The sequence below is a fragment of the Diceros bicornis genome, chromosome 38 (assembly GCF_020826845.1).
Source record: "Diceros bicornis minor isolate mBicDic1 chromosome 38, mDicBic1.mat.cur, whole genome shotgun sequence".
Taxonomy (NCBI): Eukaryota; Metazoa; Chordata; class Mammalia; order Perissodactyla; family Rhinocerotidae; genus Diceros; species Diceros bicornis.
This window is the reverse complement of record NC_080777.1, coordinates 7,561,343-7,695,877: the sequence shown is the minus strand read 5'-3', so window position 1 is coordinate 7,695,877 and position 134,535 is coordinate 7,561,343. Positions and strand designations below refer to the sequence as shown.

Sequence of the window (134,535 nt, the reverse complement as noted above, 5' to 3'; positions counted from 1 at the left end):
GACAGAAGGTAGAATGGTGGTTGCCAGGGGCTGTGGGAGGAAGGAACGGAGAGTTACTGTTTAGTGGGTACACAGTTTCAGTTTGTATAGATGAAAAAGTTCTGGAGATGAATGGTGGTCATGGTTGCACAGCAATGTGATTGTACATAATGCATAGACTAAAATCCAGAACAAATGGTATACAACGGTGGCTATCCCTGTGTGGTGGGATTATGGGTGATTTTTATTTTCTTTGTATTTATCATTTTTCTGTAGTAAAGTTTTTATTACTTTTATAAAAAAGGTATATCCATATAATGGAATATTATTCAGCCATAAAAAGAAATGAAGTATTGATACATGCTACAACATAGATGAACCTTGAAAACATTACGCTAAGTGAAAGAAGCCAGTCACAGAAGACCACATATTGTATGATTCCATTTATATGAATTGTCCAGAATAGGCAAATCCACAAAGACAGAAAGTGGTTGCCCAGAGGGGGGGCGGGGGGGCAGGAATTGGGAGTAACTGCTAAAGGGTACAAGGGTTTCTTTGTGGACTGATGAAAATGTTCTAAAATTGATTGACTGTAGTGACGGCTGCACAACTCTGTTTATATACTAAAAACCACTGAATTGTACGTTTATTTTATTTATTTATTTTTTTGGTGAGGAAGATTAGCCCTGAGCTAACATCTGTGCCCATCTTCCTCTATTTTATGTGGGATGCTGCCACAACATGGCTTCATGAGCCATGCATAGGTCTGCACCTGGGGTCCAGGCCTGCGAATCCCTGGGCAGCCGAAGCAGAGCCTGAGAATTTAACCTCCATGCCACCAGGCCAGCCCCTGAAGTGTACATTTTAAATAGGTGAATTGTATGATGTACGAATTATATCTCAATAAAGCTGTTACAAGAAAAATCTTATTTTCAGACTTTTGGGGTTTTTTCTCAATCTAAAATCTTTGGTAGTCACCTTTTACAGAATCTTTTCCTAAGCCACTAAGGAAGATGCAAATTTGAAGCCCTCTGCTGGGCAATTTGAAATGATAGCTATAAACAAAAGCCCAATATCAAACTGCTTTTCCTTTCTACTCTGTCTTTTCTGCCAAATGTTCTACTCACTATTCTGCAAACTATGCTAGAAAGAGAAGCTGCTTTTCCTGTTTTACCCGAGTGGCTACAAGAAGATGCAAATTGAATTCTTGACAGATCCTGTTTCTTTAGAATGACCCCTAGGAGAGTCATCAAGTACCTGTTTCTCCTGAGACCCAGGTAAAAATATCGTCTGGTTAAAAAAAAAAAAAAAAGAAAAACAGACAGAGGAGGGGATCATTAAACCTATTTCCTAGGAAATAGGAAGAATTAAATGAGATCACTTATGTAAAACAGCTGGCCACATCCCAGCCCATAAATACCAGCTCCCTGCCCCTCTTTCCTATATCCTGTTTCCCTAAATTGTACCCTGAAGGAGCTAAATGTTGTTAATTGTATTTCTGAGACACGACTTCTAAGGACATGCTCAGCAAAATTTGCTGGTGTATCCCAGGTTATTTATGGAGCTTTCTTTGTTTCTCAGTCTGCAAAATGGAGCTAAAGTTAATGAAGAACAACACTTCCTTGAAGAAGCAATAGCAACCTCTTTCCCCAGATATCTTGCATAACGAGCTTTGAAAAAGTTACGATACACTATCCCAAGGGAAGGAAAGTAGAAAGACATATTCCCCTCACACACTCAATCATTGTCCGGAATTTCCTCAATGAATTGGGACACATTAACCCAGGAGCACATGAGACCAGGCTACCCAAGCCGGAGCGCCTTGTCATCAGAGCTGTCTAAACCAGAAAGATTGGACTGCTCGATGTAGTAGGTTTGTGGATTCCAACCCAGAAAGATTGTCCCTTCAGGACATGTATGTTTCCATGGGATGTAAGGAAACATTGAGTGGGATAATCATTGATTTTGCTTTCTCTTATTAACCCCCAGTATTCTAAGCAATTCAATAGGGTACAATTATCCAGTAGTTGGTCAGCAAATATTTATTAAGCACCTACTATGTGGCAGGGACTAGGCAAAATTCAATGTCACGTAGTGCCTACCCTTACAGACTTTGTGGCCCAATGGAAGACACAGACAAAGTTTATAGGCAATTACAATAGTGGGATGAGTGCTACCATGGGGTTGAGGCCAGGATGCCAGAGGAGCACAGAGTTGGGAATGGGGAACAAGAAAGATTTCTCAGGGAAGTGGTTTCTGAACTGAGACCTGAAGAATGAATAGAAGTTAGGGAGAGGAAGTGGAAGAAAAGGTCATATTACTGGCTAAAGGTCATGTGCAAAGGGCCAGAGGTGAGAAAGAACATGACTTTTATTCCAAGAACTTTAGTTCAGGATGGCTGGAGAGTTTAAGCTATGGCAAGAGGTAAGGCTAGAGAGATAACAGGGCCCCACAAGGGTTGGGGGGAGCTTTTATAAACTTTTCCTGAAGTGGGTTTTGGTAGCTATGGAGGTATGCCTCTCAGATCTCCAGCTGTAAGGAGCATGGTTGGCTGACAGCCTCCAATTGCTGCACCACAACGTTCATGCTGATGTCATGCTCTCCCCAGGCTGCTCCTAGCCAATAACTAACCGTGACAGAACTGCTAGAGCCAGGCCATTTCCACCCAACACGGGTCTCCTATGACGGGCATTGTTTGTTCTGGGGCTCCTGCATGGCATGGTCTGGAATGCTTATCTAAAGGGCTGCCTGGAGCACGATGGTGACCCTCGGCCAACACCATGGAAGATGTTAAATGATGTTCTACGACTGTTGGTCTGTGGATTGTTCGGGGAGCAGGACACAACAGCTTGTCAGCATTGTTTAATAATTGTTTCTTTGATGGAACCTCGGGGATTTCAACCATCAAGGCTGGTCCTGGAGCAGGAATATGCTCACATGGTCGGCTCACTCCAAGAGATCCCCCACCTTGAATCAGTTTTGGGCTTCTCGGTACGTAGTCGATGATGGTTTGAGACCTGGAGACAAAGCGCATCCTGTGCGATCCAGCAGGGGAGGACCACGAAGCCCGGGCCTGAGAGCTCCAGCCCCCTTCCTTGCGTAACTTCTGCTGTTACTGTACTGTACTGTACCCTTTGCCTATAAAAAACTGTTCTGTGCTAAGAGTGAACCCTAACATAAACCCTGGACTTTGGGTGATCATGATGTGTCAGTGTAGGTTCATCAGTTGTAACAAGTGTACCACTCTGGTGGGGGATGTTCACATGAGGAGGCTGTGCATGTGTGCAGGGAGCGGGTATATAGGAAATCTCTGTAACTTCTGCTCAATTCTGCCATGAACCTAAAACTGCTCGAAAAAATAAAATCTAAAAACAAAAAGAAACAGGGCTGGCCCTGTGGCTTAGCGGTTAAGTGCGTGCGCTCCGATGCAGGCGGCCCGGGTTCGGATCCCGGGCGCGCACAGAGGCACCGCTTCTCCGGCCATGCTGAGGCCGCGTCCCACATACAGCAACTAGAAGGATGTGCAACTATGACGTACAACTATCTCCTGGGGCTTTGGGGGAAAAATAAATAAATAAAAAATTAAAAAAAAAAAAAAGAAACAAAAAACTATGAGTCTAGGGGCCGGCCCCGTGGCTTAGCGGTTAAGTGCACGCGCTCCGCTACTGGCGACCGGGGTTCGGATCCCGGGTGCGCACTGACGCACCACTTGTCCCGCCATGCTGAGGCCGCGTCCCACATACAGCAACTAGAAGGATGTGCAACTATGACGTACAACTATGTACTGGGGCTTTGGGGAGAAAAAGGAGGAGGATTGGCAACAGATGTTAGCTCAGGGCTGGTCTTCCTCAGCAAAAAGAGGAGGATTAGCATGGATGTTAGCTCAGGGCTGATCTTCCTCACAAAAAAAAAAAATCTGCATACCCCCCCAAAACAAAACTATGAGTCTAAACTGTTAGAGTCCTGTGAGTCCTTTCAGCAATCATGTGAGGTAATTAAAGCATAATTAGTACAGCCTCCCCCCCCCCACCGCCGGCCTGGCCAAGATCTCCTGAGAGCCGCAGTGCAGCCTGAGGCTGCTCTTAGCCAATGCCCCTTCCTGCCCTTTCTCTGCTCTTACAGGAGTCAGACCTGCGCTCTGGTCTGAGCTCTCCCCACATTCTCTTGCTCCCTCTCTGCTTTGTCTTTCAAAACATGTTTCCCCAAATAAATCTTCTGCATATGTGATTCTGTCCTAGCGTCGGCTTCTCAAGGAACCTGAGCTGTAACTCTTGGTATTTGGAAATAGTCTGGAAAAGCAGGTGGCACGATGGGGTTTCAGACTGGATAATTCAACACCTGGCTGGCAGGGATCATCCCATCCCAAGTGGAATGCGGGGCATGGATAATGCCTGGGATTGGGTTTCGAGGGTTGTTGATCAAGAAGACCAGAATATAAAAATGGATAAGGAAGAATTCATTGACTTGGGGACGCTTTCTTGGGACATAGGGTTTAATGCCTGGAATGGTCTCAAGGGATGCCAGAGTGTCACTGAGAGGCCTGCAGAAAGCAATAAGCCACACTGAATGAAGTGGAAATTCCTGAGTTGCTGTGGCAGGTGGTAGAGGAAGAAATAAAAAGGCTCAGGGAGGTGACAGACTGGAATGGATACATCATAGGAGGCCAGAAGACCCAGCAATTGATGATGTTACTCGGGAAGGCTCAGAGGAACATCATTCAGCAAGGCCAGCAGGATCATGCTGGTGAGGACACCAGCATCAGGGAGAAATTCAGTAGTGGCCCTCCTCTACAGGCCAGGGGTGACAGTGGGAGAGGCAGTCACAGGCTGGGCTCCTTAAGAGTGATGGGGATGATGGGGGCTCCACTGAAAGTAATAGAGGTCAGGTGGCAGTGCTTAATCATGGGAAAGCAGAAGGCTGCATTTATCGTGAAAATTGGCAAGGTTGTGGGACAGCCAAGGGAGGTTGACCCAGAGGGACATGTGGAAATGGAAATGGTTAACAGAACATGGTGTCTCTAGGGGCAAACTAGACAGGCAGCCAACAAAGCTACTGCTTAATATCTACAATCAAAAGAAGGCAAGATTTGGGGCCAGCCCCGCAGCGTAGTGGTTAAGTTCAGTGTGTTCCCCTTCTGCAGCCAGGGTTTGCAGGTTCAGATCCCGGGCGTGGACCTGCACCACTCATCAGCCATGCTGTGGCGGTGACCCACATATAAAGTAGAGGAAGATTGGCATGGATGTTAGCTCAGGGCTAATCTTCCTCAAGAATAAAACAAGGGGGGCCGGCCCTGTGGCACAAGCAGTTAAGTGCGTGTGCTCTGCTTCAGTGGCCCGGGGTGCGCAGGTTTGGATCCCAGGCACACACCAACACACCGCTTGTCAAAGCCATGCTGTGGTGGCATCCCATATAAAGTGGAGGAAGATGGGCACGGATGTTAGCTCAGGGCCAACCTTCCTCAGCAAAAAGAGGAGGATTGGCATCAGATGTTAGCTCAGGGCTGATCTTTCTCACAAAAAAAATAAATTAAAAAAGAAAGAAAAAATGAGGAAGATTGGCCACAGATGTTAGCTCAGGGCTAATCTTCCTCAGCAAAAAAAAAAAAAAAAAGAAGAAGAAGAAGGGTAGCAAGATTGGAGGAGTAGGAGGGTGAGGGCAGTCACCCCAATAAAAAATCAAGATGCCTTGCTCAGTTCCTAGACCTGAGCCAAATTTCAGATCTGGAACTCACTGATTGAAGAGATGGCCAGGTCCCTAGGAGGAAGGACCCTGCAACACTCTGGCCAGTGTACACTGTACTGATTCCTAGTCATTCCTTGAAGGGACCATTTATTCAGGTGACTGTACACTGAGGAACGAGGAATACCCAGACATTTCAAGGACCATTGAACACAGGGTCTGAGTTGACACTGATAGTCATAGGCCTGAAGTCATCATAAACCCCCTTTAAAGTTGAGGCATACAGGGTGGAGGCAGGAGGTGATAAATGGAGTCCTGACTCGAGTCTGGCTTACAGTGAATCCAGTGGGTCTGTGGACGTGCTTCGTGGTCAGTTCCCCAGACCCCGAGAGCAGAACTGGGCAGCTAGAGTAAGTCCCCTCATTGGGTCCTTGGCCTGTGGGGTAAGAGCTGCTGGAGTGGGGAAGGTTAAAAGGCTAAGGGGAAGCTCTGAGACTTCCCTCTGCCTCCCCCCACAAGATATTAGATCAAAACCAAAATCAAATCCTGGGGTGCAGATGGTGACGATTAGTGCCACTATTAAAGATTTAAAGGATGTTGGGTCTCGGATTTGATTTTTTTAAATCTTTCTAAGTTTAATACGGACGAATTTTTCATACTTGTGAAATCACTCAGCCATGCTTTCATGTTCATGTTTTTTCAACAAATTGATTCAAATACAGTTATCTCACCATGTAAAGAGAAAAGTCTGTGCAATCATTTTACACCGGAGACGTATCTTGATTTCACTATTGGCTGTTTTCTCAGAAGTTTTTCTAGTTCTTCCTTTGATACATAACGAAAGCTCTTCATCTCATGGGGATCTGGATCCAAAGTTACATTCTTCTTCACAAACGAAATGTAATCAATTTCATGTTCACCCCAAATATCATCAGATCGAATGAATTCATGTTAAATCATTAACATCTTCTGGGGAAACCTGTTCCATGGAAATTCCTAATTCAGCTTTTACAGGCTTCTGTGCTGCCCTTTTCACTTCAGTTGCATCATTTTCTTCAGGTTCTCCCGAATGACTTAACAGATAACTACAAGTATTGGTAAAAAAAAAAAACCGGAAAGGAAATTTTAGCATCTGACCTCTGCTGTAGTAGTAGCTTATTTTCTGTGTTGAGTAAGATGACACTTAAGGTTCGATGCAATAGTCCTTTCTCGATGTCTTCATTAAAGTGACAATTCATTTTGGTTCTACGTCCAATTTTATGGTCATTTTCATCAATAAGAGTACACATTGCTGCCAGAAACTGAAACTGTTGCTCATCAAAATTGTCAGTATTGGGGCCGGCCCGGTGGCACAAACGGTTAAGTGAGCACGCTCCACTGCGGCGGCCCAGGGTTCACCGGTTCAGATCCCGGGCGCGCACCGACACACTGCTTGGCAAGCCATGCTGTGGCGGCGTCCCATATAAAGTGGAGGAAGATGGGCATGGATGTTAGCCCAGGGCCAGTCTTCCTCAGCAAAAAAGAGGAGGATTGGCAGATGTTAGCTCAGGGCTGATCTCACAAAAAAAAAAAAAAAAAAAAAATTGTCAGTATTCATCTCAGGTAATCAGGTAATTGATTGGTAACATATGTCTGTTCTGTCCTACATATCCTTGTTTGGGTTGTAGCAGAGGGTCCCATGGCACTGGCAGACAGCAAGAATTAAGCAAATGCTGTGAGGCTTAAAACGTGCCTCCTCCAGGGCTGGCGGGCCACAATCGATTGGCTCAGGGGTAACTCCTACCCAAGGTCTTCTTCTCACGCTTTGCCATAGCTGATTGGTTCAAGGGTGGGAAACTAAATCTACGAGTCTCTTCTGTAGGGATTGTGGAATGGGATCCAGCATAGATTTAGTCACTTTCCAAGTGGCTACACAGTAAGGCAGAAACTCGTTCTTTCCTCTGCCTATGTTTTTTGTCTGTGACTAGAAACAGCAGAAAAAGCCAGTCTACAAAGAAAAGAAAGCAGTGGACTCACAGGAGGCCCAGAGAGAGGAGGGGGAGAGAGCCTCCGCAGGGTCCCCAGGCCTGGTTCCATTTCCCGCCTTCCTGAGGCCTGGCTGCACTCCTGCCCCCCGGGGTTACTTGCAACCTGAGGCCTCACTACCTATATTTCTATGCTGTAGTTAAATGAAACTGCATATGTGCAAAGGATGGGAGGCAAAGAAGAAAAATGAAAACAGCTTAATATATTGGGGGCAGGGGTGGGATCATGGGTGAATGTTGGTCCTTATTTTTAATTCTACAAATAGTTTGCACCACAACCAATTTTAAGATTTTTTAAAATTGAAGCATAACATATATTTAGTAAAGTGCATTATTTTTTAAATACTTTTTTTGTGCGTGTGTGAGGAAGACCAGCCCTGAGCTAACATCTGATGCCAATCTTCCTCTTTTTTGCTGAGGAAGATTGGCCCTGGGCTAACATCCGTGCCCATCTTCCTCCACTTTATATGGGACGCCGCCACAGCACAGCTTGACAAGTGGTGCGTCGGTGTGCACCCAGGATCCGATTGGCCCTGAGCTAACATCTGTGCCCATCTTCCTCTCTTTTATATGTGGCATGCCACCACAGCATGGCCCGATGAACAGTGTGTTGGTTGGCACCTAGCATTCAAACCCATGAACCCCAGGCCGGCGAAACCCAACCATCACGCCACCGGGCAGGCCCCAACAATTTTTTTCTTTTTAAATCAACTTTATTGAGGTAAAGGTTGTATATAATAAAATGGACCCATTTTAAGTGTGCACTTTGATGAATTTCCATACTCGTGAAAACATCACCAAAATTAAGAAACACAACATTTCCATTACCAAAAAATTTCTCTCATACTCCTTTGCAGTCAATCCCAACCCCTTCCAGTGCTAGGCAACCAGTGATCTGTTTTCTGTCACTGTTTTGCCTGTTCTAGAACTTTATATAAATAAATAAATATATTTATTTATTTTTATTTTTTATTTATTTAATTTATTTATTATATTTATTTATTTATATACACATTTATATAAATATATATATATATATACACACACACACACACACAGACATACTTTTTTGGGTCTGGATTATTTAGCTCAGCAATAATGTTTTTGAAATTCATCTATGCTTTTGCATGTATCAGTATTTTGCTCCTTCTTATTGCTGAGTAGTATTCCAATGTATGGAAATATCACAGTTTGCTTATCTATTTGCATGTAGATGCACATATGGTTTGTTTCCAGTTTGCGGCTACTATAAATAAAGCTGCCATGAATATGTGTATACAAGTGATTTTGTGGTCATGTGTTTTCATTTCTTTTGGGTAAATACCTAGGAGTGGAATGTCTGGGTTATATGGTAGGTGTATGCTTAACTTGATAAGAATCTGCCAAATAGTTTTCCAAAGCGATTGTACTATTTGACATTTCTACCAGCCATGTATGAGAGTTCCAGTTGCTCTGCATCCTTGTCAGCACTTGGTATTGTCAGTTTTTTTGCTTAAAAAAATTTTGGGGGGGCCAGCCTGGTGGTGCAAGCAGTTAGGTGCATGCGCTCTGCTGTCTGGCCCAGGGTTCGCCAGTTTGGATCCCGGGCGCACACTGACGCACTGCTTGGCAAGCCATGCTGTGGCAGCATCCCATATAAAGTGGAGGAAGATGTGCACGGGTGTTGCCGTGGGGCCAGTCTTCCTCAGCAAGAAAAGAGGAGGATTGGCAGATGTTAGCACAGGGCTGATCTCCTCACACACACAAAAAATTTTTTTTGCCATTCTGATGGGTGTGTAGTGATATTGATTTCTAGATTATTTTGTGGTCAAAGAACATACTCTATATTTTTTCAGTCCTTTTAAATGTGAGACTTGTTTTATGCCCAGGACATGGACTATCTTGGTGAATGTTACATTTGCACGTGAAAAGAATGTGTATTTTTATTTTATTTTATTTTTTGTGAGGATGATCAGCCCTGAGCTAACATCCGTGCTAATCCTCCTCTTTTTGCTGAGGAAGACCAGCTCTGAGCTAACATCTATTGCCAATCCTCCTCCTTTTTTCCCCCAAAGCCCCAGTAGATAGTTGTATGTCATAGCTGCACATCCTTCTAGTTGCTGTATGTGGGACGTGGCCTCAGCATGGCCGGAGAAGCGGTGCGTCGGTGCGCGTCCGGGATCCGAACCCGGGCCGCCAGCAGTGGAGCGCGCGCACTTAACCACTAAGCCACGAAGCCGGCCCTCTTCTTCTTTTTTAATGTCCACTCTAGGGTTTACAATATAAGTCTTTAACTTATCACATATCTTTAAATATGTTATGCTACTTCACATATAATGTAAGAATCTTTTAATAGTATATCTCCATTTTCCCTTCTCAAACTCTGTGCTATTGTTTTAATACATCTTATTTCCATGTATGTTATAAAGTCCCCAAAATATTTTATTTTTCTTTAAATGGTCAGTTGTCTTTTAGAGACATTTTTTTAAAGTCCCATTAAATACCCCTGTATTTACCATTTTGGGCACTCTTCATTTCTTTGTATAGGTCTGATTTTTCTATCTAGTATCATTTTTCTTCAACCTGAGAAACTCTTTTTTAAACATTTTTTATAATACAAGTCTGCTGGAAATGAACCTCTCTGCTTTTTTTTTTCTAAAAATGTCTTTATTTCATGCAAGTGGTAACTATTTTTCTTTCAGCACTTTAAAGATGACATTCCTTTTTTTCTGGCTTGCGTTGTTTCTGATGAAAACTCTTTGTTCTCCTATATGTAATATGTCTCTTGTCAGGTTGTAAGATTTTTCTCTTTATCACTAGTTTTCAGCAATGTGATTATAATGTGCTTTGGTATGGTGTTGTTTGTGTTTTTCCTGTTTTGGGTTTGTTGAACCTCTTGGATCTATGGGTTTATGGTTTATCAAATTTATAAAAGTTTTGGTTACTATTTCTTTAAATATTTTTTGCCCCCCACCCTCCACTTCAGACCCCAATTATACACATGTTAGACCGCATGATATTGTACCACAAGTCACTACGTTTCTGTTCATGTTTTCAGTAATTTCTCTCTGTGCTTTAATTTTTTTGCTTTTTATTGCTGTATCTTCAAGTTACCTGATCTTTCTTCAGTAGATATTGTATTTTTCAGCCCTAGAAATTCCATTTGGTTGTTTTTTATATTTTCCATTGTTCTCTGCATGATGTCTATGTTTTCCTTTAAATCTTTGCACATATTTGTAATAGCTTTTTACTTTTTTATTTTTTAATTAATTAATTTATTTTTTTGTGAGGAAGATCGGCCCTGAGCTAACATCTGCCAATCCTCCTCTTTTTTTCCTGAGGAAGACTGGCCCTGGGCTAACATCCGTGCCCATCTTCCTCCACTTTATATGGGATGCCGCCACAGCATGGATTGACAAGTGGTGCGTTGGTGCGTGCCTGGGATCCGAACCGGTGAACCCCGGGCCGCTGCAGCGGAGTGCGCGCACTTAACTGCTTGCGCCACTGGGCTGGCCCCTGTAATAGCTTTTTTTTTTTTTTTTGAGGAAGATCAGCCCTGAGCTAACATCCACGCCAATCCTCCTCTTTTTGCTGAGGAAGACCGGCTCTGAGCTAACATCTATTGCCAATCCTCCTCCTTGTTCTCCCCAAAAGCCCAGTAGATAGGTGTATGTCATAGTTGCACATCTTTCTAGTTGCTGTATGTGGGACACGGTCTCAGCATAGCCAGACAAGCAGTGCGTCGGTGCGCGCCTGGGGTCCAAACCCAGGCCGCCAGTAGCGGAGTGCGCGCACTTAACCGCTAAGCCACGGGGCCAACCCCAGGTAATAGCTTTTTAAATGTCCTTGTTTAATTCATTTGTCCCTGTCATTTCTGGGTTTGTTTCTAATGATTGACTTTTCCCCTGGTTATGGGTCACATTTTCCTGTCTCTTTGCTCATCTAGTAATTTTTATTGAATGCTGGTCATTGTAAATATTATATTGTTGAGCATATGGATCTTCATCTTCTTTAAACAATGTTATATTTTGTTTTGATAAGAAGTTGTATTACTTGTGGGCTTGTTTGATCCTTTCAGGTCTTGTTTTTAAGCTTCCTTAGGGTGGCTCTAGAGAAATCTTTACTCTAGGTCAGAGTTTCTCAACCTTGGCACTTTTGACATTTTGGACTGGATAATTCTTTGTTATGGGGCTGTCCTGTGTATTATAGCATGTTTAGCAGCATCCCTGGCCTCTATATTCTAGATACCAGTAGCATCTTCCCAGTCATGATGATAAAAATTGTTTCCAGACATTGCAAAATGTCCCCAGGGGAACAAAATCACCCCTAGTTGAGAACCACTGCTCTAAGGACTATTTGAGCTCTACTCCTAAGTTGTGACCCTTCTATGATCTCTACTGAATATCCTGGATGTTTAATCAGGTCTCTTCACTCTGATTGTCGGAATTTGCCATAGATTAAATGTTTGTGTCTCCTCAAAATTCAAATGTTGAAACCTAATCCCAAAAGTGATGGTATTTGGAGATGGCCTTTGGGAGGTGATTAGGTGATGAGGGCAGAGCCCTCATGAATGAGATTAGCGCCCTTATAAAAGAGACCCTGGGGCGCTCCCTTGCCCTTTCCGCCATGTGATGACACAGTGAAAAGACAGCCATCTATGAAATAGGAAGTGAGTCCTCACCAGACAAGGAATCTGCTGGCACCCTGATTTCAGACTTCCCAGCTTCCAGACCTGTGAGAAACAAATTTCTGTTGTTTATAAGCCTCCTGGTCTCTGGTATTTTGTTATAGCAGCACGAATGGAGTAAGACAGAACTCAAACATCTCTCAGCACAGTGTGAGCTCTGGGAATTGTCCAACTTACATTTCCCAATGATTATTTTTCGCCTGGCTTTGTAGAGTTTCATGTTAGATATACGCAGCTTAGTATTGAGCACAAGACTCAAAGGGACCCCATACATATTTCTTGAGCTCTTTCTCTGAGCTCTTTTCTCTCTGTTACTCTGCCTTGCAAATACCAGCCACCTTAGCCTCCTGAAACCGATCTCTGTCCTTCAACTCAGTGAAACTGCCACTCTGCTTAGGTCTCTTCTTCACCACAGCAGTCTGGCAAGTACCTCCAGGCAGAAAGTCTAGGTGAACCCTGGGCTCATTTCACCCCTTCCCCTTCTCAAGGATCACAGTCTTTTTTTTGTGTGTGTGTGAGGAATATTAGCCCTGACCTACATCTGCCACTCCTCCTCTTTTTGCTGAGGAAGACTGGCCCTGGGCTAACATCCATGCCCATCTTCCTCCACTTTATATGGGACACCGCCACAGCATGGCTTGACAAGCAGCGCGTTGGTGCGCCCCTGGGATCTGAACTTGTGAACCTCGGGCCACCAAAGCGGAGTGCGTGCACTTAATCACTATGCCACCTGACGGCCCCAAGGATCACAGTCTTGCATTGTCTACTCTACAATGTCTAAGAATATTTGTTTCACATATTTGGCCCATTTTCATTATAGAAGGAGAGCACGTCTGGTACCTGTTACTCTGTCATGGCTAGAAACAAAAAGTCCCCTTCAATAATTAAAATTTTAAACATTTCATCTACTAACACTCCCTGTTGATGTTAGCTTTCCTTCCTTTGGCTCTTTAGTACTTATTTTTCCTAAACACTTGATTAGTGAATAAAACAAAAGACAACTGGAGTAAACACTACTTTGTTTTCGTCGAGATTACCTTTTCCAAAATGTGTCAGATCTCAATTTTGCTTTTGAGTAATCATGTTTATCATTGAATAAATACTGACCATATCCATAATTCACTGTACCCAAGGCAGATACACCTGCTTCCAAATTGGCAGGTGAACTGGACAATCCTCAGTTCACTGATAGAGTAAAATGATGGTCTTCCCTCTTGGTTTCTTTGTAATTCAGAGTTGAGGATTTTAAGTAGATGTTTCTAGTAGAATTAAGTAAAATTATGTTGTGATACATTTGATTATTAAATTATCAGAGCCCTTCTCTCTCTCTCCATGTAGTCTCAGGGCCTCTCCTCCTCCAGGTAGCATCCCACCTGACCTCTCCAGCAGAATAGCCAGATTTCTTACGTGGTGCCTCAGGGCTTCCAAGAGCAAAAAAGTGGAAGCTACCTGTCCTCCTGAGTCTCAGGCCTGGCACTGCCCCAGTGTCCCTTCTGCCACATGCTATTGGCTAAAGCGAGCCATGGGCCAGCTCAGATGCAAGAGGAAGGGAGTACATCTGGGAGGCCTGGTTCATTGGGGGCCACCAATATAACAAACTACCACAGTCACCTTGGACAAGCAACTTTACCTCTATGTGCCTCAGTTTCCTCACGCTAAGTGATGGTTATAATTTAACCCACCTTATTGGACTGTAATCAAAATAGAAAAGTAAGATACCTAAGGCATCTCGCACAGTGCCTGGCTTATATCTCCTATAAATGGTGGATGGTTGTATTAGCCAACGTACAGGACTTCTCTACGGTCTCATCTGTTTCAGGTAACTGTCTGACACTCTTGCCCCCTCAGTAAATACCACTGAGAGAAAGATAGTAATTCTGGATCCAGATGATGCTGGCACTACGTAACAGAAGTTCTCATGTTTTACGAGCTAATTTACATTTTATGTTAAGTACACTCACATCCATCATCTCATTATTATCACCACTTTATAGATGAAGGAACTGAGGCTCAGAAAGGTTTAGTAACTTGTCCAAGATCACATCCATTTTTATTCAAGGAACGTGTATTGAGCATCTCCTAAGTACAAGGCACTGAGAGGACAGAAGTCCCTTTCTGCTAGAGGTTTTCAATCTAGTGACAGGCAGGATGTAATCAGCATAGGATGCAATGGGTGCAGTGCAGGGTGGGGGGTGTATTTGGGGTCAGGAAAGGCTTCTGGAAGGGATGATCCTTAAGCTGAATTGTAAAGGATGACTTATCTAGTCAACGCAGCTGGGACGTGCACTCCAGGCTAAGGGAAAGAGGGATGAAATGGCACGGCTCGTCGGCGCTGACCTGGGGTGCCAAACCAGGCCTTCTGATCCCTGGTGTGCATCTGTTGAGCACCCAAAATGTCCATTTGGGGGAAAAGAGCCAAAGTCATGTAAAAATGAGTGTCATAATCTAGGCATGATTCTGTTTTGCTTCATGTGCATAAGCAACAACAGAGAGACAGACAGACAGAGACAGAGAGGGAGACACCGAGAGAGAGAGAGATTTCCCTTGGAGAGCAAGAGACAGAGAGAAAGGAAGAATAAGATTATCCAATTCAGAACAAAGCAGGCTGACCTTAAAATAGTCTCCTTAGTCTTTAAATGAGCTTCAAGCAACCCCCACCCCTGTGAACACATCTCCTCATTCATTCATTCAGCTAACATGTCCTCAGTCCTGCCCAGAAGCCAGGCACTTGCTTGGAGCTGAGAGTGCAAAGTTGAATCAGGTGGTGCCCGCTGCCTCCAGAATCACAGAACAGGGTAGAGAAGTCGCAGAACCTGAGGCAAACGGACACTTCGGAGTCCCCAGTGACATGGGCATTTCTGCAAAACCAAGAGTGTTATAAAAAAAAAAAAAAGAAAACTGTACATGGACAGACCTCAAAATATATTGTAGATTGATTTGAAGGTGGTGGATTGTAAGAAATTCCTTCCAGAAAAGTGGGATGCAAAATATACAGTAGGGTTACAACCAAAACATTCCATATAGAAAAAAACTGGAAAGAAATATACCAAAATGTTAATAGTAGCTAGGTTTGGTTATTGGTTATTATTTTGCAATTCTTGGTTATTCTTTTTCCTGGCTTATTTGATTTTAGGCCTTAGACGATTTTGCATGCCTGTGGTAATTGTTATTTTGCATTTATACAAATAACTAGTAGTTACCATTTACACAATACCCACTACAGACCAGTCACTAGTTAACACTACCTGCATTTTTCTTAGTAAATTCTCACAACCTATTGAGACAGACACCATTATTATCGTCATTTTACTGATGTTCCAAGAGTTGGAGACTTCCCAGGGTCACACGGCTAACAAGTGACAGAGCCAGGCAGCTTATGCTCCTCACCATGGAGTGACCATGACAGCTCCAATTTCTCAACAACATGAGCACCAAGCTTCACAAAGCCTCTTTCAGTTAAGCTTCGACATGGTGCCCATTTATTAATTAAAAAATATAAAAACTGCTTACGTTGGAAAGAGTGGCACAAGGATTATATTAGTCACCCTCAAGCTTTTTCATACATTTTTCTGTTTGAATGGAATACTTTGCATTTTTCAAATTAAAAACAATTAGTCACACATCAAATTCTACTGCCTCGATAATGTCCTCGTCCCTGGATCATAATAATAGGAATTATTTGGCCTGCAGCTACTGCAGGGATCTGTGATTGCGAATTCACCCACCATGATGTTATAAGTCTCTCTGCATTTTCTATGCCCAAATAAATCCCCTGTAAATTTCAAGACCCAGCTCCTGTATTCCACAGTCCCTTCCAGAATCACTCTAGCGACTGCTGATTTTCCTCTCTCCACACTCTAAAGACTGACCCAACAGTAGTCAGCAATAGTCTGACCCAGCAATCTGCTTCTTGATCATATATTGTCCATAGTTGATTCAACCAATATTTATTGTGTGCGTCTCACGTGCGGGATAGACTGCTCTCCAATTGCTTTTTTGAGAGCAAATCGTGTCCTTTCCTTGCAAACGTTCTTGGATTTATTGGGTCACCAGCATGAGCAAACACAGAGTGGTATTTAATAACTATTTGAGTATTTAATAACTATTCATGCATTCACTGGCTTCCACCCTGGCCCTGGAACTCGTTCCTCTCCCCACTACCTTAGTTCTTTAATTCTAATCCTTCCCCTGGGCCTCTGTGTTCAGCCGATCATATTACCTCTCCATGAATCATCAGCATTTTTTACTTCTCAAAGTTATTTAGCACCTCCTCTTAATTTCTTCCTGTATCATTCTAATTCGTCTTCTAAAGCATAATTTCCTCCCAGATTGTGTATATGGATTTTTGTCTATTTTTAGCTCTTGGCTTTTTATTCCGCTCTCCTCCTCTGTTCTCACGTTCTGTTTCACTTGCTCCTCACATGTCACTGTTCCTTTAAGGGAAAACACACACACTCTCTCTCTCTCTCTCTCTCTCTCTCTCTCTCTCTCACTGAATTTTCCCTCCAATAAGCAAAATCTTTTAAAAGTCCTTTATGTATTGAGTCCTTTATATATTGAGAATTCTTAACTGTTTCAGTTATGATGGTAATAAACTGAGTAATAGAATACCTTCACTTGAATGAGTTTAAACACTAAAGAAATGGTATCGGGGGGCTGGCCAGTGGTGTAGTGGTTAAGTTTGCACGCTCCACTTCTGTGGCCCAGGGTTCGCGGGTTCGTATCCTGGGCATGGACCTACACACTGCTTGTCAAGCCATGCTGTGGCGGCGTCCCATATATAAAAAATAGAGGAGGATTGGCACAGATGTTAGCTCAGGGCCAATCTTCCTCACCAAAAAAAAAACAAGAGGTATCATCTCAGGTAATGAGACTCCTGGAGGGAGGCAGCTTCAGGCTGGTGGATGTGCAGTTCAGGGAGGCAATCAGGGACCTGGGTCCCTTCTCTCTCCTCACCCCGCCTTTCTCAGCACAGCAGCTTATCCTGGAGAGAGCTCCTTTCGTGGTGACTGAGGGTTACAGCACGTCTGGGCATCCAGACAGCAGAACGCCCAGGGTAAAGAGCCACTTTTACTTCTTATCAGTGAGGATCTCTTTTCCAAAAGCCCACAGCAGACTTCCCCTCATGCCTCATTGGCCAGAATTGGGCCACGTGCTCTTTCCTAACCGATGTGCCAGCGAGGGGAATGGAACCACCATGATCGGCTTAGACCAGTGGTGTCAGGTTATCAACCAGCTGCCACGTGTATGTGAAATCACCTGGCAAGCTTAAAAACCACTGACAGCTGATGCCCACCCCCTCACCGTCCACTTGAATTGGTCTGGGATGTGCCCTGGGCATAGGATTTTTAAAATTTCCCTAGGTGCTTCTAATGTGTAGCCAAGATTGAGAAACACTGGCTTAGACTCCTCAGGATCTACCCTGAGTTGAGTGAGGGGGAGTGAGAGAGGGATGATTATCAGAAAAAAATATGGGGCCCAGAAGGAGAGGAATGATTACTGGGCTGGCAAAAAAAATAGCGTCCACCTCACCCATTCACCTCCATTGAAAGAAAAGTATGTCCATTCTTTCCTTGATTCATTTCCTCTTTCAACAAACATTTATTGGGCTCCCACAGTGTTCAGGAGGTGAGAAGTCAGAGGGCACTGCTAGGGAATGAGAAGCAGTTGTAGTTCAGATAAAATAGAAGTACCCTCCTCTGGGCAGGCACAACCCCAGGGCATGGAGCTTGATTAGGAAGGAGCAGGCTGGATTCTAGCTCTCATTCACTCCCTTGGCTGGGTATCCTTGTGCAGTGTACAAACTCTTTAATTGTACATGGAGGCCTGAAGAATACAAAGATAAACAGGACATGGGTCCTACTTACCAGGACCTCAGTCTGAAAGAGGGAAACGCACAGGTAAACATACCAACTGCTTTTAATAGTTTATGAAGTTTATCAGGGGTGGCCAAAGACAGTAGAAGGCATCTAAAAGTTCTATCATTAGATTAAATCTTTATGGCTTTCCAGGAGACAAATGCTTTTAATTTGGTTAGTCTATTGTCTAACTAGGAAAGGGAATATTTGTGCATACCCTTATATAACAGCAGCCTGCCTGGCACTAATTTATTTTAAGGTTATTTGACTTTAGAAAGCTTTTTCTTTAAAAGAAGAACAAAACCAACACAATTCTTTACAGTACTTTGTTAATAACTTTCTTTCCTCTGTTGAGAGTACTGTTCATGCATGCAGTTTTAGCCAATGAGAGAAGGCTGTACTGTGAACCCTGAGCCAATGAGCATGAGCAAGTTCCTTCTACTGAATAAGCTCTCAGCCAATGAGAGCTAGTGAGACAAGCTGTGCTGTGCACCCTGAGCCAATGAGCATGAGCAAGTGCCTTCTACTCCATAAGCTCTCAGCCAATGAGTATCCTATGCATTCTCCTTTGTGGAGTGACTTCTGGAAAGAGTGAGGTTCATTCCTCCATGGCCTTTCTTTCTGCATCGATTTTGTTTCTGGCAAGTAGTTCTGACCCACAATGCTGGCTTTAGAAGTAATAGGGCTGGATCCATTTCAAAGCAGCAAAGGAAAAATATCATGTTGGATTTCAACAGAGACTAAAGAGGCCTTCAAGGAACAGTCCAGGAAAGGAGGATCAACAGGTGGGTCAGGGGTTGGTGGGAGTCCTCTGACTTAGTGAAGGAAATCATAAACATCATTGCAGCCCAAGGGAGCTGACAGACAGGAAGAAACAGTCAGTTGGTTGGAGCCCGTCCGTGACCTCAAGGGATCTGGAGAGAACGGAGCAGCAATTGGCTAAAGCCCTGAACACACGTGGGGACCTCCACCAGCAGGGACCACTCATGGCACCAATTAGCCTGACACTTGTATTTCCAGAAGTGCCAAACAGAATATGCATTCTCTTGCTAGCTGATAATTTTCAGAATAGCATGTTCACTAGTTAACAAGGATCTTAAAGAAGAAAAAAAAAAGAAGAAGAAGAAGGGCACAGAAAAGCTACATTTTGATAGGGATTGAGGAGCCGGGAAGGGAAATCTGAACAAACACAGGCCCCCAGCCACACAGGCGGGAGTTAGGTAGCAGATTTTGGCTCAGTACAAGTCAAATTTTTTAATAATGAACTGAGCGACCTTATGAGGTAGGAATGCTGGAAACAGTCAAGCAGTGTTGATTTGAATAACACTCCAGGATGTTGTGGAAAGGATTTTACATTGGCTAGGAGGCTGGGCTAGATCCAGGGTTCTTAAGCCTTTTAGGGTCAGGAATTCCTTGAGAATCTGAAGAAAGGTAAGGACTCTTCTTTTCCTCTGAAAAATTCACACGCCCATTGAATTGATTATTTATGGCTGCGTGATAAATCACCCCAAGAACTTAGTGGCTTATTACCTCCCAGTTTCTGTGGGTCAGGGATACGGAAGCAGCTTAGCTGGGTGATTCTGGCTCATGAGGTTAAAGTTAAGATGTCGAGCAGGGTTGTAGTCATGTAACGCAGGGGATGTAACGCAACTGGGGATGACTTTGCCCCCCAGGGGACATTTGGCAACGTCTGGAGACATTTTTGATTGTCACTAAGGGTGTGTGTGTGTGTGCTATTGGCGTCTAGTGATTGGAGGCCAGGGATGCTGTTAAACCTCCCACAGTGCACCGGAGAGCCCCCCGCCCCCAAATGATCCAGCCCCAAATGTTAACAGCGCCCAGGTTGAGAAACTCTGACCCACAGGCCTGACTGGGTTTGGAGGATCTCTTTCCGAGATGGCTCAGTCATGTGGCTGGTGAGGGCTCGTGGTGTCCTCACAATACAGCAGCTGGCTTCCCCCAGAGCAAACTAGAGAGGGCAAGGAGGAAGCCACAATGCCTTTTATGACCTATTTGCTAGAAGCCAGTCACTGAATACAGTCTAAACCAAAAGGGAGAGGAATTTGCTTCCACTCTTTGAGGGGAGAATTATCCAAGAATTTGTGGACGTATTTTAAAACCGACACACCCACGTTCAACAAAATTTTACATGTCAAAGCTGAGGTTTCACAGATTCTGCAGCCCCTCCATGGAATCCCTAAGTTCAGTAGCCCCCTCCGGTTCCTCCCAGCTCCAACAGGTGTAACGTAATAACTCATGATCAGCAAATCTGCCAGGACAGGTAAAAACCAGCAACACCACAAAACAGCAAAAACCTCAGGATTCCACCCCAACTGTAGTTCAAGCCGCTGCTTTCACATTATCCCTTTCCTTACCTCCTTCTGGGTTTTCAGTCCAAGATCCTTGCAACTTACTGTGTCCCTGTGTTTCATTCTAGAGCAGAACGGAGGTGCCGAGCCACTGATATTTACAGACTGGCAAGTTGAGACTCCATCTCAAGGGAAAGACTGGCTGAGGTCTCAAGATCTCCCTCACCATGAGATATAATACAAGCAGGACTGTTAATGTTGCAAGTAAAGGAGGTTCTCACTGTCCAGTCAGAGAAAATGAAGGACAGCGGGTTAGGGCATGTGCTCAGATCCATTCACCCATTCCCTGACACCTTATTTAAGTTCAGTCCATTAATTTATTTGCTTTCCATTAAATACCAGCAATTTCCAAGATGGTGGTTCCAAGAGGGTTCTTGGGACGAGAAAGAACAGAATATATTTAATTTTTTTACTTAGGTGTTTTTCAAGATTTTCTACAAAATGGTTTTTCTTGGTAATGATTTTGTTTTTTCTTTTTTTTTGTGAGGAGATCAGCCCTGAGCTAACATCCGCCAATCTTCCTCTTTTTTTTTTTTTTTTCCCCCCCGCTGAGGAAGACGGCCCTGGGCTAACATCGGTGCCCATCTTCCTCCACTTTATATGGGACGCCGCCACAGCATGGCTTACCAAGCAGTGTCTTCCTCCACTTTATATGGGACGCCGCCACAGCATGGCTTACCAAGCAGTGCGTCGGTGCGCGCCCGGGATCCGAACCAGCGAACCCCGGGCCGCCGCAGCGGAGCGCGCGCACTTAACTGCTTGCGCCACCGGGCCGGCCCCGGATTTTCTGTTTTTAAAACAGAGAGGGAAGTGCTCACAGGCTTCTGGATATAAGATGGCTTTCTCAACCTAGTGCTTTGATGGATCAAAGGGGAAAAATTCTAATATGCTTGGTTACCCGCCCTTGAAATGCCTCAGCTGAGCACTTGGGGCAAATTATCAGCGGAGCAAAGGGTTTTTAAAAACAGGGTCCAGGTGTTTCTCCTGGCCTGGAAATGCTGCTGATTTTACTTCTTGCCGCCCCTTTGATCTCCTTTGGAACAGGCAGGGCTGGGGAGAGAGCAGTCAGGCTCAGGCACCGCCGGCAGAGAGCTGAGTGTTAATGGGAGGTGCTGGCAAAACCGCGTCTGTCTGCCTGTCTGTCAGAGGGGCCTCCCTCCACAGGCCCTCTGCGGATGGGAGTGGACAGCGTTTGTGGCATGAAGGCGCCATGGAAAATGAACGATGAGCCCACTCCTGGGGAGCAGGTACCACCCGTTGACCCCTCATACACGGGAAATTAACCTCTGTGTGTCCTCGCGGCAGAGACCATTCATCACTGAACGGGAGAGAAGGAGGGAGCACCGTGGGGCCTGGCGGGTTAACTGGACACATGGCACCCTAAAGGGGGAGATCCTGGGTTTTAACCAGCCTTCTCGGGGTTCACTTAGGACGTGGGATTTATAATGTGAAGGGCAGTTTTGCTGGAGACTCCGTCCTGGGCTTCCCACTGCTCAGGCCCACAGCCCCCCGGGTCAGGCCTGCCCCCAGCCTTCTCCCCTCTGCGGGAGGCCTTGAGCTGGCTTTGCCCCTCTACCCCTTGGAGGATGAGGACGGAGCCCAGACTGCCGTGCTTCCCTCTTTCTCGCTGCTCTTAAAGGCAAACAAATAGACCCTTTTGCATTGCAAGAGTTTTCCTGCTAATCGTTATGGGAGCAGGCAACTGTTAACAGTCAGGGCCCACGTGGGGAAGTTCCCGAGGTTCCAGAGCCTTACCACGTTCTCATAGCGGGGATGCCCACTCCACAGATCCTTCTCCCTTATCCTTAATCAGCCGGCAGACTCACTGATTCCCTCCCCTCAGAATCTACCTTTGACCAAGTGGAACTTTTCCTCTACAAAACCCAACTTCCCAGTCAGAAAAGCGTGTAGGGTGGACCTACACCACGCATCAGCCATGCTGTGGTGGCGACCCACATACAAAACAGGAAGACTGGCACAGATGTTGGCTCAGGGCGAATCTTCCTGAAGCAAAAAGAGGAAGATTGGCAACAGATGTTAGCTCAGGGCCAATCTTGCTCAGGAAAAAAAAAATCGACAGAGGAGCTGAGAGGAGGGGTGTTTGGGGCTGGGGTGGGAAGAGCTCAGGGTTGACCGTCAGACTTTCCAAAGCCGTGTGGTCCTTGCAGCTGTGGCCACACAGGTCACCAACTGTGCACCAGGCACTGACCTAAGTACTTCACACCTATTAACTCATGAAAACTAAAGAGATAGCAATTACCCATAAGTCCTCAGTACAACTCCATGAGTAGGTCCTGCAATCCCCACTTTCTAGATAAAGAATAAGAGGCACAGAGAGGTTCAGTAGCCTGTCCAAGGTCTCACAGCTGGAAGAGCCAGGATTCAAGCCCAGGCAGTCTGGCTCGGGTCCATGTTCTCACCCCTTGGGCTTCGGATTGTGGGCTCACCATGTTCGGCTTGCTTCATTCAGAGGTGTTAGTGGCTCTGTTCCTCTCGTCCCCTGGTTCAGAGCAGGCTCAGATGCTCCCACCTGCTTTGTTAGTCTCTGTGGCTTCTCTCTGCCTCATTTGTCTGAGCAGAAGCACACTTGTCTGCTGAGTGTGTCTGGCCTCAGATGGCCATCATAAACTTCCCTGTTCACCGCCCCTTTTCCCAAGAGTCCCTGGTGGCTGTTTGTAGGGATGTGAGGGTGAGCTTGTCAGATATCAGGGTTCCTGGATGTGTATACAGGCTCCAGAAAAAGAGGGCCAGCCTCATGCCCCATCTACCAGCCCAGCAAAAACGTGACAGGAACACAAGCAGAGATTCGGGCCCAAGAGCCTGAACTTGGGTCTCCCTGCTGCACGTGTTGTCAAGGCTCTTGGATTGAGGAACAGATGCCCACTTGGACTGGCTCAAGAAAAGAGGAGCCTTAGGATAAAGTTATGGAGACCTTGGGGATCCAATGGAAGGAAATAGGATCAGGCCCTGTGGGAAATAGGAAGTGGGACGTAGGAGGAAGTCAGGAGCTGAAGTCTTCTCTTCCCCTTGGGGTGGGGGCCCCATGGTCTCCTCTTCTTGGCTTGTCTGGAAATCTGCTAGGCACCTCTCTTCCCTTTAATGACTCATCACGCAGCTCATCATGCAGAGTCCAACGTGGCCCCAATTCCAGGCCTCCGTAATGACATCTCAGCTCTAGTTTTCACCACTGAGGTGCAAGGGGTTATAATTATTATTTAATCTGTCGGTATTTTAAAATCAACTTTACTGAAATGTAACTTAAACTACATCTATTTAAAGTGTGCAACTCAATGACTTTGACTTCACTCAAGATACACAATGTTTCCATCACTCCCATCACTCCCAAAAGATTCCTTGGAGGTGCAATAATTTTTTTCTTTGTACAAATTACTGAACACATTGGTCATCTGCCACTGGCCTTGGGTTAGGTGAAGGGGGTTTATATTCAGTCTACCCATTCAGAGGATTTGTGCAGCACTCAGGCAATGAAAGCCACATCTAGAATAGTCGTCTACTAGCTCTACGGCCTTGGGCAAGTCACTTAGCCTTAGTGTGCCTCAGTTTCCATATGTAGACTATGGATAATAATATCTATCTCATAGGGTTGGTGTGAGGGTAAAATTAGTGTGCAATTGGATGTTAAGATTGAAGTTCTGATGGAGACTTCAAAATTCAATAGTGTGAAAAGGAAACAGTCTGAGAAGAGTTCTATGACTCTTAGAACCTTCGGCCAGGTCGGGGATATACAAGGGGGTCAGCGTGCACAGAGAGCATTTCATGAGAAGGCTGCCTTAGAGGAAGGCTGTGCCAAGGGCCTGTCGTCTTCCCCTACGAAGAGGAAGTGGGTGGCTTGTCTCCTTGGAGAGTTTCTCTGTAACTCCTCAGCTGGGGGCATGGTGGACCGGGGTCTGTCTCCCACTTGGGAAAGACACAGGACTGACTGACTGATTGCTTTGCAGGAGTGATGGAAGAGTGCCACTGCACTGGGACTGGCCCAGCTCCTAGAGATGGTCAGGGCAAGGGAGGTGTGGGTGACTCATGTAGACCCGGGGGAGCGCAGCAAGGGGTCCTCTTGGGTTCTGTCCAGTGGGGCTGCCCGGGGGCGAGGAAGCCTGGCAGCAGGAAGCTGGTGGTGAATGCTTGATTGCTAAGACCTGCATGGTTGACCCCACAATAGACACACACTTGTCAGGTTCGAGGGGCCCAGCAGGGATCCCTTGAAAAACTGATGAAAGCACCCTAAGAAAGAGCCAGTGTCACATACCTGCCAGAGCCACATTAACCAGATGCCACTGCGGGGGAGACCTTTCCCATGTCCAGCCTTTGCCCCCTTCCCCTACAGGCTAGAAACTCAAGCAGGAAGAGGACAGGCTGAGATAGAGAGAGCAATCTCATCCCTTTCCCGCCGCAGGCCTCCAGCCTAAGCAGGCTCAACTGAGCCAAGGGCGGGAGACCCGCTGATGCTAAGTCAAGTTCAGAGATTGGCTTGTCGTCTTGGACTGCGCATTCCAACTGCTGAGTTCAAACTGTGTTTGAAGCTTAGAGGCACCGTGGGGCGTGAAAGACCATCTGTCTTTGCAGAAGGGAAGAGTCACAGGGCCTGCCTGCAGAATTTTCTTCCAGTGGTAGGAGAAAGATTCCCTCGCTGAGCAATTTTAAAAGGGCAGCGGGAGAAGAAGAAATGGTTTTGATCACAAGTTGTGCTTGTTCAACGTAATGTAGATAAGACGCGTTTTGTCAAGCGTCCCTTAGTTTGGCAGGGGTGTTAACATGTGTTTCCTCAGTCCTTGTCACCAGCCAGGGCCTGCCTGGAGATGGTCCCTGAATTGGGGATAATGCGGGAGGAGCCCGAGGAGACCAGGCTGTGGTTCAATGCCGGGGCTCAGTGCTGTGGCCCACCCGGCCCTTGTTCTTAGGGAGCTGCTAACCCCTTCCTGGGAGGTCTCCTCAGAGATTGTCACAGCCAATTGGAGCTGTTTCCTGGTGTCCTGGGCACCACAGTGGCTGCCACCTCAAGAAGAAATGGAATCACCACCAGTACAACTGGGATCCAGTAACTGCTCAGGCAAAGGCTTTCGACCCCAGACAAGCAGGGCAGGACCATGTGCTGGGCAAAGACACTGGAGTTCACAGCAAAAAAACAAGTTGAGGAAAAAAAGAAGAGCTTGGTTGTCCTGGGGTGTGTGACAATGACCTCAGCAGTGTCATCGAAGCCTGACTGTGAGATTAGCACTAAGTACCACCATTTAATCTATTCTGGGCAACTGTTTCTATTTCTGTGATGGTTTACATCCTTCTTCACAAAAATCACAGAAAGTTAGAGCAGCTGAGGGAGCCTCAGTGGTTCTCTACAGCTGCGGTTCTGAAGGTCCTTGCACTCATGGACCGCTGAGAACTGATGGGTTCTATGGACCCACTGCCTAGAAGGAAGTGTGCCTGGGCCTACACTTCTGCAGAGACTTTCCGGGGGTGACATGCACTCAGCCACCATTCTCGACCCCCTTCGTCCTTGCTGGTAGAGCCCACCTCCCCCTAAACAGGCTGAAGATGCCAGATATTCCGTGTCCAACCTCCCTTGCAAGTGGGGCATGGGCGTGTGTCCCAACCCTGGCCAGTGAGACTGGAAGACAGGTCTACTGGGAGCAGTGGAGAAGTTTCTCTTTCTGGTAAAAAGAGAAGGATGAGGGGGCCTCTCTCCCTCTTTCCTGCCTTCGGATGTTGACGCTGAGTCTATCCGCCATCTTGCAACTGTGAAGGGAAAGCCAAGGGAAATACAGAGCTCAATTCACCAATCCTGCCACTGTCCACTTCCTGTCACAGAGATAACGTGTCCTTATTGTTGGAGCTGCTGTTGGTAGGGCTTCCTCTGCTTGTAGCTGAAACCAGCTGTTGACACAGTGGATTCCCTGATGACCACTGAGCATCTTCTGAGAGTTCACGGACCTAGCTTATGAAGCTGTGAACTAGAGTCTGGTCTTCTCATTCTACTGCCGTCTTCTCTGGTCTCAGCTTCCTTCAGTGACCAGTCATCAGCCTGGAGAAAGACAAAGGCAGCCTGGAACAGGTCTCCAAGCCACGTCGGCCTGTCTCTTAACTTTCTGGGAGAATTTGTACGAAAGGCCGTCTACATATATCGGAGATGATGAGGAAGAAGCATCAGACTGGAAAATACAGGTTCTCCACCTGCTCAATTCCAACCTGTGTTGGGACCATGGTCAGCGTCTCTTAGCTCTCTGAGCCTCAGTTTCTGCATCTGCTACTTCGTGCTATGTTGTCATGAGGGACTGCATATGAAAGTGCCAAAGTTGGTTCTCGGCATCTGTGGTTAATTTCTTCCTGATCCCAGTCCTTCTATAGCATCAAAATGCAGCCCATCACTCAGAAGTGGTTCAGAGGACCAACCGGGAAGCTAAGATGCTGGCTTTCTTCTTTCACGTGACAAAGAGAGTGATGAGAAGTAAGTGTGCCCAGGATACTGAGGACCCGCCGCCTGCCTGTTATCAGGGGAGCCAGGCAGGAGCCGGAGTCACTGTCTGCTTCTCACCACCCTCCAACAGCACGCGGTCTCTTGGCTTGTTCCCAGCACCCCACAGGCTTGACTGCCTTCTGGCTCTATAGTTTGGCCTCTTGTCAGTTCAGAGAAACAAAATCCTTTAAAAATTATATTTCTGGAATGCCTGTAAAGTGCTAGGCAGACACATAGATCATAACAACTCAAAGCTTTGTTATTGGCTCCAAACCGAAGTTGCACACTGGCTCATTCAAATCTAAAAGGCCCAGCCTGGTCCCTGGATGAGTACCACATGGCTAAAATTAGCCTGGCCATCTGCTGAGACAGCAGCTGGGCTATTCTGAGCCCCAGCAGGCCTGCCTGAAGCGGGGCTGGGCCTGGGGGGAACCGTGTGGCGTCTGGTCCCTTCACAGTCAAGGTGGACGGCAGGGAGGAACGGGAGGACGAAGCCACACCGCGAGGGAAGGCCAGCGTCGTGGCGAGGTTTCACAGGAGATTGAAAAGGCGGGCGTAAAGGTACCTTTATAGCCTCGGCTCCTTCCCCCAATTCTGTCCAACAGCTCCCTACTAAGCACAGGATTTTTTTTTTTTTTTTTTTTTTTGTCCTGGCCCGTTTTCTCTTTTTTTACCTGGAGCTTTCTGTTGGGACTTGTCTCCCAGCAAAACCATTCTCCGGGATTTCAGTAATAATGGCTGAGATTTACTGAGAGCACATCAAGGTCAGGAATCACGCTAAATACTGTACGGGAGTCAGCACACACATTCTCAAAACAACGCTAAGCGGTAGGTACTAGATTTCAGTGACCCAGAATGGCTTGATCCGTCTTTTTGCAGTCAGTGAGGAGGAGGCTTGTTCAAAGGGCCAGACGGGGGAGCCCTGGCTCAGATGACCCCGGGAATACAGGGGCTCTTTTCTTGACACTGCCTCCTCCCAAGCTGAGCCCATCGCTGGTTCTCCAGTGGGGGGCAACAGTATCCCTCATAGAGTTCAGAATGCATTGACCTACAGGGTGAGGAATTTGGGGGTACAAACATAACCTAGACAGACATTCATAGATACTCCATAAACTAGAGTCCAGTTTTATATTTACAGCCATTCTAACCCCTCATCACAAATCCTAGACTCAGGCCAGTTGTCTATGGCACCCTAACTGGTTGCTTCAGCCCTCATTTCTACAATTGGTCCCTAAACCACAGTTGTCACTTGTAACTTCCTTCTTCCACTAACCACTCCGTATTCCTTCTGCCCTCTGCCAGCACCTTAGCTGACCAGAATTCCTTACCTGGTGAAGGGCCCCCGACCTTCACTCCTGAGGGTCTGCATCCTCAACGGTTCTGTCGCTGTTGTGGGCTGCTCACTTCCACAACCTGTACTGTCGGACATGGTAGGACTATGAGGTGCTCCCGAGAATTCCCCGGGTTATAGACATTGTCCTGCTGCCGCCATGGTACAGCATCCGTCGCCCCCTTGGCCATTAGTCACTGCAGCCAGTAGAGTAACCCCTTTCTCTGCTTGTGAGGACAGTGGCCTTTAAGGAGCTCCAGCCAGGTGGCAGGCTCAACTTCCAACTCAGTGGAACCATTGTGTGTCTCCTAGGGGAAGCACATCTCCCCCAGGGACTGAGACCTCCAAACCAGCAGAGCTCGAGGAGAGGAAGCACAGACTCTTGAGTGGGTATGAGATGTGGTACTCCTCACAGGAGCTCCTCCCACTCCAACCCTTGGTTCCTAGACCCATGCACTGCAGCTGTGGGACAGGGCGACACATTGGTCTGATTTAAAGCATACACTAGATTCTGTAAGATCAAACCCCATCCCTTACGGGTATTGTCTCACAACTGGCACCATTAGGAGCCATTCCACCGTTCAATGAGGCTAATTCTGGGTGAAACGGTATGTTGCTAAACCAGTTAATTCATGGGCACGAGCCCACTGCTGCACCTCCTTTGCTGTGGAATAAGTTCCTCGGTCAGAAGCAAGGCTGTGCAGAACAGCGCGTGGTGGGTCTGCTCTCCGCAAGCCCCCCGGTGCACAGGGCTAACATCCCGGGGTCCCCAGTACCAGCATCGTCCACTAGTCGGCAACCTTTTACAGGAGGGCCAAGGCCCCGGAGGAGGAAAATGTTTCCAGGCCACATTTTCTCACTTTTTAAAATGAGTCTCCAAAAACGCATCTTCTTTTAACCTAGATCACCTACTTTAGAGACTAGTGAACAATGAGAGAACTGGCACTGCTCTCTTAAGCCAGAAAAATGGGCAAATAGAGGCTGCTAACCTTCTACGCTGATTAAATGGCAGAAGTGAGGGGGGCAGTGGGATGCTGTTTATCCCTGCCCCACACCTCAGTAAACCAGCTATTAGCCCCTGTGAGTCACCATTTGAAAGGCCCTGCCTGGAGAAGCGGTGGGAACGCCATTCCTTAAAAAAAACAAGTCCCAATCTTTTGGGAGTTGAAACAGAATTTAAGGGAAAGGATGTGACATCACTTTGGGAAATGTGAAATCCTTAAGGTACCTGGGTGACACCAGAGTGTCATAAAACCAGCCAACAGGTCAAAGATAAACCATTCCTGATACTCAGATCTCAATACGGTCATCTGTCTCTTGACAACAGGGATATGTTCTGAGAAATGTGTTGTTAGGCAATTTCATCCCTGTGCAAACATCACGGAGTGTACTTACACAAACCTAGATGCTATATAACCTCCCACACACCTAGGCTCTATGGTACTAATCTTATGGGACCACCGCCGTATATACAGTCTGTCGTTGACCGAAACATCGTTATGTGGCACATGACTATAGTTAAGACACTAGGTTTTGGAGAAGGCCAAAGGACAATGCCCCTTGTAGGCTTTCAATGTGAATACTTCAAGCACGTCCTGTATGTGCCCCAGGGGCCAGGCTACCACTGGATTTCGGGGGGACTGCCTAAAAGCAGTGCTTGGGGTTCACCCCAAGGTGAAGTGCCAGACAAATCATGCAACAGTAGCTCCAGGGAAGTGGTCTGGGATGTTGGAGTTGTCCTCCTCCTCCCGAAGAGGGCAACATCCTTAGTGTAGCAAGGGAGAACCGCCACTGCAGAGTCCACAGTTAACACACTGCAGTAACATGCGGTGCTCCTGCTTAGGTGGTTTAATAACACGTGCCACTGTGTGCAACAGCGTGGTCTGAAATGCGAGCCAAGGGCTGCCTGGGTGGGGCAGCTCCTGCCGTCCCGGGGCGTCTCCAGGCACAGAGGCCAGAGGGAGCGCAGCGCACCAGGAGAGGCAGACCGCAGCACCTCTTCTCATCGAGCACCCCATGCTTCTGAGCAAGGTGTTTTGTTTTTTAATTTTTAAATTAACTTTAATTAAGTCCCTGAGATAGGACTTAAATTTTTTAAAGTGAAGAAAGAAAACTAGAATGTCAATATTGAAACAGAATATGGTAGGTTCCCTCTTTTAAAAGAAAAAAATGGATTTAGACATGGGAATTTCTCTTTGAGAAAGAAATCAGTGTTGATTACAAGGAACCCATTAAGCAATCACTCCAACCCCAAAATACTTTGTTTAATCAGGCACTGTGAGGGTCATCGCCTGTCTCTGTGCTGATAAAAAGGGTGAAAAATACAGAGTATTCAGGATCCAGGGAGCCTGAGAGCCTGGATGGCTGGCTAAATCAGGGGAGAGGAGTCTCAGGTCAAAGGCACTAAATAAGGATTTTCATCAAAAGTTAAGGACCCTGAAAAGAGACAAGGACTCTACTATTATGGAGGTGATGTGCCCGCGTTTCTGTATCTGACATCTAAGTCACAAACACGGCAACTACAGGACACAGCCACAGGTCGTAAACCATACCTGCGGTTATAATCACTTACATGTAGCTCAACTCAGAGAAAACATGTTTTCCTTCTTTCCTGTTTTGAATGATGTCTGTCTTTTGTTTCCCCCCAAACCCAGTGTAACTTCTGGGTTTGAGACAACAGCCCATTTTGCTGCCTTCTCTTGCCCGTGACTCTACTCCCTGGCCGACATTTCCCATTCCCCTTCTGTAAAAGGTCCCTGGCTTGCAGGGAACTGAAATGTAGACATTTAAAGCGTCATTCTCAAATATACGGCAGTATGAAGCAATACAGTGTAGATAAAGTAATACTGCATAGGCTAGAACAATACGCCGACAAGAGTTTTATCACCACGATGTATCTGATGAGCTGAACAACAGGAGTGTCTTCCTGTGCTTGGTGTTTGGATTCCCGCCACTCAGATGGGGCATTCTGGGGTTTCACAGATACAGGACCTTGAAACTGTGCAGATTAACCGGATCTGTAGTCAGAATGAAACTAAATACACAAATACGGAAGCAGTTTCCATTTTAATCGAGAATTACTACCAGCCCTTGTACATCGGTTGATATAGTTTTAACTTGGAAGACAAAACTGCTCATAGGAAAGTTGAGAATTTCAAATGCAACTTTTAATGTACTATTATTGCACATATTCTGAGAGCTTCCACCTTCAAGAGTCTCTAGAAAAGGGAAGCGCTTTTTGTTTCTAAGTATGAGAAATTGTTAATGTTCCTCCTTTTGTTCTCCCCACACCCCTCACCCCACCCCAAAAAAGACAGCTAAAAGGATGACAAAAATGGCAAAATAAAAAGAAAATCTAAATAGTATGAAATTAGTTTTTATTTTTACCTCAAAATAAATGCTTAACATTTTTCCAAAATCAGAACTAAAGATGAACACTTAGAAATAAGGGTGGGAGATTATTGTTTCCTTCCCTGGGGAAACCAGTAAGGCAGACATTCTAACGTGGGTTGATTCTTTCCACAGGACTAGTCTAGACAAAAACCCCCAACCTCTCCCCAGCTTTTCCTCTATTGTCAGTTGTAGCTACCAGGGTTACGGCTGGCAGGAAAACACCCTGAACATCTCCCCCCCTCCACCTCCCAACCAACACAAACAAGGGATTTGAAAAATCGGGAAGAACTGCTTAACATGTGACCAAGTGTTCATATAAAATCCTTTCTAAGGAGACTTAGTAAAAGGACCATCCCGCAGCAACTCTGCTGAGGCGCCTGCCCAGTGAGCCAGGGCCAAGCTCGCAGGCAAATTCATACCAGAGTCACCGGGCCGCGACTCAGCCACCTCTCACGGTTCACCACAGGGACGTCTTGAAGTTGAATTTCAGCTTCAGCAGATACTTCAGATTTACCTGAGCAATATCGTAGACGATATACCTGGAGGGAAGCATGTCAAGGAGCAAACAGCTTTACTTTTTTTTTTTTTTTTTGCTGAGGAAGATTCGCCCTGAGCTAACATCTGTGCCAATCTTTCTCTATTTTGTACGTGGGACGCTGCCACTGCATGGCTGACGAGCAGTGTTGGTCCACACTCGGGATCCGAACCTGTGAACCTGGGCTACCTAAGCAGAGTGCAGAACTTTACCACTCCGCCATGGGGCTGGCCCCAACAAATGGCTTTACTTTTACGATGGAGGGTGCATGTGCTGCCCCCAGCTGGTGGAATGTTGGGCGCTGGTCACACCCCATAAACCAGGCTTATACAGGTAGGCAGAGACCACCGAGGGGAACTACTCACCATGGGACACACTATGGGATGGTCTCTAATCAGTCTGCCCCTGGTAAACTGGCTGCATGTAACTGACTCAACAGCCCCAGAACACCCCTGTGGGCTCACGCAGCGCACTCGTAAAAGGATACTCGTTATACAGCAGACAGGTGTCATTAACGCCCGATGAAATCCCAGTCCCCAGGGGAACCTCGACACCGTCCAGAGTAACACTTGCCGAAGGGTCAGGGGTAGTTTTGCCCAAACCTGTAAAAAAAGGAAGGCACAACGGATGTGAATTGTGAGAAGAGATGCTGAAAACGTTCCAGGGAGAGGAGACCTATTTTACGCTGGGTCTGTGTGTTCATTTTAAAGACATACAAATTCCACACTCTTTCTTTCTTCCAGATACAAACTGCAGGTTATAAATCTAGCTCCCAGGGCATCAGCCTTGACTGATTTTAATAATAGTAGCACCTCCCTCCCCCACCTCCACAGGATCATATTTCTGCTGAGCAGTCACTTCAACCAGGCAGTTGGAGGTGCTAAATCATCAGCTGCTTTGGGCCCCAGCAATCCAAGATGCTCCAGGGACCACTATGGCACAGGAGGTCCCTCAGTGCTGCAGCTCGGAGGGCAAAGCCATTGCACCTGGTTACCGGGGCTCAAACCAAGCCTCTACTATGGCCTTTGCAATACTAACTGCAGCCACAGAGAGGGAACCTGTTTTTAATGAACCTCCAGCTGTTTAGCAGCCAGCCTCGGGAATGCAGCCTTTTGGGGAAGGAAAGCTCCCTCCCCGTGCTGTCCAGGATGCTCGGGGCTGTAGCAGCAGCTTTGGAAACGCATTACCTTTCACACTGTGCTTGCCCTTGGGTAACTTGCTGATATGCGAAGCATGCTTCAGTTCATACCTGTTCAAGAGAGCACAGGCTCAGAAGAGGCCCCGAGGACACCGGGCCTCAAACCAACAGTCTGATTAGCAGAACAAGGTCAAGAGAGAAGATGAAACAGACACCCAGAGAAGCCAGTCCGACTCCACGGCTAGGAGCCTGCTCCCACTCTGGCTCCAGAAACTGAAGGTGCGGTTCTTTCTGAACAGAGTTTGTGTCAATGATCACTGCTATGGGGCCACGTTCAAGGAAAGGTCCTGTTTAGGCTGTGGCTGCCCATTCTGGAGGTTCCTGTCTGGTCCATGATCCCTGGACCCCTGGGCTCTCATATAACCCCACTCTTTGAGTTACAGTTGATAGCACCAAGGTGGATGCCCAGTCCAAGCTGGACCTATTGGATTTTCTCTGTGAGGAGTTTGGAACTGGGATGAAGACTCCAGTTTGACCTGAGTTGGTCTCAAATAGAAAATCTAAACATCAGCAGGGGGAGAGGGGGCATGGGGTGACCATCCTTTGTGCAAGCCAACCTCTGCTTCCTAGTCCACAGAAGAGTGGACACTGCCAGTTCCCAAGCCAGCTCCTGGCTGTGTTCCTAGACTTGGGTTTCATGAGGCATGCCTCCATCTCCCTCGTTCACTTCAGCTGAACCAGTTTCTGCCACCCACCACCTAACTGGTGGCTCTTGTAACTGTGGTGGGGAATTTCCAGGGTCACCTCCCAGCCAGGGGGAGCTCTCCTCCCTACAGCCCACCCCACTCGTCCCCATCAAGTGGCCCCGGCCCCAAAGCCAGGCGTACTCACATGTTTCCAAGGGCGACTTCTCCCAGCAGGACTAAGCCTATCGGGTCTCCCTGGGACGTGTGGCAGTAGTTGGCGCTCTTGGAGACCATGTCGGCGAAATAGATCCCTTTACCAAACATGTAGCCTGTCTGTGGGGTTGGAAGAGGGACAGCTGAAAACCCCCTAATGGGAAGTTCACAGCACTATCTATTCACTGAGTGTCCACGGTGAGCCAGGCACCAACATGCTGCTTCCGACTCTCACAGTGCCCCCGCGAGGGGGCGTCAAGGCCCGAGCTCACGAGCTAGGCGGGTCAGATCCCAGTTCCGCCAAGCACCGAGGGGCCGCAAGAAGTTCCTTAATCTCTCTGGACCCCACTTTCTTTTCTGGACTGGGGAAAAGAACCTCATGGGGCCGTTGTGAAAGATTTTAAATGAGTTAATAATAAATGCTACTTAGACCAGTGCCGGGCACCTATAAACACCCAATCGTGTTGCCTATTATTTTGATTCCCTTTTGTAAGTGACATTCGAGATTCGGAGAGGTTAGTTAGGTCATTTGCCCAAGTCACACACTACTCCACAGCACTAGCAAGTCACTAAACCTCTTCGCTTCTCACTTTTCACAACTGTAAGATGAGAGGCTTGGAAGACCATCTCCAATTCCTGTCCAGCTGGTCACTTCTATAATCCAGCAAGGGATATAACAAGCCCTCATGTCTGGGTAGGGCTTTACTCGTTTATTACCATGTTCTCCTGAGGAAGACACTGAAGCTCACGGTAGTCACCCAGCTGGAAATTGGTAGAGGCAGGTTTGAACTCAGCTTGGCATGGGGCCAAAGTCTGTTCTTTGCATGTCAACACACCAATTAGCACTCACAGCAGGACCTGGACACTTTAATTCTTTTGTTCCAGAAACTATGCTCTATCTATGTGCAGCCACACCATCGACAGAGTCAGGGTCAGGAGAACGGAGGTGAAGGCACTGTCCGGGGGCTGTGGCTGAGGGCACGGGGAGGAACGTCCGGCAATAGCCACCCGTCAGCCACAGCCAAGCATCACCTACATCTTAAACAAGTCCCCTTACCCACTGGGGCCAGTGCACCTCTCACCTAAGTATCTGTAAAGCTCTTTATGGAGACAACCGCAGAGACAGGTAATGCCCACCAGACACCTCCCCAGGCCAGGCACATACCACAGGCGCTTCTGGTGGCGCTATCCGGAGACCCTGGGACAGGATCCCAGCAAAGTTGGTGGTCCTGGACCCATGCCACAGCAACCTTCGGTTATGCAGCTGCTTAAACGGCTTATAGCGCTGGCTCTCCCCTTCACGCTCTATCTTAAAGATCTGGTCGGGGGATCAAATAAAGCAGAGAGATGAAACAAGCCATTTGTTACTCTGGTTAACTGAAAGATCAGACTAGATACAGGAGAGCTGAGCAGTTGTCCCTAGAGCTGGAAACCTTAACATCTGTTGCAGTACATATGGTGTTCCATCAGGCTGGGACGCAGCAACGTGACCAGCCAAGGGCCCGGAGCAGAGACTAGCTATTAAAATCAACACCACCTGTAGCAGACGCACCCCAGAGGCACTTCATTTTGGATGTCGGACGATATCTTCTAATTCTAATACTAGGTTTTGGGATAGGAAACACCCTTTAAAACAGAATAAAAAGCCAACCCCAAACCGCTAAGACTGCTAATTTTTCTGCTCAACAAACAAACGAGTGACTTCCTCCAGTTACTTAAGACAAAGTAAACTGCTCTTTTGTACGCAGGCCCAGGTAGGAGGAATGAGCAGGGAAGAGCTGGTAGGTCGTAAAGGGGAGGGAGGGATAAGCGATTCTCACATCAACGACTTCCAGGTCATACGCATTGTGTGTAGTGGCGTGAGTGTTCTTGACGTACTTCCTGATGGTCTCGGCTTCCTCGGAATCTTTGTCCACCACCTAGAAGAAAGGTGTCCTGGAATTAGAGCAAGGGAGACCCCCGGAGAGCCACGGAGGCAGGAAGAACAATCACAGACTCAGAGGATGCACAGATTAACACCACGGCCCTCGTCGAAGCCCAGGGGGGACCGAGACAGGCCGTGTGCTGGCCAGTGGTCCCACTTCCTTGGGCATCGGCTTCTTCATCTATTTGGGTGGCGAGAGGATCTGAGTGTTCCTTGTCTCTCAAAATTCTATGCTTTGGGATATCAGGAAAGCTAGAAATATGGGGCTCGCTGTGAACAGGGAGCCTCCAGAACAAGGAGCTGGCTCCCAGGTAACAGTCCAGCTCCTTGGGGTTAAAACACGTGGGCCAGACGCCCCACAGCCCACACTTGCAATCAGGGCAGCAAGGATCCGATCAACTGCAGGGCTTCTGAGGATGGGGAGGAATGCTCCGTCTCTTCTGAACCCTCAGGGCCACGCATACTGTGGCTCAGAGCATCCGCCCACCAAGTACCCATCAATTAGTGGATTAATAGATGCTAAACAGACACGAGTGTGTGCTGGGAAACGCTACGTGTGTTCTCTTATATTCTCCTCTTCTTACCCAAAGTTCAGAAAATCCAGGAATTCTGGTCTTCCTCACAGCCTCTTAATTAAAAGACTTCAGAATTGTAAATGGAGAGATTAACAACCCTTCACAAAGAACCATGCCCACAGCATTCCCATCGAGAAGGTGCCCCAGGTGACATTTGGTGTCTTCCCCTGCTCGGACTGTGATTTGTCCTAAGCAAGAGGCAAAGGCCGTTTGTGGTGATGTAAACACACCGTACCAGGCTCACCAGACTACAGAGCACCTGACAGTGTTTCCCTGTAACACGGCAGGGAAGGAGCCAGGGGCCGAGGAAGGGAGGCACACGGGAGGTGAGATGAGGCTCGAGGCCGGCGCACACCAGGAGCTGCAGCACAAACGCCTCCCAGGTGGCCCAGGCGGGGTGATTTCTGCCCGAGCCTCCAACACAATGAAGCTCAAGGACTGTGTGCGCCAACACGGCCACTTCAGCTCCAGAGAAGACGAACCCATGCACTGTATTTTCACTGCAGCTGCCACCAGGCATTCCTACTTCTGAAATGGGATACCAATAACAAACCTTCTAGAGTTCACGCCATAAGTGTCTCCCAAAACAGAGAATCTCTCTAGATTAAGGAAAACAGAACTTTCTGTAAGGCCCCTCAAAAACCAGCCTCTACTGAGGGCCTGGCCTGGAAGCCCGCCTTTCAAACAAGGTGCTTATTTACAGGTGAAATGCTCTGAGGTTCTCAAAGGACCACCAGCAGCAACATCTGGGAACCTGCTGGAAAGGCCAATTGTTGAGCCCCGGCAAGCTCTTTTAAGCAGCTCTCTGGGAGATCCTGACGCATGTTCAAGTTGGGGAACCCCGCTCTTGGGATGAGTGGTGAGGATGCTTCAGAAAAGGCGGGCCCTGCTACCTTTATGTCAGTTTTGAGCTTCTCGTAGTTGACGTCGATGGGATCCTTGCTGCTATCATCAGACCCACCCCTGAGCAGACTGTAGGCCACCTCGATGTCCAGCAAGTTATCCAGCATTTCCACCTTGGCCTGGAGGAACAAAAGGAAAACCTGAGCTAGGTACCAAGGTGAGGGAGAAAGACTCGCCCAGTTTCAGCACAGAAAACCTACACGCAGAAGACGGCCAAAACAGATAGGGAAGGGGGGCCTCCCGGCTGGTCGGGGACAGCTTGTCATCTGTGGTTCATAGTGAACACTCCTCAGGGTTTCTTGGAAACTCAAGGAGGGCTTGCTCCCCAAGGGAGGGGAGAGGCAGAAGCTCCATGGTATGGTAAGAACTCTTTCCTCCCGTACACACTGGTGCCAGGTGGGGACCTATCACTGGCTCCCTTGTGAGGCAGGGTGGGAGAGTGGGGAGGACGACGCTGTTGGGGGAGAGGTTCTCCCGCTCCTATGGCGCTCTTCTCCAGATGGATGTGACACAGCAGGGCCATCAGTTTTGCCTGTGGTCTGTCTCCACTCATGTGGGTAGAAACCCCACTTTGAAATGAGGGCACAGAGCTGGCCCTCTCGGCACTGGCCTCTGCCCTCAGGGACCATGACGTGGAGGGACAGTCGCCGGGAGCAGCACCCAGACCTGCGGCTCCCTCCCACAGCCCCGTGCTACCTGCACACTGTCTGTGTTGTTCAGAAGCGGAGGCTTCTTCATCCCAAAGTCGTGGGGGATCAGGGTGTAGAAGCGATTGGAGAGATCCAGGATCTGGGAGTCACTGCTGCCCTGGGACACCGCCTGTAGTGGAGGGACAGAGGGGACAGACTGAGGCAGGCAGCAGCTCCAAGGCCCCAGCACTTGGCCGGGCTTCCTCCTCTTGAAGGTGGGTGTGCAGCAGAGTTTCGAGATAGCCTGGTGTGTGCAGGAAAAGTCTCAGGAGACCAGCTTCCTGCTGGGGTCACACAACTGAACAGGATCGCCATCCTCAAACTGTGCTCCCAGCACACAACGGGCTTCCCATATGAAATTTCATTTCTACAACAGCGGTGTAATTAGAGACACATAAAACCCCCCCACTGCTATGTAAAACATTAACTGTGGCATCTAGGCGGAGGGTTCATGGGAACTGCTGTAAAATTCTTTCAGCTTTTTGTATGTTTGAAAACTTTTCATAATAAAATGTTGCAAGGGAAAAAACCCCACTGCTATAAAATTCAATCAGGCCCCCTTCACCCACCGACCTTTCCCTTTAAGGCACGGAACTCGTTTTTACTGCACCTGGAGTCCAGGTGGCCAGGCACAGAAAGGCTAATAAACTCCCCTTATTACGACAATGCCCGTTAGTGCTCCGTATGCAAAAGGCACTCAATAAATGCACGAAGAGATGGAGGAGCAGGACCACTGGGGTACTGCATACTTGGCAGACACCCTAGGTGACCACAGGATGGTAAAGGAGCAATGAGTTGGCCCCCTGTAGGCCCGAGGCCCATATCTAGCTCTCACTGGGACACAGGCTTCTTTCTCCAGCCTGTCAACCTGTTTTCTGTGCTGCAGTTTACTCTGTGCTATGGTACGGACCCTGTCCCAGCCCTTCCACCTGGGAATTCTGGAACAGGGCAGAGCCTGGGCTCAGGAAGGCCTCTCAGGTCTCAGCCAGTGGGTAACAAAGAGGTCACTGCTCAGGACCAGCTGTAACCGGATTTAACTGCTATGTTTCAGGGCTTCTTCTCCAGCACTAGGCAGAAAGCCCACGGTCCCAAACCCACTTCAGCTCCTGTGTCCTTTCTTCTTCCACAAGCCAAGCCTGCGCCCCACCCCTAAATACAAGCAGAACCCTCCAGCCCCTCCAGGGCACAGCTTGGGACTTTAGTAGATAAGTTGATGTTGAATGAACATGAATGAAGGTAAGAAAATATTTAGCTTTCGATTTGATGATTTCCTAGTAACTGCAAAATAAATTCCACCTCTTATTAGGATTAGGCTAAATAAAATAAAATAACAGTTTTATGAGGTAGGAAAACCAAATTCCTCATCGAGTTATGGAGAGTTTACTATATATCTGATCTTGAAACCATTGCTAATGCGTTAGTTTTGTGACCATCTTTTGCAAGTGGCAGGCACCTGTCATACTTGTCGCACTGAAAAAAATCTAAATCGTTATGAACTGTGGCTCAGTACGTCTAGTTCATCAACACTGAGTAAATGTACTGCTGCACTCCAGGATGGGAGGTCGGCCAGCAGAGGTGGGCCCAGGAGACCCACTGGGTAGCTGGGAGAGAAGGTCAGCCCCTCGCTTACCTGCTGGACCTCACCGAGGATGGAGTACGCCGCCTGGATCTGCCTTTTGCTCAGTTTCCCCAAGGGCATCTTCTGAAGGTCAATCTGAGGAGACAGGGGGTTTTCCCTTTGAAAGCTGGGTACCGTGCAGTATGGTGACGGGAGAGTAGACCAAGCACCCCCTCAGGCCTCCTGGGGCCCCGACGGATGCCATCAGAAGGCTGCCTGGTCTTCCTGGGGAGGCCCAGTGACCCAAGCCCGCAGAGTCTGCAGCCTGGCCCCCACTGTGGGGCCGGGAGTCTGCGTGAGAGAAGATTCTTGCTCATTTCATTTACGGCAGGGATAAGCCAACCAGGGCTCCCCACCCCACCCCTGTGTTCACTTTGAAATAGCCCACCACTTCTGGAAGAAGACACAGCATAATTCCCATCTAATTCCAAAATGCGGATGAGGGTGAGCCCATGTGGCCTTCTCTGGGGTCTCAGAGCCAAGGCACTTCTCAGCCGGAAAACAAGAAGCATGAAGTGGTGAAAAATATTTTTAAAAGGACACACTCCTGAACATATGTATTTATATTCAAATCAATGCTGTCCCTTTCAAATCAGTCACCCCAAAAGGCTAAACATTTGTTCCAGCAATACTGCTACTGCTCACAACACCTTGGGAACTACCCTCAAGAGAGGCGACAAGGTACAGAGGAAAAAGCATGAGATCTGCGGCTGGAAGGCCTGGCCGCCAGGTAGCTAGTGACGCATCCACTCTCAGCCCTGGTTTCCCATCTGTAAAATGGGGCCACCTTCCTCAAAAGGCACCCACTCCCTTTGTGGGCAACTCTGCCTGTGCTGCTTGCTCGGCTCCCCTCCACATCTGTGCCCCAGTGGACCCCAGGCTCCGTATCCTGAGACACGGTCTCCGCGCTATTCCCAATGGACCCTTCTGAGCTCCCGGGGCCCGAGGCCGCACCTTAGCCATCTCAGCATCTCCAGCACCCGCAGCGCCTGGGACAGAGATGGAGCTGGACAAGCATCTGAGAAATGGAACCACTCTGTGATTAAACTAAATAAGACGTGAACGGGCTCACAGCTGCTCAGGCCCCAGCCCGGGGCCAGCGGCGACAGCATCTCATGATGACCACAAGCCGTGGTGCATACGCTTCTGTACCCTTAACACTGTCCCCATCCCGAGGGGAGATCTGGGCTCTGGGAAGAGTTAAATAGTTGGAGCTAAGTCTGGGGAAGAAGGTGGATAATGGATTTTGAGCCAAGAACGGGGTACCATAAAAGAGCAGAGTGACTTCCATACGGATTATAAATTGGCTCTGGAGGCGATTCTGCAGAAGGAATGCCAAGAGGTGCTTAGACCAAGGGCAGCATGACCAGAATGAGAGGAGACACTCCGAAGGGAGCAATATTCTCCGAGCTGTGTAATTTTGGTGTTTATTTAAAAAAGAAAAGACTTGGTCTCCCTAACCTACACCCTCAAAAAGCACAGAGGCCACAAGAAAAGAGAAGGGCTCCATCAACACAAGCCACCCCCGCTCCGGGAAAGAAACTCTGGGTGCAGCCCTGCCGCTTGGGGGCGTCGTCACAGCAGCTCAGTGCAGGGAGAAGGCAAGAGTGGGAGACGCCTCAGGGTCGGGGAGATGCGGGCCAGAGCCACGGCCAGAGCGGGGCTCCTGGGCTGGAGCCAGCCGTGGACACAGCACACACCTTCTCGGCACGGGCTGAGGGCCCGAGCCCACTCTGCTCGGCTCGGCATTCACCTGTCTCACACAGAGCACCAGCCCCCCTGGGGTACCAGGTTTACTTATCCACCTGGTCACCCTAATCCCACGTGGAACCCATCAGGCTGGAGTGGGCACCCCACTCTCCACACTTCCACAGGCTGCCTTCCAGCCTGTTCCAGCAGCAGGCCCTGGCCCTTTCCTTCCTGCAAAACTAGTTACCCGTCCGAGTGAAAACCAACAGGAAAACGTCATTTCACAGGAAGAGACTGGTTGACTAATTCTATGAATCACAGATAAGCCAGAGCATAGAAAGCCGGAAATGAGGCGCGGACATTTCTTTCAAACCATGAATGAAATGGAGACCCTCTCCCCCACCCCCCAGCCCACTTCTCCTCGTCTCTTCCTCATGTGCCCACATTCTTGGTGAGGCCCCAAAGTTGTTCAAACTACTCAGACCTCCCACACAGAAGTCGGGTATGTATCTATTTGAGCCAGAAGACCGAACAAGCCCGGGCCATTCTCAAACCTGTTAGGGGACGTCTAGGATGTAACTCAACACCCTGTTCTCTAACAACAGCTGAGCCGTGAGCAGTCCTGCCAGGCTGAGCTCCGGAGAGAGACACGGGGTTGAGGAGGAAGAGGCTGCCAGTGGCTTATACCACTCAGGTTTGTCCCCTGTCCCCCTCCAAGGCCAGCAGGCAGCCTCTAGGAAGGACGTGGGAAGCAGCAGAAAGGAAGCAACCCCTCGGGGAAGGGGCAGAACGGCCAAGGTTGTTGATCTGCGCTGGTCCCTGCTTGTTTTTCAGAGCAGCCTGACACTTGTCCCTTCAGTGGCTGGGGAAGAGGGGAGACTGTCTGCCAGCCAAACAGCAGCAGCACTGGACCATCTCTACTCTGAAGGCCCTGGGGTCAGCACTCAAGAGCTCTGACGACAGGGGCAAGAACAAGGGGCCCTTCTACAAGCATCTCCCAAGGGAAGAGCGGAGACAGGATGGAGAACAAATGGGGACATCCGGCCTCAGCCTGCAGTCCCCGCCATTCTGCTCCCGGCCAGGAGCATGACTAATCAACCATCATTGCCCCCACCCCATCCAGCCCCACCCCCACCCCCAATTTCCTCCTACAAACAGCTGGTATGAATTTTATCAGACGAAGCAAGTGACAGAAGCTCTCTGCACTTCTGTCAATGCTGGTCACATTCTCTCACTGTAATTTCGCAGAGTTCTTTTACTGTAAGTGGGCCACGTCCTGGAATTTCCATGACAACTCTGCTGGCTCGTTTGGTTGGGTGACAAAAGCAGCATGCCTTCACCCCCACCATGGCACCCAGGAGATAAGTGCAAGGGGCCTGGGGACCCAGGGGCCAGCTCTCTACAACACGCCATACATTTCACAGCAAGCCCAATGAGCCTTTGCAGAGGAGCCAGCACTCAGGCATCTGTCTCGGGCTGAAGGAGAGGTCAGAGGAGCTGACATCCAAGAGGAGCAGCCCCCGAGCTCGTCGCCAGCTCAGCCCTGCAATCGTCAACGCCAGCCACCGCTCGGATAAAACAAACGTGCAATAACCTCATACTCCACCATGGCTTTCTTCATACTTTCCACATCAAAGATCATCTTAATGAGCTCCTGCACTGGCTTGGGGAGCTTGGACTTGGTGCCAGGGTTTACCGTCAGCTTCTTCACCGCCTCTTCATCCTTTAGGGAAAAGGGCACGTTACAGGAAAAAGAAAATCAGTAAGAGACCCAATTAAACTACCCAAGCAAAGTGGTGATGTCTGGAGGTCTGGGCTGCAGATGCAGGATGGAGTGCCACCAGCAAAGAAGGTTGAGCGTTCATGAGGAAAGTGTGGGCAGCGGCTGCCAGGAGGACCGTGTGTGAGTCTGCACAGGGATCAGACACTTCTTGTGCAGCCCCACATCCTCCTGGCTGCTCCAGAGGCCAGCCACTGGAGCACCCAGCTCTGTGCAGACTCACACTCCCCTCGTGCCCCCACCACTTCTACTCATCCCCTCCCACCCTGAGGCTGCTGGCGCCCTGGCTGGGAACCTGCCCAGTGCCCACTCATGCCCAACCCAGAAGTGCTGGGCAGCTGTGAGGGCGAACCTGGGACCAAGGTGACAATGGGCAAATTCTCCCCCTTTCTCCTGCACTCCCTCACCCCAGGGCCAACTGTAAGACTAAGTTCACACAGCCTTCTCTACAGTCCCCAAGGCTCAAGCAACCACTCCCACTCCCTGCCAGGCAGCTGCACGGTGTTAAAGCACATCCTAGCATTAACCCTCTGTCCTCTCCTGCCTCCCTCCCCACGTCCCCCACCCCCCGGATTGCACTTCCTAAGAAACTAATAGCACAAGACTTTCCTCCTGCTCTCTGGAGAACGCAGGCTAAGTCAAGACCATGCTGTATGGAAAATGCCTTAACTCTTCTCCCTCTTAAACCCCACGAGGGCAGGGACTGCGCTGTCCATCGCGGTGTTCCTAGCAACTAGTAGTGTTTGTGTTTGTTTTGAGTGAAGGTGACTGGCACTGGGCTCCGATCCTGGAATCTGCCTGGCCTAACCCAGCGGCAGAGGGGAACCTGTGCTGTGTCAGTGCTCGCGGCGGCTGCTGCCAACATCGCTGCTGCCAACATCACCGCGGGTCTACTCTTAACGCTGAAACACTGAGTCTTCAATGCATTCTTATCCTCTGGAAGGCAAACTATTAAGGTGTTAAAAGCCTTATTTACATGCATATACTCTGTGATCTGGTAACTCCATCTCTAACAGTAAACAGATATTTATGTGTATATCACCATCATTATACTACACACCTGGAAATAATCTAAATGCCTAATCTGGGAGGCGGGGGTGGCTTAGGAAACTACGACTTCTGGCTACCCACGGGATGGAATTCCATCCAGCCTCAGGAAATCATGCTCTAGGTCAGTGCGTTTAATACAGTAGCCACTGGTTTTAAAATGCAGCCAGTCTAAATTGAGATGTGCTGTAAGGGTTAAAAATACACCAGATTGCAAAAATTTGGTAAAAAAAAAAAAAAAAGAACGTAAAATATCTCAGTAATTTTATTGTAGAATGTAAAATATCTCAGTAATTTTATTGTATCGACATGTTGAAATGATAACATATTTTGGATAACTTCAGTTCAATTACTAGTATTCATTTGACTATTTTTGTTTTTTAAAATGTGGCTACTAAAATATTTACAATGGCATAGGTGGTCGTATATTTTTACTGGATAGCATTGCTCTAGAAGACATGGGGAAATGCTCCTGGTACATTAAGGCACAGAGCAGGTGGGCACAACACACTATGTGAGAAGACTCCAGTTTACAGGGCGAAAAAGCACCTGTGAAATGAAAGAAGACTGAAAAAAGACATACACCATGATTTTAACTGTGGTTAATTCTGGGTGATTTTTATTTTTTGTGCCTTTGCTCAAAAATTTCTAAAACAAATATGTAACATTTTTGAAATCAGAAAACTCACTCACTAGGGGGCACTGCTGAGTCAGACCAAGTCGGTTCAACCCTAAAGTCCAAGGTCTCAACCTCAACATTAGGCACGAGTCAAACTCTGATTTTAATGGTCAGAACTCATGACACTCTCTAGAAACAAGAGAATTCCCCCTTTGAGACATGCTAGGCCTCAAAGATTTGGAATTAAAATCTGTACCCATCTATAAATCTTTTGCCTTCTCCAAAATAAATGTGTATTTTTTTCCCAATTATATCAGCCAAAAGACAATTGAAAACTGTCTGGTAATGTATGTAGGGAGATGGCCGACCTACACCTATAGATAACAGATATTAGGAAATTATTAAGAAGTAATTTAGAACTAGAAACTGCGACCTATTTGCACAAGGAAACCATCAACAACATGAAAAGGCAACCTACTGAATGGGAGAAAATATTTGCAAATCATGTATCTAATAAGAGGCTCATATCCAAAATACATAAAGAACTCATACAACTCCATAGCAAAAAAACAAACAATCCAATTAAACAATGGGCAGAAGATTTGAATAAATATTTTTCCAAAGACATAAGGATGGCAACCAGGTACATGAAGAGATGCTCAACATTACTAATCATCAGGGAAATGCACATCAAAACCACCATGAGATATTACCTCACACCTGTTAGGATGGCTATTATCAAAAAGACGACATAAGTGTTGGTGAGGACGTAGAGAAAAGGAATCCTTGTGCACTGCTGGTGGGAATGTAAATTAGTGCAGAGACTATGGAAAACAGCAGGGAGCTTCCTCAAAAAATGAGAAATAGGACTACCATATGATCCAGCAATACCACTTCTCCGTATTTATCCAAAGGAAACAAAATCACTATCTCCATATATGCACCCCCATGTCCACGGCAGCATTATTTATAATAGCTAAGACATGGAAACAACCTAAGTGCCCTTGATGGATAAATGGATAAAGAAAATGTGGAATACACAGATAATGTAATATTATTCAGCCATAAAAAAGAACGAGATCCTGCCATTTGTGATAATATGGATGGACCTTGACAGCATTATGCTAAGTGAAATAAGTCAGACAGAGAAAGACAAATACTGTATAATCTCACTTCTGTGTGGAATCTAACTCCTCTACCCGCCTCAAAAAACAAACCCAGGAGCTCATAGATACAGAGAACAGACACTGATGGCTGGTTGCCAGAGGTGAGGGGTGGGCAAAATGGGTGAAGGGGGTCAAAAGGTACAAACTCCCAGTCATAAAATAATAAGCCAAGGGGATGTAACGTACAGCATGGTGACCACAGCTAATAATACTGTGTTGTATATTTGAAAGCTGCTAAGAGAGTAAATCTTAAAAGTTGTCATCACATGAAAAAAAATTTTATAACTATGTACGGTGATGGATGTTAATTAGACTTACTGTGGTGATCATTTCACAATATACACAAATAGCAAATCCTTATGCTGTATACCTGCAACTAATACAATGTTATATGTCAATTATACCTCAATGTAAAACAAGTCCCCCCAAAAAACTTGTGACCTAGCAGAGCATGTCCTCACCATAATTCTGTCTTGCTGATAAACCAGGTCACATGATCTACGATGAAACACAGGTTCAGATAAGAAGCTCTATCTGGAATCTGTGAATTACTCCCAGTTGTATTTAGGGAGAACTTCAAGGACTGTTCTTTGAGGGTCTTAAAAATGTTAATGTTGTTCTCATCAAGACTCCAGCTCATACTTCAGGGTGTGGATTTTACTCAGGAAGGGTGTTGGATTTTATTAAATGCTTTTCCCGTGTCCATTAACCGTGTGGCTCTTGTCCTTTATTCTATTCATGTTATATTACACTGATTGATTTTGTGTGTTGAACCAAGCTTGCATTCCTCAGGTAAATCCCACTCGGTCATGGTGTACCAATCCTTCTATGTTGCTAGATTCATTTTGTTAGTATGTTAGTGAGGATTTTCCATCTATTCATAGGGATATTGGTCTTTAGTTTTCTTGTGATGTCTCTCTCTGGCTTTGGTATCAGGGAAATACTGGACTCATGCGTTGGGAAGTGTTCCCTCCTCTTCTATTTTTTGAAAAGAGAAGGACCGGCATTAATTCTCTAAACATCTGGTAGCATTCACCAATGACGCCAACTGATCCATGGCATGGTTTTTAAAGAACCGGGGGTCCCATTCTTTTCCTAGAACTGGAAGGTGTAAGAGCATTAAGTGCTTACCTGGCCGTAGTCGATGTCCAGAGGGTAGAACTTCTTGGGATACTTTGTGAAGCTTTTGGAGTGCCAGGCATTCCCGGTTTTCTCCTCATATAACTTCATAAAGTGCTCAATGGCATCCTCCTTGGACGGCATCTGCTCCCGTTTGTTACTCCCAATCACGGTGCCCACACGGCCCCAGGACCTGAATATCCAATACCTACGGGGATGGGGGGAGCGTCAGCTATAGATCTGCGGCCCAGCTAGTCACATTTCACCATGTGTTTCCCCTCCCCACCTTTGCACTTGGGCAAGAAACAACTGCAAACCCCCCAAAATTATGGTGACGGACACAAGAAAACAAAAGGAACTGATATTACAATCAGGACCTTTATTTTACTTTTTATTAAACTGAGGGTTATAGTAACTTTAAAGTAATTAAAGAACGCCCTTTCAAGTCATATTGGCAAATGGACTACAAAAAGTAACAAAGAACAGGTTAAGCTCGGATCTGGTAGCCGAGCTTGAGGACTCAATCCTGGGTCTGGAGACCTTTACAAAAAAGATCCCATTCCTCTCCCCAAAGACATACAGCAAGTATCACCTGGAAGTCATGTGTTCAAGGTGACGCAACCATTAACAACATTCCCTAAAAATGATGATGAACGTCTGGCTCAGATCAGAGGCTAAGATGTGATGAAATGGGAGGGAGCGGAGCGCGGCCTGCAGGGTCAGCCTACAGACCCAGGCTATCATTTTCAGTTGCCATCTCAATGTAGGGCACATTCACAGGTAGCCCACGTGCTGTGCTGCCTAGCTTTGGGTGAGTTAATTTTTCTTAGTGGAAGTAAGGTAACGCATAAGTTAAATTTTATATCACAATAGGTATGGATATATCAGAAACCCAAATACAAGATTTGTATGCATTTTTAAGATAAAACCAGAGTTCAGAGAAAATCTGGGGCTTCTTGCTGGTTTTCTGGGCTGCTGCCCAGAGGCCTATAAATTCCTTCTCTGCTGGGTTTCCTTCCATGGAAATGTCTGGAAGACACCACGCTGACCTACTGAAAAAATTTTCTGACCCTAACAGCTCACACTACCCTTTCACTCTAAAAACCAATAAATCCAAGCCACCAGAAAAATGTACACGGACACAGTCACCACTAGAATTTCTTTGTTGTTGTTGGTAGACAGTTTCATTCTCATTGCCTGTCATTTAACAGAATAAGGCACCCTGCACATTTCCACAAAAATCCTACTCCTTCTCCTGCACTACAATATATATCTAGCTTTTGGAAGGTATGTTTTACAAGCAAGAAACCATTTTTTGATTTTCAAATCTCTGACAAGAGTTGGTAATAAACTAAATGACGTAGGGTTTATGTCCTCAGAGATTTCAAGTAGCCAATCAGGTACTTTGTACTCTTTTAGGGTCAATTCTGTGTCCACTTTTTACACGAAAGGTTGGGTGAAAAGCTGAAGAGATAGGCCACTAGTGCTTCCAAACCGAGGCCAGCCACCATTTACCATTTTTATGGGGGTTTGCCTTTCAACTAGCAAAGCTTTTGGGATCTCCTGGAGTTCCAATGGGTACACTGGTTTCATTTGCTAAAAAGAAAAGGTCTAGTTTAACATACTGGACATAAACATACAAAGTAATTTTTTCAAAATGTTTTTTCACCATCGAAATTTAATGAGCGCTCCTTCCACACACCTTTCCACCTACACAGCTCCCAGGCCATGTTGGCTGTAATGAGGGACAATCAACTCAGAGGTGAGGACCACCCTGCCTAGAAAGGGGTGGATGGTAGAAGCCCGCCCAGCCCCCTCAGCACCCCAGAATCAGCCCTGGCCTAGCTCCACCACGTTTAAAAAAAAAGGCAAACCCAAACATCTTTAGTAACTAGGGAGTTTGAAATAATATTAAGGAATAAGGTCAGTTCTTGTCAAATTTTATTTGCTTCAGAAGTTTTAAAACATGTGTAAAGGTATCAGAAAATCTAGGTTCTTCAAGCGGCTACAGGAAAAGAAAGTTGGGAGACGATGCGACATGGCATCCTGTGAGGATGGCAGGACTGGGCACAGGAAAGCAAGGCTGTCTGGGGCGATGGCTTCTTCCCTCTCGCTAAAGGCCTCAAGATCTACGTGTGCGCGTTGCGAGGAGACTGAATCCCCCAGCCACTGGGAGAACCCCGGTCTCATAAGGCCGACTGCACAGTGCTGACAAGTCCACATCTTTTACGGAGCAGGCCTCACACTAACACTCCCGTATCCCCAGGACACACCTGCTTTCTTTGTCGTCCTCCAGAAGCTGCAACTTGTAATAGGAGTTGGTTCCTTTCACGATGTCCACCAGGCCGAGGGTGGCACTGAAGACCTTCCCTCCTTTCTCCAGGACATGTGCAGAATGTTCCAGACCTGTCGTGGGCAAAGCTCTTCCAGTTTTCTCCCCCACAGAGGGGCCAGGGCGCCCAGGGAGAAGGGGGTCTGCAGGCACGGGGGCCACACCGGCCTGGATGTGCTAACACTATCTTCGGGAGGTGCCCCACAAGATGCACGCGCGCTCTCTCTCGGGACTGGGGAGGCCCCACTCCCACACGATTTCCTGATGAACCGGGCGAGCGCAGCCCACTCTGCTCACGTTCCCGTTGGCTTACCAGACTCGGGATCCACAGCTGCTCCTCCTTTAAGAGTTAATTTCATTCTCTTTTCCGATTTGTTGATTCCTTGGACGGGGGCAGAGAAATGTAAACATTAAATTAAATTAAAAAGCCAAAGGGAAGGTGGATGGCAAGGCAAGTGAGTTGTTTCCACTTGCATCATTGGCCACGGTGGATTTGGAGGCTGCCTCCTACGACCTTTTCCCTGGGCACAGGGAAAGCGGAATTGAGAGAGTTGTTCTGGGCAGCATTCAAGGGATCAGTTCAGGGGCACAAAAGGATCATTTCCACACCGGCAGACCTGGCTGGCCCGGGACAGGCCCAGGACCTACAGCAGAATGGGCCACTGGCGTCCCTGGCTCTTGGCCCCCAGGGCGGGACAGTTGGGGGCCTCACCTTCCTCCTTGACGGGGCCCTTGCTCTTCTTGGGGAGCGCAGCCCCCGACTTCCCTTTCGGGGCCACTACTTCCACAGGCTCCGCCTTCACCTCGGCCCCCCAGGGGGACAGGATGTGGGCTGAGAGCAACTCCTGGAGGCTCTTGGTCGAGGCGGAGACATCCTGGAGGAAATCCTCAGACACGACGCGAAGGTTAGCTTCTTTTACTTCCTCCATCTTTTTATTCATCTTTTCCACCTCCTCTGTTCAAATCAGAAGGCGAAAGACAAAAAGCTAAACAGTAAGTTTAAAAGTAAACCCAAACCTCAAATTTCTAGTGTCCTATTTAGTGAGTACCTCTAGACCCTCAGCATCCACAGCTCTCCTTTCCTTCCAAATCTAGTGCTCGGGGCTTATTTCAACAACTGTCTTTTATCAGCAAGAGTCCTCTTTCTCTAAGGTCTGATAAGGTAGGGCCACCTTCTCCAAACCATTCTATAGAATGAGATGTTAATGGGCATTCCACACAAAAACGACCCTGAAGTCAAATTCGCATGGGAAACGTCGTATACTATTTGTCTGGTCTTGGAGACGTACAGTGGTCGTCACCACCATTACTCTGCAAAGAAACCTGTTTACCTTTCTCTAACTCTGCATTTTCCAAACGTACTTAAGCTGTGAACTTTTGTTCTGGCAACAAACCTACAAGCATCTTGTGAATAGTGCTAGGTGTGAGAACTGTTGTCTACGGTCTTAGTTGCGAAGAGAAGACACATGTGGACATACACAACACAGAACAACAACGCCAAGTACGAAAGCTGGCTTCCCCTCCTAAGAGCCTGAACGACGACGCTGACAATAAGAAGAGATACATTTGTCTGAGTGCCCTGTGTGTGTCAGACACCATGCTAAGCATTTCATCTCATTTAATCCTCATCACAATCGCAAGAGACAGACGGCGCTATCTCCGGTTTACAAACAAGATATAACTCACTTTGGGTACTGATGCACAGGGAGGCCTTGCTGGCTGTCCCTGTCAACTTGCCCCCGAGCTTCTCGATCACGGCCTTCACTTCATCCTTGTTCCGGGAGAGCTTCCCGAGAGTCAGGATCTTCATGTTGGATAACGGCTTATCTGGGATGAGAACAGGATCATGAGGCGGGCTGCTCCCCAGGAAGGGGAGGTGGGGTGGCAGGAGAGCCAGGACAGGCTGCAGGGCCCTGGACAGCCTCAGCACCCCTCTCTGATCAGCTTCTCCTGACGGGAAGCTCTATGAAGACAGACGTAAAGGGTGAGTGGGACAGGACAGCAAACTGCCACCTGAGACATCTGGGAACCTGCGCGCCTCCCTCGGCACAGAAAGACCAGGTGGGGTACAAGCCACACGATGACTCTGCTCCACCTACAGGCCAGCCTCGCCGGCAGTGATCCGGGGTGGACGGGGGCTCCTGGGTCTGCTCCACACGTGGACTAGGAAGGCTGCATTTGGGGACAGGGGACCAGGAGGCTGGGCAGTGAGAGGGGAAGTCGAGGGGTAGGTCGTGGGAACTCCCAGTTCCTCCTTTTCTTCTTCTCCTCCTACTTCATGTCTAAAAATAAACTGCAATTCCTATGCAATACTTATTAATTAACCCCACATTAGAAAGTCAGACTCATCAGCCGCTCACAGCTCTGGTCGGCAGGATCACACTGAGCCGAAATAACCGAATCCAGGCCAAAAGGGCCCTGGCATTCTAGGTGTCCAGCGCTGACCCAGGCCAGAAAGTCCCAGGACAGGGTGTGCCTTCTGTTTGTGGCAAATGGGAATGTAGTGCTGGTCACACTTTTCTAGAACAACAGAGGCTGTAGGGAGAAGTCCTTCAAGCCCCACTGTGAGGGCAAATAACTGGGGACACCAACAGAGTTTAACTGAAACTGGCTGAGGTCTGCACAGGGAACAGTCATTTCGTTGTGTGTGAACTGTAAGTGAGGGGAAAGCAGGGTGGACCCCACAGCAGGGGCCAGAACGCCAGCCCCGCCTGGCCCACCACACATGCATGTGGGCTGCAGGCAGTGGAGCGGGCTCAGGACGACCATCCACACGCCCCCTTCCCCGGGGATGGAAGGAGGTCACCAACAGGCTCACGTTCAGGGACGGACTCTCGTCCTCCACCCATCCAACAGTGGCCGTAACCATCAGATTGTACCATGTGTCTGAGTAAAGAAAGGCAGTGGGTCTCTCCTGCCAGAAACACACAAACTGTCTCGTTGTCTTGGTGGCATGGAGTATTTCACACTAACATTGATCAGCACCTTCCTCTGCTGACAACACATGCAGCAGGTCTCTGTACAGAATAGAGACCCAAGCACCACAGCAGGCTCGGGATGATTGACAGGTACAGGGCTGCCTGGAGACAGGGAAGCGAGACCTGGAACGATGCTCTGCACTGCAGAGTTAGGCAGGATGTTCTGAACGCCATTCCAGGCGAGGCTGCCTGCCTTGCTTTTCTCAGAAGCCCCCCTCCCAACCTTCCTCCTCTTGCTGGGGGCAGGGAGAAACAGGGCAGGGCTTCCCCAGAAGATCCACAAACAGAGAATCCAGAAGGATCCCCTCTTCCCCCCAAGATCAGGGCCCCAGCCCAGCCCCCGCCGGCAATCGGCCCCGGGGCAGTACCTGGTGGAGCAGAGTTCACAGTAGCGGGCGCCGAGGCCGTGGCGGGTGGGGGCGCTGCCGCCACTGGGGCGCTGGTCTCTGGGGGGAATATCCGGTCCTGCTTTTTGATCTTCAGTTTCTTGAGGTAAGAGATTTCTCGGAATTCCTAAAACAATTAAGTTTTAGTTAAGAAACCAGATGTCCCTTGAAATAACCACCTGATAGAGCAAAGAGGATGTGTCTTATCCAAGTTAATCTTCTTTCCTTTTATAATAAAGATTAACATAAAATAGGAAAATGTGACGTTTCTAGTATGAAATACAGTATTATTGCTGACACAGGACTTATTTCTAGCACTTGTACATTTAAAATAGAGCTGGGACTGTAGATGCTTTAAGAGAAAAGTACTTTTCTTTTTTTTTTTAAAAACGATCAGTTGACACTCTGATCCGGGAACCACTGCTGGAACCCGACCACAACCTCTAGGCCTCACTCCCGAGTCGTTCCCCTCCAGAGTCACCAGGCCTCTCCAGGGTCACACGCCCACCCATGACTGAAAGCCCCCAAGACCGCACACTCTGGGAGAGAGATTAATCCCTGAGAGGAACAAGGGCAATTCCCTTCCCTTCCTAGAAGGGACCACGGATGCAAAGAGCCCAACAACAGTCAATGTTCCATAGAAATCTGCCACCAGCACAGTCCGTCTTCATCCCAGGTGATTACAATGGGCCTGGCTCTAAGTGGTTATTCAGCAGACCTCAAATCCATGAAGTTCAGGAACACCACAGTTCCTATGCTCCTAAGTCTTCATCTAATCAAGCACGAGCCCGCTCCTGCTATACCCACGTTCAATGAATGCTCACTGGATAAAAAGAGGTGACAGATCGTTTCTAACATATGTTGAGCGTCTAACATGCCACATATCACAGCAGGGTTGAAGAGAAAGTTTCTGCTCTTAAAAAGCAGCTCAGTCTTGACTGAAGAGTCAGATATATGAAGGCAAACTTTAATATGGTAGTTTAGTTCTAAAACAGAAGTGTGCGAAGGAGATGCAAGGCTGAGAATGCTGGGAGGGCTCCAAGGAGGCAGTGACCTGCTGAGTTGGCTAGGAACCGAAAAAGCAGGGGGCCGTCTAAGCAAAGGCATGTGACTGACATATCGTGGCACGTGCTGGGAACTCTAGTAGTTAGTTCCCTATCTCGAGTGTGAAGAATTAGAGAGATGGGGGGAGGGTATGTGTGTGCGTGGTGTGGGTGTGGGGTGGTTTGAGCGGTATGTGAGAAAGAGGGTGGCAGAAAGGCCACAGAAGGCCTACAGAGTCATATCATGGAGGGCTGTGAGGGGGTTCAAGCTAAGGAGCTGTCCTCGATTCTGGGGGTCAAGACCCTGGGGGCAGCAGAGTCGTTACACGGGGTCTGGGAATCCATGGATTTGCACCGGCAGCGAGCATGCTTGTTGACGTGAAAAAAATGTCTTGCACATGCAGGCACCATTTTAAAGTAACCTTTAATGTGGTATATATACACAAATGGAATACTACTCAGCCATAAGAAATGATGAAATCCAGCCATTTGTGACAACATGGATGGACACTGAGAGTGTTATGCAAAGTGAAATAAGTCAGAGGGAGAAGGTCAAATACCGTATGATCTCACTCATTAAGCAGTAGATAATAACAACAACAAACACACACATAGAGACAGAGATTGGATTGGTGGTTACCAGAGGGGAAGGGGGGAGGGGGAGGGCGAAAGGGATAATTCGGCACATGTGTGTGGTGATGGGTTGTAATTAGCTTTGGCTGGTGAACATGATGTAATCTATGCAGAAATAGAAGTATAATGATGTACACCTGAAATTTATACAATGTTATAAACCAATGTTACCGCAATAAACAAAAAATAAAAAAGTAACTTTTAACAAAATATATATATACATACACACACACACACACACACACACACAGATGCTGTGTAACTGATACATAAAACATAAAATAGTTCGTATTACTTATTATCTTACTATTTTCTCAAAGATCGTAAATGGGATACACATACCACAAACGGGTCTGAAACATTTGCACACTCAAAAAAAAACTGAGAAACATTTCTATAGGAAATGGGGAATCATTGGAAGATTGTAAGGGTGGGGGAAGTGACAAGGTCAAGTTTGCTTTAGAAGGATCACTCATGGACAGAGAAAGACTGGGAGGGAGGGAGCGTGATGAGGGTAGGGAATAGAGGAGAAACACACCAGCCAGTGCAGGAGCACCAGTGGAAAAATGTTCCGTTCTGGATGCTGAGTTAGTGGTGCCAACAGGACACTCCAGTAGCAGTTCCTGAGTGCCTGCTACAGGCCACTGTTCCAAATGCTCAACCCCCCGGAGTAAGCAAGGGGGTGCGATAACTCAATGGAGATCAAATCCGAAGTCCCAGTGAGTGGCAGAGCTGCAACTCCACCCCGGCACCAGCTCGGCCGAGTCTGAGTGCACAGGTGGAGTCCCTCCAGCAGCCAGCCCCCACCAGCATGGCTCCAAATGAGGCTCCCCAATTGATTAGGTTTCTTTTAAGATTCTGAGAATTCAGCACGTAGTTCCATTAAAAAAAAAAAAGACAGAGATCAATAATAGGAGACTTTTGAATGACCCTCTTCCTCCTCTAGCACTAAGATAAGGAAATATCCTTAAGAAAAACTCTCCTGGGGGCCGGCCTGGTGGTGTAGCGGTTAAGTGTGCACACTCTGCTTCAGCGGCCCGGGGTTTGCAGGTTTGGATCCCGGGCCCGGACCAATGCACTGCTTGTCAGGCCATGCTGTGCCAGGTGTCCCACATATAAAGTAGAGGAAGATGGGCACAGATGTCAGCCCAGGGCCAATCTTCCTCAGCAAAAAGAGGAGGACTGGCAACGGATGTTAGCTCAGGGCTAATCTCCCCTCCCCCCAAAACCCCAAAAAGCTCTCCTGTCATAAAGGCAGGAATTATAGTCCCTTTGTTCACCATTATGTCCCCCGTGCTAGAACAGTGCCTGGCACAGAGCAGGCATTCGGCAAACACAAATAAAAATAACTCACGGTCTTTGCAAGCAAGAGGATTCTACACCAATTGGACAAACCTACACTCCAGTCAGGAGGGCTTTGGTTTACATGGGTGTAGTTTGCAAATGCACAGAACCACTAACATAATTTTATATTCCGATGATGCGGACGGCCCCGCTGTAAAGAAGCCTGAGGAATACTGCACTGCAGCCACGGTGACCTGGAGTGTGGACAAGCCCAGAGAGCGGGACCATGTTTTTTGCCAATAGATCCCAGGATCCCCCTCACCATCACCACTTACCTTTGGGGTCACCCATTCCTTCCGGTTGGGTGTCTGTGTCTTGACCATACACTTGGTCCACGCAGTCACGTCCCCGGTACAGTAATAAGCATCGCTCTTGAAGACCAGCTGGCCCGAGCATTCCTCACAGGGAAGGAGGGCACCGAACACCATGCCATCGGCTACGCGGTCTAGGATCTGAAGCCAGCGAAGAAACAGTGAGAGGGGAGAGGAGCGGCTACAGAAAAGGACACTTACCAACGTGGGATGAGGAACCTGCACAGACCTCACTCACTAAAAAAAGAAGAGGGCTCGCGCTGAGGCTCTCTGACATCCCCGGGCAGCTGGCTTACAGTTGGGGCTTGGATTTTTTTTTTTTTTCAAGGAAGACTGGCCCTGGGCTAACATCCATGCCCATCTTCCCCTACTTTATATAGGACGCTGCCACGGCATGGCTTGATAAGTGGTGTGTAGGTCCGCGTCCGGGATCCGAACCTGAGAACCCCGAGCCACTGAAGTGGAGCACGCGAACTTAACCACTACACCACTGGGCCAGCCCGGAGGCTGGGATTTTTCTACTTTAAGAGACCTTATTTCCACGCATGGAGTGTTCCTGCAGCTCGCCCTTGCCTCAGTGACTTAAAAACACAAGGAGAGCCCAGAGCATCTGCTATTTCTGCACAAGGAACAGTGCCAACCTCTCCCCCAGAGTGATGGAGGGGAAACGGGCAGGATGCTGGTAGGCCGCCTCCCAAGAGGAGGTCTCTACTCCCTCCAAGCCCTTGCAGCCCTTGGGGAGCTGGGGAAGAAGGCAGCAGAGACAGTTCCTCGGGCCAAAGTGTGTGGCATGAGCACACAAGGCAAATATACAGCCCATCCCAGTCCTCACCAAAATTCTAAACCAAGGGTTAAGTCGTGGAAGACGTCGGCAACGGCCTGTGAGAGCCTGCCCCTTCCTGCCCCTGGGCAATGGTGACCATGATGGTGATGCCCATGCCACACAACTACGGAATTTTCACCCTGCCCAATTAATACCAGTGGGTGGCAATCGGAGGGCCTCCCACACTCCATTAGGAAAGTCACTCCACAACGACCTGGCCACCTCCCACGTGGCTCACTTAACACAAAGGCAGCTCACCGCCGACTCCCCGGAGGGCACTTGCTGCTTGTTGAAGATGAGCAGCTCTTTCAGGTCATTTGTCGAACACAGTTTCTTGAGTTCGTCCTTGACATTCCAGATCAGGTCGTTCTGGGCCTAAGGATGAGACCCAGCAGCTGAGAGACGAGCTCTTTCCAAAGAAACCCAACCGGAGGAAGACTCCAGCAGGATCGTGCGTACTCTCCAGTCACATCCTTGCAGGTTAGTTGGGCTTCCCCTCCTAAGTTGGTCTTATCAACAGGGAAGGGTACTCCCAGTCGGCCTCCTGTGGAATCAAACCGAACCTGGTGCATGGCCTCTCAGAGAATACTGAAAGGCGGGGAAGAGGCCACGTAGGGTAACAGGGATGGCTGGAACCAAGGCCATCAGGGTCCCTGGAATCAATCCCTCAGAAACAAACCCCAGGAGACACAGGAAAGAGCCTGGAAGCACCAGGTTCATCCGGTACCCAAGGGAGGTTGGGGGCGGCGGTTCTCCACCATGCTGAAAGCGAGGAGGGACGATTCCCCAGCACCTCTGATCTCCTGAAGAGTGCATTACACTCAGTATCATGTAGAAATAGATTTAAGCTCGCCTGCAAACGGAATTTTAAATCTCTACGGTCATATTTATGCAGAGCCTATTTTTCGTGAGACAGTTTGCACGTTGTCTCCTTTATTCTCACAACCACCTTGTGGAGGAAGACACCAGCCTCCCCGGGTCAGAGCCGGGGCCGAGGTGAGCCTCCTCCCTCTCTAGGGTAATGACTGGGCCCCAGACCCCACCTCTGCAAAACACGGATGAAAATGCCGGCCCTCCATACCCCACCGGGTCTCTCTCAGCCCCACGTGAGGAGGATTCTAAACGACGAAGCTGCCTCACACGTTCACGCCTGTTTCCCGGCTACACGCTGAGGGGTCTCAATAACATCCCCTCCCTGCAGCACCACGTGCTGGGCCATCGGTTATGGAGACGAGGGAGCATGAGGAAAAAGTCTAAAGGCCCGAGTTTAAATGAAAGACACAGAACTACTTCACCTACGTGACCAAGGATGGGAAGCCAAGGGAAACATGCACCAGGGTGGGGAGGCTGTGGCAGCATTTCAATTTTCTAACTTTATGTCTCTGACAACATTGGAGAGAGAGAACACCAAACCCAGTGAAGGGCAAATGCAAAACAGCACCACAGCTCTCCTGTAGCCAGACTGGGTGCACAGCGGACACATATTTTTTTTAACGAAAGGACAATCACACCAAATTTGTGATTCTTATCAAGCAACTGGCACCAGATCAGAAATCGCTTCCAATTTTTACACCACTGGCAAAAACTGAGCAGATGGCTCATGGAAATCATGTTCCCAAGAAGAGACTGACTGTTCTCCCCGGGTTTCCTAAACATCCAGCATTTTCTACTTAATCACTTTTCATTTGCTTCAATGCACTCATAATCAATACAGTGACGACTCTGGTCAATGACCATTGATTTAATGAGTGGTTTTCTCCTCTTTCACTAATGCCTTCTACTCCTTTTTTTCCCTAACAAAAGCTCTTCATTTGTCTCTTCAAGCCACTCGTCTATGCTAAGGACCTTCAGCATTCTTGAATTTAATAATGAGTCTCCAAAGTTTGCAAGCGACCCCGCAGGTCCAGGATGCGCAGTGATGTATCATGTGGCTGAAGAACGAACCTACCATCTCAGTGTGAGGCTAGCGAGTGGGAAAAGATGGCTCAGCTCTCGCTGAGCTGCTGGTCTGGCACCTAGAACCTAACATGGGTTCTCCTTCAAACAAGAACCGTTTCTTTGGGAGGAGGCAAGAAAACCTGGGGAAAAAGCCACGCTATTTAAAACAGCTATCAATTTGGGAATTCGTAAAGGTCTGAGTAAGTGGGACAAACACAGCTTCTTGAACTTTCTCTCCAGAATGAGGAAGAGAATTGAGACAGAACGGCGAGAGGAGACTCAGCTCAGAACTCACCCTGAGAGCCTTTTCCAGCTTACTATCCTTGTCCTTCTCTTTCTTAGACTTCTTCTTGGCCACTTCATCTGCCCCATCCACCTCATCGCCTTTTCTCTTTCTGAAAGAGACACAGGATATAAGGGAAAGAACCAGAGCCACCAAAACCCTGCAACCCACTAACTCCAGTGACACAGCATCTGCACGTTACTCCTCTCTGCCAGGCCCTGCTCACCCCGCGTTTCACTCAGTGCTCGCAGGAGCTCGCTGTCTGCTCAGGCAGCATTTACAACCGATTTCATCCACTTCAGAACACGCTCTGCTGCCAACAAGGGGGTCAGGGGTTGCTCCAGGGCCTTGGAACCGCCCCGGACAGGACTCAGGACTCTGGCCCCATCTGATGTCAAAAACCCCATGTATCTCTTGGCACCCATGAGATGGCCTAGAAGGTTGCGGAAGGAACTACGCTAGAGGTAAGCTCATAGCTGCGGGGCAGGGACGGCAGGAAGATAAAGCAGTGCCAGCAGCTGAGCTTTTCAAGCTAAAGGGCTTGGCCTGTAAGGCCAGGAGGCTGTTCTCAGAGGTGGGGCTGTGCTGCCATTTAGAGCCCAACCAAGAGATGGTCCAGGCACTGCTAACCAGTCCGCCTCAGCTGGGTCAGCAAACACGGCTGACCGACTTCAGCAGCGTGCTCCCTGACCTGAGGGAGGGCACCGGGGGTCATCAGCAGCCCCTCAAAACAGCGCAGCATAGCCATAGTGGTTAAGACCCAATTTCTGCCATCACACAGACCTGAGTTCACACCCTTGCGTTTTCCCTCATCCATAAAACAGGGAAAAGAACACCATCTACCTTACAGGATTGTGGTGATGGTTAAACGGAATATTCCACCTACAGTGCTCAGCATAGTGCAGGGCACACCAAGAGCGCTCAGTCAAGTCTGGCTGTTGTCACAGTATCAGTGTGAACTCACGCACTCCTACACCCACATGTGTTGTGATGCCCTGAGGAATTTTTAATCCCTGGGCCTGATTTTCCAGTTTTCTTACACATTCTAGAGCCAAGAGTGCTGTGCAATGAACTTCTGTGTTATGAACTAATATTGTGTGTGTTATGAATGAAATAACGCATGACGGCTGCATGATAGGGGGGTCAGGGTCACCCCAATCCTAATACTGCCTAGGGTCACGGTCCAAGGAGCAGGGAGCACACCACGACCCTGCCATGCCTCCCGTGGTGTGCTCATTACCAAGCAACCGCAGACTGTGGCAGAGGGACCAGCAGAGGGAAAACAGGAAAGAGTAAGAAGTGTACACGGACTCAAGATAGCTGCTGACAGGTCTTCCCCTCCTGTCTTAACACAGTATGAAACCCATGCCACCCTGAACTCTAAACCAGGGAACTGCTGATCGCCTGCCAGCTCCCCCCTCATTTAAAAACAGTCATGATTCCCTCGGCACCATTCTCAAGAGACCCAGACACAAAGGAACACATGCACACACGAGGACGCGTGGGGATGTGAAAGTGGGTCATGCAGGGTCAGAGGAAACCCGGTGGCTGACCCAGGCAAGGGGAATACTCAGACGGGACAGGAGAGTGTTTCGAAATGTCCGAAAGGCTGTCGTGGGAAAGAGGGACCAGCTCGTCCCCCATCCGTGGGGATGAGACGTGGAAGGGGAACAGACCGCCAGGAGCTGTGGGAACATACACTGGGAGCTCCCTGCGGTCCTTCCCTACCCTGTCCTCCGCTACCAGAGTGGGGAAGGGCAGAGCTCTGTCGTCACCGTCCCTCAGCCTGCATCCCCCCCCGTTTTCTGACAGTCAGCAAGAGCAAAGAAAGGGCTGTGCAACCCGTGGGACCTCTGGCCCACCCCTCACTGAACCCCTGTGGTGCCCCCCACGGCCCTTCACCCACCCTTCACTCTTGACTCCCGGGAGCTGCTTCTTCAAGGCTTCTTTGTCCTCTGGAGTGAGGACGCTGAAGCCCTTGAGCTGGGTCGCGCTGTACTCGGGCCGGAAGCCCAGCTCCTCCCTGTTCTTAACGAAGCAGTTCGGGTGGTACCAGCGGTCGATCATGCCCAGCTGGGGCTTCTCCGGGTCCAGCATCTTCTTGGACAGGCGCACCTGGCCCTGTAGGAAAAACCACATATGGTACCAGGAGAGAGACAAGGAAGGATGGCGAAACATCAGGGGCCCGAGGGCAGCACGAGCCAGCCGGTGCTCCAGCCAGCGATGCGAGGGTGGCTGGGAGGTTTTGGCTCTCTGCCACCAAGGATCGTATGTTATCCTTAGGCCTCAGCACTCCCATTTTAAACGGGGTCAACTCCAACTGGCTACCTACCTACCCCCCTGCCTGGGCAGGTGAGGAAGCAATAACATCTCCCCGAAGATGTTCTGCTGACCTGGAGTAGGCATAAGAACACCTAATACAGTGTGCCGGCGTGGAGCTGGGGCCTAGAACAACAGCTGGGATGCTACACTGCAGGCCCAGGAGCCAGAGCAGGCCCCCACTTCCAGCCCGGATGTTCTCCCATCACCCCCACCCCTCTTCGGTCTCTTACACCTCTGAAGGCCCCCAAAGAAGTGGTAATAAACCTGTAAGCTAGAACCTAGTCCTGCCATCCTGCCCATGTTTACAAACCCCAGGCCTGACACTCCCAGGAGAGTCTCATGCCCGTGAGCCCCAGATCTGGAAAACTCAGCACAAGGGACGCTGACACTACGTAAAACTCCCTTTCAGGCCAAGCAACACTCAACGGCGCACAGCTTCTGGCATTCCCCTCGGAACCCTAACTTTTGCCTCAAATTTTTGGTGGTTGAAGGTAGCTGGAGAAGATCTAGCATTTCATGTTTTTCCCTTGTAGACACCCACTGGTTCACCTCAATTTCCTGTATGACACTTAAAGGAGGCAGAGCCCTCAAGTGATGCCTTAAACGAATCAATTAGAATGTTTACGTAAGATGAGAAGGCTGACAAGCCTGGAGGGCACAGGCCTACCCTTCTACCCATGTCCCACAGCTGCCCACTCCACCCAACTGGCTGTCATCCTTCAGGGACCAGAATCGGCAGGAAATGCTGGTTAATGAAGTTCCTGATTAAAGAGAAGAAACCTGGAAGCTCATACCAGGGAACAAACTACTCCTTAAACTTAATCCTACCACAAATCACAGACCAACAGCCTTCCCCAGCCCCTGCTACATCCAACAGACCTCCATGTAAATGCTTCCCAACTCTCTCAGGTCTCCTAAGGGGGGATACAGTACAGAGACGAAGACTGAACCATGAGTAATTAGGGCCAGACCTGTCTAGAAGTAGTCATTGTCATCTCCTGTCTCTATTAAGATCTTCATTATATTTTTAACCACTAGTGTTGAGCTAGCACCTAAAGCTACTATTTTTTCTTTTCTCTCAAGATACCCAATGACACCCAATGCAAGAGGTCCAGAAAGTCCGGGATTTGAACTCCCAGGCCCTCACCTTTTCGATCTTCTCCATACAGCCCTTGCACGTGCTCCTGTTGGACTTGGCATACTCTGCCGCAAAGTCACCCAGCGTCTTCTCAGCCTTGCTGCCACCTCCTCCTTGGCCTTTGCCTAAAGAATCAAACACAGCAACGCTCGTCTTGACAGCCTCACAGTGTCACTCCAGAGACCCTGTTCTCCTCCTCCACTGCCTGGGTTCCTCCACTAGGACAACCTTGTGTTTTGGGCGACTACAGTTGGTCCATCTCATCTATGCCTGTTTCTAACCATTGTGGTTGCTTAATAGAGCTTCTTTTCTGGGAATAAGATCAAGACCTTTCTCCGACAGGCTCTCAGACACAGCACCATGTCAGGTGGTGCCTGTCTCACCCTCCACCTCTCTCCATCTCCTCTGGAGCCGCCTCCCTCACTTTGGAACGTACTTATTAAGTGCTTCCCAGGAAAGCCTTGCACCATGCTCAATTCTAACACCGCTTTCTAATTTCCATTATACATTTATTTATCAAAGTTAAATGGTGAATTACAGGGAGTATCTTGATATAGAAACAGACACAAGTGTATGTAAGAATTAAATACATGGAAAAGGTGGCATTTCTCATTCGTGGGGAAAGGCTGAATCATTCAATAAAGAGTCTTGGGGACAAACGGCCAAATATCTGGGACAAAAGCTAGATTCTTTTCTTCCACAAAAATAAACTCAAAGACTGAACGTTTCTCTCCTAAGATCAGTAACAGGGTATCTTCTCTCACTACTTCTACTCAACATTGTACTGGAGGTTCTAGGAAGTGCATTAAGGGCAAGAAAAAGAAACAAAAGGTGTAAGTTTAGGAAAGAACAAGTAAAGCCACCTTCATTTGTAGATGACACGACTGCACATGCAGGATATCCTTAGGAATCTACAAAAAAGCTACTAGTACTATTAAGTGAATTCAGCAAATTTGTGGAGCACAGGTCAACATACAAAACATTTCTATATACAGTGGTCCCCCCTTGTCCGCGGGGTATACGTTCCTAGATCCCTACTGGATGCCTGAAACCGTGGCTAGTACTGAACCCTATATATACAGTTTTTTTCCTATACATAAGTACCTATAAAATTTAATTTATAAATTAGACACAGTACGAGATTAACAACTAATAACGAATAGAATAATTATAACAATATACTGTAATAAAAGTTATGTGAATGTGGTCTCTCTCTCTCAAAATATCTTATTGTTCTGTACTCACCCTTCTTATGATGATGATGTGAGATGACACAAGGCCTATGTGATGAGATGAAGTGAGGTAAATGACGTAGGCACTGCAACGTAGCGTTAGGCTACTACTGACCTTCTGATGATAGGTCAGAAAGAGGATCATCAAACAATGACGTTGTCGGTGGCGGGGGATCCAACAAAGGGATGATTCTCGTCCCGGGCGGGACGGAGCGGGATAGCGTGAGATTTCACCATGCTATTCAGAATGGCATGCAATTTAAAACTTATGAATTGTTTACTTCTGGAATTTTCCATTTAATATTTCTGGACTGCACTTGACTGCGGGTAACTGAAACTATAGAAAGCAAAACTGCAGATAAGGGGGGACTACTGTACTAGCAATAAACATATTGGAAAAGGAAATTAAAGCACACTACTATTTAATTAGCATTAAAATAAATAAAATACTTAAGAGATAAATTTAACAAGACGTGCAAGACCTCTACACTGAAAGCTGTAAGACTTTGCTGAAATTAAAGAAGATCTAAATAAAGGGAGAGAGAGCTCATGTTTATGGACTGGAAGACTCAATTTGTTAACATGTTAATTATCCTCAATTTGATCCACAGATTCAATATGAGGCTAATCAAAATCCTAGCAAGCTTTTTTTGGGAAGAAATTGCACAGGTTTACCACAAAATTTATAAGGAACTAAAAAAGACTTAGAAAGGTCAAAACAATATTGAAAAAGAACAAAGGTGGAGGAATTACTCCACTTGATTTCATGACTTACTCCAAAGTTAGAGGAATTAAGACGGTGGGGTATTGGTAGACAAATAAATCAATGGAACCAAACAGAGTCCAGACACAGACCTACAGTTATGTAGTCAACTGGTTTTGACAAAGAAGCCAAAGTCTTTCCAACAAATGGTGTTGGAACAAAAGGATTTCCACATGAAAAAACAAAACACAAAAAACAACCACTTCCTTACACTTAACACAGAAGTTAATTTAAGACAGATCAGAAACCTAAACATCTAAGCTAAAACTACAAAACTTCTAGAAAAAAACAAAGGAGTGCATCTTCATGATCTTAGAGTAGGCAAAGATTTCTTAGGAGACAAAAGCACTAACCAAAAAATGAAAAAAATAAAAAAATCAACAAATTGGACTTCATCAAAACGAAAAACTACTGCTCTTCAAAAAATATCAGTCATTAAATAAAAAAGCAAGCCTCAGACTGGGAGAAAGTATTCACATTATTTACATCTAATAAAGGACATGCATCTAGAATATTCTAAGAACTTTTACAACTCAATAATAAACAGACGAATGCAAATTAAAACCACAACAAGATAGCACTAACACCTAATAGAATGGCTAATACTAAGAGTGAACATACCAAGTGCTGGCGAGAATGTGGGGGAATCAAAACTCGCATATACCACTGGCGGGAATGTAAAACGATACAGCCACTGGAAAAGTTTGGCAGTTTCTTTAAAAAGCTGAACATACATCTACTATAGGAACTACCATTCCCTTCTTAGGTATTTACCCAAGAGAAATGAAAGCACACATATATAGAGAGAGTTGTACACAAATGTTAAGAGCAGTTGTATTATACAATGTTATAAACCAACGTTAGCGCAATAAACAAATAAACAAAAAAACAAAAAAGCAGTTGTATTCGTAATTGCCCAAAACTGGCAACAACCCCAAAGTTACCAATAAGAGACTAGATAAACAAACTGGGATATATTCAAAGAAAGGACTACCCCTCAGCAATAAAGAACTGAGGATAGGAGACAACCTGGGTGAGACTCACAGACATGATGCTTATGAGAGAAATATACATTGTTTCTTTTTTTCCAAAATTCTAAATCACACAAAATTAACCCATGGGGATAGAAATCAGAACAGTAGTTACCTGGCTGGGGGGAGGATGACTGGGAAAGGGCACAAGGGAACTTTCTAGGGTGATAGAAATGCTCTACAACTTGACAGGGTGTATGTTAGATATGTGTACACATTTGTCACAACTCACTGATTGGTATACTTCAAGTTTGGGCATAAAACCGTATGCAAATTATTTTTAAAATTCCAGATGAAAGATTTAAAAATACCAAAACAGATACCGTAAATGAGAAGCCACATAGGACTAGAGATCGTTTAATCAATGAAGCCTTCAGTGTGACAAAACACACAATAAACAAATCTAAAAGAAAAACGCCAAACTGGGAAAAATATTTGCAAAACATATGACGAAGAATTAGTATCTTTTACATCTCACTAAAAAAAGGACAAAATACCCTAGAAGAAAAATGAGGCAATGACATACACAACTATCAAAGTAACACAAATGACTAATAGACACCTAACAAAATGATCCCCCTCACTAGGAGCAAAACTAAAAGGAATGAAAACACTTAGGGATGATATGGAAGTGGAGAAATGGGTATATTACATATTGTTGGTACAAGTATAATTAATATGATCTTTCTGAAAGGCAGTTTGGCACACACACAGGAGGCCTTAAAACTGCTCATCTCTCTGAGCAGTAATTCCACTTCTTGGAATTAAAGAAATAACTGGACAGGTGCCCAGCATGTACAAGAAGTTTGCAGCGGCTTTATCTGTAAATATAGCTAAATGGTTCAAAGTCTAGTCTCAAAGAAGACAGTCCACATGTGAATCCTGGCTCATTTACCACCAGTATAACCTTGGCCCAGTTACCTATCCTCTCAGTGTCTCGGTTCCTCATCTATAAAAACTGATACTGGGCTGTTGCAAGAATTTGATGAAATCAATATATGTCAAGTGTTTGAATGATTCACAAAATTTAGCAAGACCTCAATAAATGAATACTACATTTAAAAAATGATGCTGGACGGGCTGGCCTGGTGGCAAAGTAGTTAAGTGCATGCGCTCCGCTTTGGCGGTCCAGGGTTTGCAGGTTCGGCTCCTAGGCGTGGACTGACGCACCACTTGTCAAGCCATGCTGTGGCGGCGTCCCACATAAACTAGAGGAAGATGGGCATGGTTGTTAGCCCAGGGCCAATCTTCCTCAGCAAAAAGAGAAGGATTGGCTGGGGCCGGCCCATTGGCGTAGCGGTTAAGTTCGCGTGCTCTGCTTTGGCAGCCTGGGGTTTGCAGGTTTGGATCTTGGGTGTGGACCTGCGCACCACTTATCGAACCATGCTGTGGCAGGCATCCCACATATAAAATAGAGGAAGATGGGCACAGATGTTAGCCCAGGGCCAGTCTTCCTCAGCAAAAAGAGGAGGCTTGGCAACGGATGTTAGCTCTGGGCTAACCTTCCTCACCAAAAAAAAAAAAAAAAAGATTAAGATGGTAAATATTGTGTTAAGTATGTTTTACCACAAAAAAAGGCTGACTGAGCTTTTAAAAAAAGTAACACTTAAGGTAGGATCCCATTTCTGCAGGAAAGAAAAAAACATAATATACACACATACGAATCAATGTTTGAACAGAAAATTTTCTCAGAAGACACCCCACAATGTTAATGATAGTTATTTCTGAATTACAGGATCTGGGATAATCTAAACTTCTTGATGGTCCGGCCCCATGGCGTAGTGGTTAAGTGCGTGCTCTCTGCTGCTGGCAGCCCAGGTTCGGATCCCGGGTGCGCACTGATGCACCACTTGTCAAGCCATGCTGTGGTGGGGTCCCATATAAAGTGGAGGAAGATGGGCACACAGATGTTTGCTCTTCCTCAGCAAAAAGAGGAGGAGTGGCATGGATGTTGGCTCAGCGCTGATCTTCCTCACAAAAAACCAAAACAAAACTTCTTGAATGTCTAAATATATTAAGTTAGGCTCTCTGGATGAAAAAGCTTTGGACAATTAGGTAGGATCTTAACTTTATGACTTACGATGGTTTCACAAAAGAACCATGTTTACAGCAAAATTGCTATGCCTTTTCATATTATAAAATTACATAATTTGATACATACAAATTATAACTAGATATAACATATCTAGGTCCCTAAACGGATAACCCCCACTATCCTAAACACAAAAGAGAAAACGATCACAGAACAAGAAAAATTTCTATTACATCTGTCCTCTGCTAAAACTGACACTCTCTCTCCAGACCCTTTCTTGGCAAATTAACTGTTATCTTTATTCACAATTCTGAGCTGTGTGACTGATCTCTCAGCTTCCAGCAGATCAGAAGCAGCTGGAGACAAACATACTGACAGTTGCAAGAAGGACTGAGAGGGCTGGCCCCGTGGCTTAGCGGTTAAGTGCACGCGCTTTGCCACTGGCGACCCGGGTTCGGATCCCGGGTGTGCACCAACGCACTGCTTCTCCAGCCGTGCTGAGGCCATGTCCCACATACAGTAACTAGAAGGATGTGCAACTATGACATACAACTATCTACTGGGGCTTTGGGGGAAAAAAAGGAGGAGGATTGGCAACAGATGTTAGCTCGGAGCCGGTCTTCCTCAGCAAAAAGAGGAGGATTAGCATGGATGTTAGCTCAGGGCTGATCTTCCTCACAAACAAACAAACAAAAAAAAGAAGGATTCAGAAACCAGTTCAGTACAGGCACACACAGCTCCGTGGGGAAGGATGGCTGACATCCCCATCAACAGCCTCGAGCCACAAGAACAGGTTAACCTGGGTCAGTGGAGGAAGTAGAGAAATGAGCACGCAGTCTCGGAAGATCTTCAAAAAGTGATGAAAAACTATTTAAAATTTAAAAGCATCTCAGCAACTTAAGTTTGTGGTATCAACAAGCTGACTAAGTAAGGTTTATGTGGAGAGGCAAAAGACCCAGAACAGCCAACAGCATTGAAGGGGAAGAACAAAGCCAGAGGACTGACACTACCAGACTTCGAGACTTATTATAAAGCCATGGTAATCGAGACAGTGTGGTACCGGCCAAACAGACAAATTGATGAATAGACCAGAACAGAGCCCAGAAATATACCCATGCAAGTACAGTCAACTGATGTTTGGCAACGGAGCAAAGGCAATACAATGGAGAAAAGGCAGCTTTTTTTAACACGTGGTGCTGGAACAACTGGATATCCACATGCAAAAAAGTTAATCTAGACACAGGCTTTATACCTGTCACAAAAATTAACTCAAAGTGATCATAGGCTTAAAACGTAAAACACAAAACTATAAAACTCCTAGGACGTAACACAGGAGAAAATCTAGGTGACCTCGGGTATGGTGATGACTTTTTAGATACAATGCCAAAGATACAATCCATGAAAGAAATAATTGACGGGCAGGACTTCATTAAAATCGAAAACTTCAGCTCTGTGAAAGACAGTGTCAAGAGAATGAGAAAGAAGACAAGCCAGCCTGGGAGACAATATTTGCAAAAGACACATCTGACAAAGGGTTGATGTCCAAAACGCACAAAGAACTCTTAACACTCAACAATAAGAAAATGAACGAAAAATGAGCAAAATATCTGAATAGACCCCTCAGCAAAGATACACAGATGGCAAATAAGCACATGAAAAGATACTCAACGTCATACGGCATTAGGGAACTGCAAATCAAAACAATAACAAGATGCCACTACACACCTATTAGAACGGCCCAAATCCAGAACACTGACAACACCAGATGCTGGCGAGGATGTGGAGCCAGAGGCACTCTCAGGATGCTGGTGGGAATGCAGATGGTACAGCCACATCGGAAGACAGTTTGGCGGTTTCTTACAAAACTAAGCACACTCTTCCCATATGATCCAGCAATCACAATTGCTCCTTCGTATTTACCCAAATGAGTTGAAAACGTGTGTCCACACAAAAACCTGCACACGGATGTTTACAGTAGCTTTATTTGTCATTTCCAAAACTTGGAAGTAATCAAGATGTACTCAGTAGGTGAATGGATAAATTGTGGTACATCCAGATAATGGACTACTACGCAGCACTAAAAAGAAATGAGCTATCAAGCCATGAAAAGACATGGAAGTACCTTAAATCCATATTATTAAGTGAAATAAGCCAATCTGAAAAGGCTCGATACTGTGTGATCCAACTATCAGACATTCTACATACTATATGATTCCAATTATATGATAATTCTGGAAAAGGCAAAACTATGGAGACAGTAAAAAGATCAGGAGTTGCGAACGGTTAAGGGGGAGGGGAGGATGAACAGGCAGAGCACAGATGATTTCTAGGGCAGTGAAACTACTCTGTATGATACTATAATGACGGATATATATCATTATACATTTGTCCAAACCCACAGAATGTACCACACCAAGAGTGAACCCTAATGTAAACTACGGACTCTGGGTGATGATACTGTGTCAACCAAGGTTCACAGATTATAACAAATGTTAACATTCTGGTGGGGGAGGCTGTGCTGGGGGAGGACAGGGCAGTACATGGGAACTCTGTACTTTCTGCTTAATTTTGCTGTGAACCTAAAACTGCTCTAAAATATAGACTGTTAAACACAACAAGAACAACAAATTTAAAGGCTACATTTCAAGCACGTGCAAAAATAAAATATCCCGCAATATTACGACGCTGGCTCAATGAGGTCCACCTTGCTCTTTGAATGCACGTGTGAAGTGGGGGGGAGCAGAAGGACCTTTTCTTTGCTCTCCTAGAAAAGGTCCCCCTGGAAGCTCTGGGCTTGGGGGGGGCGACACCTGCCGCCTCCCTGCTTTGTACGCACCTGTCACTCCTCCAGCCTCCGCCGTCTTCTTGACCTTCTGCTGGTCGTCCCACCTTAGCTCAGAGAACCCATCCACCTCGACGTCAGGGTGCCGGATGGAGTGGCCGACCTTCCAGAAGCAGGAGAAGTGGTACCAGTGTGGGACTTTTCCATCGAACATGGGCGACTAGAAGGAAGGGAATCAGAGGGAGGGAGATGAGCAGGAAACTTCCACCTCAGCCTCAGGCCCAGCCCTCTGCAGCTGAACCTATTAAACCCTGCTTCTCTTATCTGTAAAACGAAGACCGCCTCGCCTAGGGCCTCCACATCACAAGTGAAAACTGCAAACAGATGAGAAACAGCACCCCGCTCCGCATTTCTCCTCAAGATCTTCCTCGACACCTCAGAAAGCTGCTGTCTGCTGTTGCAGAGTCTACTCTTGTAGGACGTGGAACACACAAGGGAACAGCAGAGTCTCTGAACAGAGCCCTGCCCCATGTACCCTGTATCCACACGCTGCTGGGTTTCAGTGACATGATCTACCTCACAGCCGTCTGTGTCCTGATCCTGGAGAGGCCAGACCACCGTCCCTATCAGGCCTGGACTCACAGGGCCCGTGTGGCCCAGAAAGGGCTCTGTAAGTGCCTTTGCAGTTAGAATAAGAAGAACATGCCCCAGATAACGAGCAAGGCAGAGAAATGTGTCAGAAAAGTGCCAGCCTCGCAGCAGCCACACAGATGTGAGTGGAATGAATTCACTTCTATAAGGAAGAAGGAAAGAGAATGATCCAGGGAGGCAGACCACAGAGGGCAGACGACAGAATCCCCCGGGGCCTTCAGGAAGCGCCATTTCCCGGAGCAGGAAGTGAGAAGTCCAGGCACGTAGGAAAGGTGGTTCCCCTCTCACGGTGGTTTTTTTCTTTCCTTTGCTGCTGTGGGGGATCAGAATTGGTCACCCCAAAATGTGTCTCTTAGGCTTATTTTTAAGGACAAGAGACTCTGAAAGGAACTTTGACCTTCCTCCTAACTGCCTAAAAGAAACAAACTTTAAGATAGAAGGCCTGAGGGGCCATCACCACAGATTAACTCTGGGTATGACAGACTGGGAGGATCCTTGCTAAGCCCGTTTTTATCAAAGTGCTGCCCCTCTGGTCACATTGTCTATAGGTGGCCCAGCAAACATTTGTTTACCAAATATTTGCTTTTCAATCTCCATGTGAGTTGCCTTCCCCCTCTCTGAAGTCCCAAACTACCACCACCAACAGCCTCCTTTGTCTTTAGCTGAAGACGGTATTTAAGGTGGTGGTTTCCGCCATTTTGGCGGGTTACTCAGTTTTCCTGGGTTTCTCCCAGGTATACATGTTATTAAACTTTGATTTTCTCCTATTCTGTCTCATGTCAATTTAGTTCTTAAGACCAGCCAGAAAGACCTAGAGGGCAGAGCAATTGTCTTCCTCCCCTACACTGCTTCACACTCTGATTGGGACCGACCTGACCTCATTGGGCCTTTCACTGTGATGGTGCCAGGCTCATGTGCCCAGGCCCCAGCACTGTCTGGCTTTATAGAGCGGACAGTGGCAGTGACCAGGAGTGGGACAGACAGTGGCATTTACTGGATCCCTAGCACCCTTCACAAGCCATCATGTGTAACCCCACAACTGCCTCTTGGTGGCAGCCAGCACCCCCATTTCACAGAGGCCTGAAGGAGGGGGGAGGGGGGTCACACAGGCAGCAAGTGACTCAGCCCCAACTTGAACCCAATACCACAGTTCTTTCCACTACACTGCTCGGCAGGAAGAGCTGCTTAAAAATACACAAACGGTTCTGACCAAAGCAAAGGAGGCCCCAGACATCTGCTTCTATAGAACATAAATCTAAATGTCATGCAGGAGGAATAAAAATACTAAAAAAGCATCAAAATAAATACGACATGTATCTTGTAGGATGGAGTTGTAGGGACAGGAGAAATATTCTGAAAAAGCAGTGATAAGGTCTCCTAACTTGCCCTCTCCTCCTATGTGGGAGGCCTCTCTGGATTTAACATATTAAATTGTAAGGTTAAGGCGGGGGCCCTGCAAGACTCCTCAGCATCAAGCAGCCTGGGTTTTCAGCAGCATCAGCTGTTCCCTTGACCCAGAACGCTCCCCAGCCCTACACAGAGCAAAGAGAACTTCCTCAGGTCCCCACAGTTAAGAATGATCAATTGGGGGGGGGGGGGGCCGGCCCGGGGTTCACAGGTTTGGATCCCGGGTGTGGACCTACACACCATTTATCAAGCCATGCTGTGGCAGGCGTCCCACATATACAGTAGAGGAAGACAGGCACAGATGTTAGCCCAGGGCCAATCTTCCTCAGCAAAAAGAGGAGGATTGGCAATAGATTTAGCTCAGGGCTAATCTTCCTCACCAAAAAAAAAAAAAAAAAAGAATGATCCGTTTGGGTGATTATTTGATCAATGGCTGTATCCTGCAGGGGGTCATCCCCAAGGGGCGCACTGCTGGTCTTGCTAGCATCCAGCAATGCCTGCTCAGAGAGGGCCCTCCAAGAGTGTCTGGGATGTCCCAAGTCTGCAGGGGAACAAAGGAAGGATGGGGGGATTCCTGCTGTGGAAAAGGTGACCCTCTTTTCTTGTCTGAAAGCCAGACAAGAAATGGCATTTCAGAGAGTGGACTTGCATTCTGGCTCTGAGACTTTCACCAAGACAGCCAACACATCCTTAAGCATCCTGCCGTCTTGTTACGTCATCTGTAGAGGCCTCAACCTGGCTCTTCCTTGTCACCCTTGTCTACCTGTCCTCTGATGTTCATGCAAGGGAAGGCAGGTGGCTTGGCGGCTTTGCCCCACACTGGAACTTGTGGCTGTGGCATTTCTTCCTGGTTCTACCGGGGCCCCACACCTGCCCCTTACACCTGGGTCTGGGTGCTTTGTCCTTATCAATAAATGACAAGCAATAGGATACACTGGAGGATATGAGGAAGTCATTTGGAGTAAAACTAATTCAGCCTGATCTTGTTTTTCCAAAAGGGCCCGATGTGGCCTTTTGAGCATGCATTGTACACCTGCTTTAGACATTTACTATGTTCCAAAGACAAGAATGATGCCCTTAAAGATAGGCATGTAACTTCTCCCCATATCAGCACTTCTTTAAGATAAGCATCTCTTCCTGGAAACTAAGGATTAATTACTGACCTGCTGTGCTCACCTTGTGACCACTGACCTGCTGTGCCAGCTAAGCACAGAGATATTCCTGTCATACGTGATGTATGCTCTTTGTTCCAAGACGGTATATAACCACTCTGTACACCCTACTTCTTCAGTGCCCATCCTTCCCTGGGGAAGGAAGGCCCCAGGCCACAGTCTTCAAACTTGGCTCATAATAAACTCCCCCCAATTTTGATTTATAGACTGACTACAGATTATTTGCATCGATAGTTCTTGGTGTAGTTCGCAGGATTTCAGAGAAACCCACTGGAGACCACATGCAACCTACACTGAACTGGTATTTGGTACCAACAGGGGCCCACTGAGCCCCCAGATCACTGCATTCTTCCCTGGTGAGTTCTCCTGAAACCTGGACCTCCTTATTTTAAGTGGATGGTCCAGAGTTTATATGAGCCATTTCAAGCCTTAAGACTAGGTGTCTTAAGGGAGTACTGGTACATACCCTAGGTAAGAGGAACCTGGGGGGAAAGAGAAACCTAGGGGGAATTTCCTAGGCCAGGGGAGCCTAAGGGGAACTTCGGAGTGAAATGGGGCTGGCTGACCTTTCTAATTTGGCTTTAAATTAGAAAGAACTGTGTTTATAAAGCCCAAACAAACTGCTTGATAGAGAAATGAGAGCCTGAACTTATTCAGCTCCGAAGAGAAGGGACACCAGCTCCTCCTAGCCGTAAGGGGTTCTCAGGCGACTGAGAACCTAGTGGGAGTGTCTGAGGTTGAGCCTCGAGACGTGCAGCTGTCCCATAGGGAATTCCATCATGATCATTTACTTTAAGTAGTCGACGGCTCGTCCATGGACGTGCATATGAGGGTTGGTCACCCACATGCTCCGAGCCCCCTTGGCAGTTTTAGACTGCCCGTGGGAGAAACTGAGGCACTGGAGGCATGTAAAGAGTGCTTATGACTTTTCTTTAGGGAGTAATACAAGCAGCATGTTTCCGACCCACTACACTGTCCCTAGAAATTGTTCAGACTTTACGGTGAAACGAAACTAGAAGAACAACGGGAAATTGAGCTGCTCAGAGCCGACCAGTTCCTGAACACGCAGCCTTTCCTTGGAACTCTGGGGGGCTTCATGCTGAAACTTGCAAGTGCTTAACAAAACAAGGATAGCCGTGAATGGCTGGGAAGAGAATCTGGGATAATTTAAAATCATAGTGGCCACTGTAGGGTTCCTTTTTAAGAGCCAGGTAATAGAGAAGTTTTTTAGAGTCGAGCTCAATGACTCCTAGCACAATTGCTCAAACTAAAGGTTCTGGAAGTTGTAAATATTTACAAAGAACAGCAAAAAATAAAAATAAAAAAGAATCTTACCAAGCTTGTTTTGTATCTTGAGGGCTTGTCTTAATAATCGTCAGGTTGGGTCCCAAGATACAGTCAGACAAAAATACGGTTACACCCCATTCTGCGGTCAGAGACGGTCAGACAGAAATGTGGATTAAACTCCACTTGTGAATAAGGTTCTACCAAACTGCCAACAGCCTCCGGGGAATTACACTGGCCATTAGAAGAAACGTGCCGATTAGATAAGGTCCTTTAAAAAGTGCACTTAGAAGCAAAGACTTCAAAACTTCAAAATAACCTTATTGAAAGTTTTGTTGCAAAAAGCTAATAGAAAATTAAGTTATAAAAGGTACCTAAAGGAAAATATATTAGGCCATGGCTTTACAGACACCCCTGTAATCTACTCCCAGAGTTAATGAGACACTAAAAGATTTTCTCGGAAAATGCTACGTTAAAGATTACTGGAACTGTTCAATACACCAGGCGGTTACTGTTTGTCCCAGCTGAAACCTGACAAGACATCTGAAAGGATTTAGCAACTTACCATCAGAAATTCAGCCCAACTGGAAGCTGATATTCAGAGCTTGACAAGAAGTTTTAGGTTTTCTTCCCTAAGTTAAAACTAAACACCCAGAGGGAAAAGACGCAAATTAGGGTGATGTAGTTGGACAGGTAGACTGACCTATGTGGGGGATCAGAAATGGCCACCCTAAAATGTGTCGCTTTGGTGTGAGGATTATTTTGGGCTTGTTACTTTTAAAAACTGCAGGGGCCGGCCGGGTGGTGCAAGTGGTTAAATGCACGCGCTCCACTGCGGCAGCCCGGGGTTCACCGGTTCAGATCCGGGGCATGCACCGACACACTGCTTGTACAGCCATGCTGTGGCGCCGTCCCATATAAAGTAGAGGAAGATGGGCACGGATGTTAGCTCAGGGCCAACCTTCCTCAGCAAAAAGAGGAGGATTGGCATCAGATGTTGGCTCAGTGCTGATCTTCCTCACAAAAAAACAAAAACAAAAACAAAAACTGCAGACATGGGAGAAGCTCTGAAAAGTAGAATTTACCCTTTGTAAGAGACATTTATATTTGTAAGGGAAATCTCCATCTGTAAAGGTATCTCTCTGTACCAGGAAGGAGGGGGATGACCTCACCTCTAAAACTCTTATCAATGCAGACGGTGAGGAGTTAAATCTTGATACTCTTACCTACTGTGCTTTTCTGGTAATCTCCCATAACTGACTCCCCCCACCTCCAACATCCTCCTTTGTCTTTAGCTGAAGACGCTATTCCACCTGGCACCTCCACCATCCTGGCTGATTTACCCAGTTTTTCCTGGGTCTCCCCCATGTAGACACGTTATAAAGCTTTGTTTGATTTTCTCCTGTTATTCTGTCTCATGTCAATTTAATTCGTACCCCAGCCAGAAGGACCCAGAGAGGGTAGAGGACATGTCTTCCTCCCCTATACCTATAATGTCATTTAAGTTACAACCCAAATTTCTGACAAATTAAGAGCAACTAACTGTCTTCAACTTACAAACCTTTGCAAAAGTGGAAAGCAGCCCTAGAGGCAGTTCAGGGTCCACCCATTTCCTTTACCTTGCCTCTCTGGGAACTGTCATCTAGCCCATCACCAATTCCTAAGACTGAAGGAAGGATAAAAAAGGAAAAAAGGCAAGAAAAATGACCATAAGAGCACCCTCACCCAAAACGTAGCATCTTGAGTGTCTTCTCTGCAAATACTAGTAGAAAAGCTTAAAAAAAAATTTGGATTCAATTATTCTTTCCTAACTAGGGAGCTTTCCAATTCATGACACTATACATATATATATACATTTTTTTGTGTGAGGAAGATTAGCCCTGAGCTAACAACACCCATTGCCAATCCTCCTCTTTTTGGTGAGGAAGATTGGCCCTGGGCTAACATCCGTGCCCATCTTCCTCTACTTTATATGGGAAGCCGCCACAGCACGGCTTAACAAGTCGGTCTATGCCTGGGATCCGAACCCGCAAACCCCGGGCCACCGAAGCAAAGCCCACAAACTTAACCGCTATGCTACTGGGCTGGCACCCATGACACAATTTTAAAACAATAGCGTGGAGTCTCTGTGTGTGTGTCTATGTATGTTATATGTGTGTGATAATATTACCTCTGGATGGTATAATTTCTAAAGAGCTCTATTCAACCGGCTTAAAGTAAGCACCCACATAAATGTAATGGAAACTAACTCAAATGTCTTTCAAGCTAACACGATATTAAACAATCTTTGACAAGGGAAAGCTTATTTAAGTTTGTTGGTTTGATTAAAATAAACATGTTTTCAGACTTATCAGTATGGAAACAAGTAAACTAAATAGACGTGAAAAAGATAAGAGTGTTGGGTGAACTTTTTAATAATAATTATGTGTTATGGTGTATGTATGTACTTCCAAACCTTTTGGTAACTTGAAACCTTAAAGTTTTGCTGAGTTAAATAATAAAATTTATTGAGTATCTAGATCATTTTCAAACAAGATAAGATTTTAGATGTTAATTACTAAATATAGGTTTATTTACTTTTGGCTTATTACAGAAAAACCAAAAGATGTTTGGGTCTACTACTAAATAGGCCTTTATTTTATTCAAAAATCATACTATGAAGTAGCATGTTTCTAGAAATTATAAAAAGCTATTTATAAATTTGCCAAGCCACAGAATGCTACTGTAAAAGACAGTTTATAATTGCTTACTTCTTAGTTTCCATTAAAAATTAAGATCTATGGGGCTGGCCCGGTGGCGCAAGCGGTTAAGTGCGCGCGCTCCGCTGCGGTGGCCCGGGGTTCGCTGGTTCGGATCCCGGGCGCGCACAGATGCACTGCTTGGTAAGCCATGCTGTGGCGGCGTCCCATATAAAGTGGAGGAAGATAGGCACAGATGTTAGCCCAGGGCCGTCTTCCTCAGCAAAAAAAGAGGAGGATTGGCAGATGTTAGCTCAGGGCTGATCTCCTCACAAAAAAAAAAAAAAAAAAAAAAAAAATTAAGATCTATAACAGTTAAAAATTCTAATTAATATATGTGATTCATGGTCAATCTGGCTAGGATTAAAATAAATTTAATTAAGTAAGTTTTAATACCAAAAGTAAGCTGGTACATAAATTAGAATTTGATTTTCTTTCTTAAAAGGATAATTTTCCTGGATGCTTCGTCTGCTCTCGATAAAGAGATTATAAAAGGTTTTCTTTACTTTTGAGGGAGCCTCACTTCGCTTAAATGGATAACTAAGCATTGTTTCACAGAACCCACTGTTTCACAGCGACACAAGATCAGCATATACTTGATCTCGTTTGACCAAGTGTTTTAAAACCTTTCGGCATTTTTGACAAGTTCCCCAAAGTTCATATTCTGAATGAAGTCTTTCTTTTGACCTGAAAATTTCGCAGAATTTTCAGAGGGCTGCCAGGATTTCTCAAAGAAATTTGTTCTATCTTTCTATAAGGAGGGAGATACTAAACTAATTAGGCTTGTTTGGTAGGCTAAACTGCATGGGAAGCAGTGTCATGTAAATGATAAACCTTCTTACTTATACTGCGTAGGTAAATATTATTCACTCTTTTAACCTTGCTACCTTGCTTCCAGCACCATGGGAGGAAAATGACCACAACTGCATTCTATTATCTAATTTGATTTACAGATGGGTCTTACTTAAATGATAAGCAAGGACATTATCAAGCTGAAGATGCTGTCCAGCCTCGAGAATGCCTACTACTTTCTATTAACTGCTAACCCAGTTCAAGATTTCCTCCTACAGGCTCAAGAAATTGCCACGGAAGAGAAACAAAGGTGGCAACAGAACGGGGAATTTTTGACACCACTACGCAGACGTGGTTCGGGGCCTGACAACAAACCATAGTGCCTAGTGCAGCACAATCGCCACTGCTGCAGCACATACACCAGCTAACCCACTGGACACCCGAAAAGATGGTTTTGGGGGAAAACAATACTTTTGGAAACTTTCTCCCATAGTGGCTCATAAAGCCTATACTCGTTGTGCTATATGCCCAACACAGAATCTAGGGAAATTGTTTCATGGGTCACAAAGCCACCTTCCCCTTCCTAAGGGACCCTTTGAAGTATGGCCATTGGACTTTGTTCAAATGCCACCATCTCAAGGATATATATATCTTGCAGTGATCTACATGTTCTCACACTGGATTGAGGACTTTCCTTGCAGAAGAGCAACAGCTTTAAGTAAATTATTACGGTAAAGGATAATTCCTGTTTGAGGAATTCCTATCGAGTTACACAGTGATGGGGGAACTCATTTCACTAGACAAATAATTAAATCTCTTTGTGACGTTTGGCCAATAATATCATATTTTAACTAACGGCACAATCAAAACTCAACTGGCAAAGCTTTCAGAAGCATTTAATCTCTCATGGCCAAAAGCTCTTTCACCAGTGCTCCTAAATCTTAGATCTACACCCTTTGGTAAACATCGGCTGTCTCCTTTATTAGAGTTATTAGAGATAATAACTGGATGGCCTATGCAATTAGATGAAGGAACACACGAACCAACTTTGCTTAAAGCAGATATCTTAATGATTGTCAAGGTCTCACTGAGACACCTGAAAGAAATGAGAGGTTGATAGCTGCTTCTTTTCACAGTGAGCTCCTGGGAGACAAAGACTTTTAGGATCATGGACTTCAACCTGGAGATTTTGTTTATTGGAAGAGACATTAGATAAAAGACTCCTTGCAGCCCTGTTGGAAAGGACCATACCAGGTACTTTTACCCAATTCATGAGTGGCAGAATCAAAAGGCACAGACTCATGGATTCACATTTCTCATTTTTAAAAAAACCTTTGCCACCTGAGTGGGTTTCACTTCTTATTTCTGATACCAGACTTCAACTAACCAATGCAAATATCTCCAAACCAGGATGAGAAGACGGCATCTGTTGTAGACAGCTGTTCCAAGGCTCTGGACCAGGCCTGTATTCCCAACCTTATATCTCCTCGTTTAAACCTTTGTAATGCTTAAACCATATACCTATTTTTTTTGTGTGTGAGGAAGACCAGCTCTGAGCTAACATCTGATGCCAATCCTCCTTTTCTTTTTTTTTCACTGAGGAAGACTGGCCCTGGGCTAACATCTGTGCCCATCTTCTTCTACTTTATGTGGGACGCCCCCACAGCATGGCTTAACAAGCAGCGCGTCGGTGCACACCCAGGATCCGAACTGGCGAACCCCAGGCCGGCCCCATATACCTATTTTATAGTAATTGTTCCATTTAAAGTTTCATTTAAGTTTATCATACTTAAAAAAAGTGACTGGGGGGCCGGCCTGGTGACACAGTGGTTAAGTTCGTGCACTCCGCTTCAGCGGCCTGGGGCTCGCAGGTTTGGATCCCAGGTGCAGACCTACGCACCGCTTATCAAGCTATGCTACGGCAGGCGTCCCACATACAAAGTAGAGGAAGATGGGCATGGATGTTAGTCCAGGGCCAATCTTCTCCAGGAAAAAGAGGAGGACTGGCAACAGATGTTAGCTCAGGGCTAATCTTCCTTACCAAAAAAAAAAAAAGTGATTGGCTGGGAACAGACTGGTCTCGAAGGCCACGCATTTACTGGGTGGCTCCTAATGGAACTCAGTGGTTATACAGAACAAATCTCTGGCCTTAGCTACTGCCTGGATGGCTAGGACACTGCACCCTGAGCTTCCCTTGGATGCAGGGAAGGATTCACTCTGAACTAACTCCTGTTGCCAATCTCCCTCTCTTAAAGGCCAGATGGGCTTGTTCAGTGTTCCACTGGTACGGCCACCTAGTGGCTCTATTTGTTCCTTCCTTGGGGCTAAAAGATGTCATTACCACATATAGAAGCCCTGACTAAATTCATTCAACCAGGCCTTAACAACAGTCAAGCAAGAATAGCCTTATTACATACTGAAATATCTTTAATGAGAAAGGCTGTCCTTCAAAATAGAATGGCCTTAGATATTTTAACTACATCTCAAGGCGGCACATGTACCAATCATTCAAAATGAATGCTGTGTTTTTATACCTGATGAATCTTCCAAAGTGCCCTCTCTGCTAAGGCACATGAAAAAGCAGGTGAATGTCTTAAGGATCCTACACCCAGTCTTGATTTGTGTGGTTGGCCCTCTGAAGGTATTGGTTTCCTTTTTCCATCTGGACTGCAATTCCTATTTCTATTACTCCTTGGAATTCTTGTATTAGTCATAATACTCAAACTAATGACTATTTTCTTTACTCAGTGTTATTAAGACTGGCATACAGGGCCGGCCCCGTGGCTTAGCAGTTAAGTGCGTGAGCTCCGCTGCTGGTGGCCCCGGTTCGGATCCCGGGCGTGCACCAACACACCGCTTCTCCGGCCATGCTGAGGCCGCATCCCACGTACAGCAACTACAAGGATGTGCAGCTATGACATACAACTATCTACTGGGGCTTTGGGGAGACAAAGGAGGAGGATTGGCAATAGATGTTAGCTCAGAGCCGGTCTTCCTCAGCAAAAAGAGGAGGATTAGCATGGATGTTAGCTCAGGGCTGATCTTTCTCACACACACAAAAAAGACTGGCATACGGGCTGGAGTAATGATTGCTCAGTGACTTGCGATGGTTGACTGATCTTACAACCCTGGACCAATTTCCTTTTCTGATAAAGACTATGCCAAAGAACTCATTTTAAAACTAATCTTTTCAAATATTGAACTGTCATCATTGTTACTATACCCGTTCTATAACTGTAAACAATGTGAGCATGAGGGGTTATGGAAAAGCACACATACAATGTTTGTGCAAGAACCTAAAATTAATTGAAAAATTACATAATCTGTGAAATGTTTCCTGTTAATATATACACCTATGCTTGTCCGACTACTTCCCCCCAACGTGGATAACTGGGCAAATAAATGAGATAAAAGCCTAGCACCGAGGGATGCGATGGACCCAGGGCAGGCAGCAACCACCCTGGCACCGAGGGACAATATTTTGATCATCAATGCTTTCTATTGAAAGATTAGTGATCAGAAGAGGGAAAATGATAAATAAGTGAAATGCAACAGGATATATTAGAGTATATGAGGAAGCCATCTGGTATAAAACTAATTCAGCCTGACCGTGTTTTTCCAAAATAAGGCCTGTCGCGCCTGCATTGTACACTTGCTTTAAACTTTTACTATGTCCCAAAGACAAGAATGATGCCCCTAAAGATAGGGATGTAACTTCTCCCCATATTGGCATTTCTTTAAGGATAAGCACCTCTTCCTGGAAACTAAGGATTCATTACTGGCCTGCTGTGCTCACCTGTGACCAGTGACCTGCTGACCCCTGACCTGCTGTGCCAGCTAAGCATCTCGTGACAATTATAAAAGAGACATTCCTGTCATACGTGATGTACCCTCTTTGTCCCAAAATGGTACATAACCACTCTACACCCCACTTCTTTGGGGAAGGCTAGGCCCTGGGCTCTAGTCCTCAAACTTGGCTCATAATAAACTTGATACCGGCTCACGACAAGGTTGACATGAGGGAAGCCATATTGTAGAAAAGAAGCCCTATTGCAACTTTGAATGACCGCTGACTAACTAACCTGGCTGCACAGGCAGCCTCCAGGAGATCTAACTGCTCTGTAGATTTTACCATCCCTGCTTGTGCATGTACCTCCCAGCTGCGAAGAGATGGTAACTTTGTTCTTTTGAGTTCCTTAAGGAATGTGATGACCCCTGAACAGAGTCTATGCTGACAGCCATCATCAATGAAAACTGAAAGATCTGGTGTGGCGACTCCCCGTCTGTAACACCCGAGGGTCAACATTCCTAACCCCCTCCTCTATAACCCACCAGCCTCCATAACTGCTGTAAGACTTTGTGCCCCCTTAAGAAGGTTCTTTGAGACATTAGTCGCCATCTTCCCCCTTGCTAGCAAGCTGTAATAAACCACCCTTTCTCTGCCACCATCTTGCCTCTTGACGACTGGCTTCTGTCTCATGGCAAGCAGATTGTGCCCTTTGTGCGGTAACAAACTCACCCCAATTTTGATTTATAGATTGACTATGGATTATTTGCGTCACCAGCCCCCAACCATGGGGCAGTGCCAAGCAGCAGAGGTGTACTCATAGCACAGGCTTGGGGCACTGTAAGGGCCCCCATTCTCTCTCGAGAGGAAAGAATCCTTGACCAAAGCAAAGCTTTACCCTAGAACTTAGGACTCAGGATGACATGGCAGGAAGGGAACCAGACCAAGGTCACAAGACTGCTTGGCAGCCGCACAGCTCAAGCATGGCAGAATCTTTGGCTGTGTAATCAGCAAACACTTAGAACCTACCCCGTAACAGCGTCCTCACTCAGCTGCCCTGTCTGCTTCCTTCTGCGTAAAACAGGACACACCACTGCCCGCCTACCCAACAGAGAGCAGAATGACTGTCACCTCCCTGTATGTGACCACGCTGGGTGCCTGAAGCCCTCCCAAGACAGAACAACACAGGAGCCCACCACAACCCCCTCCCAGTCCAAAGGCTGGAAGTCCCGTCCCCTTGAGGCTGCCCCCGGGCAAGCCAGTTAAAGTATCACGTATTTGATACTCAAGAGAACAATCCTCCCATACAAATGCAAAAGAAGGTATTTAAATCCAAGTAGGAGAAGAATGGCTTCTTTATTTCTGGCCTCTGCCAGCTCAGCAAACAAAACCAACATTACTTTCTGGATTAAAACTCCACCCCCACCAACTATTACAGAAAACCACACTTACTTTTAATAATAATTTCTTTCTCTATCAAGTATGCCAAACGAGGGCCCGGAATGTTAAACTTCATTTGGTTCAGGAGTCGGTTCCTCAATGGGGCCATCCCCGACTCCCCCAGACACAGCTAGCCCTCCTCTCTACAGTGCCCTTCCTGCCTCTACACACTGGCTGGATATGGGGTTTCTGTCTGTCCTTCTCAATAGAACAGGGTTCTCTTGGGCTGTCTGGTGAAACCTATGCATGTCCCTTCCTTGGATAACACTTAAAAATGCATAACAAAATACACAGGTTCACCAAGGAAACCAAATATACTGAAACAGTTATCAAAACATTTAAAAAGCTTACTGGGATACAGTAATCCACGAGCTTTAAAGCATTAAATAAAGAGATCTAGCACCCGCTGTAATACCTACTGTAATTCTGAAGTAGTGATGAGCATAAATGATATTTTGGGAAACTCCCAACAAACGTAAAATGATATGAAAATATCTGTAATTACTGTTGATGACAAAAATCAAGGTACTGCTATTAGGCCTTTGCTTTGCTGCTTACATTCATAACTGGAGGAAATAATGAATTGAATCTAGACATTAGTGACCATAGGGATGTAAATTTATCATCTAAACTCAGGGACCTCTTGAGTTCTATCCGCCATCCCAGACTCCAGGTTAGGAGCCCCCTGCACTAGGAGGGAGCTTCGTAAGGTCAGGCCGCCCATACACTCAGGGTCAAGTTCAAAGATGCTTAGTGGGAGACACGGCTCTTCAAGTGGTAGGCCTCGCCTGCTTCTCCATCCTCAACTTCCTGCCACTGGGACTAATGACTTCTAATCAAGCTCCCATCCTGGGCACACAATGCCTAATGCACAGCTCCATCAGGTGGCACCCACCCAGGTACAGCAGTGTTCATCAGTCACCTTCCCTTTAACAAAACTGGAAGCTGCCAAAGGTGGAGTCTCTCTTTGTGCCTCTGGTACCTGACACAGTGCCTGGAACCCAACAGGCGCTCAGTGAGTGTTCACGGAATGAGTACTGTGTGCCGAGTACTGAGCTAGGTTGGCCCTGAGGATACCGAGATGGCAGCCTCAGTCCCTAACACATTACAAAATGAGATACCCTAAGTACTCGGTACCCACTCTCTTCCACCTCGTAAGTGGAAATCCAGAGAGGGCTGTCCAGCCATTCCTAAAACATGCTACTGCCCTCCTGCAGGGAGGGAAAACCAAGCCATCTTGACCCTATGCACCAAGTCTGGATAACAGACAGCTTTAAGCTGGAGGAGGAGATGACAGAGCAGATGAGAACCAAGATTACACCGGCAGACAGGAGCAGGCTGGAAGCTGGAGGAGGCAGGGACCCCTCAGCGTCAGCAGGGGCCTTCAGACACAGCTCACAGCCCACCCAGCAACCCACTAGCCATCTCTGAAGCCTCAGGGAACACGGGGCAGGGGGGATCCCCAATGTGTCAAGAGGCCCAGGTGAGGAATCCCGGAGCCCCTCTTACTCAAACCAGATAGCTGCAAATGCATCAAGAAGAAAATGCGTCTGTGAACCTGGAAAGTTTGGGGAAAATGTTATTTTCAACCACAAATTAGGCCAAAAGTCAATGCCCTGTACAGAAATGACACCGACTTGTGTGGTTTTGCATAATTAAAAAAAAAATGAGAGTGAGTCGAAGTTGAAAGAGCCAAAAATAGATATATAAAAAAAATCCTCCCGCGCCAGTCGCCACCATCAATGTAGGACAAAAAAATCTTCCAGGACAAGGTAGGTCAAAACCTGACTAGGTTCCAAAGACCGTGCACACATTTTCTCCCCCCGAGGCGAAGGGCAATGAAAAAACCAGAACTCCACCCCCCAGAAATATAAATAGAAACCGCTCCTTGTTTTTACAAACCGAAGGGGTCCACGAGCTCAAGAATGCATTTCCCGGGCTTTTCCTGCAAGATCAGCAAAAGCTTGCGGGAGGGTCCGCCCGGCGGGCCACGCGGGGGAGGAGGGGCAGCGGCGCCCACAGGCCCGGGCCGCCGCTCCGCTCCGCGCAAGCCCTGCCCCCTCCCCGGCCACGCGGAGGCCCCCGCCGCGCACAAAGCGGCCCTCCGCCCGCACCTGCACCATGATGGCCATCCGGAGCGAGTCCTTGGGGATGCTCTCGCTGCATTTCTTGCAAGAGGCGCGCCCGCTCTTGGCGTACTCGACCCGGTAGAGCTTGTCCGAGGCCTCCGCCATCCTCCCGGTCCTCGCGCCGCCGCAGCCGCGGGAGCCCGACGCCGCGCCCCGGAGCCCCGCCGCTGCCGCCGCTGCCCGCCCCGCGTGCGCGCGCGCCCGTCCGCCCCCCGCCGGCGCCCGAGCTCGCAGCGCCGCCGCCGCGCACGCCGCGCACGCCCCCGCCGCTCCGGGTAGATTGCTGATGCCTGGCCCGCCGCGGGAACGCCCCCCGCGCGCGCGTCCACGGGGCGGGGCCCCGGCGCGCGCCCCCTGCCGGCCCTGGCGTGCCGCCTCCCCGGCGCCTGCGGCTGCGCGCAGAGCCGGGCAGGCCGCGCGCGAGGAGGTCTCGGAGGGACCTGGTGGCGCCTGCTTAACCGTTTCGTCGCCAGCAAGGCTTGCGTGCTCTCACAACTAATTCCACCTCCATCCCTTTTAATAAGTGTGTCCTTTCTCCCCGGAGCGCGCCCAGGTCTGGAAGGCGCGCGGCTGGCCCGGGAATGTGGTTGCTCTGCTAGAGAGGGGTCAACGCTGGCTGACCCTCGGCGGGGGTTCTAACTACAGTCCGCAGACCTTCCCGACCGAGTACGAACTGAGCTCTAGCATCTCCTTCACTGTGAATTTTAAATGCATGGATGCAAATCCTGGGAGTATTAGCAGTACCTGTGACTATGTCGGCAGTAGTCATCACAGAGGTTTTCATGGCCCTTTACAGTTGTTGGAGAGAACTCAAAATATTAAGTTCATCGTTACTTGCAATTGCTGTCGTTACTACACCGTCTGGTACTAGATCTCGTTATTTAGTGTAGAACTATGTTTTTATATAACTGGTTTCTTTTTTTTAACCCTATGCATTGTATTTTATTCATTTAAAACATTATAACGGAGAGTGCTGTGTTTGAGAATATTCAGTTCTGCTATAGAGGACAAGAAAAGGAAACGGGATGAATGAGACTCATAAAACCTGTTAAGCATAGAGAAGAAGAAAGCTAGTAGCTTAAGAGACTTGGGTGTGGAGTAGGCAAGTGGGTTATGAGACACAGGCAGAATCCTAAATTCATGACCTGTTAGATATGTCGAAGGTAAATAGAATAGGTGGAATATATGATGGTACAAATAAGAATTTTACTTAGAGAGTAACCAAATCAAAAGGCATGATCATCCCACGTCTGGGTTGACAACTATGTCATCCCTAAAAGGCCTCTCATTGGTGATAACATTATGGTCCCGTTCTGGCTCCGTCTGATTTGCGCAAGAGTTACAGATAAAACCCATGTCTGTTCAGCAGGCTGACTGACAAACTACATCCATGTCCAGGCGTACTTGCCCCTGTGTCTCTCTGATAGGTGACTGTGAAGTGGCTCCAGGTACCCTCTATTGAGTAGCCTTGAGCGTCCTCAGCTCTGGTCTTCGTGACCCCATCATCAGGGGGGCTGGCTGATGCAGCAGAGAGAGAGAGACAGAACATATGGACATTCAGGTGGTATGGTCCTTCCGCCTGCCTGTTCCCTGTCCTGTGTGTGTTATCTGCCCCATGCTGTTCCCTTTGCTGCAGGAACTTTAAATCAGGTGTTTCAGGTGATTCAATAAACCTGTAATTCAAGCGTCTTAATTTGGTCTGTGAGGCTTTCTGTTTTGTGACTTCCGGGACAGCTTGCCTGATAGCGTATCTGGAAGCTACCATCGCATTAGAATTTCTTAGACCTCACTGCACCCGCAATGGGGTCCTGGGCAAACACACACAAGATTAGGAATACCTGGGTAGAATTTTAGGGAGAGCCAGCCATATCTTACTGCCTAGTCAATACTTCTGTTTGGGTGTCATATATGCTTCTCCAACAATGTCCAAAATCTCCCCAGTGCTTCCCATCTCAGGAAATGGTCCACGATTCTCCACATTGTGTAGGTCAAATGCTTTAGAGTCGACTTGACTCCTTTTCTCTTCCGTCCCACATCCAATCCATCACCGAATCCTGACTTTCCGACTTCAATCATTTCTCACCTCCTTCCCATCAGCACTGCTGTGGAGTGCCATCATCTTTTGCGGTTCCTCCACAGTCTCCTGCCTGGTCTCCTTCCAGGCCAGCCCTCCTACAGTCTTTTCTTCCCGTGAAAACACATGAGGTCGCTTTAGATCTCAACCCGTATTATTTCCATGTTCAAAACCCTCCAAACGCTTCTCCTCATACTGGGAATAAAATCCAAAGTTCTTCCTGCGGCTGAATCTGAACCCTGGTCACTTCTCTGATATCATCATCACCCTCTCCCCAGGGCTCCTGCTGCCCCAGCCACACTGGCCTCCTGCCTGGTCCTCAGACACCCCAAGCCCACTCCCACCCCAGAGCCTTTGCATTTATTTTTTCTGGAACAGTCTTCACCCAGCGAGCACACAGCTCACTTCCTCTCTTGATTCAGCTTCTGCTCACACGTTACCATGACCACTCCAGCTAAGATGCTTAGTCTCTGCACACTGTCTTTATCTTCTTGTCTTACTTTATATTCTTCTTTCTACTTCTTACTCCTAACAGCGTATTTTATACATATGCATGTGTTTATTGTCTGTCTCCCTCACCAGCATGCAAGCTCCTCCAGGGCAGGGGTTTATCTGTTCTGCTCTCTGTACTAGCCTCAGTGCCTGGCACAGTGCCAAGCATTCAAAAATATTTGTTGAATGAATGAATGAATCACACCTTTGACACTTCCTCTGCACAGCCCAATTGTTTAATAATAACGGTACTTCACACTTATATAGATTTTTGTATTTTATAAAGGGCATTCATAAACATAAGTTTGTTTGCTCCTCATTATAATGCTATGAAATAGGTTACTTTAAAAACTAATAAATGACTGTATTTACTTAGAAGCATTCAGATTGTCCACAAAACAGCTGTAACTTTTTATCCCCCAATTTCAGAGTGGTATTCAGTTAACAGAACAACAATTATTTCATACAAGCTGCGTGAGAGACAATTGAAGTTGATAAAACTACCATGCCCATGTATAACAGATTAGTTAATCTGTACTGTGCACCAACGAGAACCTGCTTTGAACTCCTAACCCGCATACTATATCCCCGGTGAGGTTGGTGGCTATTGAAAATACCACCAGGTCAGGGTTGTCTAAAGAATTACTTGGTAATTCTTGTTAACAATATCAAAAAAACCACAACAGTTTAAAAACATATCTTATACAGCTTTATCTTTCAATTTTTATTCTTTAAAGGAATGAATTATGGAGGTTAAATGCTTAATGGACAAGAAAGAGAAAGAAAAGCTGACCTAGAACCACCTTATTCTTCATCATCATCGTCTTCAACTCTGTCGTCTCCATCTTTCTCCTCCTCATCCTCCTCTCCTTCTCTGTCTTTCTCCTCTACCTTTTTTTCTAGTTGTGAGCAGCCTTGACAGCATCCTTTTGTGCCACATCAGCTTTCCTTTAGCTCAGGATGCAGCAAGATCCTTCCTTCTGCTGAACGGCCTTCTCAGGCTGCTTGCCATCTGCAGCGCTGTGGCTCATGTCTCTCCCAGGTTCTTTTTTTTTGTTTTTGTTTTTGTTTTTTTTTGTGGGGAGGACTAGCCCTGAGCTAACATCTGATGCCAATCCTCCCCTTTTTTCTTGAGGAAGATTGGCCCTGGGCTAACATCCGTGCCAATCCTCCTCTACTTTATATGGGACGCTGCCACAGCATGGCTTAGCAAGCAGTGCGTCAGTGCGCACCCAGGATGGGAACCTGCGAACCCCAAACCGCTGCAGCAGAGCACGTGCACTTAACCTCTGTGCCACTGGGAGGGCCCTCTCCCAGGATCTTTACATCATTGCCTACGGGCAGGCCAGGATCCCCTTTGATTCTTGGCCGATCCTTGGAACACACTGAGGAAACGGCCAAAGGAGTCCTTTTGGGTGCATTGGAAACCCTGAATTTTTTGTTTCTGCTTTAGAAGGGATACAAGTTTTCATTCTACAAGGGCTCTTGTCCACTCTTGACGTGTCTCCAATTTCCTTTCTCTTTATCGGACAAGGCTTTCCATTTTTCTGACCATTTTAAAGAACATCCTGAGAAGCTGACTGAAACGTCTGGATGTTTTTTCCTGTGCTCCTTCTGGCAAGTTTGCGCAGAATGCCTGTGATGACATTTTGCCTCTAGGCTTCTTAGGGTCTCCTTTGCCTGTGCTTAGTTATTTTTCCTCAGCGAGGCACAGAGTGGCCCAGTGCCCATCAGCTCTCACTTGCCTTGGCAATGTCTCTAGGTAGGTGTTTTTAAATCCCAGTTTTCAGATAAGAACATGAAGCTGGAAAGGTCTAGGGACTTGCCCATTAAGCCTTGTCTGCTTCCTCTCCTGACCCTTCCAATCCCTCCCACTGCCATTGTCTTCACCACTTCTCCCCTCAGCATTATTCTTCTCTCCCTTTTCCAACACATCCATTGCCAAAGTTTTTTTTTTTTTTTTAATAAATTTGATTATGACTTCTACCCTGCTCAAAACCCTCTGTTGAACTCCTGTATTAAAACTCCCAAAAGAGAAGTTTTGGGAAGGGATACGAGGGTATCTAATAGAATAGAAGGAAGAATCAACCAAGTTATGGGAAGGACTAAAACCTGATGGACTGTAGAGATGAGAGGACCCAGGGACTTAGATGCCTCTAGGACTGTGTCTCTGCTTCTTGTCTCTGCTTTTCTCTGCAGCATGTTTCCCTCTCACGGGAGACTGGCTTCTACCACACGTGGCAGAGATCAAGGCCACCGATGTTTCCCGACCTCTGTTTCTTATGGTTCTTACCACCAGGGGGGGCTTTTTTCTTCAGTTTTACTTAAGACGTTCCAGCTAAGAATTCTGATGAAACCAGGGTGGGTCAGATGCCCACCCCTGGATCATTCAACAGGGACCAAGAGGTATGTCCTGTAAGAACATGGGGGCTTCACTACAGACATGTGGAGAAAGAGGGGGAGAGGCAGACAATAGTCATTCCATTTTGCTTAACCAGAGATGGACAGCTGGTGGCCTGAGGCCAAATTCGGCCCACAGCGTTGTCTCCAACAGGCTTAATATTTTTTGAACTATTTGTCAACATTTCAAAACCCGGATATTTCTCATAAAAGCCTGGATTTATGTTTTCACTTGAAAAGTGTTGAAATGTGGGAACATTGGACCCTTGCATTCTCACGTGGCAACAACTGGCTGGAGGTGAATGGCGGCTGCCCATCTAAACGGGGTATTCAGTTATTACCATCCTCCGACCCTTGCTACTTCCTGTTGTAGTTATCCATTGCTGCGTAATCAACCACTCAAAACTACATGGTGAAAAACAACAAAAACCGTGCATGATTACTGCTGTTGTGTTTCTGGGGGTTGGCTGGATTCAGCCAGGTGGTTCTCACTCAGGGTCTCGGGTGGTTTCAGTCAGAGGCGGCTGGGGCTGGAGTCATCTCGAAGCCTTCCTTTGGTGGCTGCAGCTGGCTCTTGGCTACGACATCAGCTGGGGCTGTAGCTGAAACACCTACACGTGGCCTCTCCGTGTGCTCAGGGCTCCCTCACAGCGTAGCTCTTGTCCTCTCCTTTCCTTTCCTCTCAGGACAGACTCAATTTCTGTGCTCTCTGTTCACTTGAGTTGCATCCTTTCCAGAAGCTGTTTTCATTTTCGCATAAGAGAACGGCGACATGGAGAGATGAATCAGCATGCTCAATGTCACCCATTAGTAAAGCTGGGATGAGAACTGAGCCTCTGCCTCTCCCCCCCAGTTTGCAGAGCCTCCCGTTAAGTCCCTCTCTTCTCCACCCTTCCCTTTGTCTGTACTGAAGGCTCTGTTATCTCCTGGGCTCCTCCTCTTGTTGCAGTCAGCTGTGTCCGGAGCTGGTTCCCTCACTAGGTTTCAGCTCTCTCTCGGCAGGAACTGTTTTACTCAACTTTTTTCCTCTATGCCAGCTTGATGCCTGGCATTTAGTTGACCCTCAGAAAATGTTTGTTTACTCAAATCCCTGTTTTTCACGCATCCTCAATTTTCTCTGAATTTTGTTACGTGTCTCTCGCTCTCAGTTCTCTCTCTAGCTCCTAAGGAACCCCAATTCCTGCTGTGGTGTGGGGAGGGGAGACTGAGCTGGAGCCAGCAATGTGTCCCCAACCGCTCACTCTCTCTCAGGACCTCTGGAGACGCCTGAGGAACCGCTGAGCCCAACTGTTGTTGTCTTGTGGGGGAGGGGTGTGTGTGTGAGAGAGACAGAGAGATGGAGCTTAAGGGGTTTATTGTGGTTTTCCTTTGATAAAACTAAACAACAAAACAAAAAATTAAATAACAGAGGCATAAATAAGTAAAAAGTGAAAGCCTTTCTTCTCTTACTCCCTCTCCATTCCCACACCTCAGGGATCATCACTGGTCACTGTTTACAGTATGGCCCCTTATCCTGTCGGATTCTTTCTCTACATACACACACACAGCGAATTTGAGATCTTATTATGTACATACTGTACCCTGAAATTTTTTTAATATCTCAGAGATACCTTTTCCTGTCAGAAATATGGGGCACTTCATTCTTTTTAACAGCTGCATGCAAATTTATAATATAGATGAACCATACTTTTGTTGGTTTGTTTGGAGGGATGATAATGTTATTTATATTTATTTTAACTACACTGAGTTTTCCTATTTCACCCGTGATGTACGAACACATCCTTTTTGTCAAATAGTTAGACCTGTGTTGTCCAATACAGCAGCCACTCGCCACATCTGACCCCTGAGCACTTGAAATGTGGTGAGTGTGAATTGAGATGTGCTGCAAGTGTAAATGCACATTGGATTTTGAAGACTTAGCATGAAAAAACTAAAGTAAAATATCTCAATAGTAATTTGTTTCTATTGATTACACGAAGAAATGATAATATCTTGGAAATATTGGGTTAAAAAATATATTATTAAAATTAACTTTATGTTTCTTTTTACTTTGTAAGTGTTGCTAATAGAAGATTTAAAGTTACATATTTGTCTTGATCGTCTTTCTTTTGGGCAGAGGTGATTTAGATCATACAAACACGTACAGAACAAAAGATGAAAGTTCTACTTCCTCATGTACTCCCATTTCTTTCCCTGAGTTGTCACTTATTTTTATTTTTTTTCCAATGTGTATTTAAGGCTATATGCTTTATCCCAAATTATGCTTTGGCCATATTCTTCAGATTTTTATGTATATTGTGCTTTTGTTTGTTTTTGAAAAAGTTTATTCTATTATTTTCCATAAATACTTTAATTGCAAATGGAGTTGCTTTAATTAAACAAGTAATGCATGACTATCTTTTGCTTATTAAAATAAAGACAGTGAACTCTTTCTGTTTCGCCACAGCCCTGACCCTTATCCAGTATGCATTGTTTTGGATATTAGCATTGCCACCTACCCAATTGAAGACAGAAATAGAAATGCTAACATCTGAATAATAGGAATCCCAGAAAGAGAAAAATAGAAGTGGAGAGAAGGAAATCTTTTTTTTTGAGGAAGATCATCCCTGAGCTAACATCCATGCCAATGCTCCTCTTTTTTTTTTGCTGAAGAAGACTGACCCTGGGCTAACATCTGTTGCCAATCCTCCTCCTTTTTTTTTTCCTTTTTCTCCCCAAGGCCCCAGTAGATAGCTGTATGTCATAGTTGCACACCCTCCTAGTTGCTGTATGTGGGATGCCACCTCAGCATGGCCCGACAAGCGGTGCGTCAGTGCACGCCCGGGATCTGAACCCGGGCCGCCAGTAGTAGAGTGCGCGCACTTAACCGCTAAGCCACTGGGCTGGCCCCGAGAGAAGGAAATCTTTCAAGAAATAATGGAGATAAATTCCTCAAAATTAAAAAAAAAAAAAAAAAGCAACATGAAAGACCTCCAATTGGAAGATCCATAGAGTCCCAGAGAGAAAAGAAAAGGAAAAACCGACCCTTAGACTCACTATACAGAAAAGTAAGAATACCAAAGATAAAGACAAAATTATAAAAACCTACATAAAGAAAGAACAGATCACACAAAGGAACAAGCATCAATTTGCCGTCAGATTTTCCAACAGCAAAATTGGGTAGTATTGATCAGAGGAGGAATTCAGAGGGAAATACATCTCTTAGAGGAGAAGAAAAAGACATCAAGAGTAACTAGCAGATTAACACATTCAGGAGACCCTGTAGAGGTCAGTCAGACCTCAGAGGGAGAAAGAGACAAATTAGGGAGAAAACAGGCAAGACCTCAGAAGGCTTTACACATTTTGACCACACAAAAAAGGAGCCAAGAACACAATGGGAGAGAGTTGAGGTGTCAGTAGAAGTGGAAACTACTCACACTCCACTCTTGATCGGCCTGGCAGGGGAGCCCCTCTTATGACAATGATATTATAATTATTATAATTGGAAAAACCACATGCTAATGAAGCATGTACCATTTGAGGGAGCCCACATCATTGAGAGTGCTTCCACCTGGAGAAACGTCTGAGGACGAGTTTGGGGAGAGTTTTGAACACAGACAGAGGTGTGAGGACATAGGAGAAAGAATGTGGGCTATGTTTAAAAAGTTACGTATAAGTTTATTTGATCAAGAGAGCTTCCATGAAAGAAAACACTGATAAATTGTACTTCATCAAAATTAAAAACTTCTACTCTTCAAATGACACTATTAAGAAACTGAGGCAAGCTATAGACTGTGAGAATATATTTACAAGAGATGAATTTGACAAAGATTTTGAATCCAGGCTATATAAAAAACTTCCATAAATCAATTTCAAACAAACAAGCAACCTAATAAAAAGTGAGCAAATAGACCCCTTAGGAAAGAAAATATACACATGGCTTATAAGCACATGTGAAGAGCTCAACACCATGAGTTAGCAAGAAATGCATGTTAAAACCATAATGAGATACTATTTCATACCCTCTGGAATGGCTACAATTAAAAGGACTGACAATATCAAATGTTGGTGAGGACGTGGAGGAAGTGGAGCTCTTCTACATTGTTGGTGGGATTGTAAAATGGAACAGGTACCTTGGAGAACTGTTTGGTAGTTTCTTATTAAGTCACATGTATATCTATGCCGTGATCCAGGAATTCCATTCCTAGGTACTCAAGAATAATGAAAATGTATTCCATAAAAGACTGCAAAGACTCATAGCAACTTTATTTACAGTAACCAAACACTGGCAACACCCAAATATCCATCCATAGGATAATAGGTAAACGAACTACTATATTCTTACAATGGACTACGCCTCAGCAATAAAAAGGAATGAACTACTGATATATGTGCTACCACACAAAATTGGGGTTCTCTGCCCAATGAGCATAAAGAAGCCAATTAATTATAGCATCAGCCTTCAGGAAAAGAGATAGCTTTATTCTGCAAGATCAATCTGCAGGGAGAACAGGGGGCATGTGCCCTCAGATCTCTCGCCCCAATTCAGGATTTGGGGCAAAATTTAAGAGGTTAGGGAGAACAGGTTGGCACGCGAAAATGCTGGTGGGACAGGTTATGATTGATCAGCTTGAAGCATTGATGCTAAGGTACTAAACATTTATGATGAGGTTCTAAACTTTTACGATAGGGTTCTAAACATTTTTGACGAGGCTGGGAAGGAATTTTGCCACTAGATCTTCCTGAACGAGGGACCCCTCACTTCTGATAAGAGTCCGACTTTCAAGTTCTGGTTGTGTTCCAGTCCTTGGGTTCCATGGAAAGAAGAATCTTTAGTTCTGAGGTCATTTAAGGTCAGGATTTCTCCTTTTGCACATGCCCTGGCTACGTGACTTTGCAGATTTTCTGAAAGGCAATTGTTAATCACCCTGTTGATAAGAGATGGGGTCAGTTGAACTGGTCCTGGAGGGCCCGTGGTTACAAATGCAACAATATGGCTAAATATTTAAAATATGATATTTGGTAAGAGAAGCCAAATACAAAATATCCATACTGTATGATTCTGGTGATAGAAATCAGAACAGGGGTTGAGGGCAGGGAGAATTGACTAAAGGGACACGTGGCAACTTTCTGGGAGCACGGAAGTGTTCTATATCTTGTTTTGGGTTGTGGTAACTTGGATGTTTACAAAATTGTTAAAACTCACCAAACTGAACACTTAAGATCTGTGTATTTTATTGTTTACAAAATTGCTAAAACTCATCCAACTGAACACTTAAGATCTGTGTATTTCATTGTATGTAAATTATACCGTGGTTTTTTTCTAATGGAAATTCTTAAAAAAAAAGTAATTAAAAATATAAAAGTGCCCAGAACTGAATGATAGTGAAAACATTTTGTTTCACAGTTGTGGAATGCAGCAAAATTGACCGTGTAAGGACAATTTATAGTCTTGAATACTTGCATTAGAAAAGAACAAAACCTCAAAATGAGTGAGCTAATGCCCATGTTTATGAGGTTATAAAAAAATCAATAGAATAAATCCAAAGCAGGGGGCCAGCCCCGTGGCATAGAAGTTAAGTGCGCGCACTCCGCTGGTGGTGGCCTGGGTTCAGATCCCAGGTGCACACCAACGCACCGCTTGTCAGGCCATGCTGTGGCAGTGGAGAAAGTGGAGAAAGATTGGCACGAATGTTAGCTCAGGGCCAGTCTTCCTCAGCAAAAACAGGAGGATTGGCAGATGTTAGCTCAGGGCTGATCTTCCTCACCAAAAAAAAAAAAAAAAAGGAATAAACTCAAAGCAAGTATAAGGACAGAGATAAAATAAATAAGAGCAGAAATCAGTGAAATAAAAATTGAAGGTAAAATAGGAAAGATCAACTAACCAAAAGTTGTTTTTTTGAAAATTTATTTTAATTGTAATAAGATACACATAGCAGTTATCATCCTAACCATTTTTAAGCAGAGAGTTCAGTAGTGTTAAATACATTCATATCGTTGTGCCACCAATCTCCAGAACTCCTTTAATCTTGCAAAACTGAAACTCTGTACCCATGAAAAATAACTCCCCATTCCTCCCTTCCCCCAGCCCCTGGCAACTCTGCTTTCTGTCTCTATTTGACTGTTCTAGGTACCTCATATAAGCGGAATCACAAAGTATTTGTCCTTTTGTGTCTGGCTTAGTTCACTTAGCGTAACGTCCTCAAGGTTCATCCATGTTGTAGCATGTGTCAGATTTTCACCCAAATGGGATGAATAGGAGATCATCAGAGCACACTGATGCACACTTTCTTGTTTTCCTGTACTATTATAGGTTTATTAATTTACTTTAAAATATGTCATCTCTGACTTCATGGGATTTGGGATGGGAGGAATATTAGATGACATGTACTCAATCAGTCTCCCCTTAATTTACTTGGGTTTTAAAAAAATTTATATTGTTACCTATTTTTTTGTTCTTAAAAATACACTTGTCTTTGTACACCTCTGCTATTATTTCTGAGATGATTCCTAGAAGCAGGATGGCTGAGGAGGTGTATACATTTAAAATTTTTAGAGATCCTAGGGGCTGGCCTGATGGCATAGTGGTTAAGTTTGCACACTCCACTTGGGTGCCTGGCATTCGCAGGTTAGTATCCCGGGTGCGGACCTACACACTGCTCATCAAGCCATGCTGTGGTGACATCCCACATACAAAATAGAGGAAGATGGGCACAGATATTAGCTCAGGGCCAATCTTCCTCAGCAAAAACAAAGAATTTTTAGAGATTCTGGCAAATTGCCCTCTGAAAAGGCTGTACCAGTTTATACTTCCACCAGTAGCACTTACGACTAACAATATCCACTGTGGTGAACGTGTGGGGAAATGCACAATCCTTGTGCATTTTTTGCGAGTCTAATGATTTCCTGATTTTATTTGTTATGATGTTATTGAAGAATAACATACATACAGTAAAGCGCACATACTTTGAGTGTACAGTTTGATGAATTTTTGCAGAGGGAATCTACCTGCATGATCACCACCCAGTTCAGGATATAGAACATTCCCAGCTCCTCACGAGCATCCCTCATGCCCGCTCCCAGCGTTACCTCCCACCAACCACTCTTCGACTACTGTCATTATAGTTTTGTTTGCTTTTAAGCTTCAGACAGATGGAATCACAGGCTACGTGTTCTTTTGCTCAACAAGACATTGGTGAGATTCACCCCATGGTTATGGGTATTTGTATCTTGTTCATCTGATTGCTGTGGACTATTCCATTGGGTGACCACACCTCAATTTACTTTCCATTCTTCTGTTGACGGACGTTTAGGCTGTTTCCAGGTTTTTGGCTATTTCAAGTGTTGTTACCATCAACTGGAATGTACATATCTTTCCGTGCTCCTTTGTACCGATTTCTGTTAGATATTTACCTAGGAATGGGGTTGCTAAATCATAGGGTTTGCATATGTTTAACTTGAGTAGATTCTGCCAGTTTTCCAGAATGGTTGTCCCAATTTATACCCCAAGAGCGGTGTATGAGAGTTCCATTTGTTCCACATCTTTGCCAATACTTAGCGTTGTCTGTTTTTAATGTTATTTTTATTTATATAGTTTTTGATTGCCAATAAAGTTGAATATCTTTTTATATTTCCTTGGCTATTTCAATTTCTTCTTCTGTGAATTTCCTGTACTACTTTTTGCCCATTTAAAAACATTCCCCAGGGGCCGGCCCAGTGGCATAGTGGGTAAGTTCACGCACTCTACTTCAATGGCCCGGGGTTCTCGGGTTCGGATTCCAGGTGTGGACCTACATACTACTCATCAAGCCATGCTGTGGTGGCGTCCCACATACAAAAGATAGAGGAAGATTGGCACAGATGTTAGCTCAGTGACAGTCTTCCTCAAGCAAAAAGAGGAGAATTGGCAACAGATGTTAGCTCAGGGCCAATCTTCCTCACATACACACAAAAAATATTCCCCACACTGTTTACTCTAAGCGTTGTAGTTTTTTTGGTTTAATGATATAAACATGTCTTACTTTATTTTCCTGATTGCTTTTAACTTCCAAATGCTCTTTACCGTACATTATGTTGCCTGGTTTATAACAGAGTGAGACCAGAGGAAGAAATGCTCTTGCATGATAAAGGAAGAAATAAATGATTAAGGGAGACTGTGGTGGGCGGTTGAAGCCGGGGTCTATGCCGTGTGAGAGGCAGAGAATGGCTCTGCTTCCGTCGCTGCCTCCGCCACACATTGCCTCACCTTCCTTTTCTTGCTTTCCTTTTTAAAAACCACAATATAAATCAGCCTTGTTGTTGGTTTTTTTCTGATTATATAAGTAATACTTGCAGCCTGTGAAAACGAAACAAAACCATATCACTCCCGCCATCCCACTCTGTTGACATCCTGGTGATGACCCCAGCAGGCAGGTGGCCCGCAGGGAGGGCTCTGCATGTCTTTTCTTATTCATTGCTGTGTCCCCGATACCTGGAGGAGTGCCTGGCAAAAATGTGGCCACGTGATGACTAAAGGGCTCCCCCTTCACTTTGAGGACTGCCTCCTAAGCCTCATCCAAGAGGGAAGGCGTGGGGTTTGAGCTGAAGGAGCACCTTGAGTACGAAGCCTTCTTGGGACCCAGGGTGGGGGACAGGGGAGTCCATGAGATTCTAGCCGTTTAGTTCAAAACGCAGGCCACAGGTGTGCTGGAAGCAGCATCTCTCCCCCAACAGTCTGAGCCCTGGCGTCTCTGGGGCCTTCACGGCCATTGTTACTCATAGACCTCAGATGGAACCCTTTCCATCAGTCAGAGAAGTTGGGCGGGTGGCGAGACTGGGGTCCTGCCTTTTTCACCGGTAAGTCTCCTTGGGCCTTCCGGCAGTTTTATTTTCTCCCACTGCACAGTGCCAGCTCTACATGCCAAGGAGCACTGGGCAGGGTAACTTTGTAGGCTGCACCTCAAAAAGGAGGGATCGGGGGGCTCTGCACTTTTTGAGTGATTGACAACACTTTAGCACAGATTATTCCAAAGGGACACCTGGGAAAAACCTTAGAAAAAACACCTTAGAAAACATCTTAGAAAAAACAGCTTCTCTAGAAAATAAATAAATACACAAATAAATAAATCAATGAACAGAAGGCATCCTTCTACAATGGCCCTTATCATGACGCTTGCATTTCTTACTGCACTGAGAATTCTTTGAGGACTGGCTCTGGCTCCTTGCGAGTCTTCTTCATTTTATACCCTCGTGCCCTGTGAATGAATGAATGAATGAATGAGTGAATAACACAGTCCTCCTACTTGGCAATATAGATGAGTTTTGACACATAAATTCTTTGGTATTCTTAACCCTTAGCCCAGTATGTGGCACATGGTAGACACTTAGTAAACGTTTGTTGAACGAATGAATGAATGATTGAGTACATATATAAATATGTAAAAAAATATATACATATATTTTTTTTCTTTTTTTTATTGATGTTTTAATGGTTTTTAACATTGTGAAATTTTGGGTTGTGCATTTTTGTTTGTCCATCACCATATATATGACTCCCTTCACGTCTTGTGCCCACCCCCCACCCCCCACCCCCACTGCCCCTGGTAACCACAGTACAGTTTTTTCTGTTCATGTGTTGGTTTATATTCCACATATGAGTGAGATCATACAGTGTTTGTCTTTCTCTTTCTGGCTTATTTCACTTAACATAATACACTCCAGGCCCACCCCTGTTGTTGCAAATGGGACGATTTTGTCTTTTTTTATGGCTGAGTAGTATTCCATTGTTATATACATATATTTTTTGACTTGCCTTTAAAAAAGGCAGGGCAAGTCCATCAGGGCATGGGGAACAGCGAGCCCATCGGGCTGCACCACTCTCAGTGGCTGGCTCAGATCAGCCGGGCGGGTTGAGTCCCTGCCAAGCGCACAGTGCTATGCGGGGAACCACCACTCTGCCCACGTGGGCCAGTTTCTCCTGAGCGCATTTCTCACTGAGCAAATAGGCCTAGTTATTTTACAACACGAGGCCGACATAAAGAAAGTCAAAATTGCCTCTGAACATTATGTTCCCTTCCAAGCCCACGCAATTGTCCTGGGTGCCGATATTCTGCCAAGAATGTTTACTCTGTTGTGGTGGAAGGAGACACTCTAGAAAGAACTGCCAGGAGGTCATGGCTTGGTCTGCAGGTCTGGGGCCGATACGTGGACTTAAGTGCTCCCAGAAGCTCTTTTCTCATGTGAGAACAAAGCCGTGAGAAATGTAGATTCTCATTCCCTCGCTTCTGGTTTGAAGATCTTTGCCCTTATTCTCTTAATAACTGAGCTGATCTTATTTCACTCCTTCGTTCTTTTGAAAAATCATATAAAGGAGGAAAGGAAGAAAATAAAGCTACAGATAGCTGACCAATTCAAGAGGGAAATAGCTTCATCAAGCCGTCGTTACGTTATGACCTAGAGGGGAGTCTTTGTGTTTATGAAACAGAGCGGCTTTGGAAATTGTTCCATAAATTCTAACCTGAGTGCAGATTTCCTAACCATCTTCACAGAGAGACACTTTTCAACTGTTATGATTTATTTTTCAATAACTCTTCTTTTTAAAAAAATAGCATCAAAATTCTGTGATTCTCTTTACAATGTCAGAGGGCAGAAAATTTTGTTAGAACTAAATACACACAAATAATTTAATGTTTTATGATTTGACTTTTTGAATTACAATAGAATCTTATCGTGGTGTGATTTGTTATTTGACATATTGGGAAGTAATTCAGTTGAATTGAATGCCCTGGAATACAATAACATGCAGCAGAACCCCCAGGATCCTTAGCTAGGGAGAGATATTGGAGCTGGTCTGGTCTCCTGGATTTACAGCTGAGGCCAGAGAGGGTGTGATTTTTCCAGCTAGTGAGTGGCAGAGTGGGAGGGAACACAGGAGTTCTAGCCCATGCTTTCCCCACACTGCCCCAATAGGATCACGCTTAATTTCTGTGACAAGGGCTAGTGTTCTGGAAAGAGGCATTTTCTAATTGTGAGACGAAGGCAAGGGCAGGGATATAAAGACGTGGCAGTGAGCAAGCCTGCGATGATTCAGACCCAGGAACCAGGTCAACCCAAGACAGGCTTGGTCACCTGGATTATACCACAGATGGGGCATGGAGGGTGAGGCCCCACTCCAGAATCAGGGACTATGTCTTGGAGATAAAACCAAACAGGCCTTCTCTCACAGGCACCCAGAACTGGGTCTAAACTCTCGGACTCTCCTCAGCCATATGCCGATCTTGTTTTATCATAATCTGTGCTCATAGCTGGCTTTCCTGTCTAATCTGTGAATCGCTGAGGACAAAGGCAGTATCTGGCTCACTTTTGAAACTCCACCTACCACAGTGACTGGCACAAAAAGAACTCAATAAATGCAAAATAAATGAATACAGAGAGCCAGCCCCAGGGCAGAATAAAACCACAACCAGCCATTGCCTGAAAAGTTGAACTTCCTCATTCCCTCTCCTTTGCTGAGTGTACTCGAGGAAAACATTTGCCCACGGGCATCAGGAAGAGAAGAACATTACAAAAGTGTTCATAGCAGGATTGTTCCTAACAGCCCCAAATGGAAACAACTCAAATATCCACAAATGGTAGAATAAATGTATTATAATATAATCATTCAACGGAATACTATACGACAATGTAAATGAATGAATGACAGCCCACAGCTCAATACATATGGATCTCAGAAACAGTGTTGAGTGAAAAAAGAAAGTCAGAGAATAATTCATTTAGACTGGATCCATTTAAATAAATTCAAAACCAGGAAAAACTAAACAATATATTGTTTAAAGTTGCACACATACGTTACCATACATTTAAAAAAGCAAGGAAATGATTAACACACGTTTTCAATAGTGTTTGTTTCTGGGGGGATGGAGGGAAATTCAACTCAGGGAGCTTCCAAATTATTGGTATTATTCCGTTTCTTAAACTGGATGATGACTATATGACTATTACTATCCTTTAAAGGGGTTATATGTAATACATACATTCACATGTTTCATAAAGTTTCAACGAACACCCCACCACCAAGCAAACCTAGATGGAAGCTCTCACTAGTACTTTGACCCGGTCTGTCATCAGAGGTGGAACGCAACCTGTTGGGGGCCCACCACCCTTGAACAGTCCATCTCTACATGCAATAGGCTTGTCCACTGGGGTTTGAAATTGTGTCTGTCATTGCCTGTCCCTTTGATTGAAGGGGTATGCAGGTGTCCGTGGTCCAGGGGGAAGTGTGTCTCCCCAGAGGACCCCTTCTTTTTGAGCATCCTCAAAGGGGGAATAAGTTGACAATCTCCCTGCACCCCATCGTGGGTTATCAAGGGTCTGTGCCTGGCAGGTACTGGGTGTCCATTAGCAGATAGTCTCTTCGGGCCTCATTATTTACAGGTTCTTGTTAAAAGCAAGGACAGCTGTTTCCTCTGGGAGATCACAGAGCGGGCCCTTTAACAAGTCCGGCATACAGTTTTCTCAGAAAGCAAGAGAGGAAGAGAGCTTTTAATCGGGCCTTGTTGATGGTCTTTGTCCTCTTTCCATCACTAGAGGCCCAGTAGTTAATGGCCCAGGTTCTGAAGTCCCAGCAAGACCTGGGTTTGAATCTTGGCCCTGCTTCTTGCCAGTTCCTGTCCACAAGCAAGGTTCTACCCTCTCTGATCTCCCATTTGCTCCTCTGTGAAATGGAGATAACAACAGTAGTACCTATGAGGTTGTTGTGAAGATTAAGTGAGATAATGCGTGTAAGCCCCTAGCCTGGCTGTAGAAGGAATTCAGTATATATTTGCTGAATGAATGCCCTCTGGCCGGACTCGCCAACCTGAGAAGAGGCCACGCTCTGAGCATTCACATCCATGGGTTGTGATGGAAGAGGTGACAAGATGGCGGTTCTACAGGGAGGCCACACCTTGATGGGCCTGCCATGTTCTAGGCTCCAGCCTCAGCTTCCTTAGTCTCATAACAGTTTTGTCCAGATATCCAGAAGAAATCAGTTGGAAACCAACTGGGAGATTGCTATAAAAATCAGGACACCAGTTTATTAGTTTACCGCGGGAAACAGCGGTGCTCAGTAGACCTGAATTTGGATCAACTGGCCTGGGCTGTTGTCCCTTTAAAAGGGAAGAGGACAGGAAGCCAACTGAGAATCCGAAGGGACAGGGAGAGCAGGGAACCAGCCTCTGCGGCATGGACAGGAGGATCTCAGGGCCAAAGTCGCCGGTTGTGAGGCCAGAGACTGCCCCTGTGCTCTGGAGTGGACCCGCAGAGTGGATCAGCCGCTGGGGGCCCCTGGGCACTGCACCTTCTCACGTGGACAGTGCAGGAAGCACCAACACATCCGGCACCCTATCTGGCCTCCACGCTGGACCTCAGCTCCTCGCCTGTAACAGGAGGCAGTGATCCGGCCGTTCTGTGACGACGTCCCCTCAGACAGATTGCCGTGGGCAGAGCAGAACGGAGGTGAGAGGGGCCTGAGAGGGGACCAAACTCATTGCCTGGACTCCCAGAGCACTGCAGTGAGACCCGGGAAAGGCCAGGCCTGAGTGTGTCCCCTACGGCCAGGATCGTCCTAGACCGTGTCCCCAAATCCTCTGGTGTGCCTCTTCCCTTAGTTCCCATGCAAGTGAGCACCGAAGACAGTCTTGAAGGAGTACAAAAAGGGGGGCAACGTGCAAACTGAAGGGAACGAGACAAGGAAAGGACAGAAGCCCAGATGGCCTTGCCCACGGTCTGGGTGTCCCAGAGGTTCCCCAATAAATGCTACCCCTCTTCTTCTCTACCCTGGGCTTTAGAGACGTTGAGAAATATAACAAAAGAGGAAAGAAAAATATCTCCTTTACAGCTAGGGGCCAGCTTGGAGGACAAGACTTCAGGTCAATGGCCTTGCTAATATTGAACCCCAGAACGAGGCGGACCTTGGGGGCGTGTCAGGACCTACTCTGTGGGCAGGGGCTCAAAGGTACCAATTAGGCATATCCATCTCCTGCGGTGGGGTGAGCAAAGGAGTGAGAAAGGCAGGGACTGTGCTTAGCAAATCTTTCCCCTCGGGAGTGAGAAGTCCTTCACTCTTAACAGTGACAGTAGGGGGCCAGCCCCATGGCTTGGCGGTTGGGTGCGCGCGCTCCGCTGCTGGCGGCTGGGGTTCGGATCCCGGGTGCGCACCGACGCACCACTTCTCTGGCCATGCTGAGGCTGCGTCCCACATACAGCAACTAGAAGGATGTGCAGCTATGACATACAACTATCTACTGGGGCTTTGGGGGAAAAATAAATAAATAAAAAATAAAATAAAAAAATAAAAAAACAGTGGCACGTGGTATGTACTTAGTAAATATTAAAAAAAACAAAAAACAGTGACAGTAGGGGCTTTGGGGGTGCTCATTGTATGTTCATGACCCCCAGTCTTTTATTAAATAAATACTAGGCAAATATATCCCTTATTCCTTCCTTCTTTTTTCTTGAAATATTGCCTTCATGATATCATGAAAATGTCCCCAAAGCTCAGCATAGCCGACTCTGCGGGTGCCCCCCGTATTCCCTTGTCTTCTCCACTGTGGCACATGTCCTGGCCCCCATTCCAGCCACTGGGATCTGCCCTTTGCTTGAGGCCAATAGGTCTTTCTCTCTCTCTCTCTCTTCTCTTCCTAACTCTCTCTCTCAGCTCCAGCATGGCTTTGCCCACCTGAGGGGCAGCCACTGCCCACCCCCACCCCCCGCCACAAACCTGTCACCAATGCTGGTTGGTGATGTATAAATACCCCAGCTCCCTTGCCCCGGGGGTGGGATCATTCTGAAGCTCCCAGGGTTTCCCATCCTCGTGAAGATTCAATTGCCCTCACAAGTAACTGGCTTGATAGAGCAGCCTGTTTTGGTGAATGTCCCTTCCCTGTCTTACTCTTTCCCCACTTCCCTCCCACTCCAGAATAAACCACCACCTAAATCCTTGTATGGGGTCTGCTTCTGGCGGAACACAAACAAAAAGGAGACTCTCTCCCTTTCCACCAGCCCTGGGACAAGCCCGGGAAGCCTTAGTTATGAGAGTGGCGGGCAGGGCAGGGGGGCTCACCCTGCACACAGCTGTGACTGACGGTTCCAAAGAGCTGTCTCTTTATAGTGGGCAGCCATTCGTCCTGGTTTGCCAGGGACAGTCCAGTTGACACCTGCAGTCCTGGTGTCCATCTCATTTAGCATTTCTCGAGGAAGAAAGTGTCCTGGCTGGAATGATAAATTCTACGGTCGCCCCATTGAGAGGAGAGTTGTGCTTGGGCAGGTGGAGTGTGATTTAATAGAACTGCAGGCTGTTAGAGCAGGAAGGGCCTTTGGGCTCATCTGGTATAAGCTGCTCATTTACAGATGAGGCAACTGAGGCCCAGGGCACTGGATGAACTACTCATGGTCAGGCAATTAGCACAGCTGGCCCGGGAAGCCACGTGACCCTGTGCATGGTACCACTTTAATCCTCCCTTCCCTTGGCCTATTGGCAGGGCGCCCACTTCAAAGCAGGCTGTAAGCCGCCTTTGCAACATTGACCTTGCTGTGGGGTCAAGAGCAAACTGTGCTTTTAAAATCTGACCGTGAGGGGCCAGCCCCGTGGCATAGCGGTTAAGAGCGCGCGATCCGCTGCTGGCAGCCTGCAGTTCATATCCCTGGCGTGCACAGACGCACCGCTTGTCAGGCCATGCTGTGGCGGCGTCCCACATAAAGTGGAGGAGGATGGGCACAGATGTCAGCCCAGAGCCAGTCTTCCTCAGCAAAAAGAGGAGGATTGGCATGGATGTTAGCTCAGGGCTGATCTTCCTCACACACACACACAAAAAAATCCGGCCATGTACTAAATCTTTGATATTAGGATGCCTGACTAGGGCTTGAGGAGTTCATTCCATAGCCTGGAAATACGTTGCCCTACTGTCCACTAGATGGTGCCCAATACACACACAGCCCCCACACATGCATCTCCGGAAACGCACACCCGGGCGTGATGTCAATGAAAGAAATCCACAAGATCTCATCCATCCCAGTCTGGGTGTCTTGTTTGCTGGCAGCATGCTCTAGAAGAGATTCGGGAACTGGCAGGAGGAGAGGAAGCTGTGCCTTTAGACAATCCTTCTGGTTGCACTATGGCAAGACCGAAGGCAGAGAAAATCAGGGGGTGTCAGAGCCATCTTGGTAAGAGGTGACCGCGGCCTGGACCAGGGCTGTGGGCAGTGGGGGTGGAGAGAAGTAGATGGATTTAGGAGGCAGGAAAGACAGGCCTTGATGGCAGATTAGATATAGCACTCTCTGAATTCACTCATTTCAATTCTCCATCTACAGCTCCTAAACTCCAAGAGGGCACAGGTGTTGGCTTATCAGTGGTGATATTTCCAGGGCTGCACAGAGTAGATACTCAATGCATACTTTTTGGATAATAATGAATAAAATAGCTAACATTTATTGAATGCTTATGTGAGCCCTTCTAAGCACTTGTATTAATTTCCTTTATCTCTCCCCAAAATACACATCTTGGGCCCCTGCCCAGATCAAAATCTCTGGGACAGATGGGCCTGAGCCAGTACATTTTCAAAACTCCTCGAGTGATCCTTGTACACTTCCTGCCCTGCTGGGAGAAGCCACAGAGGCCCAGGAAGCTTGTCCCGTGAGGGGACCCGGGACTCCTGCCTGGCAGAACTGCCACTCAAGGTCTCCTGGTGGCCTCGGGCCACGTTTCTCTCTTCCCCTCGGACTTTCTCCTCACTTGGGTCTGCCACACACCACACGTGCTCTCTTCTCTCCTTTCTCCCTTCCTTCTTTACAGAACACCTCCAGGCCCTGCTCAGCCTCTCTCCTCGTCCCTTGTCCCTCCTGTGAATCGTGCCCAGCCCTGGAGCACGTCTGTGGAGTCGGCCCTGGTCCCCTCTTGCAAGAAGCCCTGTCCACCAGGTGCCCTCCTGGGCCTGGGAGGCTATCCTTGCAGGCTCCTGGCCCTCCGTGCAGGGTCGGCATCTGGACTCCACCGCAAGGACTCTACCCCCCCACGCAAGCCTCGGGCCCACAGCTGAGCAGCCCAGCCCTCCTCACTCCTTCCCGCTGCTGGCCTTCTCAGATGCCCAGCTCCAGGGCCCTCCACTGAACGCACCCTTCCCGCCTCATCTCAGCGACCTCGTCTTCTCCCCACCAGCTCTTGGAGCACACACAAGTCCAGACAGCAGAGAGGTGCGGAGCGCCTGGGCCCACAGGGGCCTAAGTATAGGGCCCCGGGAAAGGCCCTAGCTTAGCTGCTCCCTCTCCATCAAAAGTGAGAGCCATAATTGTCTTTCCTTCAGCAACCATTCACCGGTACCTCTGTGCACCAGGCGCTGTGCTGGTGACACACCTCTCACACCCAAGGGCCTTAAAACTTGTGTCACATCCTCCCAGAGAACCTCAAGCCCCGTTGGGCAGACCCCAGGTTGATTTAAGAGTCCTGCCTCTGGGTCCCCAGGCCCCCAGGGCACTTAGTGCAGGTCTTGAGGGCCGCGACTCCCAGGGTCCCTCTGCCTGTGAGCGGCTTTGGGCAGGAACCCTGTCTCCACTTCCTACCCCAGAAACCAGGGCCTGGCGCACAGCTATGTGCGCCATACATACCAGGCGCTATGTATTTGCTTGTTGAAGGGCTAGGAGGTGCCATTTGTGTTGGGTCTTTGTGAATAGGGAGGATTTCGAGGGTGAGGATGGCGGTGGGGGAGCAGGGAGGTGGAGACGCGACCAGGAAGAAAGGAAGCCCAGGCTGCCTCAGCGCCCCTTCTCCAGTTACTCTCTGGTGTATGTGAGCAGCAGGGACTCCCAATCTGCTTCCAGAAGCGCTGAGCTTTACAGGCCCACCTTTATCCTTTAGAGCTAGGTGCACTTACTTACCCAGTCTACACCACTGTCCTCTTATTCTCTGGCGCCGGACATTTGCACAGCCTTAAAGGAGAGGTGGGCAGTGGGCCTGACACCCTTGGCTCAGGGGTGTGCCCATCCTTTCTCTCCCTCCCCAGCAGCCATAGCTGAGCCTATTGATCTCATCTCTGGGTGAACTTTAGAACCACCAGGGAAGCTTTTTAAAAATACTGATGCTTTATTTAATTGGTGTGGGGTGGGGCTCCAGGAGCATCATTTCTGAAGCTCCTTCAGTGGTTCTAATGCACAGCCAGCTCGGAGAAGCTCTGAGCTAGCCCCCGGCTAGGGCAGGGCCTCCCTCCCGCGGGCCTCGCTCCAGCCTGCTTTGATCTGCTCCCAGCCTCCCTTCCAGCTGCTGTTCCTCGAGCACCACATCCCAGAGCCCTCTCGGCACTCCATTATCCATATCCCGGCGGACTGCTGCCGTGTGAACTACTGAGGCCAGAGCTGTAAAGACATCTCCTGGCAAATAAATTAAAGTGTTCAATCATTCGGCCAAGAGCCAAGGCGGACAGATTCTCAGCCCCTGGAGAGAAAGATGGGGGCGAGTGAGCACAGAGTGGGGAGAGATGGAGACGGGGAGAGAGAGCTTGCCAGGGCTGTCTGTCCGAGAGAAACCTCTGCGGCTGAGGGAGATAGGAAGGAAGTGTGCTGGGGGCACGGGCCATAGCGAGCGAGGAGGGTCCCTTCCCCTGAGGCCCCTTTTTGGGAGGCTGGGACAGAAGACACCTGTCTGGGGTGTGGGGGCTGGAGCGGGGTAAGGAGGCTACAGGCAGGCAGCCCCCAGAGGCTGACTTGCGGTTTGGCTGAGTGGGTGTAGAGGCCTCTCAGGGTGGGCAGCGTACTGTTAGCCAGATAAAGTGGGGTGCTCGAACGCCACCCCCTGTGGCAGCCCTTCAGGACCTGAACCAAACATTGCCCTCCTGAGGAACAAGGATCCGGCCTCCCAGCCCGGAGGACGCAGACAATTGGGACTTCTACAGGCAGAGGCTCCTGGGAGCTCTCCATCCCTCTTTTTGAATACAGCACTGAGTGATACCCCCACAGCAGCTCTGGCTTTAGGCAGAGGACAGGGGCATGATGGGGAGGGCTCGACTCCTCAGCCTGGGGCCCAAGCTGCAGCCTCCCGCTGGGGTCAGTGCTGCCATCTTGACCCTTGTGGGGTCACAAACTCATGACAGAGGTGTGGGGTCCCTGTGGGGCAAAGGGAGGGCAGGGAGGTGGTGGTGGCACATTTGCTCTTGCTGGGATGCATCTTCAAAGATGGCTCTCATTCTCCATCAGCAAATATCTAGGCCTTTGTCAAGGAACTGCCAGGGTGACATCAGCTATGGAGCACAGGCTCTTCCCACGTGGCCCTCCTGTCTGGGGGATCTCACAGGCAGTGTGGTGACAGAGCTGGTTAGGCGTGGTGATGGGAGGCCAGGCCGGAGGACTCGTGTCCTGGGCATGCTTGGCTCTGTTCCTCGACCATGGTTGGTGCCCTGGGCTGGGGGCCTCAGCCAGGCCTCTCCCACTTACCAGACAATCAGATGCCCAGACACAGGGCCTCAAACCAGGAGCATCATCCTAACACCCCAAGGGCAGCCCCTTTTGGGGTCCCCAGATCTGGTTCTGGACAGTGGTAATCCCAACACGAACCGGAATCGCATCTCGGTCGGGGGGATTTCCAGGTCTCCACTAATAGAACAACTGCTTGGTTAGACGGCCCTTGTTGGCACTCTCAAAATTTCACAGCACACACGCCGAAGTTTGGATTGGCTAATTGTTAAGTTGAGTCATCACTCTGATCGGACCATATTTAAGAAGGCTTTTTTAAATAAATGAAAATAAAGAATATAAATCCATCTGTACACGAGGACCTGGCCTGTCCACATCGTCTGGTTAAGAATTTAACACTGCCCTGCACATCCTGGAGTTGCAGAGGGGATGGTGGGGTCCTGGAGGGCGTAGCTGGGGTTGCTCCCTGTTCGGGTGCCTGGACCCCCTGAGGAAGGATTACCAATGGTGTGTCCATCAGAAAGGTGGCTGGAATGATGAACACGGTGTCTATCATGGGAGGTGCAGGGCAGGGGGGAACAAGCCTGGGGTGAGGACCCGAGGCCCTCGGGCTGCTGGCAGAGCCTGTTTATCCCTCCCCCGGGGGCCGTCATCACTTTCCAATTAGCTGGAGGCTTGGCAGGCAGCTGCAGGCTCCAGACTCCACCATATTAATGAAGGCACCGTCCCTGCTGGAGACAGCACTGAACGAGGATGGAAGTCAAATTAGGTTATCCCTGTAGAGAGGGACATCCAGGCTTTGGTCTGGGGCTGTTGGCTTACCGCTGGCGGGGCTGGGCATTTCCTTGGGCTCGGAGGGTGCACTCTGCCCCGCATCTTCCTCTGGGCTGGGGTACTGGGGTGGGAGATTTTTACCCCTGGAGCTGAGCCTCACGGCTCTAGGTCTTCCTTCTGGAGGGGCAAGCAGGAGCTAAAGGCAGACCTGTGGGGTTTTCTGTCATCTTGGGCTTGTAGCAGGGGGGAACACTGGGGTCCCAGAGCCTTCGAGGGCCCTGGGCAGGGGGTTGCATGCTCTGTCCACGTGTAGATGAACTACTCTAGGCAACTAGGAATGGCTAGCCCTTCAGAGTGATGGGCGGCCCAGCCTCCATGATGGGAAGTCTGACCAAGCCTCAGGCTCCGTAGACAGTACCGAGCCAATTTGCAGCAACAGGAAAGGAGGGGCCGGGAACACCCATCTCTCCAGTCAGAACACCAGATGGTGGTATGTGCCCCAAAGCAGTTGCTAGGGAGGCTGTGGGGACCAGCCCACAGTCCCTTCCTCAGAGGCAAAGCCCCCAGGGAGTATCAGCTTCTTTTATTGATTTGCCCTATTCCCTCAGATTTAAACTGGTTTTCATAAAACTCGAGGAGACATCTGCTGAGAAAAATTAATTTAATGGGCAATAAAGTGTTCCTCAGGGGAGCCTCCATGATTGTTCTTTCCTTCTCCCTCTCCTTTGGCTGCTCAGAGGGTCTGAGGAAGGATGGAGACCAGTCCGAGAGCACTTGTGGCTAACCACAGGTGGCCCAAGGATCCGGACAAGCCTTATGCCTTTTTGCCTGGATCCTTGAGAAGGAGGGAGCAACTAGATGCCTTGATAGGCTGGGAACCTAGCAGAGTGGGATGGGCACGTGGCTCATCCCGATCCCGCCCTCAGCACCCGGGTCACTACCTTCATGACCATCACCTCCTGTTTGCCGAGTGTGTCCAGCAGTAGACAAGGAGACTTGGGGGAAGGGGGAGCATGAAGGACAGAACTGAAGTGACACTGCTTTAGCGAAGCCTCGAGGCTCAAGAGCCCAGGAGAGAGGCTGCATTCACAGGAGGAGGGGCCTGAGGACCACTTCCTCGGCTCCGGCCTGGAAGGTCCTGACAGGAGCTGGGTCTGCGCACAGACGTGGACGGAGGGGGCTTCCACATACATGACCTCAAACAGCCTTTACAGGAGCCCCGGGGGGTAAGCTGGTAGACATTATACCCACGCTATAGATGCAAAAACAAAGCAGAAGGGTCCCAGCCAAATTAAGTCCCTGGCAGAACAGAGACAGAGAGAAGGTTCTGACACTGGTTCAACACAAGGTTGACATGAGGGAAGCCATATTGTAGAAAAGAAACCCTATTGTAACTTTGAATGACCTCTAACTAACTAACCCAGCTGGATATGCACCCTCCAGGAGATCTAACTGCTCTGTAGATTTTACAACCCCTTCTTGTGCATGTACCTCCAGCTGCGATAAGATGATAACTTTGTTCTTTCGAGTTCCTTAGGAAAGCGATGACCCCCAAACATTGTCTATGCTGACAGCCATCATCAATGAAAACTGAAAGATTTGGTGTGGCGACTCCCAGTCTGTAACACCAGAGGGTCAACATTCCTACCCCCTCCCCTATAACCCACCGGCCTGTGTAACTGCTGTAAGATTTTGTGCCCCCTTAAGATGGTTCTTTGAGGCCTTAGTAGGCCATCTTCCCCCTTGCTAGCAAGCTGTAATAAACTGCCCTTTCTCTGCCACCATCTTGCCTCTTGACGACTGGCTTTTGCCTCGAGGCGAGCAGATTGTGCCCTTTTTGCAGAAACAGTTCCATCATCAAACCCCACGTTTTGTGCGCTCATTGCCTGATTTCAGTGATTCTCAATCTTTAGATCTTAGAAGAATCTTGAAGATGATGTGTGAAAATGAAGATTCTCAGGCCTCACTCCCATGATTCTGATTAAAGAGGTCCGAGGTGGGGCCCAGGGAGCTGATTTTTAACAAAGGGGGCAGATGGGACCACCCTTAGAGAAGCACTGCCTCAGTTCAGCAAAAACAAATAAACATCTACAAAGTTCTCCAGTTGCTTAAATTCACCGACGAGCTCAAATGAATTGACAAGCATTTTCTGAGAGCCTATAATTACAGCCCCACATCGGGGCCGGCTTCATGGGTGAGCAACCAGTGCAGTTGCACAGGGCTCCACGGTCAGGAGGGCCTCCAGGCTCAAGGTTTAATGCTCTGTAGTGGCTGTCCTTGAATTCTTAGTAATTTTATGAATTTGTGCGCTTTTAAGTGGAGTCTAATGGGACAATGGAGCATGTGTGGGGTCTTGGAGCCTGGACTTAACTGCTGCCTCTGGAGGATGGGTTCTCAGCCTCGCAGTCTCCACCCTGCCCCTTGACCACTGCCACCAGCCTACCCAGCAGGGGTCTGGGAGGAGATGCGGACACTCAAGTCTGGCTCTGGCGCCCTGGGGGTCTTGGGACACTGTCTGGTGGCAGTTGTCCCCACAACCCCCACAGGCTCGAAGTGCCCCCTGGTGTCTGGAGGCCGCATGATGATGGCGGGGCCCAGCCTATTGCCTACCCCCACCCCCAGTACTGATCAGTGTCCCAGTGCGCCAGTCTACATGTCCTGGGTGGGGGTCGCCCCTCTGCTGTGGGTTGGGCAGTGGCTCCCAGACCTGGCTTCCTGACCTCCAGGAAGTTACAGCTCCCTGACTTAAACGATAAAGAAGGAAGGCGGCGTTTATTGAACACACCATTTCCCCCAAGTCTCATTTAATTTTCACGGATAGGTCCTGGTCCCTAGGACACTGGAACGTGGCCAGTGCTCAAAAAACATTCGAGGAGTGAATGAATGAATGGCTAAACTCTTTGAGGTAGATATTATATTCTCTCCATTTTACAGGTAAGACACTGAGGTTTTAGGAAACCAAAACATTTGCTGAAGGTCTAAAACCAGTAAATGACAGAAATAAGATCTGAATGCGGGTCAAAACTCCAAAGCCGTTGCCCTTTCACTGTCTCACAAGTCTCAAGTCATGGCGCACTAACACTGGCTCCTGGGCCAGGGCCCAACACCCACCCACCAATGTCCTTCTGCCTGTGAGCTGGAGTTGCTCCTGGGATGGCCTTCCAGTTGTCCAAGGGAGAGTGGGATTCTGAGCCTAGAGTGACATTGGTCATTTGGATTTTGACTAGTTCTGCTCTCCATGGACCAAAGAGTGAGAGAGGGCGAAGGAGCTATATTCACTAAAATTCTCTAATTCAATGGAGTCAATTAGGATACTTCCAATTGCTCAACATAGAAAACTCAACTCAAAATGACCTAGGCAATATTATCATTTCATGTAACAGAAAAGTTCACAGCTAATCAGGCTCAGGGTTGGGTGATTCCAAAGCTCTTTCCTTCTCTTATGTGCCATCCTTAGTGTTGGCAGATCCAGAAGTGACGTCTGGATGGAATCACGGGGACTGGATCATCTGAGGTGAAATGGGTATCAAGGTGTCAACTATGATGTCCCCACGTCATCAGTACACAGGCAGCCCTGCTTCAGGACCTCTCTGGAAAACATTCCAGAAAGAGACTGTCCTTCTTGCATTGCCACAGACCACTGCCATCCCAGGCAGCCTGAGGGGTCCCGCGTTTCAGCCACATCACGGGCAGTAGCAGCAGAGTCAATGGGGGCGATGATGGCGCACGGCCCCAGAAGCAGCAGCAATGCCCATTCACAATGCCTGGTAGTCAGCCAAGGCCCCAACAGCAGCCATCGCTGGAGGGCCTGCACCTGGAGAGCAGGAGTGGGAGGAGGAGTGGCGGTTGGCACATGACAGTCAGGACTTGTTCGTTAGCACACCTGAGATGCCCCTGGGGAAGAGGAGAAATAACTGGGGTTTCTGCAGGTGGCTGGCATCCGAGCGTAACAGATGGGACAGGGTGAGCTAGCAGAGCTTGGCTCTTCTCGCCAAAGTGATCCTATGGCCCCCAGACACTGGTCATGTGTGCAATGCCTGGGAGAGCTGGGTGGGAGAGCCCCCACTACACAGGCTGTCTCCCAACTCTGCCCCCTCCCTGGGGGTGGAGTTATCACACCTTGGACACACAGCCAGGAGAAACCTGGACAAAACTCCTCTTTTCGTGTGAGCCAATGGTCACCTAGTGTTAATGCTGGCTGTTCCTGGGTGGTGTGGTGAGATTGGAAATCTCTCCCCTCTCCTCCCTTGCCCACCCCCCACTTCCCTCCTCCAGACTTCCCTCCTTTTTTTGCTTTCTTGCGCTTTTCTGTACTGCTAAATTAAAAAAAATATTTTGGCAAATTTTCTGAATAGATACTATATCTCGGGGTTCAAAACTAAAAAATACATTAAAAAAGTAATCAGTAAAGAGTCTTTTTAATATCCCTATCTCCTCAGTTTCCCTTCAGCCCCCCTCTTTCTCCATTATAATATCTTCTGGTTTATCCTATATTATAACAACTTGTGTATACTTCTAGAGTTTCTTTATACATATACAAGCAAGTGAAAAAATATGTTTCTATTTTTTCCCCTTTGTTATGCATACACACTGCTCTGTACCTTACCTTTTACACATAACTGTATATCTCAGAGATCTTTATCAGTACAAAGAACATCTTCATTTTTTGTAAAGCTGCTCTTTGTAATAGGACATGATAATACCATGATTTTTAAAAACAATCTCCTATTGACAGGCCGTTAGGTTGTTTCCAAACTTTTGCTATTCCAAATGGTGCTGCAGTAAAGATGTACATATTCTTTTAGCATATGCACAAGTGTTCCTGTAGGATAAGAAGTGTAATTGCTAGGTCAAAGGGTATATGAAGTTGTAATTTTGATTAATTTGGCAAATTGCCCTCCATAAGTGATGTACTAATTTATACTTTCACGAGGAATATCCAAGAGTGCCTTTCCCCCGCAGTTGGGCCAACAGAATTTGTTATCAAATTTTTGGAATTTTGTCAATCTGATAGGTGAAGTGTATCTCAATATGGTTTTACCATCTTCTGTATTGAGCTATAATTTTCATACAATAAAATGGACTCATTTTAATTGTACACCTCAAAGAGTTTTGACAAATGTATACACCATGGACCCAACACCCCGAATCAAGATATAGAACATTTTATCACCCCAAAAGTTTCACTCATGCCGCTTTCTCATCAACACCCTCCCCATCCTGTCCCAGGAAACCACTCCTCTGATATCTATCACTATAAGTCAGTTTTGCCTGTTCTAGAATTTCATAGAAATGGAATCACGCAATACATGCTCTTTTATGACTGTTTTCTTTTGCTCAGCATGATTTTGAGAATGAGAATTTATGAGAATGTTCATAGCTGCTTTATCCATATTAGTCCCAAACTGTAAACAACACTTATTTATCACCATGTGAATGAAAACAAAACAACAAAAAAGGTGACATATTCATTCAATGGAATACTACTCTGCAATAAAGAGGAATGGACTATTGATACATGCAACATGAGACAGTGACAGTGTTAAGGAACAAGGCTGTGGCACCAGTGGCCCGTGTTCTCCATGAGCAAGAAGCCCAAGCCTGGGGAGGTGGATGAACTGGGCCCGGGACGTGTAATTCTACAGTTCCTTCTCTTCCCTTCTCTTCTACTTCCTTTTGTTTAAATATTTAAATATTTAATCTACTCGGAATTTATCCTGATCTATGCTGCTGTGTGGTGTGAGGCATGACTCCAATTCCAGATGACAATCTAGTTTTTCCAACTTTGTTTTTTAAATAGTGCACCTTCTCTCCCATAGATTTGAGGGCCTCTTTTATCATATACAAAATTCCTATATTTTGGGGCTCACTTAAAAATTTCCTTTCTGTTCTACTGGCCTGTCTGTTCAAGTTGTTTCAATTATTAAAGTTTTACAGTAATGTTACAATAAATTAATCCTTTAATTCTATAATTCTAATGTTAATAATACATTACAATAATTATTCAAGTTTTAACATCTGATAGGCCTAGTCTCCCATCATTTTCTTTTTCTTTTTCAGCATTTTCCTAGATATTCTTGTTCATTTTTTCATATAAACTTTATAATCAGCTTGTCTGGTAAAAAAAATAGATTAGTATTTTTTGGTATTTTTAATGGATTGCATCAAATTTATAAGTTAAATTTTGGAGAAGTGGTATTTTTTATTATTATGAGTCTTCCTATCCCAAACCATGGCATAATATTCCATTAATTCCAGCCTTTCTTTGTATCCTTCCATAGGTTTCAAGGTCTTGGTCAGTTCTTGGTACACTCATTTCTAGTTGTTAGCAGGTGGTAGGATTGTTTTATTTTTCTTTACTCTTCTTCGCCTAAGTTTGGGGAAAAAAAGTTGAGCATGTCTACTTTTTAATTAAAACAAGACATCATTAGTCTTTAAAAAAAAAAGAAAGGAGGAAAAAAGAATAGCATTTAAAAAACAAAAACAACAAACAAACAAAAAACAAAGCTGGACTCACTAGTCTAGGCAGGCTGAGGTCTAGCGGCCAAAAGTGCTGAGCCCTCTGGTGGGTGTGGCCTGGGGGCTAGGAGGGGCCCTGGGGAGCTCACAACCTGCCCAGGGAGAGTGAGGAGAAGGGAGTGGCTTCTGGGCAGTTATTTTGGTGTCTACACTTGTCTGAGGCTATTCCCAGGGCAGAGAGAATCCACTTTACTCAAGGCCCTAATCTTCAGTAAGCTGCCTCTTGCCTCTGAAGAATAAACACACTTGCTTTCTCTCTCACTCTTTAAGAACCTCCTCTTTGCTCAACAAAACTCCTTTCCCTTGATGGCAGGAAGACACAGGCAGAGGCTCACATCAGATGCTCTGGAAGTCATTCCATCCGTCCAATCCAATCCATCGTGTGAACCAATGACTTTACCTGCCAGGTACCAATCCCAAAGAAGCAGTTTTCCCAGCCAGAGTGTTGGATCGTGACCTGTGGGGACATGGCAGGGGGTAGGGAGAAGGAAGCTGGTGAGGCATCCTGTCCGGGGGTTCGTCCTGCCCTCTGGGGCCAGACATTGAGTCAGCTCTTGGTCTACATGGCCACTGTTCACATGTGTCCTCTCTCTGTGTCTGCTCCTCTCCAGGCCAAAGGTCATGGTAGAATCAGAGGAAGCCCTCTGGCTGAATGCCATGTAAAGTCTCTCATTTAATGTTTTTAAGAAATTGTTACTGCCCAAAAAGGAGGTTTGTCTGTCCACCACAAGACATGCCAATAGTTAAGAAGCAAGGTGGTAGGAGAAAAAGGACTCTTTATTACAGCTTGCTAGCAAGAAGGAAGATGGCGGACTACGTCCAAAAAAACCATCTTACGGAACAAAGACTACAGGCCAGTATATAGGGGCTGGTCTCCAAGTGGGGGAGGCATCTGGTCTTAGTTCCTGATAGTCTTTTGTTTTACTGGATGTGCATCAGAGACCGGAGCAATGCCCTACACCCTGATCTTTCAGTTGTCATTGATAATGGCTATCAGCATAGACTCGCTGCCCAGCATGTCATTACATCCCCAAGGAACTCAAAAGGACAAAGTTATCAACTTATAGCAGCTGGGAGGGGCCATAAAATCCAGAGTTAGTCAGAGGTCATCGAAAATTACAACATGGTTTCGTTTCTACAGTATGGCTTCCCTTATGTCAACCTTGTGTTGAGCTGGTATCAAAATGAAATAAAAGTTTCTTTCCACATTTGGCTTACATACACTGTTGAGCCAGCTTTGTTTTACCCTGTCTGTTCCCCAGTTTTATTCCCCATTATTTTAAAGGTATTTTGGGGAATATTCATATCTTATGATTTTGTGCTTCAAAGAAAGGCTGAGGCAGTCTTATCTGGGAAGGGCGAGGCAGGAATCCAGGGGACAGAAAGATGAGGTACCGGGTGCCTTGGGGGCTGGCTTCGGCCAGTTTTTTAGAAAAATGTCACTTTTGCTTCCTCCCCTCCTCTCCCCTCCCCTTACCCCACCCCCAAGTGAGCAGCAGAACCCCAGCCCAGGCCTGGAGAAGACCCCCACCCCCCACTCCAGGCTTTCTGAATCTTTCATTTCGTGGTTGCTCGTGGGCTGGAGTGACAGTCCGACCCAATGGCCAAGCTGTCCTACATAAGACTCTTAAACTCTCCCCAGCACTATTCTTATTATCTCACTTTTTCTTCCTTTTCCCTTTCTCTAGGGTTTAGAGAGGTTTTATGAATGGGAGGAAATCAAGTTTATGAGTTAGCTAATCAGGGATTTTGTTGCCAGGGTCCTTGTTCCACCTACATTGGTTCAGAATCGAATCAAAGACCTCTGTTAAGGGAGGTGAGTTTATTTTGCTTTGCCCTAGGATACCGAACAAACATGCCTGTCTCTCCAAATATTCCTCAAAGGAGAGAATGTTTCAGCCAGGTTGCCTGTGGCTGCAAGTAATAAAAAAACACAGCTCAACTCACTTAAACAATCAAGACAGCTATCATCCCGCATACTCAAGTCCTACATGGGGTAGACGTCAGGGTGACAGCAACCAGAGCCTCTAGCTCTGTTTCTCCGTCAGGGTGACAGCAACCAGAGCCTCTAGCTCTGTTTCTCCGTCAGCCTCTCACCTAGCCTCCTCTGCATGAGGGCTTCGTCTCCAGGCTGGAGCAAGATGGCAGCCCAAATTCGGCCTCATAGTTACATAGGAGACTGTTCACAGGAAGAGAGTGAGGCTAACTTCCCAGAAGCCCTGTACCTCATTGGCTTAAATTAGGTCACGTGCCTTTCCCAGGAACCAATCACTTCAAGGGAGACGGGGATTATCCTGAAACTAATCAGACCTACTCCTAGAGCTGGTGGTAGTTTAACTTCTCCTGGAGCACACAGGCTGCCTGGGTGAGCATGATACCTGAACTAAATTGGAATTATGTCTGGAGGGAGGGGATATGGGTGCTGGGTGGGCAACCAGAGACGGGTTCCAGATCCTTCTCATTCTTGGTTACCCTCTTCTGAGTCTTTTGTTGAAATTGGCCTTGAATGATGAGAACAACTTAGATACACCGGATAGGAGAAGAGGGGAACTGTTCTGTGAATACGTAAGGATTTTTTAAGAAGTCTGTGGCTTCGTTGGAGAGGGTGCTCTGACCTGTGGAAATGACATCCGACCGCTGGACAAACATGAGTTATCTGATTATTCCAGCCCGATGAAGATAAACACTGTGACTATCCAAGACCATTAGTCTCATTTCATGTATACCCAATGGCCTTCTTAATTCAATTTCTCAAGTAAATTTTCTTGCCAAGAAGACAGTGTTCAGAGTGGACAAAGTAAGTTCTCTGATCTTGTCAATTAAATGTTAAATGTCATATTTCTCATTCTAAATTAATAAATAGTCATTCTGGTTCCTTGAGTAATTTCTTTGGAATATCACTTAAATCAATTTGCGAAGGCTGGATCACCCCTGGCAAATTGAGGACATTTGGACCTTCTGAACTGGATCACCAGGCTATATGTTAAAATACCTAGATAAGTGTAACCATGTAGTGTTATCATGATCGTGATTGTCACTACTGGTGTCAGGTTCTGGGTGATCATAACAGAATGACAACAAGCTGGGTTGACCCAACCTAGAAACGATTTCCTGTTTTCCATCTGACTGCACAGACCTGGTTGGCCAAGGTGGCGATTGATAAGTTAACAGGTAATAAGACTGTCCAGGAAACATTTGGATATTTTCTAGGTACACGTCTCAAAAGAGTGGTGTGGGAGCTGCAGTACCTACAGCCCATGGAACTCTGTCCTGTGGTCTGGCCCCATAGGAATTAGCTTATCTGCCTAGTGCGGGCAACCATGGGTGTAGAAAAACTTAACTTCTGTGTATCAACCTTAATTTGTAAGTCAATGAGCATTTAATAACCACTTCTTATGTGAACACCATGAGATGAAAATAGTAGCCTGAATACAGAACCATCATATTATCAGAACTTCTGGATTTGACAGAAAAACCAAACTGTCTTGTAAATAGAAATTCTGTTTGCTTATATAACAGGGTTGCTGTCACTCTAGGCATAGGCAGATCCAGTTTCTCAAACAAGGTTCTCAGGGTCCCTCTCTTTCCGTCTGGCCTAGCTCTGCCCCGCTGGTGTTGTTTGCATGCAGACACTATGGCTGCTGGTTGGACTGGACTCACATCCTCCTGGCTTGGCAACTCCAGTTGAAGGAGAAGAGTCTCTCCACTGTTCATAAATTAATCTCAGGGAAGCCTATGTTTGGCCCTAATTAGGTCACATGTCCCTAGACTAGTCGCTATGGCAGGAGTTTAAGGTACAATGATTGCCCGGTTCTGGGCCTGCTCTACTCAGACCACATGGGACACTGGTAGAGGACGTTTTGCCCTCACCATCCAAAACCATTTTGCATCCCTGTGCAGTTGCTTTCAGGGGATGTCACACGAGGGATGCAGGAAGCCGGAGAGACATGGTCCCTGCATTCCAGATGTTTACAAGCTCTGTCTTTGGCTGGGGGAAAAACTGATTAGGATCTGGTTTCCTTCTCTACTCACTAAGGGGCCTGTGGGGAAGGGGCAGTTTGAGAAGAACTAAGAGAAATGGGACTGCCCTTAGAATTTTGGTTCCGTTCTAACGGAGACTAAAGCGCATTTGTGTAAAGTATATGAATGATGACTCAATACCAACCCATGAGAGCTGCCTGCATCCTGATGAAGGCCACCTTATCCTATCTGCGTGAATGTAGTAGGGTTGCCTGATTTGTATGTCCGCAAAACCTACAACCGGGTGGGTGGGAGTGACAGAGCCAGCATGTACAGCTGTCAAATCTAGGATCAACGTAACTGCGTTTGCTATTTTGCATGTAACCTGTAGTCTCTGACGAAAGGCTTCATACTGGACCCAATCCACTGGTTGGCCTAGGCAGCTGCCAGGGGGAGAGAACATCCATTTTGCAAAGTGACTAAGGAACTGTCCCAGACACATACCTAGAGGTTAAGATATGTATGGCCCTTTACCCTGACTCCAAAGAAATCTGTGTTTTAAAGAAAAAGAATTAGTTTAGATAATTTTATACCAAATAATCTTTGTTAGGTTGAACAATCTTGTAACAAATATAAGTAGTTTGAAAAGCCTGCCTCTGGTCATTTTCCACTAGTTACATCAAGGCCCCTGACCGTGACAAGGTTCCTGTGGGTGGGCCTGCACCAGGCCCACCCCCTTTGACTCAGTGGCGTTGACTCAGTCGAGCCCCAGAGGACATCTGCTTTGCCGAGTGAGGAGGTGAAGAGGGGGATCTCTGAACTTAATCAGCACGTCCTGGGGAGAACAAAGCCCACTCAGTAGGGCCGGGAGTCCACCCCCAGCGCTGCTGGTGCCCACACCGCCCTCCCAGGAGGCCTAGCAACACAGAGACCAGGGTCGTCTCCCCCACTTTTCCTGGGGGCTGAGGGCCAAGCTCCGATTCCCATACCTGCTTCCACACAACTGCCTGAGGATGGTCTGTAACTCCAACTGTTTTCATTCCTCTCTGCAGATGTTGCTCAGAAGAGCTGGAGGCGTTTAGAACACCTGTCCTGTTTGTCTTCAAGGCTGGCCTTAGAGGGGGGTGGAGGGGCTGTCATTTCACATCTGAGGCACTGAGGGTGGCCAAGGCCATGGTCCCACAGTGAGCCCTGCAGCCATGGCTGAATGGGATCAATGAGCTGTCCAAAGCTCATTCCCACCCAACAACAAGAGAGGGTTGGGGCCGGCCCCATGGCCTAGGGGTTAAGTTCGGCTGCCCAGGTTTGTGGGTTCGAATCCCGAGCATGAACATATGCCACTCGTCAGCCATGCTGTGGTAGCAACCCACATACAAAATAGAGGAAGACTGTCACAGATGTTAGCTCAGGGTGAATCTTCCTCAGCAAAAAAAAGAAAAAAAAAAAAAAAGAGGGAGAAATCCTGTCACTGCCAAATAGGGGTCCTCTACTCGCCGCAAAGACAAGCCAATAGTCCAGAGGCAGATGGTAAGAGAGAAAGGGTCTTTTATTATTATTACAGCTTGCTGGCAAGGGGGAAGATGGCAGACTAGTGTCCATGAAGAACCATCTTAAAAGTACAAACTTTTGAAACAGTTATATAGGGCAAATGGGCTGAAAGGGGGGCGGTTTCGGAATGTGACCATCCGATGGTGTAGTCCTTGAGACGCTGGATCATCCCTTTTTCTTGTCACTGGTAATGGATACCAGCATAGGGGCTCCTTTCTGAAGGTCATTACATTCCTGGGAAAACTTAAAGAACAAAAAGTTACTGTCTTATCACAATAAGGAGGTCTATGTGTAAGCTAAGGCTGAGAAAGCAGCAGAGCGTGCATATTGCTCACAAGCAGGTGTGGACTTATCCAGGCTACGTGCAAACTAAAGCATTGCACACTCAACAAAGGGGTGCCTTGTGGATCAGGGTTATTTATAGCTCCAACATGGTTCCCTTCTACAAGATGGCTTCCCTTATGCTAACTTACGCTAACCTGTGACTACATATCTACCATAGCTATTTAAGCAGCACTAACAATCCCACCCGCACAGGCAGCCTTTTGCAGAAGGATCTTAGGAGCTGAAGGCAGTTTCTGAACAGCAGAAAATAGCCTCCCGGACTCAGCCATGGCCTGCTCTCAGCATAGGGCCCAGGCGGGTGAGTCTCCCTGAGCCCATTAGCAGCACTTCCTTGCTCTGGACCCCATTAGCTCACCCGCCCTTACAGAGGGCGAATTGCAGAAGGAAAGGGGTGTCTAGATTCCAGCTCTGCAGAATCCCTTTTTCTATGTTTCATAGTATCAGGACTTCAGGAAGAGGAAAGCATGCTTTAGGGCTTGTTGGAGTGGCTATTTTTACTTTTCTTTTGTTAGCTTTTAGGCCTGCAGAGCATTTTACTTCAATAATAGTAATAATAATCCTAACGCCGGGAGCTTGCCTGTGCCAGGTGCCTTTTCTTTTCAGCCTTCCATCTATCATCTCATTTGAACAATTGTGGTAATCCTGTCTGAAGCTTCTCCAGGGGATCTGGAGCCAGCACTTCTGCAGCACTTTGAGGCCTGGGAACCTGGGTGTGGGGTGGGGGGCGGATGTGTAATTTGAGGAGGGCAGAATCTTCCCTGGAACTCTCAGCTCCAGCCAGCGCAGGGCCTTCTGGCTGACTGATGGCAGCTTAATAAGCCAAGATGTATCTTTCTTCTTATGCCCTGAAATCCTTTGGGGTAAGGGTTGTGCAGTTTCCACTTCACATTCTGTTAGATGATGTATCTGTTCTGGGGGCTGGATGCCTATTAGCATGAGAGGCTGGCTGTGCAGGGCCCCCTGGGACAGCGGCAGCGAGGACCTGGGGCTGGTGGGGAAGAGAGGGCCAGGGCACGGGGCAGGGCTGCCCACCTGCCCACATACCTGCCTATCGCCATTCCCCACCACAGGCTTGGGGGGCAGAGAAGCACAAGTTGGAATACTGATGAGCCAGGCCCGGGCCAGGCCCTAACTCGGCCCGTTAGGCTCTGAAGGCAAAGTCAAATGAACAAGTCCCATTAGAAGGAATAGAGGAAATCGATGGAGAAAACAAGGAATTCTTTAAGTGCATTTTTAAAAGCAGGTAAGTGTAGGTGGCTAGGGAGTTGAGTGAGCAAGAGACAGTGACAGGTTCACATAAGGCTGCACTCACCGGGTGACAGTTGGAATTTGTGCTCAAGAGTCACAAAAGAGTCTGTTGGGCACGTGGGGACAAAAGCGTGCTCTTCCTGGGACGGGAGGGAAGGGCAAGATTCGAGGGTGGGTGGGGAAGAGATAGAAGTGACTCTAAAGCCTGTGCGGAAACCTGCCAGTTACGTGCAAATCAGGTGCAAACCAACTTGAGACCTTATTTCACACTGGTCTCTGACCCTGGGGAAAGTCCTAGATGAGATCTGGGGCTTCTCTGGAGCAGAGCCTGGCCAGGAGGGGAGAGGGCAGTTAAGGAGTGGTGGGTGGCGCCTGTGTCTGTCCAGGCGGCTGCAGCGGCTTCTGCAGCCAGTCAGTGGAAACTGGGCAGTCAGCCAGGCTGAGAAATTTTCCCAGGAAATTTCACCGCTGGGTCATCGAGGGCCCCATCCAGGTTCTGTTCTGGCTCCATTTGACAGAGCAGCCCCTGCAGGTGGAGATGCTGGACCAGGGCAGACTGGGCCATAGCTGGGATTACTATTAAGAGCTACACCTGGCATATACAGCTCTGGTGCCCTGCTCCTCGGGACGGCCTGAATGGCGCAGTGAACACTCCCTTAGGAGTCCAAATACGTGGGCTGGAGCCCCAGCCCCATCACTTCGGAGCGGGGGCATGGGGCTTGTCCCTCCTCTCTGAGCCTTCCACTTCAGGTAGAGGTAGGGAACAGTGAGTCATCCCTCCCTCTCCCTGCCAGCACCTTTAAGGGACAGGGACTAAAAATGCCTCCCTGCCCACCTCCCTTCCCCCAGCCATTAGAGCTTTGGGAAAGGCAGAAAATACCCGAAGTTTCTTGAACAAGCTGTTATTAATTTCCTTTGTCAACTTCATGTCTGCAAGGCACTTTAAAGTAACAATAAAGACAGCAATAATAGCTTGCACTGTGGAGAGCTTTTGCTTTCAGGGCACTTCTAACCCTATTATCTCATTTTAAACAGTCATGTGGTTCCACTAAGTATTTAGGGGGAAAGGGACCCCGCAGCTCAGGTGCTTTCCTCGGCCCCAGGCACTGTGCTGGCGCTTCCTCTGTGTTCTCATCTAATCTTCACAGCGTCATACCTGGTCGCCTGGACACCTGGACCCTTGGCATCAGCAGCCCAATTTGTCACATGAAGAAAATGAGATTAGGAGAGATTAAATGTACTTGCTTCACCCCAGGTGCCCCTTTTTTTTTGCAAAGAGGCTGATATAAATTAATCAATACTGAATAAAAGCCACCTGCCCATGGCGACCCTGTAGAATCCTCGACCCCCGTGGTTCTGACCTGGAGCTGGGTCACATCTGAAGAAGCACTTACAAAAAGAGGGAGTAAATAGTTGAAGAGTAATTGCACCCTGGACTCAAATCTCTTGAAGGGCGTGGAGAAGGATCCAATTTATAATTCCCGGTTCTAGCTCGTCACCCCGTGCTTGCCTCCCTAATTCCATTTCCTGGTATTCTCCAGAACTCCACGGCCATCACCCCCTCCCAAACCTCTGCTCTCACCTGAGACTTCTTTATTCTGTACTTGCTGAAAGAGGTCTTTCAGACTTAGATGTATGTCATGTATCACTCTGTGCATACATCAAAAGGAAATATAAGCGAAAAAAATTGGGTAAAGTATTTTTCAGGCAGCAATAACTCCATCGCTGTTGCCACCCGGCTGACCATTCTGCCGTCAGAGTTGCTAAACACCGTGACCCACCACCTTGCCTAAGAAACAGAATAATTCCCAAAACTGTCGAAGGCCTCAGTGTCCAGCTCTGCGACCACAGCTCCATCCTTTCCACCCACGAGGCAGCCGTTCTCCTTGATTTCCTGTTGTCCCTACAGTTTTACCAAATACATAACCTATAGTCATTGTTCGGTCTTGTTTGCTGAGCTGCTTCATAAATGGAACTATGTCATATGTATTCTTCCACGACTTACTTTTTTCTTATTTTAAGACAGCTTTACTGAGATATAATTCACATACTATCCAATTCACCCATTTAAAGTGTACATTTTAATGGTTCTTACTATATTCACAGAGCTGTGCATCCATCACCACGGTCAATTTTAGAGCATTTTCATCACCTCAAAAATTTCCTCACCTCAGGTTATCACTCTCCTTTGTCCCCATCCCCAAACCCCAGCCCTAAGCAACCACATCTACTTTCTGTCTCTAGGACAGGGAAAATAGGATTTGCCTATTTTTGCCTTTTACGCGAATGGAATCAGAGAATATGTGGTCTTTTGTGACTGGCTTCTTTCACTTAGCGTAACGTTTTCGAGGTTCATCCGTGTTGAAGCGTATGGTAGTACTCTATTCCTTTTTTTTTTTTTATTTTTTATTATTTTTTTAATTTTTATTTATTTATTTATTTATTTTACTGATGTTAGTGGTTTCTAACATTGTGAAATTTTGGGTTGTACATTTTTGTTTGTCCATCACCACATATATGACTCCCTTCACCCCTTGTGCCCACCCCCCACCCCCACTGCCCTGGTAACCACAGTCCAGTTTTCTCTGTCCATGTGTTGGTTTATATTCCACATATGAGTGAGATCATACAGTGTTTGTCTTTCTCTTTTGGGCTTATTTCACTTAACATAATACGCTCCAGGCCCATCCATGTTGTTGCAAATGGGACGATTTTGTCTTTTTTATGGCTGAGTAGTATTCCATTGTATATATATACCACATTTTCTTAATCCAGTCGTCAGTCGAGGGACACTTAGGTTGCTTCCACTTCTTGGCTATGGTGAATAATGCTGCAATGAACATAGGGGTGCATGAGACTCTTTGGATTGTTGATTTCAGGTGCGTTGGATAGATTCCCAGTAGTGGGATGGTGGATCATAGGGCATCTCTATTTTTAATTCTTTGAGGAATCTCCATACCGTTTTCCATAGAGGCTGCACCAATTTGCATTCCCACCAACTGTGTATGAGGATTCCTGTTTCTCCACATCCTCTCCAACATTTGTTGTTTTTTGTCTTGGTGATTATAGCCATTCTAACAGGCGTGAGGTGGTATCTTAGTGTTGTTTTGATTTGCATTTCCCTGATGATTAGTGACGTTGAGCATCTTTTCATGTGCCTATTGGCCATCTGTTTATCTTCCTTGGAGAAGTGTCTGTTCATTTCCTCTGCCCATTTTTTGATCGGGTTGTTTGTTTTTTTGTTGTTCAATTGTGTAAGTTCTTTATATATTATGGAGATCAACCCCTTGTCAGACGTATGTTTTGCAAATATTCTCTCCCAGCTGGTTGGTTGTTTGTTCATCTTGATTCTGGTTTCATTTGTCTTATAAAAGCTCTTTAATCTGATAAAGTCCCACTTGTTTATTTTTTCTTTAGTTTCCCTAGTCTGGGTAGGCATGTCATCCGAAAAGATTCCTTTAAAACCAATGTCAAATAGTGTGTTGCCTATATTTTCTTCTATGAGTTTTATAGTTTCAGGTCTCACCTTCAGGTCTTTGATCCATTTTGAGTTAATTTTTGTGAATGGCGATAGCACATGGTCCACTTTCATTCTTTTGCATGTGGCTGTCCAGTTTTCCCAACACCATTTATTGAAGAGACTTTCCTTTCTCCATTGCATGTTCTTAGCACCTTTGTCGAAAATTAGCTGTCCGTATATGTGTGGTTTTATTTCTGGGCTTTCAATTCTGTTCCATTGATCTGTGTGTCTGTTTTTGTACCAGTACCATGCTGTTTTGATTACACTCTATTCCTTTTTATCATGCAATAGTGTTTCATTGTGTGGATATACTACATTTTGTTTATCCATTTGTGCGTGGGTGGAGACTTGCTTTTTCGAGTTTAACGTTATGTGAGATTCATCTTCGCCAATGGGTATAGCTGCTGCTCGTTCCCATGTAGCCCATACACTCTATGCATATGATGGACATTAGGCTGTTTCCAGTGTTTTGTTATTACAAATTATTTTGCTATAAAGATCCTGATGATTTCTCCCAGAACACGTGTGTGAAGGTTTCTCTAGGGTATGAACCTAGGAGTGGAATTGCTGGCCAGTGGAACTTTCTGCGATGATGGAAATGTTCGATTCTGTGTTCTACACTGTCCAGTGCAGTGGCTAGTAGCCACGTGTGGCTCTTGAGAGCTTGAAATGTGGCTAGTGTGACTCAGCAATTGAATTTTCAATTTCACCTAATTTTAATTAATTTAGATTTAAATAGCCATTTATGGCTCCTGACTGCCATATTGGAGTCTAGATATATTTTCTTATTCTGTTGCCAGCAAATGCCGCTGTGCCCCTCCTTCCTGCCCTGGGTATCCTGAGGGAACACGAGTGCTGTTCTGGCTTAGTCTGTGGACTGAATTGAATATCTAGGTTCAGGGACTTTCAGGGGAAGGGAAGGTAGAGGAGGGGGGTGGTGGTGGTCCCCAACCTTCAGACTGTGACTTTCAGCCCTAGCCCGGGAGAGCCAAAGCCAGAAAGGGGTTGAGGCCCGGGGGACACTTATGTGGTCCTGCTGAGTGTGGGTATGGAGTGGGCTCCGATTGGCTGGACATCGGGGTCTCAGATGCAGTTGACATCACAGAATCCACCCTGAGGTCATACTAGGCTGTGGCACATGCGAATTCAGACAGAAGGCAGCATGCCGCTCTGGGATGGCATGCTTTTCTGCTGTGATCAAGAAAGTGGGAATGAGTTCTCTAGGGATCCTTTCTCAAGCCCTTGTTCCCTCTGCAGCTTCCTGCTCTGGCGTCAGAAGTCACTGCGTCCTTGGTATTAGATGTCAGGGTACCAGGGATCTCCAGCCCTCGCCCCCATCTGTGTCTCCCTGATGGCCTCCGTGTTGCTCCTTCCACCATCTTAGACATGACATTATCTCTGTATCACATAGTGGGGATTTGGCTTCGAAGTTCCTAAGAAAGAGTCAACCCTGATGGATCTCTTTCTTCCAGAACTTGAACTACCTGTAGATGGGCTCCTCGCCATCTGTGAGATGTCCCAGCCTCCTTTATGGAGGGACCGCAGTGGCTGCTTTTCTGTAGGGGTAGCTGTGTTCTCTGTCTCATGGGCTACTGTAGGCTTTTTCCTTTTTGTCGCCTCCAGTGGTTGCACAGCTGGCTAAGGACTGGAGAGAAGATGATTTGGGGGTTGACTTGTGCCTCTCCTACTCCCTCCTATACTGCCGCCCCTGTCTTGGGGTGATAGAGATTCCTCTTACTGGGACTTCTGTCCTGCTTTCCCCTTCTTTCTTTCCAAGCCTGTGGCTGGCTGGGCCAGCAGCATGACGTCTGTCAGGAGTGGCAGGATGGGGCTGGTGGATGAGATGTCCGTGGTCACCATTTGGACACAGTATCCACTTGTCACATCTCCTCTTTTGCTGATCTGGATAGAGTTGCCTCACATGTAGGTGTCCTTGACATTCTCCCTCGTACAGTTGTGGCTGCAACTTCTCCCTGGACACATTATCATGCCCACTGCACGGCTGCTGTGGACCACGTAAGACAGCCACATTTATCCTCTACTGCCCTAAGTGACCTGTCACCCATACACATCCCTTATTCTTCACCCCCAACAGCTGTCTTCCAAGGCAGGGCCATGAATCTCCCCCACCCCCACACACAAGGCCTCCACCACAGGATGCAGGCTGACCCCTGGGGGCCACGTGGGTATTTTTCCTTCCCCTTCTGCAGATTGACTTAACCTCTCTCTTGTCATCTATCCTCATCTCCCAGGGCTGTTCTTCTGGCCCCTTCTCGGATTCCTTCTGCAGTACAAAAAGCCTAGGAGTCAGGCCGGCCCCGTGGCTTGGGGGTTGGGTGCGCGCGCTCCGCTGCTGGCGGCCCAGGTTCGGATCCCGGGCGTGCACCGACGCACCGCTTCTCCGGCCATGCTGGGGCCGCGTCCCACATGCAGCAGCTAGAGAGATGTGAGCTATGACATACAGCTATCTACTGGGGCTTTGGGGGGAAAATAAATAAATAAATAAAATCTTTAAAAAAAAAAAAAAAAAGCCTAGGAGTCAGTCTGGAGTCAGAGCTTCACAGAGGATGAGGGGTCCCAGGGCCAGCCTCAGGGCATTCTCTGGGGGCTCAGGGTGGGGCATTCTGTGAAGACTCCCACCAATTTCAGTGGGAATTTATTCCAACCCCAGTGTCTTTGACCTAAAACTTAAGGTCTCCTCATTGCCCTCACTGCCCGTATTTATGGAGCATCTGTAGTGTGCTCAGCGCGGGGCTGAGAGGGAAGAAAACGTCCAGAGGAATCTCAAGAAGGAAAAAGACATTGTTTCTGTTCTCTGAGAACTTCCCATCTAGTTGGGGACCCAAGACTAACACACAATGATGAGAATACGAATAAGAATAACCCCCTCTGTCTGTTTAGCATGTAGCAGTCTAGAAAGTGTATTCACATAATCCAGTTTGTCTCAACCCTTCCCCAGGATGAGCCCCTAATGGCCCATGCGCAAGAGGGCAGAGAATGTGATTTTGCTCTCAGGGGTGTGTGAGGTAGCCTGATGCGGATTTAGTGCAGCTTTAAAACCTCTCTAAAGTCTAGTGTCATCTTAAATCATCATGGGGATTTCTTATTCTACTCCATACTAAGCCTGTATTGACATAAATGTAAAAATAATGTGCTAATTTATTTTTCTTTCGTAAAATGAAGGCATCTGTTGATCTTGCAATTTGAGACACAGGGATTCTCCCAGCTAACCTCAGCCCTGGAGGATGCTTACTGCTGTTCGAGATGCATGGGAGATATCGCAGGTGATCTCTGGGGGCTCCCCGGGTGAAGTGTGACCTTCTCCTCTCCACAGGAAAACTAATGCTCAGAGAGTGGGACCAGCCCAGTTCCCGGCTCGGGAGTGGTGGGGCTGCGGCTTCAGTCCAGCTCTTTGGACTCTTCTGATTGAAGGCTCTTTGCATGCACAACCTGGCCCGACCAGCAGGCAGCCAGGGCTCCAAAAATAGACCACTCTTCCTTTCTCCATTCAGCACTGGGAGTCGAGCAGGGGAGAGTTTTTGCTGAGAGATGGGCAGTAAGCGACTTTTTCTTCCGCGGTAAGAACAAGTTTGCAAAGAGAGAGGACAAGGCCTGCATAATTTAGCTTTGATCATCTTGGGAGCTGCCAATGGTCTTCCAGATGCTTGAGTGACAGCTGCAGAGGGGGGCCCTGCCTCACTTCCTTCCCACCAGCTGTGGCCTCTTGGCTTTATCTGCTCTAGTTAACCCTTGACCCCAGAAACACAATGGAGCCCTGGGAGAGCCTACTGGGGGGCCCTCAGCCCAGGGGCCCGAGGCACCAGCTGTCCTGGCTGGGTCCCACAGCTGCTTCAGGGCGCTTCCAAGGCAAGGATTTGGCAGAAACACTCTTATCCAACCTCCACTCAGCCCATTCACCTGATTGACCTTCACTCCCCATCCCTTCTACAAAATGTCACCGCCCACACCCACCAGCACCCTGCACGATTTTGCTCCCATAGTTGACGTGTATTTTTACCACGAATCAGTTTTTCCCAAACCTGATTATGCCAGTTGAATTTTTTACTGCCCTTACATAATTTAATTAATATTATGTAAACTGATGAAACCTGAGTGCAGAAAGTTTTCTTGGAAGATTAACCTAAATGCTTTGGAAGGATTTAATAAAGGTAAATCATATTAGAAAAAATTAGAAGTAGACGAGAGAATCAAAAACATTGGGGAAAAGATATTGAGAAACCAGGGTTCTGAACTCAGATGGCCTCACAAGCATCTTGACCATCTCCCTTCACTTTAAAGAAGGAGAGACCGGAAATCCTCAGGGATAAATTACAGGTGTACTTCCTGTAGGAAAGAGGACTTGTGACTCCAAACGGCAGATCTACAAGCAAGTAAAGGCCTTGACTCCACACTGAAAGATTGGAGGAATATTTGTGTGACTTACATAAAAATAAACTGTTTGAGGGAAACATCATTTTTAATGATTTAACTCTTTGTGCTGATTAACACACTGACTTCTGGGTTTGGTGGTGTTGGATAAGAGGGCTCTGACTCACTGCAGTTGTGGGGTGAGGATGTGGTGCCGACTCCCCAAATGGAATTCAGAGAGAGAGAGGCCCATGGGAGCTATGGAATCAGTGGTACTTGGAACTAGCCTTAAAGGAAGGTCAGATCTGAGGTTGTGATGTTACACAGCCATAGGGACCACTATTCTCATAGATCCGTGTTCCTTTCCTTCCTGGTCACTGGTGCAGAGTCTGCTCCCACTCAGCCAGGAGCAGCATGAAGGCAGGGACCAGATGTGTTTTTATTTCCCACTGCACTTCTGTAGCACCTGGCACATAGCAGGCTCTCAACTAATACCGGCCCACGAATGAACAAATGAAAGGGTCTCATGAACACTAGAGAGGTTCCTACGTTACCTGTGTGTGTGGCTTTTTTAAAAAAGGACTTTATTCTTTTAGAGCAGTTTTAGCTTCAAAGCAAAATTGAGAGGAAATACAGAGATTCCCCATATACTCCCTGCATCTACACATGCACAGACTCCCCTGTTATCAGCATCCTGCAACAGAGTGGAATATTTGTGACAATTGATGAACTGACACCGACACATCATAATCACCCAAAGTCCACAGTTTGCATTAGAGCTCACTCTTGGTGTTGTACATTTTATGGGTTTGGACAAATGTATAATGACATATATCCGTCGCTGTAATGTCATACAGAGTATTTTCATTGCTCTAAAAACCCTCTGTGCTCTCCCATTCATCCCTCCCCTCCACCCCCCAGTGACAACCACTGATCTTTTTACTGTCTCTATAGTTTTGCCTTTTCCAGAATGTCAGATGGTTGGAATCATACAGTATGTAGCCTTTTCAGATTGACTTCTCTCACTCAGTAATATGCACTTAAGTTTCCTCCATGTCTTTTCATGGCTTGTTAGCTCATTTCTTTTTAGCACTGGGTAGTGTTCCATTGTCTGCATCTACCACAGTTTATTTATCCATTCACCTATTGAAGGACACCTTGGTGGCTTCCAAGTTTTGGCAATTATGAAAAAAGCTGCTATAAACATCCATATGCAGGGTTTTGCCTGGACATAAGTTTTCAGCTCCTTTGGGTAAATACCAAGAAGCATGATTGTTCACATGGTAAGAGGATGTTTAATTTTGACAGAAACCAGCAAACTGTCTTCCAAAGTGGCTGTGCCATTCTGCGTTCCCACCAGAAATCATGAGAGTTCCTGTGGCTCCACATCCTCACCCCATTTGGTGCTGTCTGCGTTCCAGATTTTGGCTATTCTGATAGATGCGTAGTGCTATCTCACTATTGTCTTAATTTGGACTTCCTGGATGACATGTGGTGTGCAGCACCTTTTCATATGCTTCTTTGCCTTCTGTGTATCTTCTTTGGTGAGGTGTGGTTGCCTGTGTTTTAATGAGTCCAGATCTACACCCCCTGAAGGCAGAATAAGAAGAGATGTTCTGAGAACTGTCCCTGGGAGCTGCCTGATGAAGTGGAACACCT

The 134,535-nt window shown here is 47.0% G+C and overlaps 1 protein-coding gene and 1 pseudogene across 1 annotated transcript; both read right to left on the bottom strand.

Annotated features, from left to right (window-relative positions):
• Positions 1-6,370: 6,370 nt before the first annotated feature.
• On the bottom strand, positions 6,371-7,010 carry LOC131399542 (isopentenyl-diphosphate Delta-isomerase 1-like; annotated as a pseudogene).
• Positions 7,011-31,731: 24,721 nt separating this feature from the next.
• PARP1 (poly(ADP-ribose) polymerase 1) lies at positions 31,732-86,390 on the bottom strand. The gene is made up of 23 exons (XM_058533596.1): positions 86,222-86,390; positions 70,891-71,056; positions 63,006-63,121; positions 61,443-61,657; positions 59,549-59,648; positions 57,574-57,690; positions 56,457-56,633; positions 53,144-53,288; positions 51,484-51,624; positions 50,510-50,752; positions 50,111-50,179; positions 49,739-49,871; positions 47,478-47,673; positions 43,329-43,457; positions 40,058-40,141; positions 38,435-38,557; positions 37,729-37,857; positions 36,157-36,255; positions 35,502-35,654; positions 34,329-34,456; positions 33,487-33,548; positions 32,787-32,901; positions 31,732-32,303 (listed from the first exon to the last, which is right to left on the bottom strand). Exons 1-23 carry the CDS (start codon positions 86,339-86,341, stop codon positions 32,222-32,224), a joined length of 3,042 nt encoding a protein of 1,013 aa, XP_058389579.1. The 5' UTR covers positions 86,342-86,390; the 3' UTR covers positions 31,732-32,221.
• Positions 86,391-134,535: the final 48,145 nt, after the last annotated feature.

Excerpts from the sequence above, each read along its gene's own strand:
- PARP1 (XM_058533596.1), bottom strand. The coding sequence starts at position 86,341 with ATGGCGGAGGCCTCGGACAAGCTCTACCGGGTCGAGTACGCCAAGAGC. Across the intron at positions 71,057-86,221 it reads GGATGGCCATCATGGTGCAG|TCGCCCATGTTCGATGGAAA; the intron begins GTGCGGGCGGAG and ends CCTTCCTTCTAG. Across the intron at positions 50,180-50,509 it reads GGGCCCCGTCAAGGAGGAAG|GAATCAACAAATCGGAAAAG; the intron begins GTGAGGCCCCCA and ends CCCCCGTCCAAG.